Source organism: Podarcis cretensis (assembly GCF_951804945.1).
Source record: "Podarcis cretensis genome assembly, chromosome: 11".
NCBI classification, from domain to species: domain Eukaryota; kingdom Metazoa; phylum Chordata; class Lepidosauria; order Squamata; family Lacertidae; genus Podarcis; species Podarcis cretensis.
In genome coordinates this window covers 28292231-28411099 of record NC_137180.1, presented here as the reverse complement: position 1 = coordinate 28411099, position 118869 = coordinate 28292231, and the positions used below count along the sequence as shown (strand labels likewise).

Below are 118869 nucleotides of genomic sequence, written 5' to 3'. Positions count from 1 at the left end.
ATGTTTTCCCACCCCTAAGAGTGATGTGGGCCACCACACGGGCATTTGAAGGTGACCTGGAAACTACAATTAATCCAGAATGCGGCAGCTAGACTGGTGACTGGGAGTGGCCACCAAGACCATATAAGAAGAGTTTGGATTTGATATCCCGCTTTATCACTACCCGAAGGAGTCTCAAAGCGGCTAAGATTCTCCTTTCCCTTCCTCCCCCACAACAAACACTCTGTGAGGTGAGTGGGGCTGAGAGACTTCAGAGAAGTGTGACTGGCCCAAGGTCACCCAGCAGCTGCATGTGGAGGAGCAGGGACGTGAACCTGGTTCACCACATTACGAGTCCACCACTCTTAACCACTACACCACACTGGCTCTCCAGTCCTAAAGGATCTTCACTGGCTCCCAGTATGTTTCCGAGCACAATTCAAAGTGTTGGTGCTGACCTTTAAAGCTCTAAACGGCCTCAGCCCTGTATACCTGTAGGAGCATCTCCACCCCCATCGTTCTACCCAGACACTGAGGTCCATTGCTGAGGGCCTTCTAGCAGTTCCCTCACTGTGAGAAGCGAAGTTACAGGAAACCTGACAAGGACTTCTTGGTGGTGGCGTCCACCCTGTGGGACACCGTCCCACCAGATGTCAAGGAAATCAACAACTATCTGACTTTTAGAAGACGTCTGAAGGCAGCCCTGTTTAGGGAAGTTTTAACTGTTTGATATTTTATCATGTTTTTAATATTCTGTTGGGAGCCACCCAGAGTGGCTGGGGAAACCTGGCCAGATGGGCAGGGTATAAATATAATAATAATAATAATAATAATAATAATAATAATAATAATAATAATAATAATTGAACCTCTCTATAGCTCAGTTGGTTATAGTGTGGTGGTGATAATGCCAAGGTTGCAGGTTTGATCCCCGTATGGGACAGCTGTGTATTCCTGTATTGCAGGGGGGTGCACTGGATGATCCCGTGGTCCCTTCCAACTCTACAGTTTTATGATTCTATGAAATGCTGTGCCAGAAGTGAATTTAGGGGAGAGTGACTGGTTCACTCAAGCCAAGAGGGTGCTGCAGCGAGTGCTGCAACAACGGCTTAGAACATAAGGTGAAAGGCAGGGGGGTGCTAATTTTTTGTGCCACACAGAGTGCCTCTGAAATTTGAAAGCCCGAAGTCCGCCACTGGCTGTGCAGTCATCTTTAGGATGTAATTTCCATTTTGAGTCTGGGGGAGGGACTGTTCCTGCAGCACAGCAAAAGGCTCCAGGAGAATCCACATTCCTGCTGCTTCTATAACCTGACTGCAAATTTGTTTCGGTTTTGTTTGTTCTACAGTGGTACCTCGGGTTAAGTACTTAATTAGTTCTGGTGGTCTGTTCTTAACCTGAAACTGTTCTTAACCTGAAGCACCACTTCAGCTAATGGGGCCTCCTGCTGCTGCCGCGCCGCCAGAGCACGATTTCTGTTCTCATCCTGAAGCAAAGTTCTTAACCTGAAGCACTATTTCTGGGTTAGCAGAGTTTGTAATCTGAAGCGTATGTAACCTGAAGCATATGTAACCCGAGGTACCACTGTATTTATTTATTTATTGCTTTCTACAGGAAAAAAAGTTTTAAAGCAACTTACAACAAATTAGTAAAGCAATATATGTACTGTAAAATAACTAAAAGTAATAAAATTGTAGGTAGTACTAAAAACATCCATTCACCAGGAACTGACATGGAAAACAATTGTCCCTACCCCAAATGTGGTATACAAAGAACAGGCCAAATATCAAACTATATCAAGATCCAATGGCTGAACAAACAAGAACACCTTTGCCTGACATTTAAAATAACTTAAATATTGGTGGTTCCCTCCCTCTGCCTCTCTCTCTCTCTCTCTCTCTCTCTCTCTCTCTCTCTCTGTGTGTGTATGTGTGTTACACATCATAATTGCCTCTATTGTGATTTTGGCAGAGAGTAAGTATACAAGAGTGCTGGGCCAGAAATGATTTAGGGAGATCTAGGGAGAAGATTTAAAGCAGAGCTTGTCACATTTGTCACATGGAATGGGTAAGTGTCTATGCACTAAGCTATAGTCCTAACCCCACTTGCTTGGGAGTAAACGCCAATGAATTCAATGCACCTTACTTCTGAGCAGACATGGTTAGAACTGCAATATGAATCACCAGATGTGAAAGTTGGGTAAGACTAAACAATGTAAAAATGGAGAAGTTTAGATTACCCAAGCCCCGAAAAAGGTGTGTTTCATGTTTATGAATAAGAAAATGACAAAAGAGAACATTCTGCTGCATTCACACATAACGCTAAGCTACACTTAACACAAACCAGGGCTTACAAATCAAGAACAAACTATGGCTCGCAAGTGTGGTTAAGACGCTGGGCTGGGTTTCGGGGCTCCCATTAAACCACAGCCTATAAACCAAGTGGTGGGGGAAATCAAATATTTGCCAAAAAGTGTTGTCCAGGTGACCAACAACACTAGCTTTGCAAAGTGGCAGGAACTCCCATAACAAAGAAAGAAAGAGAGAAAAGGTTTTGCATCTGATGGATAATTCTTCTTTGCATTGCTGCAAAGCTTCTAAGAGTACAAAAGGGAGCTGCATCCCGTCTTTTTGGGGCTCCAGGGCTGACCAGAGGCGTGATAACTATCAATTCCCAAAGAGAACAATCAACAGTGGAGGCACAAACCACAATTCCCAGAATTCTAAGCATCTGGGGGTGGTACATACTTGAGAAATGTGCTGTCCTCAAAGGACTGTAACTGGGAAACGAGTACATAAACACACTTGCTACGAAATGCAGACAGGATGGCTTTGCCAAGGTAAGATTATTTTTGGCAGAAAACCCTTCCTTTGTAATTTACCCCTTTATAGCGTGTATTTGAAAAACAAACGGGGAAGGAGCAGAAGCACATGGAATAATTTAGTCAGATGATTTAGGGAGTGGCCACCTCGCTGTGTTGCCACAAGCAGAACAGGCTATGATCGACTAGTTTTGAAAGAATTAAACTGTATGGTACAAATAACCCACCGGCTCCCTGGAGTAACGTGTTTAGGTTGGCATTTAGCTTAAGGTTGGCATATTTCAAACAGTGAAAATCTGGACAGAAAATTGTTGAGCTTATATTGGCAAGGTTTTTGATATTTTCCTTGTTTTTGCCCAAAGTTGTTGAGCTTTTGGGGCAAAATCACAAAAAATGCAGTTTCTGATATATTTTTATGGGAAACTGGCACTGCCAACATAGGTTGTCATACGTCCAGATTTTCCAGGACATTTCCTCAATTTACGCCCGGATGCAGTATTCCAGACGTATGACACTCCTAATTTAGCTATTCTTATAGTTGAGATACTCTCTCTCTCTCCCATACCCACCCCCCAGTGTGTGTGTGTGAATAGTTAACTTTTTGTTTTGTCCTTTTAAAGGATGTGGGGCCTAAGACCCAGATCTTACAACTGTGAGAGATGTGGGAATGACTTTGTCAGCCGCACAGCTCTGAGATACCATTTTCAAGCTAAACATCTTGGGAGAGTTCACTGTGAAACTTGTGGCAAGGAGGTTTTGCGAGAGTGTCTTCTGCAGCATGCAAAGGTAAGGTGGAACGTGTCATCTTCCTCCTCCTTTGTTCAAGCAAATAAATGTTTTTTTTTTTGGGGGGGGGTATCTTGGTTTCATGTAGGAAAGAATAGCAGTATATAAATATGAGAAGATAAATTACTATCCATTTATTTGTAAAAACATTTAGTCTATCACAAGTTCATGTAGCATAACAAGGCAGTGTACAGCAGCATATACAATAAAATAGAAAATATCATAAAAAAATGATTAAAATGTCTGGCTGATCAAAAATGTAAACAGTTGTATACACCTGTCTACATTAAGAAAGACAAACCTAAAACCAGATATCAAATAAAAAAAGGCATTTTACTTTCTGCTATACCATTTTAAAGACTAGAATACTATCCACATATACTTCCTTGCTCCCATCTGTAATCTCTTTCCAGGCCCTTCATCTCAGCTCAATATATATACAGTTCATCTCTTCTCTTTATTAACAGACTGATCATGAAATGATACTGACCAGCAATCACAGAAGCTACTGGGATATGACTCGTAAGAGGAGAACAAAATTTGTGGCCACGGAAACACTGACATCCTGTAGGATGTGCCCCAGGCAGTTTGGAACAGCCCATGCCAGGGAGTACCATGAGAAACAAGAGCATCACTTCACTGCCAGCAAAAGAGGTAGCACTGCTGTTTTGAAGTGCTCGCATTATCAAGGACCACCCGATTTTAAACCTTACTTTTTAAGAGCTTCTCCTCATCCCTTCCTTTTCAGGCAAAAACTCGTAATTCACCTTGATTTCTCTCTTGTATAGCTCAAATGTCCACTGCGTTTAAACCTGAAAACATATTAGAGTACAGAACACCTGCAGAATTAACGAAATTTGTGGAAGCAAAACTCCGACCAAACTCAAATGCTGTAAGGTGGGGCTGTGCATCAGAAGTTGAAAAGATCATTGAGTTCATTGAAGAAGTGTTTCCATTACCAATTACATATGTTACGAAGGTACTGATGATGCCACATTCTACTTGAGATTGATCACAGTAGTGTTGCACTTCCTGTATCTGCTATTTCATGCAAACAGTTGTGTGTGTGTGTGTTTATGCAATAAATATGCATTAGTTCCCTCTTTGTTGCACACATCCCATTTCCCTCAAGGTTATCCTGCTGTGAGGATATGCTATTTTATAAGAATTGAAAATGCAATAGTTTCCTGCTTGGGGGGATATGCAAATCTTCCCTTCAAATACAGCAATGGGCTGAGAAATTCTGGGGCACGAGGCAAAACATTTAAATAAAAAAAAGGTGGTATTTGACTAAGTCAGAGTAGGGCCATTGCAATCAATGGACTTTGGTAAGTCAGGATCTTAAGCTACTTGGGGCTGCTTCATCACTCTTAGTCTCTATGTAAGGGAAAAGACATATGAAGTTAGCCAAGACCTAGTGACTTGCCATGAATATGTCAGCTGAGAATCTGATATGTACATGCATATACTGTATTCAGGGCAAAGTAAACACTCACATTGACATAACACAGCACAGCATACTGTGTTGGTGTGTGTTATCTCTATGGAGGAAAGATGTCATGAGTGAAGCAGCTATTTGGCTTGCAACCCAATACAATTTATGTTGGGAGCATGGATGGTTCTAAAGGAGGACTAGACAAATTTATGGAGAAGAAGGCTATGTCCTACCTTCGCTGACAGAGACAGTTTGTCTCTAAATACCAGTGGCTGGGAATTGCTGAAAGAGTGCTGTGGCATTTGTGTCCAGCTTGCAGGCTTCCCATAGGCATTGTGAGAACAGGATGCTGGGTGAGATGGAACGTTGGCCTCATCCAACAGGGTTGTCTAATGTTCTTATGACAGGCCATGTCCCAGGTGAACATCACTTTCAAGAACCTGCATGGCTTAATTGTCTTGTCCAGAGGTGGCAGAGGCTATGCCTGGCCCAGGAGGCAGAGTGTCCAACCAGTGGTTGGAGATGATAGGAAGAACCAGAATTAAGGGAGATGACAGTCCACGATGATGATAGTCAGGAGTCTGGATTTCAGGAGAAACAAGAGGGTCAGATACATGGCATGCAGGACCATGGACAGATCATTGGGAGCAAGCAACTTGTTCTGATGAAGTCCTAGCTCCAAAGGAAGATTTATATCCTTATGGGCCCAGGTTCCATGCTACCCTCAATCCATAAGGAGTGGAGTGGATAACTTTAAAGGACAACTCTTGGGTTTGGATTCAAGCACTTTCATCTGTTCCACGTATGGGAAAATGGGAGGTGGCTAACATAATGAGACTTCGTTCCTTTTGGGGTACGACATGCACAGGAAGTATTATGACCCCATCTGCACTATACATTTAAAGCAGTATCATACCACTTTAAGCAGCCATGGTTCCCCCAGGGAATCCTGGGAACTGTAATTTGTTACGGGTGCTGAGAGGCCCCCATTCCCCTCACAGAGCTACAATTCCCAGAGTCACATCAGAAGAGGGAGGGAATGCTGAACCATTCTGCTAGTTGTATCTTTGTAAGGGGAACCTCCTAACAATTCTAAGTGCATTTAACAAATTCCAGGATTCCTTGAGGGAAGCCATGGCTATTTAAACTGCATGATACTCCTTCTAACTGTGTGCTGCAGATGGGGGGGGGGCTATTTCTAGGTGCTGTGGCGCCATGGTCTCAAGGTCCAGTTCCAGGGTTGAGATCAGGGACTGGGTCTCACTCTTCTGCCCAAGTTGTGGTGGGTAAGACAGACTTAATTGCTCCTCTTCTGTATCAGAGTCCTGTCTGATGCTTGGAACCAGAGTCGTCACATTAATGAATATGTGATATGGCCTACATTATGGGAGCCATCCTGAGTCATCTACTCTATAAGCATTTTACTGTGAAGCAGTGTCCTCCATTTGTGATCCAAAGTGATGCAGATTGCCTAGGTTGAACAGCTGACACATGGCTAGTCTTGCTCTTCCTTGGGAACATTGGTACTAGGTGAGTTAAAGTCAAGGACTAACCAACTTTCTGTTAATATCTTACCTAACAGGGCGGTTCATATATAAAAGGAACTGATGTGCAAGATTCATCTGATGTGGACATAGTTCTTTTTAGCAGCGACTTTCAAAGTTTAGAAGACTGCCAAAGAAAAATTCCCGAAGTACTAGAAGAGTTAGGGAAAAGACTAACTAAACCTTCCTGGATCAACAGGTTTGGACTGAAATTTTTGCTCTCCCTTCATTTCCCCCAATTATTGTAAAGTCATTAGTATGCCACTGATTAACAGTGCAATTCTAACTATGTCTACTCAGAAGTAAGTCCTATGAAATTCAATAGGGCTTACTCCCAGGTAAGTAGAGGTAGAATTAAAGCCTTATTCTCCCCTTTCTTTTCTTCTTAGGGTAATATTGCAGGAAAGGACACCATTTTCCCTAAGGTTCTACTTTAAGTGTTATAAAGATCACCACGGCCACTTGTTTGACATAATGCCTTGTTATGACATGTTTGGGCCTACATTATCAGCAGGTAAGAGCTGGCTGGGGGTGGTGCCCCCCCTCACTGTCCAATAATACTTATGGAGATCTACCTTTATTGTAATTCAGACTGCAACAATATTTCCATTAGCCCGAAATCTGTCCGATTTGATTTAAGAAATGGAGACCAAGGGAGTGTCATTAGCCTTATCTCTTGTCTGGCGTTAACAGGTTTAAAAGAGAGCTTTTACCGCAAGCTCTACCACTGCAGTGACAGTGATAAAATCCAGCTGTACGCTATGGCCCTGTTGAAATACCAAGTTGAGTTTGTCAAGGCGTCAACAGAGAGGGTGAAAGATCTCATACGTTTAATGAAGCACTGGTTCAAAACTTCATTTGCAACACCAGGAGAAGAAAACAAGTAGGTTGCTCGTATCCAAACACAACTGAAATCATTTATCATCTCCTCCTCCTGCTGCTGCTGTTGCCATTAAGCCCAGCAGTTCCCAAACTTTGTTCCCCATGAACCACTTGAAAATTGATGAGGGTCTTGGCAAGAACACTTAATGGTTTTTCTGCCTGTTGTAGAAATTGTAATGTACTGTGCCAGATGCCATATGGCCACCTGAATGAAGCTCACAGACCACTGCTGGACCACTGACCATCATTTGAGAACCCTTTGATTTAAATAATTTATACACAAGAAATGCAATAAAATGAAAATTAAAAAATTGGTTAAGGCTATAGTATCACAATTCAGTTTAGAATGCCTGCTGGAACAAAAAATGTGTCTTCAGTAAGTGCCAGAAGTTCAACAGAGAGGGAGCCCGTCTGACCTGGTTGGGCACACAATACAGAATGAATAATAATAATAATAATAATAATAATAATAATAATAATAATTTTTATTTATACCCTGCCCTCCCCAGGCAAGACCGGGCTCAGTGAGGCTAATACCAGGTAAAAACAATTGATTAAAACACAACTTAAAAACAAGATTAAGTACAACATTAAAATGCAGCCTCATTTCAGTAATGACTCCTGATGAATATGAATTGCACATCCAAACCATGGGAGACCACTATCAGTTACTCCTCTGTAAATCTCAATAATCCTGAACCCAAGTTGTTAAGGGCCTTGCAAAATAACCCAATAATTTGCATCCTGGCCTAGTAGAGTATGGACAGCCAATGCAAGCTTTTGAGTACTGGACCAACTTCAGATCCTTCTCTTTTCCCAAGGTACAATGCAATCTGTAAATTTTTGCATTGTTTCAACCCCTTGTGAGTGAGTGACCCACACATTTGCAAAAAGAGAGAGCATACCTACCAGGGGGGAAACAATATTTAATCTACCGGTATATTTTCTTAGCTACTCCTGGCTTATCATTCTTTGCAAGGCATGGATATTAAATCAAACGGGAGGCCCAAATTGGATTTTGCTACTGTCTCTAGCCTTTATTTGATCTACAGCTTTTGTTTTTGACCGTTTCCTGTGGCAGCTCCTTCTGTGCAGCTGCTAAATGTGTGCTGTGTGTGTGTTTAGGTTTCGCAGGCTCCCTTCCTCCTACGCTGTGGAACTCATCACCATCTATGTATGGGAGCTGGCTGGGAAACCAATGTTTTTCAGCTATGTACAGGGAATGAGAGCCGTCCTGAAGCTTTTGGTTCAGTATCAAGAAATCTGTGCTGTATGGCACAAACATTACAGACCCAATTTTCCAATTTTCCAAAAGGTGTTTCTAAAGCAAACCAGGTGAGTAAGCCCATTATATACTTGTCTGCCTCTTTAGTACATGCCCCCAGCAGCTGAAATTTAATCTAGAGCTTCCACTGCTAGGAAAAGCTGATTCCACCAACCTCTCCTTCCCAGAGCCGTAGCTAGGTGATATTGTGCCCCTGGCAGAACCGTCCAGATTGTGCCCCATACTCATGGACATATTTGTTATTCTTTCCACCTCTTCTCCACCCATTCACCCTCTATTTAAAAGCTTTTCTTATGATAAAATAATCAATATTTTTATTTATAGACATATTTATGGACATATTTTTTGGCGGACTTTGCACCCCCCTCTCACCTGCGCCCCTGGCAGGGGCCCACCTCACCACCCCATAGCTATGGCCCTGTTCCTTCCCCATCACCAGCTTACCTCAGCGCATCTCAGTCCAGTCTCCAGGACCCTCTTCCTCCCCACTGCCATAGTCCTGCCAGTTCATGACATTGAGTATTGCTTGCTGGTGTTGTTGGGGGGGGGGGGACTTTCTTGTGGCTTTTTGCTTTTTTACAGGGCCTTTGATTCTGTGAAGGCCATTGCTCATAAATCAACCAAGCTGCCCTGCTGCTTCCTTTGTCTTTTGATGTTTGTTCCCTTACCAGAACAAGAGCAATGTTGTACTTTGTTCTGGAAAATGTCTAGTTCATACTGCTGGGTAATTCTCTCTCTACACACACACCCGCACAGCTCCTGGAGCTGTGCGGGTGTGTGGCTCCTGCCTTCATTCCTGGACTTGCAATTTCCCATGGTTTTGGATCTGTGCTTTCTTCACCCAAGAAATGGCATCACTTCCTTTCAGCTGATGCATTCAGCTGATGAATCTTAGAATCATAGGTCGAGTTGGAAGGGACCCTGATTATCGTCTAGTCCAACCCCTTGCAGGTGCAGGAATATGCATCTGTCCCATACAGGGATTGAACCTGCAACCTTGGTGTTATCAGCACCAGCTGAGCTATCCAGCTCAAGAGGACTTGAAACAATATGCTCTCTGTGTGAAAACAGCTTTGCATTTGAACGTACTGAAAAAGAGGCACCTAGCACTTCCTGTCTTTGTTCATATGGACAATGCCTCTCTTCCTCCCGTAGGCCATTTGTTTTGGATCCTGCGAACCCAACCTTTAACGTGTGCGAGAACAGCAATGCCTGGGACGAAGTAGCTCATGTGGCAAGGCAGAGCCTCCTTAAACCGCTCTTTAATGGCATCCAAGCAAAGGAGCCCTGGCTTTTTGCAGAGAACTGGTGAAACCAAACCTGGCCTCGCTTCCGGAAGAATGGGCACCCAGTTTTCAGGTACTGCCATGGGAAAATGTCGGTGTTGAAACTGAATGAAAACTTGAGAGAGAAAACAGTGAGTCGTGCACCTGCTGTGTGCAATGAAACTGTGTGCAATGAAACTCTGTGGGAGGAGCTGTGGGAGAAGGTAATCTGAAGAGGAGAAGGTGATGAGGTAAAAGGGGGTGCTTAACCCTTCCTACAGCCATCCATTTTCCTCTGCTTCCTCTCCTCCCAACTTGCGTTTGCTCCCATGGGGTTCTAGTCCCATGTCTGCAAGATAACTATAGGTCTCAAACATTGGCAAGGTTAAAAGCAGTTGGTGTGGGAAGTTTCAGAGGGGAGAGCAGCAGGTGGAGGTAAGAGGAAAGATGAGTTCCTCTCTGGCAAACATTTTATCAACCCCACTCAGAGAGAGAGAAAGGACCTTTCAGGCTTCACCAAAAGCAGTCTATCTTTGGTTGTTGACTGAAATATTCAGCAAATAAAACTACAGTAACTTTTGCCTTTCAAAAACAAAAATCAGTGTTGCCCGGCCAGGTGTTTTTTTTTGTTTTTTTAACTTGAAGGAAAAAAATGGTTTCAATTTTATGGTTCAGGAGGTCAAGGTTTTAAGAATTGCTGCCAAGATTGGAAAAAGTCAAGAATATTTAGGTTAGAAGTAAATAAGAAATGTGCATAGGTAGGGGTTTTTTTTGGGGGGGGGGGTGTTTACTTCTCCATTGACATTCCATAGCATGTTTAAGCTTAGTGATTTCAGCAATACTTTTTTTCACGTGGACCATAGAGAGAAGCAACCTATTGTAATGTTCACATACAATATGTGGAATGCTCTCAATAAGCACATTTTCCCTGAAATGTTTTCACAATGGTTTATTTTACAAAATGATTGCCCAAATTCAACACCTGAGTGAGATCAAATAAGATACAGAAGATTTGAGGCAGTAAAATACTTTTTAAAAATTAATGGTTGATTCTAATTCCCAGTATTATATTTCTTTGCCATTTGCTGCAGCAGACCCATGACTGCTATAGATGAACCTTGAAAGAACAGTCTGGTTTCCTTTTTGCAACACAGTGTTGATCACTCATTGTCAAGGGCTCTTCATAATACGTGCAGAGCTTTTTTTCTAGAAAAAGGTGCCGGAACTTGTTTTTAGGGAGGGACACCCCACTGCACTGATCGCCAGGCTACCTGCAGCCACCTGTTTCAGCTGGAAAAAAGGCCTGAATGTGTGTATCTGATCTGCTTGCAACGGAAATTCCTGTAAGAGTCACAAGTGCACAACCAGCAGAAAGGATTGGCTGCATTGTGCTTGATAAGCAGAGCAGCGTTTATCATGACAGTGGAAGAGATAGCTTAGGTTAGAGCCAAGGCAGGCATTGACAACATCCTATAATTTGGTTCAAATTTAGGAAGATCTTCACCAAATGCTGAAAATCATGACCAAAATTGTAAGTCATTATTATTATTTACTTCCAAAGTACAGTTGAACCTTCTGAAATTGTTGTTGTTGTTGGGTCAGGGATGGGAAACCTTCATCTCACTGGCCTAATAGTTTCACCAAGCCTCCCCAGTTGGCACATGGGGCCATTTTGACAAAGCCACACCTGCCCATCTTCCATACAGTGTCTTATCTAATATCAGGTGTGGGGCAAGTAAGATCTCGCTCAGCTGAAAGGATTTGCAGGCACTGGCGATTTCTCAAAAACCTGGAACCCAGAACTTAAGCTGACAATTTTGTAACTAAGTTGGTTGGTCCTCAGCTGCAGCAGCAGTACAGTAGTACCTTGGTCGCCGATTGCCTTGGAACTCGTACGTTTCGGCTCCTGAACGATTAAAAACTGGAAGTGAGTGTTCTGGTTTCCAAATAATTTTCGGAAGCTGAACGTCTGGTGTGGCTTCCGATTGGCTGCAGGACGCTCCTGCAGCCAATCAGAAGCCGCGCCTTGGTTTTTGAACAGTTCCGGGAGTTGAACGGACTCCTGGAACGCATTCTGTTCGAGAACCAAGGTACGACTGTACTTCATTCAGTGCTATTAAACCACACTGAATCATTCCTAAGCTGTTTTTCTCATTTGCTAAGGAAACTAGTATAAGTGTAGTGAGCAAAACAAATTAAACATGGTTGTCTGTTTCCCTGACAAGAAATAAAAGCAATTCATTACATTTACCCTGCAAAAGGGTTGATTTCATCACACATAAATATTATCATTGATGTTGTCAGTTGTTCTTTGATGACATTTTGATGTTCAGAAATGGAGTGGCCCCACATGTCTTACTACTGGGGCATTGAAAACTGAATGTGGCCCCGGGCACAGCCAGCCACTGCTTCCAGGTGCTGATCAAATATATTGTTGTCTTTTTCTCATTTGCTGTATTGATACAGTACAATGAGCAAAAATAATGAAAAGTTGAGATCTGTGTTCCTATCAGAAGCAATGGGCTTGCCAATTGCAAATACTGGCCTATCGCAGTGTTGTTATTTTACTTACTACTCATATAAACAAGAAAAAAAAATCTACACAGGTTTTGCTGTAGCTAATGTATTTTATTATCAGGACTCAAGTTATTTTTCTAGAAGAATGTCCGCGTTGGTCATTTTTCAAGTATAACAACTGGCTTTCTGCTTTTGTGTCATAGATTTCCCTAAGTTTAGAAGCCTATTGTTGTTCCTTCAACCACTACTTTAAATAACAATATATATATATATATATATATATCAACTGGCAGTTTTTGCTTATTTCAGGGACATTTCACTCCTTATTTCTGTACATCTCTTTGATGTATTAATTCAATTCACATACTAAACAATTCTGCCACACTTACTTTGATTATGCAACGCTATTAAATGATTGTTGCTGTTCTTTAAGAAGTTACAAACCTAAGCTATATTTTTTTTATAAAAATAATAATTCTAAAAATCTGTCTTCATCACACAGAATGTCACACTGTAATGCAGCTTTAGATGTTTCACATGCAGTGAAACAGGAAGCATGTGTGAGTAATGCTTCTTCACGCATTCTGTGAACTTGCACATGAGTTGTGTGGATTCCACATGCACCTGGAACTCATGCTGTTCACCTTGGGGGGGAATTTGAGAGTTTCTGCTTTGTACATTATACAATCAGATGAAGGCAAGCTGTTGTTTCACATTGATCTGAATGATCCAGGATTAGCTCATTACAGACCAGCCTTGCAAACCTGTTTCATACAAACGGCGCCCTAGGCTGCCCTAGCGATAGCCACTTAGGGCTAGACTCATACGATCATCATTTGAAGAGGCAGCGGCTTGATCACTGTATAGCTGGCTCAGTGCTAAGCCCAGTATTTCCTTTTTCTCTTTGTAAAACCGCAGCTCTTGTCCAGCTTTCCGGGTTTCTTCCAGCTCTCTAAGGGCCACTTGCAGCTCTTGCGAAATAATGCCCGGAGTTTCTTGCTCCTTCATAAGCCAGTCCAGAGCCATGTGACTTCTCATCCTTTCATCCAAACTGTACTGGGAATAGTAGGAGATCACTTCCTGTTGCCCGTCCAAAAAAAATTAAAGAGTTAGCAACAAATACACCATTGCTTTTTGGGGGGTAGGAGAGCTGGAGGGGCAGGGGAATCCCATCTGACAACCAATGTGTTCCTTTGGTTTCAGATAGTACATGGGTAGATGAGTCTAAAAAGCCTAGGACACACATTTTCATGACCCTGTAGCATAAGGGTACCAGATTTTATTTTCAATGAATCCAGGGACACTTCAACTTCCAACTAAATAGATGGATTTTGCCAGGGAACTGATCTGTAAATCCGGGGACTGTCCCCGGGAAACGGGGACGTCTGGTAACCTTACTGTAGGAGCTATGGTGGTTTATTTACCAGCAGTAATGTACCGTATTTTTCGCTCTATAAGACGCACCAGACGACAAGACGCACCTAGTTTTTGGAGAAGGAAAACAAGAAAAAAAAAATTCTGAATCTCAGAAGCCAGAACAGCAAGAGGGATCGCTGCGCAGTGAAAGCAGCAATCCCTCTTGCTGTTCTGGTTTCTGGGATAGCTGCGCAGCCTGCCTTCGCTCCATAAGACGCACACACATTTCCCCTTACTTTTTAGGAGGGAAAAAGTGAGTCTTATAGAGCAAAAAATACGGGATTTAGTGTTAATTCTGGATATGTATACTTGATTCTGACCAAACTAAGCCTCTTAGAGCACAATATACAAATATACATCAAGAGGCTTAGTTTGGTTAGAATAGAGTATACATTTCCAGAGTTAACACTAAATACATTACCTCTGATACTTCTAGCCACCATAGCTGCTAAAGGGCCATGAAGATTTGTGTCCTGGGCTTTATAGACTTGTCTACCCATGTACTATCTGAAACCAAAGGGGCACATTGGTTGCCAGATGTGAAATATATTGGCATTATTTCCAGCTCTCCTTCCCCACTATTCTAAAATAATGGGTTATGTTCTGCTCTGGGATCTTTCGCAACTGACATGGACATTTCAGAACAGATATTGGACACATGTTTGACTGTGGAAGTCAAACAAATAAATTGTAGTTAAGGTAGCTTGAAGAAATTCTAGTTGTGTAGGAGCCTGGATGTCCAAAAGCAAGGGCTTGCCCTGCGCAAGCTGAACTGCTCTCTTGCCCCATTATTATTTGAAATAATAGAACTTGAAACCCATAGCAAATTTTGTTAACCTGCTGCTCCATCATTCATTCATGCTTCTCTATGTAACCATCACTAGGGTTTAAGGACATTGGAAGATTCCTGCTGCGTCAGACCAAAGGCCCATCTCATCCAGCACTCTGTTCACATAGTGACCAAGCGATGCTCATGTGAAATCCACAAGCAGAACTCTCCCCACCTGCAGTTCTTGGCAACTGACATTCAAAGCCATCCTGCCTTTGTCTGTTTGTTAGAAGTGAGCATAGTTCTTAATCACTGGGTTATTTAAAAGAGATTAATTTTTCATGTGACTGAATATGCAGGTCTTAACATTTAAAGCAGACAACTCATTACATAATTATTTAAACGTTAATTATGCAATTATGAAAGTACAGTGGTACCTCGGGTTAAGTACTTAATTCGTTCTGGAGGTCCGTTCTTAACCTGAAACTGTTCTTAACCTGAAGCACCACTTTAGCTAATGGGGCCTCCTGCTGCTGCTGTGCCGCTGGAGCATGATTTCTGTTCTCAACCTGAAGCAAAGTTCTTAACCCGAGGTACTATTTCTGGGTTAGCGGAGTCTGTAACCTGAAGCGTATGTAACCTGAAGCGTATGTAACCCGAGGTACCACTGTATATAATTTTTATAATACAAATTACATAACTCTTTAAAAAAAAAGAATTATGGGTTGCATCCAGGGAATTCATCCTGTTATCTCAAGCACTTCCACCTGTGCAACAGGACTTTCTCTTCCTCTTTTCTCCCCATGTCTCTCTTCCTCCCCAACTGCTCTGGAAGGTTGGGAAAACCATAGAACAGATTTGGGGAGAAGGGACTCAGGATGGGAAGTCCACTGTGCAGATAGAAGTCCTTGTGCTAATGGGACTTTTTGGATACAACTCTATGTTTGCACTTGTCCGCTAATGGATCCCTTTAAACCTAGAACATGTGTAATGACATTACAGTCTTCAAAGAGGAATCTTAATTTGTGGACACACTTAACTTTGGAGATGTCTCAGACTCAGTGGGATTCACTGAGTGCCTAAATTTTAAAAATCCCACTGATTTCAATTCCCATCAATGGCACCTAAGAATGGACCATGTCTATAGAACATAAGAAACATACTGGGTAGAGGTGAAGTGAGTATAGTTTTGCTGTTGGGGAAACGGGTGCACTATTAGTGCTGTGCTACTCACTTGTCGAGAGCACTTTGTTTCACGCAAAGCTTTGAGGCTTCCATTCCAGTGCAGCAGCTGAAAGACTATCATCAATTCCTATGGAAGAAAAACCAATGGCTTCTGATTGAACTGCTTCAAAGTAGAATCTCTTTTTCAGTATGCGAAACAATACTGTGGGGATTTGCTGTGGGAGAACTGGGTTAGATTCAAATGTGTTTTTCCATCTTGAAAAGCATCATGGAAGGGCTGTTTTGGAACCTCGTGTTCCAGTCATGGAACTAATTCCTCCACCTGCACAGGAACTTTGTGTGAGTTCACAAGGAAGAGCCATTATCTAGTCTTTCTGTATTGCCTTCAAGGTCATTGCTCTAATATGCCTGAACTCTTTTGACTTTCTAGAACATTATTGAATGCTTGTACATGGATTAGAGTGGAACCAAGTCTGAGTCACACTAGATCACTTGCCCTTCAAACAAAAAGCAAAACAAAACAAAAACCCGATATATACTGCTCCTTAAATTAGTTGGAATACTGACATTTATCAAGAGAGTAGCATTAATAACTAGAGAGAGATTCTAAAGTATGTATTGAGACAATTATTTTGTCTATTACTGGCAATTATTAGTTTACCATTGCTTATCTCTTTGTTATTTTTTAAATTATAGAACAACTTTTGTAATTGCAGTATTATAAAAGTAAAGTTATTTGGTGCACCATGGAAGTACCTGGAACAATGATTATGCCCCTCTTTCTCTATTATCTTTTATGGTTTTCTCGGTCATTGTCCTAGGCAAAAGGATGTAGAAAACAATTTGGAAGAGTGGACCCAGATAAGAATTTAGACACTGCCTTCATAGCAAGGGGGTTACAATGGGGCATGTGTAAGCATTATCATTTGTCTGAAATGAGACTTAAATTGGAAGGGGTCCAGTGTTTCACTTTATGAGCATTCTGTGTTGCAAACATGCTGTCATCTGTTCCAGAAAGGCACAATCTTGCCTCCGCTTGGATATTCTATTGCTATGTCAAACTTCCATGGTCTGCCTTTCATCAGACACAAGAAAAACAACCATCAAAAGCAAAGCTGGTATAGCTATACTTGTAAAGGAAATTTGTTCATGGGGCAGATTTTGAAATATGACTTGAAAAATTTTTTGGGAACATCAAGTAATATCAGCTCAGACTGCTTAGTTAGTTTTCCAGTACACATTTAAATCACTGTAAAGATGAATAAAGGGTAACTTCTCTCCGACTGGAATCTAATCTGGAAAACAGGGTACAAAGGGAAAAAGCCAAATCAGAATATATGGAAAAAGCATGTGCACATACACAGCCGCAAGCCTTATTTAGTTACTTTTGCAAGTTCATTTTTCAATATTCAACTGAACATTTTCAGATGCTGCTTTCTGTCCTACTCTGTATGAATAGCATAAATGTTCATGTTGGAAGAAATGGAGGGAGGTACAAAACATAAATGAAGCCATACGTTTTATTGAGGCGGAGATCCTTTTTTTAGTAAGTTATATACCCACTGAACACAGCGCTGCAAACCTTTAAAAAACTGGTTCGTCTGAAAGAATTAAATTGTACCTGAAATTCCAGCATTGTCTTCCCCATATTTGATTCCAGCATATAATGATAGGCTCCAATACTTGTGCTTGGGTCATCAGCATCATTTAAAGTACCCTTTAACAAGAAGAAAGGAACTTTCTGAATTACGTAAACACATTCTTAGGTGGGGAAAAATTTCCACATCCTCAGATTACAAATTGGATATGTTCAGACATCAGGCTAAACCATAGTTTAGAATTACAGAACAAGTTACAGTGAATCTTGTGCATTCTTCCTTCTCTCTCTTCTGGCACGGTCGCAAGGAGGAATTTGGAAAATTTCTCTTCCAGTTTCAATTTACCATAGTTTAGCAAGTTTCTGAAGAATCCTAAATTATGGAACTAAATTATGTTTTAACCAAAGCACAGTTTGCATTAAGCACAGTTTGACAGGTTCAACTGACTGGACAGGTTGCAATTAATCTAAACCAGAAGCTCATGTTTTCAGATTCCTCCTTGTAGTTATGCCAGAGTTGGGAGAAAGTTGGGAGCCTGAGTTTCACTCTAGCTCATTCTCATAATGCTCAACTATGATTTAGCATGTTGCCTGAACTAGGCCATTTTCTACTACAAAAGCCATAATAAAATCACAGTATTTGATGCCTCCCATTACCACCATCATCTGGGAAGTGGAAGACAACCATTCACAATAGCCTCTTTTTCTTCCTTCCTTTCGGCTACAGACCAGGGTATAACATTGAGACATAAACATCATCATGGCTAGTTTTAAACCACATATATTTCTATGTGCATCTTCCTAACATAAAACGTGGTTTTCTGAAATGTTCACATCTTCCTTCAATGATGCTGAAAGAGGATTTTCAACAACTGGAATATAAGGAGGTAACTTATAACCACAGCTGGGTGGTGTGAGCCAGTTGTGGTAGGTCTGGTTTGAGTTTGCCTCAGAGCAGCAGCAGATCTTAACAACAACAAAATCCATCAAACAAGAGATTCTGTTTGGTGTCTTCTTAGACCAGTTTACAAAGCTATGTATTTACTTACTTGCTTAGTAAATCAGTACCTAACATTTTTGCATGTAGTCCTCAAAGCAGTTCACAAAATGAATAAGATACAATGGAAGTGTTAAAAGCCCTACACTTAAAGCAAAACAAAACCAGCCAAGCAGAAACAGGCATATTGTGTAGTTGGCTTTTTTCACCTGCCCTTCTGTCTCTTGGATTCTTTTCCACAGAGCAGCTGGTTTGAGATGGAGATGTTTATGTGGTGATGAAGGGGACAGTCCAGCTGGGACAGTTTAGTTTAGTTTATTAAAATTTCTCAGACAACATTTTCTAGAAGAACACTCAAAGCATCTCACAATTAAAATTTCCCTGCTTAAAAACAAAAGCGAGCAAACAACAAATCCATAAAATATTAAATTTGCATGAAGTCATTAAACAAACAAACAGCACATTTCATTCCATCAATGGTCTGGAAGTAAAGGAACATCTTAATCTGGCACCGAAAATATGATAACATGGGCATCCAGGCAGCACTTCATAGACATAAGGGCCACTACAGTTGTCTCCACACTTATGCGGGGGTTATATTCTCGGCCCCCACATGCATAACTGAAATTGCATAAAGTGGGAGGCACCCCACATTAATAGGGAGGGTGAGCAGGGAGGAGAGAGAGAGAATCTGAGACATAGGAACTGCTGGGGCTGCTGCCTGGAAGTCATTCTGGGCCACTGCGTTATGCACCTTCCCTCGCTTGGGGCTGCTGCCCTCAGCCTTCCCTCCAATCCCTCCCATCACAGCAGGTGAGCATACTGAAAAGGCCTTCTCCCTTGAAACCTCCATCCCACCTTTTCACAGAGAAGGTCATCGGGGGGGGGGGGGCGGTGTCTGAGATGTTGACTCTCAGGGTAGAGGCATTCCATCAAGTGTTACAAGCAGGTGCTTGGTCGTCTTTGAAGGCTGTCATTGTCGTTGAGGTTGCAGTTCAATGCAGAATGACTCTTACACTTGGACTAGGTGTGGAGATGAGCATCTGTCCAATTTTACAGCCAGTCTGGGGTGCAGTCAAGGGTCAAAGAGGAACTCAGACCCACCAAGAACCTGCTCATCCTTCAAGAGGTTTGGATCATACTTCCAGAGCAGGTACCTGTGGCCCTCCAGATATCATTGGACTCTTAACTCCCACCAGCTGCACTCAGGATGGTTTGGGATGATGTAGTCCAGGCACACCTGTTGGGCCACAGGTTCCCCATACCTATTGTGGGTTCAAGTTACTGGAATAGATAATATTGCATATTCTCATTTGGTAGGGCAACCCATTAGCACAACCCTGTAGACGTGGAGGGCTGAAGCTTTAGACACAGTGGTTTGTTGTTTTCCATTCGGAGGGACAATTTGTGAGTCAAATGCTTATAATTCTTCTCATAATCCTTAATGTTCTAGAGAAGCTATGCAGAGCTGAACACAACTCTGTACACAAGACAGTTTCTTTAGCAGAACTGTCAGCAAATTTATAGCTTTTGAAATGCAGTAACATTAACACACTGCTGCTGAAATATTTATGCTGGCTTTTAAATATCCCAAGGGACATCTGTCTAAAACTCTGCAATTTTAAGCTTTTCGCCTTAGAAAATTTCCATTAAAAATGATGAATTGCATTAAATGAACTTTCTTTTTGAAATCATTTCCAAATAAATCATAGTCCATTTTCCAAAATGTATGTATGGGATTGTCCCTCAAAAGGGCATGAGACTCGTAAAGCTCAAGAAGAAAGGCATCCTTTCATCCACAAGACAGATATACCCCAGGCCTTCCCCACTGCTCTGCAAATACACCAACATTATAAGCACTCCTCCTCCCACCTCCCCAGAATCTTATAACTTTCAATCAGAGAGGAACAGTTTCAAATTGTGTGTCTCACACTGCTCTTAACCCTCTTCCCAAGTCGCTTCAAATCTCCCGTTTGCTTATCAGCAGTTCCTTCTGCACAGATGGGAGGATTTTGTTAAATCTTCTGGAGTCTCAAGCAGCAAATGTCTTTCACTGAGCCAGCATTTAAAAAAAGGGGGAAAAAAACTTTCATGAATTTTGCTCTACTTTTCAGTGGATTAGCAACATGCTTCTCCTGATCTGTATTTCCCCCCTGCTGCCAATGACTAAAAATATTGAATCTGAGCAACTTGTAAGAAGCTGTAACATGCCTGCATTAAGATTACTTATTTTTAACCATTGCAAAGGCCTAATCCACATGGACATGTTTCCAGCATGATAATGGGGGATAAAGGAGAAATGACTTCCATCCTCTCCCTCTATGTGATATTTCATTTGAAATTCAGTGGGAAATGGGGGAAACTTGGTTTGAATCTAGGTTATTATATCATCCAGACTTCTCCAAACTGGTGCCCTCCAATAGCCATCGGTTATCTTTTAAAAGTAAAATACTGTAGTTGTTTATTGACTTGACATCTGCTGGGAGGGTGTTCCACAGGGCAGGTGCCACTACTGAGAAGGCCCTCTGCCTGGTTCCCTGTAACTTGGCTTCTTGCAGTGAGGGAACCGCCAGAAGGCCCTTGGCGCTGGACCTCAGTGTCCGGGCTGGATGATGGGGTGGAGATGCTCCTTCAGGTATACAGGACCAAGTCTGTTTAGGGCATTAAAGGTCAGCACCAACACTTTGAATTGTGCTCGGAAACGTACTGGGAGCCAATGAAAATCTTTCCGGACCGGTGTTATATGGTCTTGGCAGCCACTCCCAGTCACCAGTCTAGATGGCACATTCTGGATTAAATGCAGTTTCTGAGTCACCTTCAAAGGTAGCCCCACATAGAGCACATTGCAGTAGTCCAGGCGGGAGATAACTAGAGCATGTACCATTCTGGCAAAACAGTCTGCAGGCAGGTAGGGTCTCAGCCTGCGTACCAGATGGAGCTGGTAAACGGCTGCCCTGGACACAGAATTAACCCCAACATCTGGTGAACTACAACCCCAACCTTCCATTACTATTGACCAAGTTACAAGGGGCTGATGGGAGATGGAGTCATTCAGCACCAGAAGGGCCACAGGTTCCCCACTTGCGCTTTAAAGTGCAGAGAGTGATTATATATGGGGATTAATTGCAGATTTAGACAGATTTAGGGAAAGTTAAAATAGATGGCATCTCCAGTTTCAAGATGTTCATACGTGCAGATTTAAGAAACTTGAAACCTGGGCTGACATTTACAGAGTATCACGGGACTTTCTGATAGGCTTTTAACTCGGTACATTAATTTCTGATTATTTGCAGAGCAATCCCAAGGCTGTGAATGCACTTAGCTTTTAATAAATCAATAATGTGGGTGAGGTACTGAAAATAAGTTCCTCTCCAATAGAATTAGCTTGCATTTACCTAGTGCTTCTGTGTCTATATAAATACATAAATACTATGCTACGTGTAGCGCATACAAGGAATCTGTATCCATTAGTAAATGCAGATGTTTCCCTGAAAGAACCCAGTAGCTGAGGACAATCTACAGCATCACCAAGCCAACCCACGCAAACTGAAGCTAACCTCAAATGCAGATGTTAGCAGTCTGATTCGGTTTCGGCATGTTTAGTGACAAAAGCTCCTGCCAACTCATTTCCTTGCCAGAGGCAGTAACATAGTAGAGAATAAAAGACTGAAACAGAGATGTGGGAAAGTGAATGGAAAGACTAGGATACTTTACAGCACTGGTTTAGTCTTGAATACGGTTGCTATATTTCAAAAACCAGGACACCCTGAAAGTTGAGTTTTGTTTTCTTGTTTTACAAAAACACACACACTCCAAAAAACCCCCTGATTTTTTGATTGACTTGCCTAAGATCCAGATCACATTTTGGAAATTCCTCCCAGATGTCAATTCCACCTTTGAAATCCCAGTAATGGCAGTCCTAGTCTTGAATTCATTGCTGTTGTTGTTGTTTAGTCATTTAGTCATGTCCGACTCTTCGTGACCCCCTGGACCAGAGCACACCAGGCACTTCTGTCTTCCACTGCCTCCTGCAGTTTGGTCAAATTCATGCTGATAGCTTTGAGAACACTTTCCAACCATCTCGTCCTCTGTCGTCCCCTTCTCCTTGTGCCCTCCAACTTTCCCAACATCAGGGTCTTTTCCAGGGAGTATTCTCTTCTCATGAGGTGGCCAAAGTACTGGAGTCTCAGCTTCAGGATCTGTCCTTCCAGTGAGCACTCAGGGCTGATTTCCTTAAGAATGGAGAGGTTTGATCTTCTTGCAGTCCATGGGACTCTCAAGAGTCTCCTCCAGCACCATAATTCAAAAGCATCAATTCTTCGTCTATCAGCCTTCTTTATGGTCCAGCTCTCACTTCCATACATCACTACTGGGAAAACCATAGCTTTAACTATACGGACCTTTGTTGGCAAGGTGATGTCTCTACTTCTCAAGATGCTGTCCAGGCCTGTCATTGCCCTTCTCCCAAGAAGCAGGCGTCTTTTAATTTCGTGACTTCTGTCACCATCTGCAGTGATCATGGAGCCCAAGAAAAGAAACCGTTGCTAGCTTCCCTTATATTTTATTATTCAATCCAAGAGTGGATGTGGCCCTTGGGGAAAGTAGCAGGTTGCAAGCAGACTTTTCTGATCTTTTATCCGTAATGACATTGCTCTTAACTGATACTCTAAAGAATGTATGAGTGAGGGTAGAGCGTGCACAACTTTTCCTTTTATTGGGTCGATGTACTATTGATTGGTGAGTCAACTTTTCCAGTTTCATATTGGAAAGGGGAACTATGTCCAAGCTATATACAATGAGATGCATTTTCCTTTGATACAGGCGCACCAGCTCTAGGGGGCCGAAGTGTTTTCAGCCCCCTCAATATTTTGTTTGAAGTGAGGAGTCCAGTGTGCGTAGCATGCACATGACATCTCGCATCACAGCTCCAGCGCCCGGCTCCACCAGAGCGCTCAATGTAGGAGAAGGACCACTGCTCAGTGGCAGATCATCTGCTTTGCATCCAGAGGGTCCCAATTTCGATCCCAGGCATCTTTAGGTTGGCTGGAGGAGATCCCTGTCTGAATTCCTGGAGAGCTGTTGCCAGCCAGTGTTGACAATATTGAGCTAGATGGACAGTCTGATTCTGTTTAAGGCAGCTTCCTAGGCTCCACTTTTGCTGAGCCCGCTGCCGAGCATGACTGTATTCTTAGAATCTGAAAAAACTATCCTATCTGATTTCCTTACCCTGGACCTGCTACCCAGTTCATCTCTTATCTCCAGTCTTTCTGGAAAGAAGTTGATAATTGTTGGGAAATGTAAGAGTATGTCTTATTAACTTCTCCTCCAAGCATTATGTGGTTACTAAAAACATTGCCTAATGGATGGGGCAACCATGACCTGCCGTATATTTGCAACAGGGTCTAAAATATTTTCCATGTTGACCGAAGTTACTCATGGTATGTGCAGCCACGTAGACTAATAGAAGTTTAGGGAAAGGACGGACTCCCTGGTTGCAGGAAATATAAAGTTTATCCACATTTCTTGGGAGGGAGATCAGCCCAGATTAACCACTTCCCAGGATCCTTGACCTCACCATCAGCCAAGTGGACTCCACATGGGAAGGAAATGAAGGTCAAGAAAAGGCACATGAATCATAGCAGCACTAGCCTATCAATGGAGATACTCTTATCTGGAATCTTACATTAATTATTGTCTTCCTGTTCTGCAGTTTACCATAAATGCAGCCAATGACAGCATACAAAGCCATGGAATTGAACTTACACTGGTGGACGAAACAGCTTCCTGAACGCTCTCCATAATAAATTCCTTTGTGATTCTGCGACAAGGCAACTCATTGAAGAGAGAATTGATTAGCGCCACTTTTGCCGCATCTCGTCTTGCTTCGGCTCTGCTCAGGCAGCACTGAAATAGAAGTAAATGGTTGTAAGAGCTTTGCAGGATGGGTTTGCCTCAACTGGTAAGAGAGAAGCTTCCAAACACCATAGAAGATTTTGTTGTTTATAATGCAAGGAATTGGAATATTTATACCACCATTCCTGAGAGATGAGTCATCCTGAATTGGATGCTCCCACCCAAGTTTCTGTTGACTTTTGCCCCTTTTTGATTCCACAACTCTCTTCTTTTGTACGGGCTCAGATTTCCCCCAAATGTTCTTGTTCACCCATCTAAAAAAAAAAGGCTATAGCACACAGTGGTGTAGTTAGGTAATTTCAGTCTGTGGGCTTAATGCAGGGGTTGCCAACACGGTGCCCATGGGCACAACGATACTCTTGAAGTCTGGCACCAATGAAGCCTCTGAGTCCCTCTACCTCATCCCCTCTTGGCATTAAGATGGTGAGGGTGGTTAGTTTTTCTCCCACGACCTGAAGAAAGTCCCATGGACCAGACAGAAGGGCTGCATTTGGCTTTCAGGCCCAAGGCTCCTCTCTCCTGGTTTACCAGGACCACCTTAACACAGCAACCCATGGAGAGGAGCTCACACTTACTTTGCTCCTCCCGTGTCCTTTTAGCACCTTGTCATCGGCACCCAGGATTGTGGTTAAGGTATTTCTTCCTTAACCACCACCTGTAACCATAGGTATAACCTTGGCTGCAGAATTGAGCCTCACTGAGCTAAAAAAGCCAGGGAGGAACAAAGCAGGTGTGAGCGAGCTCATTCACACATAGTTTGACTGACCATGATGTGCGAACAAGGCCCATGTATTGAATGCTTCATATCATCTGTGGGACCCACCTTCTTCTTGGGTTAGAATTCCACTCCTGGATTCCCAGAAACACGTGGGAACTCTTTGAGTTGTGAGATATGGAATGCTGGAGTAGATGGTCTGATCCATCAGGGCTATTATGTTCTGAAGGGACGTTAAACATTTATTGGGTTGGGCTGTGTTTATTATTCCTAGCTTGAAAAGTTTGGGGGAACCTTATGTAAAATTAAATGTCATTTTCCTCTTCAGCAACCTTTTTTTAAACTGTATTTTGATAAGTCCACCTATATCTGCTCATTCCACGAGGAACATAACTCACCAAGCTCTTATATTAGTTTCAACTTTCTCTTGTGGGTTAAAATGAATGTTTACTTTTTCAGATTCCAAGACAAAATTCAGACTTGTGTGCTTTTCATAATAAACGTTATAATAGAAACCTATCCAAATAATTTGGATTTAAACCATCTTTGTGAAGATTAAACCTAGTAAAAGGAAAGATAAAAGTAACTATTTATTTTAAGTAAGGCCATGAAAGCAGCAGATCAAAGAAGCTGCATAAGTCTGAAAGCAAATGGCAAATCTTTGCAGGCTAAGAGATTTACAAATCAGGAATATTTTACTTCTCTTTCTGAAAGTAATAGCAGACAGAAAAGCTTAAGCAAATTGAGAATTATTGTTTAGCTCCTTGACACATGACTTTCTCCTGCAGCCTTCTGTAATTAATTTCCCAAAATATTCCTCTCGCAATATAAATAGTTCATCCTGTGAAAGCAGGACTCATTGGAACTTATGTGAAATGAGCCCTGAAGAGTTTTGTTAAAAGCTCAACCCTTTAATTTTTCTCAGGGCAAAGGTGTCTACAAGGACTGCTCAAAACAAGTGTTAGAAAAAGTATCAAAGTAGCAGAGCAGGCCAGGCAACACACAGCTGTGTCCTCCAACGCCTTGTTGTTTTTTTGCCTCCCAGCACCTGCCGCCTGAGGCAGACACCTCACCCTGCCAACTGGTAGGGCTAGTCCCAATTGGCTCATGCAATGCACTTTTCATTTATCTGTATATAGCCTATTTCATTGTAATAATAATAATAATAAATATTTTTTTATTTATACCCCGCCCACCCAGCCAGAGCCGGGCTCAGGGTGGCTAACACCAATAAAATTACAATAAAAACATAATGGGGGGGGGACCAATTTAAAATACGGGTTAAAATACAATTTAATATGCAGCCTCATTTTAATAGTAGCCCATAGATCAAATCCATAAGGGGAGGGAAACATAAGGGTCAGACTGAGTCCAAACCAAAGGCCAGGCAGAACAGCTCTGTCTTGCTGGCTGCAGAAAGATATCAAGTCCCACAGGGCCCTAGTCTCTTGTGACAGAGGGTTCCACCAAGTTGGGGCCAGTACTGAAAAGGCCCTGGCCCTAGTTGAGACCAATCTAACCACCTTGCGACTTGGGACCTCCAAAGTGTTGTCATTTGTGGACCTTAAGGTCCTCTGCAGGGCATACCAGGAGAGGCAGTCCTGTAGGTATGTGTGTCCTAGGCCACATAGGGCTTTATTATGTACTCTTTATAATATGTTCTTCAGACCTTTGCTTCTACCTTACATGCTATTTGGGCAATGGGGTTGCCTTTGCATCTTTCACCATTTTTTTTTTGTTCCAAAGAGCTTACATGCATCTTAAAACTTTTGCTGTAAACTTCTGGGATCACCCTGAGCTAAAATAAATAAGCCCCCAGGATGCTTTTGTTCTGGGATGCTACTTGCCCAATTTGCCTCAGTATTTGCCAGAGCATTCCTTTGTATGTCAAGCTTGGCTCGGTGCCTGCAATGAATAGCCTGGCTTGGGAGAAGCCAATCCAAAATCAGTTATGGGATCACTTTGCTGCACTCTGTGCCATTAGGGAGAAATGGAGGGGAAAACTAAGCCTTCTAATTTCTGCAAGGAGAAATGAAGAACGAAAGACCGCAGAAGTGAACTTGTTAGTGCAGAAGTTATTACGGGAGTAGATTTGGCAGGAGATATTTTATCAAATGCACACACGTTGAGTAAACAAGCAAAGTAAGGATTTGCTCTCTGGTTTTGAGTGCTTATTTCTCCCTCTTCTGTGAGGCCAAGGAAAAAGAAATATTGGTATGGGGGAGAAGTCAGATAGGGGCACAAACTGAAAGAATAATAAAAAACCCCAAACCCCATTATCCTTCTGTGTGGTCTGTGGTCACAATCAAGCCATTGGTTTGCCGCTGAGTTTTCAAGCATATCCTTCAAGCAGCATTTTAAATTCTGAAGAACAGTTTAAGAGGCAGATTTTTAAATCTGAGGAGAACTGCTGACAGGCTCATCACACATAACCCTCCAATGTAAATTCACACCTTTTAGCTAGTGCTGCTATGCTAGGATAAACATTGCCTACATCACCCAAATCCACTAGAACTGAAGGAGAATTAGCTGGTGCTTAGAGAAGCTGTTGCACAGCAAATGCGGTTTCTCCTAACTCCCTTTAAAAAAATTAACACAACTCAGACAATCTGGATACTTCTCTGTAGAATTTGAAGGATTCTGAGCGAGCTCTGACAGGACCCTCCTTTTAACTTAACGCCAGACCTTTTCTGCGAGTTCAGCATAAGTTGTAAAGACCGCCGGAATGTTTCTTTCTGTGCTGCTATTTAATCGCCTTTCTGATAGACATTCTGATTTGGAAATGCACATGGTATAGGCAAGGTAAACTGATGGAGCACAGAGAGCTTTCTCATGCAAACTTTCCCCCAAACAGATACACTTTTATGCACATCAACTGGTTGGAGAACCATACCATAAAATCTGGAGAAGTGAAATGCCTGAATTTGAGTTTGCATGTAAAATAAAAATTGGTAGGTTTCTATTAAAATGAAAACCAAATTTACTCTCTCTTCCATCCTTATGCACAGCATCCACCAGTACCCCAAATTTCATCCTATCCTGAATTTTGAAGTAATCTTTTGCTTCCATACTAGCCAAACTACCAACACCCACCCCCCTGCAAATCTTTGGGAGGAAATACTTCCGTTTACCTGCCTGGTGGTACATACACAACCGGGGTGGCCCTGGTTGTGCATCCCACAACTGCCCCCCTCCGAAGTCTTGCTTACCAAGGTCTCAGTTTTGGATCCAATGTTGCAGCCATGAGAGAGATGGAACCCAGTGGCGTAGCGTGGGGGGTGCAGGGGGGGCCGGCCGCACTGGGCGCAACATCTGGGGGTTAGGGTTAGGGGGCGCAAATCCACGGGTTAGGGGGTGCAAATCCAGGGGTTAGGGGGCGCAAATTACTTGCTTTGCCCCGGGTGCTGACAACCCACACTACGCCACTGATGGAACCTGCTTTGAGTGTAATGCTTTGAACAGCCTCAGGTTGTATGTATGTATGTATGTATGTATGTATGTATGTATGTATAAATAAACCATGTATTGTAATGACACCACAGCCTCTGCTGTGCCTCATTTCCAAAGGAAACACGAACCCTGGGTAACCTGGAACCCTTGGAATCTCACAAGAGGTGTGGAGATTGAGGTGACATGTAACAATATGAAGCTGCCTTATCAGAGTCAGAACATTGTTCCATCTAATTCAGTATTACTGCAGAGTTTGGAAACCTGTAGCCCTCCTGACATGGTTGGACTACAACTCCCATCATTCCTGGCCACTGGCTATGATGGCTGGGTCTGATAGGAACTGGAGTCTACATTAGGTGGGGAAGGAGGAAGAATAGGTGCCAGTAGACAACCATCAGCATGTATAAAATTCTTCACATGCAGAGATCCCAGGAACAATCTGAGGGCATCACAACCAGAAGATTGTGAATGTATTTGGATTAACTGAGAGATGGTTTAATCTGAGGATGGAAAAACAGGGCAAATTATGTGGTTAAATGATTTCTAACTCCCTTCTCCCCTCGCTTTTGGCCAAAATTGAAAACTATGCGGTCTGAGTTCTGCAATTTAAAGTCCCTATTTATTTTAATCATTGCAGCAGTTTAAGGATGGAATCTAGAGATTAAAGGAAGGGAATGCAAAATATCACTGGATGGAAACAGAAGGCAGAGACTTGGGGGACAACTGCATGCCTTGTAATAGCCAAGGATGTGGTTTCAGGAAGTTACCTAAGGCTACAATGAAGGAGATGAAAACCATATGCTCATATACTTGAGGTGATGATTCTCCATGCCCAGTGAATTAAAGATCTCTGTAAATCACAATAAACCCAGGTAATGAAATTAGGCTCTTGCCAGGGTGGAAATAAATAATGGCATATTCTATATTAGAAACCCTATTGCATATCTCAGAAGTTTGCAGAGCTTTATATAAAAGGAGTTAAAAGTACCTAGTTTAAACATAGTTTGTACACCATTTCCTTTTGCAGTTTTGGATGACTCCTCAGAAGGCTGAAAGGGGCTAGGTAGTCTGCAAGTGTGAGAGGATGTGTTGCAGGCAAGGAGAAGGAAAACAATTTAATAAAAATGAATAATATTGCAATAACATCCTTGCATTGGACGATAGTAAAAATGAAACACAGGCCCTTTCCAAAGGTTTATATCAATCACTAGGATTGATAGATAATAGAAACTAGGATATAGATAAGAACGCTGCTGCTGCTTACCTGACATGCGTCTGGTCACAGGAACTGTAATCTGCAGTGAGATACCTCCGTAAATATCTCTTGCAAGATCTGCCTTGTTTTCAGTACACAGATTTATTATTCCATGATAGCTGCACTGTTCTCTCTATTTTTCAGGTGATCAGTGTGTTTGTTTTCAAATCATGATGTTTTTCTAATGCACAGCAAGATGTCCGAACCTTGTATATACCGCAAACTGGAGGAAAGCATGGCCCTCACACAGCTAATGAGGGTGGGGAAAGTTCTTCCCCACCCTACAGTTAATGGCGACTCCACATTTTATGTGATTCTGCATTTGGAATGTAATCGCCTATATAAATGGGGAATTGCTTGCAGTGCTAAGTGAGGTGGTATTTATACATCACAAGTCCTTGTAGTCTATGTATAGCTGAAACATGTTTCTGGGGCCCCAGCAAGCATTTGCTGGGGGGTGAACCAAGGCACAAAGGCTAGAAGATTCCCCTTACAAGCCCCTTTCCTCAGTGTCACATCCAATGATATATCCTGGGACTCTCCTAATCCTCTGGAGCAGCTTTTAGGGGGCACAATATCTAGACTTAGCCTAAATCATATGTTTCTTTGACATCCAACACAGGTGCGTTCAAACTTTGACAAAGTACAGGGGTTTTATCTTTACGATAGTATTGGTCAAGTGGTGGTTAAGGCATTCCTCCCCGCCCCCCCCCAGCTTAATCCCCATATGTAAAAAATACCTTTTTTAAAAAAAACTTATATGGATTCATTTGTTGTTAATTAAAGATGTATTAAACCTATTTCACTATATTTAAATGAATAGTTGGGCAGTGACATTCCTATTGGTAAGAAAAGCAAAAACATCTGCTAGCGTTATGAGTGGGTTGACATCAGAGTTCAACAAAAGGGGAGCCAGAAATTTATCAGATAGGCCTCAAGTTGCCCTGCTTTGCTGCAACTGGAAAGTAAAGTACTGTTTTCATGAATGGCTGTGCTTGTGACATCCTGATACAAATGACACCAGGAAAATGTGGATATCTTGATGCACACTTCACAAGCACTAAGCCTTCATGTAGGCAGAGGATTGTATTATTCCCTGGTGGGGGTGGGTAGCTCAGCTACTCACCTGCCTGTGAAAAATCCATCAAATTTTTGCAAAATTAAAATTGCCCACTGCTTAATACTGAAATTGAGCCACAAACACATCACTGAGCAATGGGCAAACTGAACAAAAATAAAGATGTCAATATCTCAGCCAAAGCAAACAATAAGTTTAAAGGATTTTATTCTCTATTCTAGAAAAAGCCAGATAGGGTTTGTGACTAGTAGGCTAAGGAACCAGTCAAATATGGTTCTTGGTTGATTATGCACTTTTTATTCTGTGAACTTTCTTAAGCTATCTTATAGATCCAAGTTATTAAACTTACCAGAATTTTATGGATGGGAAGCATGCCTCTCAGGTAAAGTATTCTTGCATGCACCCCTAACTCCGAGCTGTAGGAGACTTCAGGGGCTCCTGCGCGTTAAGCACAGACAGCAAGTCCAGCTTCTGTGTCTAACCAGCTTCCAGCTCCAGAGAGGTCTAGACCAGGCTAGTTCCTGGCTTGTTGCTGTTCAACCCAGAATATGACACAGCCTCCAGCAAGGTGAAGGAAGAGAGGCCTATCCCTTCTTAAAAGAGCATCCCCAGCCAGCTGTTGTCATGGCAACACATCCACATGTAATCAGCTCTTCAGATATGAAGAAGGATGCATAGCAGGCTCAGCTAGTGCCATTAACTTAACAAAGTTAAGCACTTCAGTTGTCCCTTCTACTAAAAATTCCCGTCTTCCATATACAAAATCACAAGCTTGGTGGAAACCTAAAGACATCATCCAACATCATCCCCCCATCCTCCACCAGTATTGTCATGAACTGGCAGTATGATGGGGAGCAGGAAGAGGACCCCAGCAAGGGATGTAGCCAGGACTGGGACGCACCAGGGCAAGCAGGGGATGGGGAGGTAAGTACTCAAAGAGGATGGCAAGGGGATGGGGTCAATGCACAGGAACCAGAGCAGCAGAACCCATCTGCAGAGCCAGAGGGGCACCTGTTCCCATAAACATGGCAGGCTCTGATGCATACGGAGCAGTGGTAGTGGTGGTCTTGGAGGCTGAGGCAAACAAGGGCCCACAGCCCAGGTCCCTAGCTGGCTAGGTGGGGCTCTCTAGCTCTGGGAGGAGGGGTGTGACTCCTCAGCTGGACTAGGCTCGGAGCAGGTGAGGGTCACATGCCTCATCCAGCCCAGATGCTGCAATCTGCATGCAAAGCACCAAAGGGAAGCAGAGCTGAGGTGCTGTGTCTGCTCAACTGCCCATGTTGATGGATCTTGGCTTGGATACGCCTGGCCCTTTATAGGACTGTGCTTTGAGTTTGACTCTGGACTGTATTCTGACTGCTGGACTTCAGACTTGGCTACTTGGATTGACCCTGGACTGTTTCCTCTCCTTTGGACTTTGCTCTTTGCTTGGGGGGCTTTAACCCTGGACTTGGACTTTGGAGTTGAAATACTGACTTTCTGCCAGGGGTTCGGGACAATTCATTTGGAATCTGTATTAAACATTTCCAGTGTTTGATTCTCTACTCTTTGGAAATTCCTCTCTGCAGTTAGACCCATCTGCTCCCTTTTGACGATCTTCTGGGAGGGATCAATTTACAAAAGCTTTTGAGGGACCCATCCAAAGAGAAGATGGGCTCAATCCTATGTAACTTGCCCAATGTTCTCTTGGACAGCTACCACAACTAGAGCTAAGTTGGTATTGATGCACAAGTATTGATAACTGAGGCTGGACATAATGGATGGCCCATATACACAAAAAGCATTAAAAGTGCATTATAAGCTCTTTTGGAATGCACAAGGGAGACATTTATGTGACATGAGTAATAGAAATGATTGCTTATTGACGTATTTGGAAGTGATGGCAAACCAAAGAGAACTATTATGCAGCGATGATGGCATATAAGATAGTGAGATGTTTTTATAAAAAGCATACAGCAAATTCACCACACCACATTTAACCACAAATTCTCTCTCACATAATATTTTAAGAAGTAAAATAGGGGAAAAAAACTAACTTTGGCAGCCAGTCTCACTATAAGCATTTAAACATACCTTGCCAGTTCAAGAAATTCTATCCAGTTTGAATTAAATCTGCTCACTGCACTTCTGAGAGCTTCCTATGCACACCAGCCACTGAAGTTAGACAGACTCTTGACACTGCCTACATTTCCTCAGACGCTGAAAACTTTCTACAGGTTTTCCCAGAAGGGTGGGCAGGATCTGATTTCAGAACTATTTTATCTGTTCTATTTTTATTGCTTTGTACACCGCTATGGTATTTCATAATGTTATAACAGTTTATAAATATTCCAGATAAATAAATATTAAAAACAACATGCAGAACGCCTAGAATGAGTAACTGAAGAAAAACGACAAGGGGCACAGATTTCAAAAGGGGACTTCTCTTGTTAAGAGTTTTTTGTTGTTTGTAAGAGTGGCATTTTTCTTGAAATAGAATGTAGAATTCTCATTGCTCCCAATATACAGTAACATGGTGTCATGAACTGGCAGTATTTCAGGGAGGAGGAAAAGGATCCTGGTGAGCGGTGCAGCTGGGAGTGGGTCACCCAGGAGCAAGGTGGGGATGGGGAAGGAGAGGTTCTTGTTATAAATAATAATGATATTAATAATAATATATTATACCCCACCCATCTGGCCAGGCCTCCCCAGCCACTCTGGGTGGCTTCCAACAGGATATTAAAAAGACAAGAAAACATCAATTATTAAAAACTTTCCTAAACAGGGCTGCCTTCAGATGTCTTCTAAAAGTCAGATAGTTGTTTATTTCATTGACATCTGATGGGAGGGCGTTCGACAGGCAGTGGCGGAGCTTCATGCTCAGGCACCAAGGGGCGGAGAGCAGGTGGGGGTGGGGCTGGTGCATGTCCTGGGGGCGTGGTTTGCCACCTGTAGGGGTGTGGCACCGAGTGTGGGCAGGGGGGCAGCCGCGATGGCACCCCGCCAGGATCCCGCTGCCAGGGGCGGTGCGTTCCCCCTGCACACCTCTTCCTCTGCCAGTGTCCACAGAGTGGGTGCCACTGCTGAGAAGGCACTCTGCCTCGTTCCCTGTAACCTTGCTTCTCACAGTGAGGGAACCTCCAGAAGGCCCTCTGCGCTGGACCTGAGGGCAATCTGGCTGCGACATCTGTCACCCCATTGATCGCCAGGGTTGATTTGGCTGATCTGGCTGGCTACGCGGGTGTCCCCTTCCTCCCTCATTGCTCCATGTGCGTCCCTCCCGAAGCTGCATGCTCGGTGGAAGAGGACAACCATCCCAGTATAAAATATTCACGGGTGACAGAGGATGATGAGGAAGCAGGGCTAGTGCACAGGAAGCTGAGTAGCGAGACCCTCACTAGAGTCAGAGAGGCCCCTGTCCCCATGAACCCAGCTGGTCCTAAGACATAGGGAACAGTGGGCAGGGCACTCCAGGAAGCAGGGGCCCCTGTTCCCATAAACATGGCAGTCTCTGAGGCATGTGGAACAAGGGGAGTGGTGCTGTAGGAGGCTGAGGCAGGCAAGGGCCCACAGCCCAGCTCCCTAGCAGGCTAGGTGGGGCTCTCTAGCTCTGGAGGAGGCATGTGATTCCTCAGCTGGGGCAAGCTGAGAGCAGGTGAGGGTCACATGCCTCATCAAGCCCAGATGCTGCAATCAGCAGACACAGGATAAGAAGGAAGCAGAGCTGAGGTACTGTGTCTGCTTAACTGCCCATGTTGATGGACCTTGCCTGGGATTCTCCTTGGACCGTCACGGGTTTCTGCTTTGAGATTGACTAGACTGTATCCTGACTACTGAACTCCTATCTTGGCTTACTTGGATTGACCCCAGACTGTGTTTCCTGGACTTGTGAATTGGCTTCTGGACTTCAAACTTTGTCTTGGCATACCATTTGCCAGGTAGGAAAAGGGATGAGGACACGTGGTAATTCAGGGTGGAGACAGATAAGAATTTCTAAAAGAGTTGGAAATTGTTTTAGAGATGCATCATTATCTATAGTATACACTTGTTTTGTCCCACTGATGCATCTCTTGACAGGAGGTTCCTGACATGTCGGTGGCCACTCTGCCTCTTTCAACCCTGATCCTTCCCATGTGTTGTGTTCAAGAATCAGGGTGGAAAGAAGTCACAAATGCTTTATTCTCAAATAAGCAGCAGCACAGCAAAACCCGCCCATATGCCCAGACATAATCTGAATGTGTGTATGGTGTGAAGAAAAACTTCCTTTGGTTCCAAACCAACATCATTGGTTGACCCAAAGTTCTCGTGTTATGACAGAGAGCGATAGTCATGATGGCAGGCTGAATTTCTTGCAGCAGAGTCCTTTTTCATTAAAATGCTTCAGTGTATATTCTTACCTGAAAGTTACCAAAGCAGCTTCCTCCAGGCAGGGTAACATAACTCACAAATGGAGGCCCAGGAGAATTTAGTGACTCGTAGACCACTGTGCCTTCACTTGAAAACACACCTCTCTGTTTCTGTTTGCTCTCCCAGAATTCCTGAAGCATTGCTACAACATTCACTGCCAAAACAGAGAAATGACAATACATTAGTAATAACCCATGATTCTATAGATCTCCATTTGCATGGGAATGAAACTACAACCCTGCATTAAAATATGATGGCTGTCTTTTATAACTTTACATTGATATCAACGTGGGAAAGAAATCTGCAAAGGAAGCTGTAGATTAAATTTGGATATACAATAAATTCATTGTTTTCTAAGGCTGAAGTCTGATGACCTAATCCACAAACTGAAAAGGTCATAGATTTTGGCTGACCAAGACTAGACACAAATGGCCACTTTGTGTTGGCTTCATGGTTAATGAACTAACAATGCGTTGCTCACTTAAATACAGCCCAGTCTCCCTTCCTGGTCTCACTTCTGTTCGAGGAGAAGCAGTGCTGCAATCCTGTCTACAGAGCCCTGCCTAGGATTTATATATAACCCTTTTAAATAACACATTTCTAAGCCTTGTTCAGGTGTTAAAAAAAATATACATCACACATATACAATATCATGAATGGGAGAAATCAGTCATTGATCTCACCCATGTTGTCCTGACCCCATTCCCATGCTATCCATGTGTTGGAGAAATAAACGGAACGGGGTAAACCTGATAAACATGTGTAGGCTCTCCTCATGACCTGGAAACTTGCACCAACATGCTCCCAACATGTGGTCAGTAGGACAGGGAGACCTGAGGATGTGATGGTTGGGGTAGAGACAATGGGTGGAACACCACTGTCCATCTCAGGTGATTTTTCGTGGAATGGGGTGGGGAGAGAAGTGGCTTTATTTTCCCATACATGTGTGGATCATGAATTCAGCAGCAAATGAGTGAGGCCCCTCCTTCAACAGATAAAGCCAGAGTTGAGAGTAGAGAGGGAGAAGCAATGTGAGCCAGAAGCTTGGAGTAGGGAGCCTGGAGTTATGTGACAGAGAAGCAGAGCAGCAGGCAGAGCACAATGTTTATTGTCTGTTTGAATCCTAGACTGGACCTATGGGATAAGCAAGACCCTCTTGGGGTGCTAATGCTGTGAATCCCTCCATCGTAGGCTCAGATTATATATGTGTGTGTAAATAAACCATATATCATAAATACACTGCAGTCTCTGCTGTGCCTCATTTCCAAAAGGAAACACAGACCCTGGGTGAGTGCCTGGAACACCCTAGAATCTCACACCACTCAGGGATTGGGGAGTGGCGTGCAACAAAACATTGACTAAAGTCTATTTAAATCTGTGGCACAGATGGGATGGCTTGCCTCTAGCAAATGACTGATACAGTTAAAGAGGGCAACCTGAGACAATGCCTTGCATGTTGATGAAAAATGTAGCATGTAAAACTACCGGTGGGGAATTAGGTCCCCAGATGCTGTTGAAAACCAATAAATCTAGCATTATAATTCTTTTTTTTCAGAAAGGGCTCAATAAGAGCCTTTATTTTGCGTCTTCCTCCAAAGTAGTGATCGGCACTCTAGAAATACTTTTTTTTTTTAATAGACCAGCTATACTGAAAAGCTGCTTTCTATGAGAATCATAGAATGTTAATATTGGGTTGGTCTCTCACTCAAGGACTTCTATGGATGATCTAAGTGGAAAATATAATGGCTCTGTAAAATAATAGGAATAATAAAAACTGATTTGACCGACCTTTCAGAAGGTCATGGAGACCCCTTTCCCCAATTAAACCAAAACTTAAAATGGAAAACAGATGGTTATCTCAATCTGTGATGGTAGAATTAAGCTTTGACACAAACTGAACAAAGGTGAAAACCCAAGCCACAAAGAAATGAATTGTTTTTCCAAATTAAAGTTGTATTCCTCCCTTGAGACCGGCAGACTTTATTAAATGCTTATTTAATGTGCTCTGCTACTTGCTGTTGATGTCTGAAAGTTATCAAAGCAATCTAGTAGATTGAAGCATGATAGGTGACCTGTTGCTTTTACGTTCACCAAAGACTTCCCCTGATATTCTTTCCTTATTCTTCCCCGCCCCCTCCTAGCTTTGACTTCTGATAATATCAGAACTGGTAACATGCCTTAAAGAATTATATCTTAGGGGGGGGACACCACTCCAAACCAAAACTAGTTCAGATTTTTAGATCAGGTCTGTTAAAACAGCACCGCACCCAGATTTACATCCATCACTCCTCTTTCCCTAATAAGGACACACATACATATGCACACAGGTCTCGTAACAATTCCATTTAAAAGCCATTAAGGGAAAGCTGATATTTAGGGTTTTTTTAAAAAAACATGTTAAACCTCAACCGTCTTAAACTATGAGTGTGACAGGAATTGTGGTGGTGATATCAAATTATTATATAAAGGATGTGCATAGGTTACCCGTGTCGTGAGCTCAATGTAACAACGAACAAAGTAAAATGGAAGCCTGGGCAAAGAGAATGGCCGAGGGCCAGAGCACGTCTATGCTGTGAGTCTGTTCCTAGCTGGTGAACAAGTCTGTGCAGTAGAGGCTGGTCTATGGAGGATGCCCACATCCAGCCACCACCTGCCTGTCTTCTTCTAACCAGGGCTTTTGTCAGCTGGAACTCATTGGAACTCAGTTCTGGCACCTCTCCATTGCCAGTGGTACCTTGGGTTACAGACGTTTCAGGTTACAGACTCCACTAACCCAGAAATAGTATCTTGGGTTAAGAACTTTGCTTCAGGATGAGAACAGAAATCACACAGTGGCGGTGCGGTGGCAGTGGGAAGCCCCATTAGCTAAAGTGGTGCTTCAGGTTAAGAACAGTTCAGGTTGAGAACGGACCTCCAGAACGAATTAAGTTCTTAACCCGAGGTACCACTGTATAAGAGAACAAGGGTCATGGTGAGTTCCGGAACCGCTTTTTCTAGAAAAATACAACTGCTTCTAACACATCCACTGTCTGTCAACTTCCTCCCTTCCCCCAGCTTAGTCTCAGGGTTGTCCTGAACTCAGCAGGGAAGACGATGGGGACCAAGCTTTTTGATGTCCTATTATGTCAGCTATTGGTATCTATTATATCCAGTACAGTGGTACTTAATTCATTCCGGAGGTCCGTTCTTAACCTGAAACTGTTCTTAACCTGAAGCACCACTTTAGCTAATGGGGCCTCCTGCTGCCGCTGTGCCACCGGAGCACGATTTCTGTTCTTATCCTGAAGCAAAGTTCTTAACCTGAAGCACTATTTCTGAGTTAGCGGAGTCTGTAACCTGAAGCGTATGTAACCCGAGGTACCACTGTATTGGCATGAAACATCACAGCACTAAAATCGGAGAAACCCCTCTTCTTGCTCTTCAAAAGCCGGCCCTGGAGCTTGTGTAGTTGGGCCACATCCACACACATTTAAAGCACAGGGCTTCCCCCAAATAATCCTAGGAAATGTAGTTTGTTAAAGGTGATGGCAACTGCAGCTCTGTGAGGGATAAACTACAGTTCCCAGGATTCTTTGGGGGAGAAGCCATGTGCTTTGAATGTGCTTTGAATGTATGGAGACTTAATCTCCTGCACTTACCTACGAATGTGTGTCAATAGGAAATATTTTATTTTTAAAAAATGGAAAAAGGAAGAGGTGGGGAGGTGATCATGAGACAACAGGGCATAGGAAATGGTCCACCAGGAATGCTTCGTTCCCCACTAACAGGATCAGCTCCATACAAAGAACCTTTGTATTTTTCGATTTAAACAAACAAACTCAGCTTTTGAGCAATAGATACAGTTAGAAGGAAGGCACTAAAACAAGAATGTATCATGCCAAGATTGCAAATAAACATGACACACAGTGCCCAAAGAACTTAGCAGTGCCTTTTATTTTAGAAGAGGATTATCCAAGCAGAGGTTTTGCAATCTTCCTGGCAATGTGGAACAGAGCCATAACCCTGGGAATATTTCATTGTCACAAACGATCTGTTTATAAAGAACACACACGGTAAGTATTTCCTGCTTAGTCAGTTTTATACTTTAAAAGGGCTTTCAGAAGAAGAGTTGTTTTAACTAACTTGTCAGACTATTATTAAATAACCATTTGACTGCAGAGAAATATACATTTCATATTTGGGTTTTTTAAGTTGTATTTTTTTTTGTCGCAAGGCTACTAAAATTGTCTTCTATTTCCTCAATCAATCTATGACACATAATCAGTAAAACCATATCATTTAAACAAATACCATAACTTATAGGCACACCTTCTTACAGCTGCCTCCCATTAGGGGCTATAATTTAACACACACCTTGACTGAAGCTGTAAAAGTTGGGCTCAGTTTGATACATGCAGATTGTTTAAATGTGTAGAATGAGAAAAAGCAACGCCATGGGGCTGAAATAGTTACGTTACATGGATGTAAGAGATATAATATTAATTCAGTTGCCATGTTGCATTTTATAAATCAAAATGCTGTAAAATGTGCACATGCCTATAACTCCCTCATACTCCTAAGACCATAAGTTGGGCTGATCTGTCATTGATACGTCTCCAAGTTTCATGGGACTCAGTTGGGTCCTGTCCCCTCTTGTCAGCTCCTGTTAGGCTTATCTGGTGGTTAACAGGGAGTGCTCTGAGCAAGGTCTAAGCTACCAGTTCAACTTCCCACATGCCTTGGAGCGACAGTACACCAGGGGCATTGTGGGAAATATAAATAGCAACTAGACCAGTTGACCAGTGCTGATCAGAGCACTGGGACAAGAAGAGGAGGAGGAAGAAGTCAAGGGGCAGGGGGTACCCAAGATGGTCCAGAAGTGGGCTCCTACTTGATACTGGGGTCCCAGGAGCTCCCAAAGATGCAGGGGGCCAGCACAACCATGCTGATCTGCATATCATTATGGGATAGCTTTAAGTGGTGTGAGTTACAAATATACAAAGCAATTGACTGGTGAAGGGTCATATGTGGGCATTGGGACCATAACCACTGTCATAAATTGCCTCACACGTTGCCTCAGTCTCCATGCTACTACTGTATCATGAGTGAGTGAGAGAGAGAGAGAGAACCTAAAATTTTGCATCTATGTGTTCATTACAAGAGTACGACCCTCCATTTGTCCGAATCATCTCTGGTCATATTCTCATCTTCCATTATCAAATCCTTCACTTCATTTCCAAGCCATTCTTGCGTGGTTCCATCCCAAGGCCCACCCTTCCCATTTTCACAAGAGGAATTATGAACAAGGCACTCCCCAGTTCACAGGTCAGTCTCTTAGCCACTTTTAGCTACACCAGCGTTTTGCAAGAGATTCATCCTGAGCACTCTGTGAACAACTCCTGGAGTCCTCAGGTGTCTTTGAAGAGGACTACAGTGAACCTGCGCATTAGAACTGGGTGTACTGTTAAGCTGCTATAAAACAGTAGGATAGGAGACAAATTTTAAAGTGATTTGGGGATACTTTCGATGCCTACACTTTCTAATCCCAAACTGCTTTTTAAAAGCAATCTCTTTCAGTGTCAGGAGGGCAATAAAACCCCAATGAGGTACAAGAAGAAAGTGGAACCATTCAGCATCTCCCTATTGCCCTACCCTAGTACGCTTTGCATCTCTCCTCTCATCCCTTTACAGCAGAAATGGGAAATCTGTAGCCTTCCAGCTGTTGCTGGACTCTAGCTTCCATCAGCAGCAGTCAGCATTGCCAATGGCCAGGGATGATGGGCACTGCAGCCCAACGAATACTGGAAGACGACAGGTTCCATATCCCTGCTATATATCAATAGGGATTCAATTCTGAAACACACACCTGCTGCTTACAGGTCTAATTTGCTCCTCAAAGACAAAGGAAGTGGATGCATAGTCATCCTGAGCTTAGAGCAGAGATTCCCAAACTTAGATCTCCAGCTGTTTTTGGACTACAACTCCCATCATCCCTAGCTATCAAGACCAGTGGTCAAGGATGATGGGAATCGTAGTCCAAAATTAGCTGAAGACCCAAGTTTGGGAAACACTGGCTTAGAGTATAGTACTGTTTCATCAGATAAGTTCTAGCCCAATAAGAATATTGGAGTACCACTAGAAAAGCTGAAACAGTTGCTTGAGATTCCTGATTAATGAAGGCAGTCAAATGAGGGCCAGACTTTACTCCAGGCTTGGAGAACCTGTGTCTCAGGATGTTGTTGAACAACAACTCCCAACATTCCTGGCCATTTACCATGCTGACCAGGGCTGATGGGAGTTGAAGTCCAACAACTTCTGAAGAGCCACAGGTTCTCTAGCATTGCTCCACTCATTGTCTCTGATTTCTGAAACATCCAGTTATGTTTCTACTTTCCTGGCTTCCCCTCTCTTGAGGACTTGAGTTGAGGTCATGAAGCTTTTCCACTGCCCTCAGCTTGAGGCAGTTATCAGTGATTTATTCCTAGATAATCCTTTGTGTAGCTGTTGAGCATCAGCGTGTGTTTCCACTTCTCCGTGAGGTCTCCTGGTGGTGGCCTTGAGGATCATGTTATTTCAGAAGGGGATCTTGGCTCCCTGCCTGTGCAGGCCTTTTGCCAAAGACAATTTCAAAACTAGCATTAGGACCCCTGAACAAGGAGTTTCATGTGTCTTGAAATTGGCCCAGGCGCTCTCATTTGTGCATTTCAAGTACTGTTCTGATCCCAAGATGATTAATAAAACAATAAATATGAAGAATGATGGTGGCCATGCTTATTCTAGAAAAATCCATGAAGACTGTGGTCATCAGACTGCCATTTGATGAGGCCATGGATATTTGTTTGTGGTTTTTACAGATTATGTAATTGGCCTACAAACAAGGGTAGACCTGGAATTATTGTAAGGCATAATTCCCTTTCAGTTTGCAGAAAGCCAAACCACTGGGAAATTGAAATAGCCTTTGAGTGGAGGGTTCACAAATTTGTAGGTTTCTAACCTGTTTTTAATTCAGTTAACTCTGGCTGACCTTGGAACAACCTGAGTCAACCGTAACACATAAGCACGAATAGCTTGAAACACTGAAGGAGCACTCTGTCCATGTGTCCCACTTCCCTGTGACAAATGGATCTGGTCTGTGGCCGGTACAGGCCTCTGAAAGGGCTTTCTGAGTAATGTTTTGGGCCTCTTGCTGCTTGAGAGACTATTTCCTTGCTTCTGTGAGTGAGCCCTTGCAGGGGCAGGTTAGTGTTCCACTCTTGCCCCTTTTTACCTCAACTGGGCTGGTTTTGTGATACAAAATACACAGTACATTTTAGCTGCCCCTCCTTTTTTGTAAAAAAAAAATGAGGGAACTGCTCATCAGTTGTATTATGCATTTTCTCTCTCATCTCCAAAGTAATTGGCTCAAATAATTCAGAAAAATGCGAAGATTGTAAAGGGCTGATCGTATAACCGCTAAGGGCTGTATCCATTGCTAGTCAATGCCCTGCAGATGTCCTTTTTTTATTGCTCACCCACGATGTTATCAGGGCGGTCACACACAACCCTGCATTCCATACTTTTCATACCTCCCTGCTGAAATCCCATTACATTTTCATACCACCAATGTTCTGGCCTTTTTAAATATATATATTGGTCCTGCTTTTGTTGTGCTGTGGTCTTCCAGACAGCAATAATATGGTAGCACTGGGGAACCATCACAGAAGTAATAAAGCAGAATAAACCCACCACTAAAGGACTATTATTGTGTCAACTACATAGTGCAGAACACACCTGCCATAAAACACCAGTTGAGTGCCCCTTCCCACTGAAATTGACGGGCACTACTAATTTTGGTCCATTAATTTCAATGGGTTTACTCTGAGTAGAACTGAGTTGCATATAACCCCAAGTCCTTTGAGATTCCACAGAATCCACCTTCCCCTTTACTGTTGTCTAAGGATGCTCATGTCATATCTGTAATGCTGCAGCACTGAACAAGGCTTGGCCATGTGGACCTTGGTGGTCAGATCATGTAACTGCGGTATTATCTTTCTTTCAAAATAGCATAACAATGTGCTGCTTGCTTCCTTTATGGCTGGGATTGGGAACTGTGATCTCCAGTTGTTGTTGGATTCCAGCTTCCATGAGCCTCAGACAGCACGTCAGGGATGATGGGAATTGTAGTCCAATAATATGTGGAGGGACATAGGTTCTCTGTTCCTACTTTAAGGGATTTACAGAGCCATCCTACTGCACAAAAAGTACTCAGAATTAGTTCCATGGCTATCAAAGGGACTTATTCCCAGGTGATTAGGATAACATAACAACCTAATAATATGTGGTCTTTAGTGGTGATATTCATAGAACTCACATCTTCTTGTTTCCCTCTGGTTTATGGAACTAGAGAATGCTATTGACCAAGCAAAGCAAGGCTTCTCATCTGGTTTCCTGTTTGTAACAACATATATCCCTTAAACATTGATACTGAAACGGCATCTGGTATATGTATTCAGGGCATTTTAAGTTCAAATATTAGTAATTTCAAGACAGAACTTGATATTTCAAGTTCAGCCTTGGTTATAGTGTGGTGGTGATAATGCCAATGTTGCAAGTTTGATCCTCAAATGGGACAGCTGCATATTCTTGCAATGCAGGGTTATTGGACTAGATGATCTTCTGTGTCCTTATAAACTCTATGACTCTATGAAACTCCTGTTTGACTCCCACATACATTTCCAAAGGGGCAGAAAAACAGCATGCGATACATCTGCCCTGATCATTAAGATAGTGCCATGAAACTTGTTGTGCATATGTGATTTTACATAAATCTCCATTTCAAGTTTGAATACTGGTAAGAATGACTTCAGGAAAAGAGAAAGCAAAGGGTTGGCAAATACCATAATTGTAGGAACAAGGATTTAATCCTTATAGGACCTTATATACTGAAACTGCTGGGGAAGTGAATGGGAAATATAAGCAGCCTTTGGGACTCATGTAGATAATAGGGGGAATGTAAGTCTTCTAAATAAATTACATAATATATGTATAAATACTACTACTACTACTAGCCTTCCATATAAATTTCTCAAGGTGATGTAGAAAATACAATAAGCACAGCCATAAAACCATTAAAGACAACACAGAAAAGAACAGTAAATTCATGTAAAAAGCAAGTCCATACAAACCCATGGCAGACACTTATATTGAAAGTAAGATTTCTGAAACACTGATTTACTGGAGGTTCATCCTCTTCTACATCAATGTAGGGACTGATAACATTCAGCTGGCTAAAGTCCGTTAACAGGATGCAATATATTCAATATATTCTAGTGGAAGAACTATTTTTTTTAATGGTTAACCCCACTTTGTGATAAGATTCCATTGAAAATGGTATTCCAGCCCCATGTGCTTTCCTGCTTTATTGTAGCCATTCTTCCAGCCCACAAATCTGTGGGTGGTCACAATAACTTTGTCTGAGAGGCCAGTACATACATTTTCAATCAAAACCTTGTCAGATGATCTTCAGGAATCTGCCACAATGGGAGGGGAGGGGGGAAGTTCCCCACCTTTTCTAGATCAAATCCTTTGTGCTTGTGGGATGTCTCTGACTCCACAAGGTTTGTTAACTGCTGCTTAAAGTGGGACTGATGCAATGGCATTGAGTTTTCCTTCTGGGTGGCCTCAGGAGCTGTATTTGTGTTTATCTGTCTAACTCTTGATTTCTGTCAAACTATGTATGGAATAACTGATACACAACTTCGCTCTCTCTCGCCAGCTGCTTATTTAAAGTCATTCATTCCATGCTCCTTTTGAAAGAACGCAAAGGGCTGATGAAGTTGCTAACTCTTACCATAGCTCCTGACAAAGAAATTAAGCAGATACTTTCAAAGAGTGTCTCCCCCATAGTGCCGCAGAGTGTAATATAGATAATAATAAACTTTCTCTGTGAAATGTTGCCCAGCAAAGGCAGCCTAGTGATTTTTCTACAATGTGACTGAGTAACTTAGACTAATATTATAACTGACAGTTTTCACAAATTATGAAAAAGCAATGAACTGAACAAAAAAACATGCTGATGGAGGTGAGACGACATTATTAGTCTGATTCATCACAATAAATTCTGGGGAATTTTCAAGTTGGTTTCCTCTTTAATATATAAGAATTTTCTCTTCTAAGCACAGAGTCAAGAGATTCTGGGTTGCATTCTGATGCCCCTCTCTTATATGAATCAACACCTTGTCCTATAAAGATCACAGAGGGAGCCATAAATGAAGCATTAACTAGAAAGTAAGCAGTCTCTGCTTAAAGGCAGCAAATTGAAGCTGTTTTAGAATGCAATTGTATGCATGTCTACTCAAAAGTAAGTCCTACTCTGTGCTTACCTGCAGTCAAGTGTGTACAGGATTGCAGTCTGAGACACTGAGAACTTCTTGGAACTTAATTTAAGAGACTTTAATACAAATTTTATTGAACAAACAGCCTCAGCATTTATAAATAGGATTGTTTTCAGATGCAGTTTGAAGTGTGCATGTGACTTGTAACTAGCATTATTCCTACAAATAAATAGCACATGAGTTACGATGAAAAAACATATGTAAATCTTAGTATATAGGTACAATTGTAAATGGTAAACAGTTTAGCATGTTTTCAGGTAAAACTTTATTAAACATATAATCAAACTCTTCTAGGATTTGAAGTGTGTACATATAGTACATTATTCTGTGATTGCAAATATAGTACTTGATTCCCACCCCCCTGAGTTTTACTGCTACACAGCATATTTACTCAGTAGTAAGACCCACTGAGTTCATTTGGGCTTACTCCCATGCCAGTGAGAATCGGAACACTAACTCTTGCAGGAAAAAAAATATATTGATAAACATCACACACAGAGAGAGCAGAGCATTTGATGGGCTGATCTGTACAACATCCCTGTTACAGGTTTCTGTCTGACTCAAATGCAAAGTCCAGAAACTTTGTTTTGGTACTTACAGTCTTTAAACGCAAGTGCGGGGTCCCTGTGAGGCAGGACTTGGGAGATTATATGCTGTAGAGATTCCAAGGTTCTGTCCATTTTGGGCTGCCTTCTTGCAGACTGCCTCCACAAAGTGTCCACCACATGCCTGAATTCTTCCAGCCCTGTCCTGAATTTATGCAGCTCATTGATGAACTGGATTACCAAAGAATCTCCCTCAGCATCTGCCAATCAGACATTGCTCAGATTCAAAAGACCCTTCAGGCGGTCCTCCTCCCCAGCTCGCTTATCTTTGTTGTAGGCTGAGCTAATTAGCTGGGGAGGCTGGTTGACAGTCTCCTTCCTCCTTGCTTTTTCCTCTGTTAAACACACCCACCTACTGGCTAGCGGGAGAAGCAAAGCATGCGAAAGACATTCCTCTCTTCATCCTGACATTGACTGAAGCTGCTGAAGCAGACAATGTTGGACTTTCTACTGACTTAATAAGAATTCACCCCCACTGTTTAAAAAAATAATAATAATTGAGGAAAAGGGAAATGAGATTAATAGGGGATAGCTTGACGATGTCTTACTTTATGTACTGCTTGAAGGGCTGTCTGAGGACAACCCTTTATTTGATGGGTTATCTGGTCCAAGTTCCATTTAAAGATAAAGAAGGGAGAGCAGGAGCCTCAAAGTTTCACAGTAGGGATGTGGGTAGTGCTGTGGTCTAAACCACTGAGCCTCTTATGCTTGCCAATCAGAAGGTCGGCAGTTCGAATCCCTGCGACAGGGTGAGCTCCTGTAGCTCTGTCCCAGCTCCTGCCAACTTAGCATTTTGAAAGCACGCAAGTGCAAGTAGATAAATAGGTAATGCTGCAGCGGGAAGGCAAACGGCATTTCCATGCACTCTGGTTTCTGTCACAGTGTTTTGTTGCACCAGAAGCGGTTTAGTCATGCTGGCCACGTGTCCCAGAAAGCTGTCTGTGGACAAACGTCAGCTCCTCCCCCTGAAGCAAGATGAGAGACGCACCCATAGTCACCTTTGACTGAAAGTAACCACCCAGGGGTCCTTTACCTTTTTTAAAAAACCAAAGTTTCATATCAATGGCTAGACCATGTGGAACAGACTAAGCATGCACTCAGGTCACCTGTGGAGAGTCTGCCCCATTCAGATAAGCTGTATTCTTTTTAATTATAGGGATTGTTTCTACATTTACACCTCTGCATTAGCAGGTAGTAGTGGTAGTAGTAATAATAACAGTTTTTATGGCACCCATCTTGGCTGGGTTACCACAGCCACTCTGGGCAGCTTCCAACAAATTAAAACACTAAGACACCAAACATTAAAAACTTCCCTAAACAGGGCTGCCTTCAGATGTCTTCTAAAAGTCAAATAGTTGTTTTATTTCCTTGACATCTGATGGGAGAGCATTCCACAAGGAGGACGCAACTACCGAGATGGCCCTCTGCCTGGTCCCCTGCAACCTCACTACTTGCAGTGAGGGAACCGCCAGAAGGTCCTTGGAGCTGGACCTCAGTGTCCAGGCTGAACGATGGAGGAGGAGACACTCCTTCAGGTATGCAGGACCAAAGCCATGGTGCCCATTTTGCAACAATTTGTCTTCTCTCTTGTGGTGATATATGAGTGGTCACTCTAATATGGGACCCCACATTAGATATTAAAGCAGTAAATGTTGTTGTTGTTTAGTTGTGTCCGACTCTTCATGACCCCATGGACCAGAGCACACCTGGCACTCCTGTCTTCCACTGCCTCACGCTAATGGTTTGGACCTGAGAGAATTGCTTTAACTGCCTCCAAATTTGAAATTTGTTCTCCAGTAATGTATATGGAGGTTTACGCAGGTCCCTGCCCCAAGCATCTTGTAATCTTAAGTTTCATGAAAGAGAGAAGGGAAGTAGAAGAAAGGAAGAAGAAAGGGTAATGTGAGCAAATATAGGAGCATGTGCTTGCTTAGTCCTTGGGTTGTAGACTAAGGCAAGGTTAGGTGACCTCTGGCCCTCCAGATGTTGTGGACTACAACTCCCATAATCGCTGAACACTGGCCATGCCGTCTGGAGATGTTGGAGGTTGTTGTAGTTCAACAGGTGCAACAACATAAATTGTGTAAAGAAATGTATTGTAGCCTGCGCGTAGGGTCACTTCACCCTTATGACAGCTAAGACAACACAAAATGGCTGACCATGCCAAGCCATAGCCTGTTCAGACTCTGTGGAAGAGTTAGGAAGCACATAAAATTTTAGGGTCGGGGTTTAGGATGCTGGCTTCCTCCATTCCTGACTACTGGCCGAGCTGGCTGGGGCCGATAGATACTGGGAGTCCAACAGAATCCTCCACTTGAGTGCTTGGAATTTTTTAATTTTTAAAAATACCTCTCAGGGAAAACATTTCCAATAATCCCAAAAAATCAAGAGCCATCTCTCAAATCAGTACAATTACATGGACCAACGGGTCTGTATGAGGCTTCCTGACAGACTCTTACCTTTGTATGGTATTTTTTAAAAAACAAATGAGGAAAGAGCTTCTGCCCATCTTGGCAATGTTCACCTCTCTGTAGGGAGGCTTGGTAACATCTGCAGATGGACTATTTCTTAACCAAGGTAAGGAGGAAAAAAAATGACACCTGTTACTGATTTTCAGTTACAAATATCAGCCAGGGGGGTAGGGCAGCAAACGTAGCTGACAGCTTTTATTCCCATATAGCTGAAAGTCAGGTAATATACACAATATTGTATCAGAAGATACAGAGTCTTTAGCATTTTTGTGACTCTTGTTTGACCAGTTACGAAAACCCTGTTAAGTGCAGCCATTAAAAATGTATTTGAAGGATGTTGATTAAACAATCCTCCGATACCTGCTAAATATGTGAATTTGTTAGGACTGTCTGGGACGTTATTGACTTAACCTCCCTGTTTCCTCAGGTTCCCAGTAAATAAAGTAAACTTTTGTTTGAATATCCACATATGAAATATAAATGGAACACCACGGAGTCCAGCCTTTGTATAAACTTCATAGTGACCTCTGATGACTTCAGATATTTCAGGAATTCTACCTCTGTTCTTGTTAAGAGATATATCATGGTACAGTGTCAGGGCCGAGTTCCTCCCTTAGCCATTTTTATCCCCAGAGAAATGTATGGTAATCTAAACAAAACCAAAGGTTAAGGACAAGTGGCTATGCCTTGAAACGACTTTTATTTTTCAAAAATGCTTTAAATACCTTTGTCTTTATCCCCAAATGAAACAAAGTCTGAAGCATGTGAAATCACATTAACTCAGTCTAATCCCTTGCTATGCTTTGCTTCTCTATCTCCCCATTACTTATCTAAATGTCCTATCTGTGCATACACAGGTCAGTGCGCGAGAAGAGGATTGCCATAGGCTGAGGCCGCCTCTTCTTCTTTCTAGGTCTACCAGGATGAATTCCGGGGCATCATTATGTTCATCCAATGGAGCCCTCCTTCCCAGGCTCTCAGTGTACTGCCAACTCCTGCTCTTTGAGGGAGCAGTTGATGCATGCAGGGCTTAGAAAACCATGAATTTTCTGGATAAAGGTAAAGGACCCCTGGATGGTTAGGTCCAGTCAAAGGCAACTATGGAGTTGTGGTGCTCATTTCACTTTCAGGCTGAGGGAGCCGGCGTTTGTCCAGCCTTCCAGGTCATGTGGCCAGCATAACTAAACCGCTTCTGGCACAACAGAACACCGTGGTGGAAACCAGAGGGCACGGAAATGCTGTTTACCTTCCTGATGCAGCAGTATCTATTTATCTACTTGCACTGGCGTGCTTTGAAACTGCTAGGTTGGCAGGTGTTGAATTATGGTGTTGGAGGAGGCTCTTGAGAGTCCCATGGACTGCAAGAAGATCAAATCTCTCCATTCTGAAGGAAATCAGCCCTGAGTGCTCACTGGAAGGACCGATCGTGAAGCTGAGGCTCCAATACTTTGGCCACCTCATGAGAAGAGAAGACTCCCTGGAAGAGACCCTGATGTTGGGAAAGATGGAGGGCACAAGGAGTAGGAGATGACAGAGGACAAGATGGCTGGACAGTGTTCTCGAAGCTACCAGCATGAGTTTGACCAAACTGTGGGAGGCAGTGGAAGACATGAGTGCCTGGCATGCTCTGGTCCATGGGGTCATGAAGAGTCGGACACAACTAAACAACAGGTTGGCAGGAGCTGGGCCAGAGCAACAGAAGCTCACCCCATGGCAGGGACTCAAACCGCCACCCTTCTGATTGTCAAGCCCAAGAGGCTCAGTGTTGTTTAGACCATGGCGCCACCCTACCTGGATAATAGCATGCAAACTGTAGGTGCTCAGCCCAGAGGCAGCACATCTGGCTAAGAGAGAGGCATACAAGGCTCTCCCCTTCCTCTAAACTGATTCTCTTTAAATAAAACAAAAAACCCATCAATCAAGCACTTATATCCAACGTTCTGAGACACCATGCCCCAAAACTGTGGGGTATCCCATGTTCCATCGCTTTAGCCTTTTGAATATTTTACTCAAAAGCAACCAAGTCTAATGCTTCTCTCGGACTTGCCTAACGAGTTTTGCAGTTCTTTCAATGCTGGTCCGTGACCTCAGGTGACACGAAAGCTTAACAAGCAACATACAAATTGCTTCCAGGGTCCAGAACCCTGAGAAAAGGCATGGAAGTAGTCAGTCTTGTTAAAATGTGTGGCAGCTGTTTGCATCAGGGGATGATGCAGATGGAAGTAGGCAGGTAATAAGCATACATGTGCAAACTATCTTCTCTTGTGGAAATCTGTTAAAGGTTACTTTCAAGAACGTTAGCATCATCAACCTTTCAGCCCTTCCCCTAATCTTGAAACAGAAATGCATAAACCCTATAGTTTTTTTTAATTAAAAAAAAAAAAGATCCCTGTTCAGACTTTGAAAGCCAACTAGAAAAATCTCTGCAATTATGCTAGGAAGGATGCAAGCGAAAAGAGGGCATGTATATTAAAAGGCTTGAGTACAGAGCATCTTTGTTCTGCACGCAAGTCCACGATGTATTTCACAGAACCAGAGTTGGAAGGGACCACAAGGGCCATCTACTTCAACCCCCTGAAATGCAGGAATCTTGGGGGCAATGTGTACCTTCCCATTAGAAACTTAGGCTCTCCCCCACTGTCCGGCAGTGCTGAATTTCTCTCCCCACTAGAGTAAACGGCAATTCATCATACAGGTATGTGGGAAAAAGTAAAGGGTGACACTTGCGAGGCACCATGGATGCCTTCCAGCTGTACAATTCAGTGATTCCATTTTGGCCTGCAACATTCCCATTTAGGTGGGCAATTAAAATTTTCTTAGGCCACTGGGCTTTTAACCTGTTTTCGGTTCTTGCCTGCTAAATGCTCATGTTTTTTCTTGGTTGTTGTAATATGCTCTGTTCTTGAATTATTTTAGAAATAGATAAGCTGTACTGATCACATTATATATGATCTCTGGCTATGCATGGCTACTTCAGCAATGAGAAAACCCACATTTTAAAGACTTCAGCTGCTATATTAAATACACTCACAGAAACTTTCAGAAACTGAACTTCACAAAGATGATTCAAGCTGTAGTGCAGAATAGAAGGAAACATGAATTTAAAAATATGCTGGCCCCAGGTGGCTTATCTTTAAATTTCTGATTTACATTTTATTGTTTTTACAGAAACCACACCTTTTTTGATTTATTTAAAGAAGTATTTTCCCTCCTTTCTGGAGTTCTTAAACTTACCCATGCAGCTTTAGATGCCCTCCCTGTGGAACATCCTCCCCTCAGATGTCAAGGAGATAAAGAACTACACAACATTTAGAAGGCAGCTCTGTTTTGGAAAGTTTTTAATGTTTGATGTTTTATTATGTTTTAATATATGCTGTAAGCCGCCCAGAGTGGTTGGGGAAACCCAGCCGGATGGGAAGAGTATAAATAATAAAATTATTATTATTACTAACAAAGTAGATTCAGCATAACAAGAGTTTGCTTCTATTTCTGCTAGATAAACATCTTTTATGCACTTTAAAGCCATACTTCAGCCAAGTGCTCCTGGCTACTGAGTTTCCAAGGTATTTTGCAAGAGGCTATCTAGCACATTGTTGAATGTACGCGGACAAAATTTATTAGCAGTTGCACAGAGCTGCTTAGAGATCTGAGTGCCAGCCAGGCCTGTGCAACATCATTTTTATTACTTGTCAGTTTGGGCAGGATTTACGCATGAAATCTTGGAAGTGCCGAGAGAAATCGAGCAAGAGCTTCTAGGTTCAAAGCTCTGCTAGTCATGAAAAACTTGTGAGCCTTTGTTCAAGTTTAGAAATGAAGATACTGTTGAAGGTACTACATTAATTATTGCAAAGGCTGCAATCCTAAACACAGTTACCTGGGAGGAAGTACCACTGACCTCAATAGGACTTACCTCTGAGTAAACATATATGGGGTTGCAGAGTTAGGCAGTTGAGCCACAGTGAAGATAACAGGGTAACTTTAAACAGGGTTGTGAAATGCTCTAATAATGTCTGATTTGAGCCCACAGATTTGCACTAGCCTTATAATAATCTTTATTGCAGTTTGATCCCATGTTTTGTAAACTTGTGCTTATTTTATGCCTCATCTAATGGACCCTACTATCTGAAAAGCACGTTTAGGTGGATTGCAGGCTTACATGGGCATCTAAGCAATACAAATCCAATGCACCCAATCAAGGGAGTGTGCTAAACTGAACTCACCGAGCCTTGTGTCTATATGCATAGTATCAGATGGGTTATATTTTCAGTCCAGCCACCTGAAAACTGGGAGTTCGCTGCCCTAAGTTTGCTTTCTCTTACAATTTTATTCCCTGTGGAAGTTTTTGGCTTCTGTTTCTGAACAAAGCGGCATAGTAAATTGTGAGTGGATTCCTCTAGAAGCGGGCTTCCTGAAAGCCAAGTAACATAGCCAGCTGGCTCCTGGGGCAGGATCTGGGCCACCATACAGCCATGCAAGATGAAGCATAGTGAAGAACTCAAGTAAGTGTGAACCATCTCCAGTAAAAAAACAAAACAAGTAAGAAATCTCACGGGGCACATCTGAACTTGGCCTGCCACAGAGTAGGCCTTGAAGGCTTGTCTCAGGCTACAACATAAAGAACACAAGTTGACATGTTGGTTAAGCAGAAAGCCATCTCTTTCATTGATTTGCAAGGCATGGGGAAAGGAGGAAGATCTTTCTGTAGGATGTCAGCCCCAGAAGCTGGCTGTGTCCAAACTCGACTTGATGTTATGCATGTGTTCCCGTCGCTGTTTTGTGTAAACGTTTGCTTCTCCTTTTTGCAACCGCCGCCTCAGAGCGGCTTTTTGCTGTTTCGTCAGCTGGCGCTTGATCTTTTGTTTTATCAGCTCCTGCAAGACATTTTCAAAACCCAGACGTTAGGTCTGGCTTGCAAGTCAAGTGACCCTTTGAGAACTCAAAATAGGTTGGATACAAGGAGCGACATGGCACAAAACAAATGCACGGTTTAACGAGCTTTAACAGGCAGCGGCTTTTCTGGAATTAATGAACAATAGTTTCTCAGTCTAAACAACCTGAGCAAGGTAAAAAAACTGGCCAGTGGGATTGTGCAACAACAGAAGGAAGACATGCAAAAGCAAGCTGGAACAGTTTTGGAATCTTGAGAATTTTGAGCTAGTTTGGAAGAATACTACTCCCCCTTGTGGCTTAGACAAGTAATGAATTCCTCACAAACTGCACTGATCTAACTTGGACGCTTGCATGTGTCAGAGAATCAGAGTTGGAAGGGACCACGAGGGTTATCTAGTTCAAACTCCTGCAATGCAGGAATCTTCTGTCCCATGTGGGGCTCAAACCCACAACCCTGAAATTAAGAGTCTCATATTCTACCAACTGAGCTATCCTGAGTTCAATGTGTCAATAGGAGCTTTAGGATGACTACAGAGCTGTGGTTATGCCAACGGAGCATACATTATCAGAATGCAGGACTTTGGGCAGCTTCAAGGTCCCTGCCACAAAGCTCACTGGGTGGTGAGGTGTTGGGTCCAATCACCTTCCTTTGCAGGCAGCTGCTGCTCATTCACTGCCCTGAGCTCCTTGGAGGAAGGATGTGACCTTACAGCGAGAAATAAATTGATATAAGCACCCCTATCACCCACCAATGCAAACAAAAGGATTGGGGAAAATGCCAGTGACCCAGCTGTCAGCTGGACCTGTATCTAGAATGGTGAGAAGACGGCACTTTGCTGGATGAGGTTGGCAAGAAAAAACTTATTTCGATTTATAGCTTGCCATATTCCTCAGGCTCACATGGTGGTTCAACACAGGAGGGCACATATAAGCATGGTTCAAGGGGTCGCAACATAATCCTCCGTTCATTGCAAAGAGGACTAAAGGAAGGTATTTCTACAGAGTGCAAGGGAGGGGAGAATTTGATAGGGCAGGTTCTGTGCCCTTTGCCTGCATTTTTCCAACCTGCCTTTCTGTCCCAGTCTTTCCTTAAAAATATCTGGTGTGCAAGCAACTGTTTTTGAGTACTGAAAATGATCTGTTTCAATGAGACTTAAGAACAGTGTCTATGTGCAATTAGAATTCTATTATTCTTGAGTTGTTGCTTTCCGCTCTTTCTGCAGAAATACTTCCCTCCTTTTGGTCAGTCTAGCAGCAACCATTTACTAGGAATTTAAAGAATTTGGAAGACAAAGAATTGTTTTCAGTCCATCCCTTTTGTCAGCAGATTGCTGGGCTCCAGAGTGGAATGCACTGGCCCATTCAGATTGTACTCTTAGGGTCTGGTATACTATTCCCAGTTGGTAATGAAAAAAGGAGAGAGCAGTGCCTTTGTCAGACAGAGTGCTCTCAGTCTAGTGGGGGGGGGGGGGAGTGTCCTGGTGGGTGTCCAAGAAAATAAAGAATCAGATTATTCCACGCCCCTCGGATAAGGTGGAGATTCAATCTGACCAACGAAGGCATAGGACCCTTCTGTTTATATTCATGATCTCTAATTGCAAAATTTAATTTCGCTTGGATGAAGTGTGTGTGTGTGTGTGTGGGGGGGGGGGGGGGTTCAACAGAATTCTCCTGTTACAACTATTTAAAAATGCAAGGCGCTTTTAGAACCTGTTAATAAAAATATTGCTTGATCGCCTATATTAAAAGATAACGAAATATGAATCTCCACAACCCATGTCTTCTCTAACCTTTCTCCACCCAGTATCCCAAGGTGCTGAGTAACTTATACAAGCCACATAGAGGCACTTTAGGATAAATTAAACCACCACAGCTCAATAAAGACTTATGGAGTATACACATGAAGTATCAACCAAAGCTGCTAATATGCTGTTTGGTGTCTGGGGAAACTCCCCGTACCCCTTGGTTGTATGCAGTATACCAGCTGCTTGGAAAGTGGTGGTGGCAGTAATTCAAAACTGGGTTACACACAACAGTGGCTTGAAGCACTGGAACCTTGGCATTATGCTTTAAGGGGAGCAAGATAATATTTTAATTTTTTTATATCTTTAACAGCGGGAACTAATGACCTTCAGGGACAATGACAACTGTTCATTATCTTAGGCTTTCAGGAGCAATAACGGATCTGGATTTGACTAGAAGGTAACGACTTTTGCAAGTTTTAGAATAATTTAATTGTGCTTTCAAAAATCCCAGCCATTTACACTTATGAATACAGAGAAAGAACCCTGTTTTTCTTTACCACCTGATCAGTATCAGATGAAAGAAGGGTCATAGCTCAGTGAGAGACATAACAAGTTAACTGAAGGGCTAATCCACTGGCCTGCAACGTCCTAATGAAATAAGCAGCCATGCTGGGGAAGGTTTTGTGGGACTGAGCTCTAAGTCTTAGAGCATTAGGAAGGGGATGTTGAACTACATCTTCCACTAGCCCCAAGCTGCAAGGCTAGGGTTGATGGGAGCAGCAGTCCAATGAATTTCAGGAGGGCCACAGTTTTCTCATTACTTATGTAGAACTTACTGGAGGAATTGTTGAACGACTTCCCATACTGCCTACTGAAGTCATGCTAGTAGTTCTTGTCCTGTGGTCATTGATGTGACATAGGCTTTCCTCATTTCTGCAATACAGAACAGATGCTTGTAGTCAGCCATTTTTAATCCAACCTTTACCAATCAACTCTTCCGAGATGATTCAGTTGCAACATTTCCATTTAGAAACAGTAACTATTTCACCCAAACAGATATTGATAATGGACACAATCCACCAGGATATTCACCTACACAAAACTTGCGAGAAGGAAATAGGTTTGCTCAACAGACCTTCCAGTCTCATGGATGGTCATTTCATATGGCATGAATATTGTTGACCCAAAGGGGCTCTTGAATCTTTATTGCTTGAAAACAGGCACTAAGATTGACATAGGCTCACTCTCTGCCCTAGCCTGCCATGCCTTGAGTGACTTCACTTCCAACGAAGGCAGCGCAAGGACCTGTCAGCCTCCTTTTGCAATCTCAGTTTTCTATGTAAGAAGCCAATAAAAGTCTCATTTCATTGAACAAAATGCAGGCTGGGCAGTGTGGTTAACTACTCAGCTTAGGCAATTTTGTTAGCGAAGGTTTTCCTGGCCAACAGAACTGATGAAGAGGGAACTGTATCTGAAAGCAGCAATAAGGCAGAGCCAGCACAATCTGATGCAATGATTAATTTGTGCTCCCTCCACTAGCAGAGCAAATCAAGTAGGAGCAAGTTTACACGAGTACAAAATGTACGAGAGATTATAGCTGGTATCATTTTAAAATTTCTCCATGAGGGTCAAAGCATGCCAGTGATGAATCAAGTAACGTATAACATTTCTAACCAATTAGTCCCTGAATATTAGATTGTAATGAAAAGGTCATTACACATGCTACTATTTAAAACGCACCCGCTGCTTTGAATCTGATGGGAGAGTTTCGGAAAAGAAATATGCTCAACGCTTGGGGAGCTTCCATTTTGGAAAGAGGAAAAACAACCCAAAAACCCAGTATCTGAAGAACCCTGAATGATCAATATAAATTCATACCTGAAAGGCCTGAATTCTCTGTTTAATGTTGACAAGTCAACCAGATCAGGGCATTCATCTTCGCAGTCCTTGTCAGCAGGCTCTTCTCCCTGACCTGTTTGATCTTCAATTTTGGTAGATTTTTCAATTTTCTTTTCATCCTCAGAAAAATCAATTACAGAGCAGCCTGCATTAGCCCGGTCTCGAGCAGCAATAATTTGCCCTTCAGCTTGTTGTAAGGCACAGGCGAACTCCCGCAAATCTAAACTCTGCTCACTTTCATCTGCGCTATCATCTTCTTCTTTGCTGCTTTGCCCCGAATCTTCGGTGGCATCTTCAACCTCCTCTGTGAAATCCCCTTCAGTCTTTTGATCTGTGCCGCTACATAGTGTTTCTCCCCCTTCAGAACCTTGCGCATCAGAAGAACACGCAGTTTCATTGCCCTCATCATGAGGGCCGGCTGGGTGAAGAAGCTCATCATCTTCCTGCATTTCTTTGGTGTAACCGCTGGCTGCAATTTCGACATCAAGAGAACATGCCCTCCTGGCAATGCAGGAAAAGAGAAAAGTCAAGCATGAACTGAGTCTCCATTTAATGTAAGTACACTTTTAGGACAAAGTTATCCTAAAGTAATGCTGGACTTGTGATTTTATATCCATATGCTGAAGCACATTCTTCTACCCCCCCCACCCCCCGGTAGAAGAACTGGAATCCTAAGGTGCGATTCTGAAGCAGCTGTGTTCTGTAATCCAATAAAAAGATTAGCTGTCTGTTGCAAATAAATTCAGCTCTTTTTTAAAAAGGAGGGAAGAGGAGGATCAGATACTGAAAGGGATTGGATAATGACTGGAACGAGGAACAGTGGGAGACGTCCTCTAGATCTAGGAGAGCGCCTTTATTGAAGAACAAGATATTGAAGAATAAATATGAAAAAAGATGGCAGTTCAGTGGACTGAAGCGCATCCATCCTTTCACAATTATCAAACAGCATATGATGCAAAACAATTGCCTCTCTGCCATACAGCTTAAGAGAGCATCAGAAAATGACATATATTTAGCGTAAGAGAGATGAATACACCAATAGCAAACATTTATCTGATCTGTATCTGGCACTAAAGTGACTTTACTTCTACTCTCTCCAGAGACACATTCTGATGAGAATTGTAATGCGTGACTCAGGCCATCACACAGAAATAGTTAATGCATGTTACTGTGATAGTTAAAGACATGCTACTGCGGTTGCAGAAATCATGGCTGTAAACTTGTGTTTCTATTCACAGAGCCTTGGTTCAGGCTTAACTTCCAGGAGGACAAATGCCTCTCTGGGAACAACCTGAATGCATTGTGAAGAGCAGCGTTTCCCATACTTGGGTCCCCAGTTGTTTTGGGATTACAACTGCTATCAGTGGTCAGGGATGATGGGAATTGTAGTCCGAAAGCAGCTGGATACCCAAGTTTGGGAAACATTGGTGTAGAGGTAGAATTCGACCTGCGAAACAACTCTTGGTTTCTAAACAGGCCCACAAACTTACCTAATGTCCTTGAAAGTTGGATAGAGTTCACTTTCATAGCTGAAACGTTTCATAAAGAAGTCACGAATGCATTTCACATCTCTGTCAAAGTACCTGAACAAAAGAAGTTTCACAGATTACTTTAAAAAGGCGCGTTCAATTTACAAACATCCCACTACCATAGGCTCTTCATTACTCAAGCATCAATTCCACTTTTCATGCTTTTGAGCTCTTTTCTGGAATTTGTAAAACATCTTCTGCAGTCAACAGCCTGGTTCGCACGACATGCTAAGCCAGGCTTACCAGGACCCCACAAACCTGCTCAATGTCATCAAATGACCACACCTTGATAATACTGCTGCTCATCACATACCATTCAGCATTTGGGTGAGATGTTGACACCATCTGCGGGAAATCAATCATTGTAACTCGATCTTCATTATCCAACATGAGATTGAACTCATTGAAATCACCATGGATCAAACCGTGGTTGGCAAGTTTCACGATTAATTCCATTAGCTCGCTATACAGAGAGGCAGGGTCTTCGAGATGATGGACTTGACATCTACGTGATAAAACAAAGCCACCAGAATATTACGAGTACGATGAAATGGATGCCCCAACTAGGAGGGAAAAACCAATAATATTGTGCCAATGTGATCCATTGGGTAGTCCACTGAATTTGCGAAAGAGAGATTAAAGTCTAATTCAGCTGAAATTCACTCACAAAGCCTACTCAGTAGCTGGCCATCTGAAAAGTTAGACGAAAGGCCACACAAAATTGCACTTTTACGTAGAAGGGGTGTATTAGGGTTACATGGGGGTATTATTTGTTGATTTCACTGATTTACACAGCATGCCTGAAAAATGTGTGGTCATCACACGGATTAATTATCATGCACCATCACTTCTCAGCAATGACATGAGCTACTTGTCAACATTTCTCACATTTTCCCAGCACACTCCTTTGCTGGAAATAACATGTTTGAATCTCTCAAAGTATGAGTAACACAAACACACCTTAAGGCACAAGTGTGCAGCATGGGCTGCACCAAATAAGGCAGTTGTGAAAAGCGAGTTCCCCACGCCTTCCTTCTCACTACATCACACAATATGTGTTAAAGATGCACCTCCTGTGCACATTCTGTTTTACACGTATTGACCTTAATCACATCTCTGTTGGGGGCAGGGTGGGGAGCTGACTCCACAGTAACGTAATTACTGACTGGCCTCCGAGAATAAAAAGTTTGGGAAAGTCAACAATTATGGGTTGGACATCTTCCTCTGTGGAGAGGGGTCCTTCCATTTGCTCCAATCCAGTGGAAGCTTTCGTTCCCATTGACAAAGCAGAGTAGAGAAGAGAGACCATTTTTAGTTATCCTGTTTCCTTCTGCAGCCCCTGTGCCACATACTATTCAGGAAAGTCCCCAGCCCTCTGAAACAGATTTTGGGCAGGGGACAAGGGGACTGGAGAGGGAATTGAAAAATGCCCCCCTCCAGTTTGTGGAGTTCCATCAAAAACAAGTCAGGATCCAACCCTATATTTTCACCTAACAAAGCAGTTTCTTCAGCTGATGACTTTGGATGATCATGGCTCACAGGTAACAGAGGTCTCCCTTTTATGCTATCAAGTCATCCTTTGTCTATTTTGCATTACCTTTCCTATATAATCTTTTAAAATTTAGTACAAGAACTGCTGAACACTTCAAAAGGAATGCTCTTTTTTAATTCATGTTTAATTGATTCAAGTTTTGAAATAGATTCGTTTTTGATTAGGCAGCTCATTTCAGATGCCTTACCATATCACATTTATAATGTGACCTTGTTTTTCAGCTGCAGCCAATTTAGTTTTGATCCAGGAAGACAAATGAAGGTCAGATTGGACACGAATGCCTTTAGCTGTGCAAATACACGCAGTCAGCACATTAGTGGGCAAACTTCAGTGATCTTGTATTGTTTAAAGAATAATAATCCAAAAGACAATATAAAACCAGTGGTAAGTATTATAATTTATTGTCTCAGTAATATTACTAGTTATAATAAAAATATGCACTATGCAATAAAATTCCAAAGAAATAAGATAATTAGCCCAAGCATTTCATAGGCATCTGACTGGTCAGTGTAAGAACAGGATGATTGGCTAGGCGAGCCTTTGAGCAGGGCGCTTCTGTGTTATTACAACAGTACATTTCTGACTTGCTATGCCAACATCTAAATGTGTAGAACAGACATACCAACCACATCCATTTTTCTAGATTGCAAGGCTATGGGTAGAGGTTTATTTAAAGTTTTTAGACATTCCTATTAATCAATCAACTTGAAGGCATAATCTACCATTACAAAGAATTATATTGATGTTACTGACAGATGTGTTGGAAGAACTGTTTTTTTAAAAACCCAGCCTGGGGTTGCGGGAGGGTGTGGAGACGGAGAAGAAAAATGTAATACTATGCTGCAGTCAGAATTTCTTTGATAGTATTTTGGAGTAAGAGCTCCATTTATTTCAAAAAGGAAATTACTTCTAACACATGTTGCTTTATATGGCCAAAAGAGTTCGCCTAGAAGACCCCTTTAAACCAATCTTTTCTGCTTTCCTTAATAATCCAGGGTTTATGGAAATAATTACATGCTTTCTTAAGGAACTGTCTCTTCTGCATGCTTTAGTATGAAATGGCTCTAGTGAATATTTCCAAGTAATCAGCAATTTCAGCACTGCTTAGATTTTGGTAATTCTTAGTATTATTATTTAAGAAATGGAAGTCAAGGGAAATATACAGGTACAGCTTGCTTCCCAGTTATCAAAAATATAAATAAGGCCCTGTCATGTACAAAGTCAGACCAATGGCTTTTAACAAAAACCAATTACAGTACTGTCAATCCCAGCCTGCAGTGATGTCTAAGGTCTTTCCTACAGGGGTTTTCTTAACTTTGCTACCTAAGAAAGTTACTATTATACTGCTGTTGCTTTGTCCAAACATCTACTACTAGCAATCTATAAACTATAAATCTATAAATCATATTGAACAGAAGTACCCCTGAGAAAATATCTTTATACTTACAAAGGGTAACCATTGACAAGTTCCATTACGACTGCGTGTCTATTGTAGTCATATGGTTTTGGAACAGGAAATTTTCTATCATGCAAAGCCTGACCAAAAGAGGAGAAAAAAGGTATTTTTAAAAAATCAGTGCATTTGAGTTAAGTACGTATTAATATTCCAGTGTGTTAATGTACTCACTCAGAGTTTAATGCTGAGTACTAGTTTATGGCACAAATGAAATAAGCTTCATATAAAAGAAACGTACACCATATAACAATAAAATAAAATCCATCATATTGTAAGAATGTGATATGGACATAAGAGGCCTGCAGATTCTGACTAAAGTTCAGTACAGTGGTACCTCGGGTTACATACGCTTCAGGTTACAGACGTTTCAGGTTACAGACTCCGCTAACCCAGAAATATTACCTCGGGTTAAGAACTTTGCTTCAGGATGAGAACAGAAATCGTGCTCCGGCAGCGTGGCAGCAGCAGGAGGCCCCATTAGCTAAAGTGGTGCTTCAGGTTAAGAACGGACCTCCGGAACGAATTAAGTACTTAACCCGAGGTACCACTGTATTAAGTTTCTCAAAGTGACTGACCAAATGCTTTGAAGAACCACAAGCATACCATGAAGGCAACAACTCTCCCTTTCTCTTACCCTTTCAGCATGTTCCACTTGAAACTTGGAGATTCCACTTAGCTATATGGCTAATAGTCACTGATAGCTTTATCTTCCATGTCTACCCCCTTTAAAACCACCTAAGACAGACTAGGATTGAGAAGATCTAGGTTCAAAATACCTGCTCAGACATGATGTGGAGATTATCAGAACTAGGCACAGGATCCCCAATTATAGTTGCAATATAGACTTACCGTATTTTTCGCTCTATTGGACGCAGTTTTTACCCTCCAAAAATTGAGGGGAAATGTGTGTGCGTCCTATGGAGCGAATGCAGGCTTCTGCCATAGCCGCGCGCAACCCCTCCGGCAAGGAGAGGCTGCACGGGGCTAAAGGGGAAGGCAAAGCAGCGAGCGGGATCCATCCCGCTCGCTGCCTCGCCTTCTTCCATAGCTGCGCGCAACCTATCCGGCAAGGAGAGGCTGCACGGGGCTAAAGGGGAAGGCAAAGCAGCGAGCGGGATCCATCCTACTCGCTGCCTTGCCTTCTTCCATAGGGGGGGGGGAATATTTTTTTCCTTGATTCCCCCCCCCCCCCTAAAAACTGGGTGCGCCCTATGGTCCGGTGCGCCCTATGGTGCGAAAAATACGGTATGTACAGACAATAGAACGCTGCCAGTTTTAATTTTGACGGCTTTTTCTGGTAACCCTTATTACGGAATTCACCTTTTTCACGGCCAACACATATTGAGCTGCCACTGGGCTAGCTGCTGCTTCAAAGATGGTACAGACATTAAAAAGAGCCCATGGATAACCTTAGAAATTGGATGGGGACATGTGGAAGTAGTAATCAGTTAAAAATGGGTCACGCCCATCATCTTGACAGGTGAGAATAAAGTTAGAGGAAGCCTGTGTAGACCTTTCTGTAACTTCTGGCTGAAGCCTAGTTACAATGGGCCCAGATTTAGGAGAACCAGGGGAAAAACAACCAACAGTACCTTCATGTAGGCAAATTCCTTCATTGCAGCAAGACGCGAAAGGTATAGCCAGGACATCTTGTTTCTGTGCTTGTGGTAATCACGCTTGTTTTTTAAGTTCCGAAAGGATGTCCTCCCAAGTCTATGCAGCTTCAATGCAAGTTGCTGCTCTTCTTCATTTGCAACAATATAAATATCTTTAAAACAAAGATTCAGTCTAATTAGAAGCATGATAAAAAATTAGCCTTTAACACATTCAAAATTTACGCTTTGGTACTTGCCTACTTTTTTGATATATCTGCTACATTTCATGACCCCGTCCCCCAATCACAAAGCTTGAAAATACCTGATTCTTTTCCAACGCCCATCTGGTTTCCAACAGAACAGATAACTTGTCGAGAAGAAAGAGTTTTCAAGGCTAAGTAATCATATCCTCCATTAGTTAATCGATAACCTTGGACAGCTGCAGAAGTAAAATAAGTGCATCACACCACACTGTGCTTATCATGATTATGCAGTGTGTCCTTTTAAAACACCAAAAATACTTAAGCAAAGTCAGCAGTCCTCCAAAGAGAACTTTCCCCCCAACAACCCCTGTGATCCATATTGTTCAGGCAAGAGGAATTCTATATTCAGAGCAACTACATGGAATTAAATGTGGGTATCATGAGTTGAAATAACTTATTTAAGGCACATCGGTTGGCAACCAAATATACCAAATATTCCTGGTTTCCTCTAGTTTTCAACAAGTGATACCCAGTGGTTTCTGTCTGCAGGTAGAACAATTTCTGCCCATGCAATGGGATCTCTCCTTCCTCTCCTTCCCACTACATGTGCTTGGGAGTGTTGGAGAACTATTTGCCGTATGTTTACGAGGGGGCACAGTGGGATGAGAGGAAGGGGAATTTCACTTGTGCAATGCTGGCTATCAACCAATGGCGGCATTGATAAAAAATGCACTGAAACAACAATGTGAGCAGGCACCCTATTTATACTCACTTTTAGTTCGTTCATAAGCCAAGAGCCTATGCTTTGCCAATTCTCTCAAAATTTTGTTACATCCCCCATGTTTGAGACTAGCAATGGAGGCAATCAAGCTGGCAGGGACTATTTCATGGTTCTTCATGCCCATTTCCACCTGTAACAGCAAAACATAGCATGATAAATACTCTTTATTCCGATAAGCATAGTTTCCTACACATGTCTCCTGTTTTTGAACATATAGCCTCCTTTCTGGTGCTTGCATTTAATACTTTTAAATACTGGCTCATGCCCTCACAGAACAGGCGTTAATATGGATTTTTCAAGCATGAAGACATATATGCAGTTCTAAAAAGTTTGGCATCTAAAGGCTACCCCATGTCTTTCTTCAATGAGATGCAGAGAAGCGTCTCATATGATGATTTTAAGATTCAGGCAGATTCAAGTGGGAGCAATTCTGTAGAAAGACCACAGAAAACAAAATAATAAAGTGGGCTTGCAAAAGGTATTGGAAGAGAGGAAACTACTTGGATGAAAAACTACAGTTAAAGCATAATATTCAGCAAGATAATTAATCGTCTTATTTTTTAAATTTACATAACATTTCCTTATCTTTGTTGCTTGATGGACAAACTCACCCATGTTGAAGGTTAATGTCAATTGGCGTGCTTTCAGAAGCGCACAGGAGGTTTGCAAAGACACCCGCGGAAGCCATGATTTCCCAGATCTCCACCACCCACCAGGGACCAAGCCCTGGTCCAGGCCCCTCATGATTCCCTGGAACCAATCGCCAAAGTGATCCTTACCGCAGTTAGTACTCTGAAGTGTTCTCGGGAAAGATAGCGAAGCAAAACGACGTTCAGCTTCCCCATGGTTTCGTCCGCCTAAACACCCCCCCCCTTGAATGGAAGGTCCCAGCTACGCTCTGGACCCAAACCGCATGTGAGTCGGCCCGTAGCTTTTCTCCTCGTTGTTCCGCTTACGCACACACGCAGAGTCTCTGTCGGCTGTTGCGCACGCGCAAAAAGACGCACGCAAACCGCCTTCTGCCATCAGGGCGGAGTTAAGTTCTTCGATGTGGGCGGGGTCGCTCTCTTTCCTTCTCTCTCTCTCAGGTCCTTGCAGCTATGTAGACGCTAATCACGTCTTCTTTCCCCGCATCGTTACCACTGTACGGCACGTTTATAATTCGAAGTTCTGCAATGTAAGTACGCGGGCACCTCAAACTTCCCGAGTTCTGTCCCCCCCCTTTAAATACGCCGTGAATGCTTGTATGTACCTGGCAGGACCCGCTGCCTAGGAAACGCGTCGCGCGGGAGGAACGGGCTGAGGAGAGGGCTTGTTGGCGGTGGCCTCTTTCGTTGAGAGAGCCATGGCTTCGCGCGGCGAGCGCCCCGTCCCTTTGCCTCGGGCCGCGGCCAAGGTAGCGTTCGTGGGAGAGTGTTTTGCTTCTTGCCAGGAGTCGGTGGAGCAGGCGGCGGCGTCGCTTTCAGTGACACAAAAGCTGCGGCTTTACCCGCCATCCTTCAGACGGCCCGCCCGTCTGAACGATGGACACGTGTCTTCGTATCTGAAGAAGTGTGCATGCACACGAAAGCTCATACCAAGAACTAACTTAGTTGGTCTTTAAGGTGCTACTGGAAGGATTTTGTTTTGACTATGGCAGACCAACACGGCTACCTATCTGTAACTGAAGCAAGTCAGGTATGGATGGAGTGCTAAACTCAATAGGAAGGGAGGTCCTCTTTAGCTTAAAAAATTATAAATTACCTCCTTTCATCATCCATATGGTGATCTTTGCATCTTAGCTATTTTGTGTCTTCAGGTTGCTTCCCCCCTCCCCCAAAGAAAGTTCACAGACAAGATTTGTTTGAGAAAATTTCAGTAAAAAAATCTTAATTTTTAATGAAAAAGGTAGCCCCCCCCCCATGACATGTAGCACCCAGCACACACTCAAATTATGGCCATTGTTCATTGTTAAGCATCAAGGCTAAGAGGTGAGCCAAACGAACATGACAAATAAATCTGAGTTGTTCTGGAATCTGCTGTAGGCTATATAATGGTGTGTATTCATATATTTTCATTAGAATAAAAGTGAAAACCCAATTTTAGAGAGTTAACTCACTTTTAATTCCTAGATACTCCCTGCTGGCTTGCAGTGCAGAGTCAAACTTGCTGTGCCAGAAATAAGTCATTTTAAGTTCAATGGGGCTTACTAACTAGTAAGTTGAAAATAGGGCAGCAAGTGCAAATGATAGGAGTGCTTCATTCAAGCTCAAAAGTAAACAAAAAGAGGGTCTCAATTCAACTGGTTTGCTTGGCACAGCTATAGTTCCTTCCAGAGAATAGACCCAGTGGCCTGGGGTTGTGCATCCTGAGCGCTTTTGTGCTACGTAGGAGAAGATTATTAAATAGCAGAAGGTAGATTGTGTAGGATGTGGTCCCCCAGAGAATGTGGCTGCTGTTCAGAGTTGCTTCTGTCACAACAGCAATGCAAGGCTTGCACTAGTCTGCATTCTGTTTGAACTGTGTATCTTGATGCCCGTATTTCTCAGCTGATACGCCTGCTTTCTGGTCACAAAAAAATGGAAAGGGGGAGCAGGTTTGTGGTTCCACTGGCAATACTAAAACTGCTTAGTGTTGCTTCTCAAGGACCATTGTTCAGTGGTAGAGCACACACTTTTAAGAACATAGATTGCAGCCTTATACTGACTCAGACTGTTGTTCTTCTAGCTTGGCAGGGTTTCAGGCAGGAGTGTTTCCCAGTTTTACCTGGAGATGCAGGAGATAGAATTTGGATTGTTTTGGTTGCCGTTTTCTGAACCTTTTCCAACTCCACAATATAATTTCTGAGGTGATGTTACTAGATTGTACACACTATTCCAAATGCAGCCGCACCAAATCTATGGTGAGGTTGCGTTACAATTCTAGTTGCATCATTGTCCTAGGTTAGGATAATATGGCTTGGTTGGTTAGGCTCATCCAGTGAGCTTTGTGGCTGAGGGTGATTTGTATTCAAGTCCAGCATTCTAGCCACTCATTTTGGAAAGAGAAATATTGAAGAGTGGGATAAAGCTCTTTTAATAAAAAATGAGAAATAAAATGCATGAATAAAGAACTGAGGCTTGCATTCATATTCCTATTTTAAAATACTGTTGAAGGTGTATTTGGCAATGCAGTTTCTATTTGATTGGTGAAATATAGAAAGTAGTTTGATCAATTCAGTGGTTTTGGGCACAGTGTAAATGCATTTTTTCTGGTGCTACAGTAGGTCAACTTAGAGCTGTTTTTTCTGGCTCAGCTGTCTGATACATTGAGCCAATTTTTTTGTATTTTCTAGCATTGAAATGAGAACTACTTCTGCCTTGTTATTTAATAAAATCCTCAAAATAGGTTTGTGTGTTAAATATAACTTGCAGGTGTCGGGCAGTAACATGAATTGTGTACATAACCTTAATTCAGAAAAATATAACATTGAAACACGCTTTGGAAGCTATTTAAAAGATTGGCATGATTCTGATAACAGACAAGCTACACTTTACCACACTGTTTTCTGTTCTTGTAAAAACAAAAATGAAAATAAAACTGACAGTATCATAACGTGACTATACAAATCTATGACCATATTTGAAATAATATGTACAATTCTGGTTACCACATCTCAATATTGTAGATATCAGGAAAGCAAAATGCTCAAGGAGATAGAGATATAATACAGTGGTACCTCGGTCTACGAACAGTCCTGTTAATGAATGATTCGGACAACAAACTTTGCAGAATTGGAAGTAGGTGTTCCAGTTAGCTAATTTTGCCCTGGAAGATGAACAGAAGCCGAACACCAGTGGCGGGAGGCCTCAGTAGGGAAAGTGTTCGCCTCGGTTTAAGAACGGACCTCCGGAACAGATTACGTTCGTAAACCAAGGTATCATTGTAAAGTACTTTATACAGTGTAAGACAATCCTTGTTTTTCACTGGGGTTCTGCTCCGCCCTGTTCCATTCCTTTTCATGACATCTTTATAATGTTTTGGGGCTACTTATGGGTTCGGTGTAGTTGCGCATCATTCAGACACACCTAAATCAGGAGTTGCCTCTATAGTTAAACTATGGAACTCACTTACGCAGGAGGCAGTAATGACCACAAACTATGATGCCTGTAAAAGAGGCTTACACTAATTCATGGAGGACAAGCTACTAGCTACAATGGCTATGTTTTACCTCCACTGCCATTCTGCCTCTAAATACCAGTTGCTGGAAATTGTAAACGGGGCAGAATGCTGTTGTGTTCATGTCCAGCTTCCAGGCCTCACACAGGCATCTGGTTGGCCACTGTGCGAACAGGATGCTGGACAAGGTGAGCCGTTGGTTTGATTCAGTAGACTCATTTTTTATGTTTATTGATTGGAGCATGGTGCTAATAACACCAAGGTTGCAAGCTGGATCCCCTAAGCCGGGACAGCTATGTATTTCTGCAGTGCAGTGGGCTGGACTAGATGATCCTCAGGACCTCTTCATCTCTACAGTTCTATGATTCTCCTGTGATTTGGATGGCTGAGAAGGCTGAGCTTGATGCACCACTGGTCTACACTAGAATGACAGTTCTTTGTTAACAAATTAGGTATCAGTTTTTACACGGGTTGGGCCAGGAACTACTTTCTGGTCTACCCATGAAATGCAGAGAAAAACACGTTCATATTTAAAATGCATAGTTAGTATTAAATGTATATGAGAATTAGTCCAGAGAAGACAAGATAGATTAATTGTTCCATAATCAGGCTTCTGTTGACTTACAGCTTTGCATATTCTTATAAATTCTTACTATTTAGTAAGTATAGCAAGTTGCTAGGCTCCAGTGGAACAGTAGCATTTTTTTCTGAGTTGAATGGATACAGATGCCAAGGATTGTAGCCTAGACTTATGTAAGCTGCAAAACTTGGCATGAACACCAAAGATGATTTATAACCTTGTTATTGAAAGTGGCGTCCATAACTGATATAAATCAGTTTCTACTGGTTTAGAAATATTTAGTCAGCTTGATATTTAATCACACTAAAACTTGAGTGTTTTGACAATCTGGTTCTGTGAACCTAGGCAAATTTTATTCATAGTATAGTTATCTTTTCATTTAGCTTACTGAGAATAAGCATTTCAATCATTAGTGTACAGCTGTCAATAAAAATCTAAATATGCAAGGTAATGAATTTATTTTATTAAAGTACTGTAAACAGATATATCCACAGTTCAGCCAGTGAGGGCACATTTAAACATATTGGACTCAGGCCACTGAATAACATTTCTGTGTTGATGTCTCATGTGGCCTGCCAGAAGGCACTGAACCTGTGGCATAATCACTATCAGAGGGCTGCTACCCTGCTTTGCCTCACATGAGACTTTAAAAATAAAATAAAAATCTAAGGTGCTGAGCAACTGCAGTCTCTGTGTGAGTGGCTTAAAACTCATTTCATAGGTGAAATGGTAATTAACTTTTGTGTAACTTCTCCAGTGCACAATATGCAGTATACCTTATTTGTACAGGAAATATATTGCATTATCAAAGTCAGATGGTTTGTCAACATGTCAGAAAACCTTTAGCCAACTAATGTGATACCAGATGGCAAAAATTGTAGTAGGAAAATTTCCTGATCCATGATCAAAAGTATGCTGATATAATGAATAGAATTCATGTCTAGAAAAAATACCGTACTGTAAACTGCCTCTCTCCCTTCTCTACTCTGGATTTATTCCATTAGTGATAGAAAGTATTGGATACCATTTGATATATTTTTGAAGAGGTGACTTGATTGCCAGTTTGCCAGTATTTATAATTTGGGCATGTGCTTTTGTCATTGATTGGAAATTATGGCAAATTAAGCTCTAATACCTCTTTGAACTGATGATAAGTGATAGAATCTTGAGGTCTTATGGGGCAAATATATAAATGGTTATTAAATCTGTCAAACCAGTCTTCTGCTTCTGTGGAGAAATGGGTAAGATTCTTAGGTTACTACTACTGCTACTACTACTAATTCTAATTAATTTTTGTACCACACCCATCTGACTAGCCTACCCCAGCCACTCTGGGTGGCTTCCATCAAATTAGAAAACCGCAGTAAAACATAAGACATATTGAATGTTCTTTGTGTTTTTGTTGTTACACTTTTATCTTAAGCTGCTCAGAAATTTTATTATATTAAGAAGTATATTTAAAAATAAATAAATAATAAATATTGTAAAGTATTTTGGAATTCCCTGTTACAGTAAAAAGAAAGGAGTTGAGAAGGTTACACAATTTTCCCTTGCAAAATATTCCTCTAGAGGGCAGCACTTCACTCTTTAAGATTCTACTGAAGGATGAGAAAAGCATAACCTAAGAAATCCTGTCTGACTTCTGTATGCAGATAGAGAAAATATATTAAATGCAGTGTTAATGACAGAAAGATACGAAATGCTGTAATGCTATGCTGCTTTCAAAAAACAAAGCAAAACCTGGAATGAGAAGCTAGAATTTATTAGTGACCCCAGGTCTGAAAGTGTGTTGCTTCAAAAAATAGTTAGCTTATCCGTGTTCAGACACCATCATAAAGATGGTGCCCTCTAAGCCCCCTTCACTCAGTTACCCGGGATTGGGGCCATGCCGCTTGTCCTGGTCCTGTTGTTGGTTGTGCCACTGGCTTCACCTGGATGTGAACATGACAGGGCAAGAAACAGCACAGATTAAGCCTATGTGTGAGAAATCATGCAGATTATTCTTCATGTGATACAGTATATTATACACAAATTTCTGTATTCTTGTAACTTTTCCTTATGGTTTCAACAAAGCAAAAAGTGCGTATTGCATTATTTGACCCTCTGTGTTTTAAGGTCCTATAATAAAATAATTGCTGCTTAGCAGTAAGGGCTTTGCAATTAGGAACCACAGTTACTTGTGTATTGTCCAGAACAGCCTTTGCCAAGATGGTGCCCTCTAGATGTTTTGGAATATAACCCGCTTTAGCTACTGCCAGCTCCAGTTAAGGAGAATAATAAAAAAAAACAAACCTGAGATAGGTGTAATCACATTTCACAGCTGGACAGCAGGAGAGGGAAACTGCTGATGTTGCCGCTGCAATTTTCTGTTACTACGTTGACCGCAGAGACAACATGTTCTCCTTTTCTTTATGCTGGCAGTGGTAGGCCTGGTTCTGAGGCTGCCTCTCTTTGACATCCAAAGTTTTGGCTGCAATCACATGTCATGGTAAGTGAAGGTTGCTAGCTTACCATGAATACGCAGGTTGCTCTCCCTTCACTTCTCTCTGCTAGTGAGTGGGAGCATCAGACCATCATCCTTGGCTTACCTTTACATTTGAAATTAAGAGCATCATTTGTTTCACTCTGGCAAAACCACAATCTGAAGCCAATTAGAACACACCCTGAATGTTGGGCCATACTTAGCAGGTTTGGATAGTGTTGGCGTATGGTACCTCGTAGAATTGGAAGGGATCCTGGGAGTCATATAGTCCAACCCCTGCAATGCAGGAATCCTGCCCATAGCTGTCCCTGGCTGGGCTTGAATTACCAACCTTCTGATTAACATCTGGACGTGCTGACCCTCTGCACCACCAAAGGATATCTTTCTTTGAATTGTACTTATATAACACAAAGCACTGTGGCAGATTGAATGCTTTATTCCTTATTAAATGTTTTTCTTCCTTCCACACGTTGTTCAGCTCTTCATAATATGTGTGGAGATTCTTAAATGTTTTGATGTACAGTATTTGGCTAACGACATATTGGACAGTTAGAATCATGTTCAAGCTTCTACCTCTTGTTTAGTCACCATGTTAATAACTTGCCATTCAAACTGTTTCTGGTGCTACCCTTCTATTAAAGTCTTGTCTTTGCTAATGAGCTTTTTATAAATGTTCTTTAAAAACTGAGTTTGTTATGATGTTCAGGGAAGTTGCCACATACTTTCATATTATAAATACTGTTAAAAGGACAAAGATTTCAGACAATTATCTGTATTCCACAAATCTCCTAGTTTTGTTTTAAATAAGTCTACCAAATAATGTGGTCTATCAGATTTAGTCCCGAGTTCAGATGCACAAGAGAAAAAACAAAGACTAGCACCCTTTCCTATAGCAGGCATTTTCTTGTTCATTGCCAAGTGTACGGTTCACTGTTCGGTCACTGATGTCTGTCATTTTAGCACATTTAAAGCAGTTCTCAGTGCCATTCTTGTTCACAGAAGCTTATTTGGGTGCTTCAGACATTGCCTAGCTCATTATTCCCTGTGGAAGGTTAAGGCCTTTTCTGTCAGACCGGAACTATTCACTAATTAGAGACCTTCGTTTGACACTGAATGTGTCATGCCTGCAAGCCTTCCTACTGGGATCAATGGCATTTGTGTTCACTACCATAAGTGTACAATAGATGCAGACCTCAGTGAAAAACTACCTACATAGCTTATGGAAATGAATATGCGCCCCTATAAAATGGAGGCATTCTCATAATGAGCGAAATAAAATAAAATGCAACAGTTGGTCAATATTCTTGCAGGGCTTGTCACTAGGCAATCTGAATTATTTTCTGTATTCAAGTTTGTAATCTTCTGTTTTCCTGATCTCCTTTAAATTCTCCATGTCTTAGATCACTGTGCAAATGTCAGATTGGTTTGTGCTACTTGCTAAAGCGTGTCAGCATCTGAACAATACTGAATGCTTTGTCCTTTCTTTACACGGATAATAACTGTTCCTCAGACTCCAGTTCTCAAAATTCAAATTAAATCTCCCTAAGCTGGTTAACTTGCTAGTGAAGATTTGAGTCTTTCCTGATTATTTTGCCCTGAGAAGTAAACACTTTCATCCCTCTCTTTAACCTCCCTGCAACTAGGAAGAGCCAGGACCTTCAGACTCTGTAGCTGCCTGTATAAGGAGATGCACTGTTCTCTCAGAGACTGAAACAGCTGGTACCAACTTTGAAGACCAGCAGCTGGAACAGTCATACAAGCAGCTTAAGGTCTCAGATGCTTTATTCTGAGCTCTTCCCTGCTCTCCCCATGAGCCTTTATAAATTGCTACTGCTTTTTTAATAGAAATTTATTATTGTATTGTTATGTATCAGTTTTCATTTATTGTTCTTTGTCTTGAAGACCAATTGTCATTCAGAAAGGTGGGATATGAATATTGTAAATAACATTGGTTTATTTGTTGAATTAACTTGTTTTTATCCTGTATTTTATTCTGTGAACCGTCTTGAGATCTTACGGTGAAGGGCGGTACAGAAATCTAATAAACAAGCAAACAAACACATAATAAATGAAATAAATAAATAAATTTATATCCAACAAGGAGCTCAGGGTGGCAAACAACAAGCAATAATAAAAGCTTCTTAAAAACAATACCAGTACAGAAGGAGACTGAGAAAGCTCTCAACTTAAAAGTTGTGTTGGAAGAAAAAGGGCTTTAGTAGGCACCAAAAAGATAACCAATAACACTTGTCTAGTATTTTGACCAAACTGCCGGAGGCAGTGGAAGACAGGAGTGCCTGGCGTGCTCTGGTCCATGGGGTCACGAAGAGTCGGACACGACTAAACGACTAAACAACAACAGTGTTTAAGGGGAGGAGATTCCAACAGATAGATGCTAAAGGCCTGATTCCTATATTGTGTGGAACATGAGGCTGTTACCTGCAGAGTGCAGTGACTGAATGGGTATATAGGGGTGAAACTGTCTTTGAGGTGTCCTGGTCCGAAGCTGTATAGGCCTTTATACAGCAAGACCAGAATCTTGAACCTAGCCATGTAGATAATAGGTAAATGACTTTAGAGAAATGCTCTACAGCAAGTCCAGAGAGATGTGCCATAGCCCCAGTGCTCCGTGCTCTAGTCTCGTCCAGACTAGACTACTGTAATGCACTGTATGTGGGGCTACCTTTAAAGCTAGGTTGGAAACTTCGGCTGGTCCAGAGTACATCTGCCAGACCCCTGTTGTATCGGCTCCAATGGTTTCTGGTTCGTATCTACAGCCAGTTTAGAGTAACATTTAAGGTCCTAAACATTGGGTTCAAGCTGTTTCTTGGACTTCCTGCATGTGTACCATCCTGTTTGCATGCTGAGATCTGCACTGGGACCCACTCCTGGTGTGTCCATCCCCTAGGCCAGTGAGGCTGGTGGCCACAAGGAAGAGGGCCTTTTCCGAGGTGGCCCCATGGCTTAAGAACTTCCTTGTATCAGACCTGCAACTAGCTTTCATTTTTCAGGGATTCTGGAAAGCTTAAAGACCTGTACTGTATTTTCCAACAGGCCTTCAATGAATCATGGTTAATTGTTTGTAATCTTTTTCTGTTTGTAGGTAATAATAATTGATTGTGGCTATTTTCTAATTATGTTTTATTGGCTTTTCTGATTTTCTGAGGTAATTGGGTGCTTTCTTTTTATCTTTTGCTGTGTCACTTTTTCCTTCATGTTGTTTATTACAATTTTAAACCATTTTGGAAGGGCATTCTTCAGAAAAGCATCCTAGGAATACCTTAAAATAAATAAATAGCAATTATACATCTTCTGATTGAGCCTTCTGTGTTTTTGAGGAATCCAATTTCAAAACCACTACTTTAGGGACATAAAAGGAGAATTAAATGATACTTTGTTAATCTGTAATAGATGAATGCACATCCATAGGCTTTCTCACTCCTTTTTTGTGATCTTGTTAGAAGAGATTATTCTCATTATTCTCAGTTTTCCTATCACCATGGATGTGGCTACGGCTTGTCTGCTTAGTAAATTGTAGAATGATGTTAACAAAAGAACTCAGTGCAAGGATGGGATGAGCATAATATTCTTCATATTGAAGACATCGTAATAGGTTTATGCTGGTGGGGCTCATTAGTAAAGTTATTTAGCACAATGGTTAATCCAGCCCTGCTCACTGTAGTTGGTAATCCTTCATCGCTGCAGCACAGAGCTAAGTACGGCTCAGTCATTGTTTCAGATAAAAGTTTATCAGGATTCTTTCACTGATCTAAGCAGAAGATTATTACATACAAACAGAATAACTAGCCTGCATTTTAAAACTGATATGATGTGTGCATATTAAGGTTTACTGTACAATTTTTTCAAGAATTGTAGCAAAAAAAGAAATGGAGACACAAGTCATTTTAAAGAAAACCCTTATTAATTTCAGGAGTACAATTGCTTGAAAGTGCTCCCTACAGTTTTGTCTAATGTTGCCTACTTTTGTTGATGTCTGTGTTTGTGAAGTCCAGTTGTTGTTTTTTTAAACCATTAAAATGTGGCTGTGTTTATTTTAAAGGTTGGAAGGCCCATGCCCAAGCTCCCTGCAGGCAGCCTCACATCTCAGGGTTCAGCATGTCAAGATAATTCACGGTTGAGAGGGGATAAACAGAACAATGAACTTCACACTCCTTTTATGAACAGGAGTGAGCAAAAGGTAAAAAAGAAAAAAGGTTGTATTTGTATACAGTTGTTTGCATGAAAAAGCAACAGGGCTTGATATTTTAGCAAAGTAGTATTTTCAGATGAGTTGCGTTTCAGCTGAGTTCTTAAAACATAGGGTGAGATCCTATTGAGGAGTACTCAGATTAGACCCATTGAAATGAATGGTTACTTAAATCTATTTATTTCAACAGGTCTGCTTTGAGGATTAGATGTCACCCATAATATTATGGGATTGCAGAGATATTTCGTGTGCATGGAAGGAGATCCAAGTGCAGATGTTATAAATTATTAGGATTAGGGCAACACTTAATTATACTTCTTTTCCAAGTCTTCTCCCTGCAATAACTTAATACATGAATTGTTCTCTGAGAACCCAAATTTGTATCTGCTTTATTTGGAATTATCATTGACATTAAAGTAACATTGAGGTCTTCAACAAATCTTTTTAGATGGTGCTTTATGGTGTTATTTTTTATTTCACCATATATGCCATATTTCTCCAGTTTGTGGTTCACCCTTCATCTTGCATTTCCTTCTATTGGGTGAAATCCAATGGTATCAGTAGTGTACAAGCAGAATGGATTTCTGCACTGTAATGGGAATTCCCTTCTTCTTGCGTTCTTCCTCTGGAAGAGATTTGTATGGGCACAGGGAGGAGACAGCAATTTTTGTTGCATGAGGGGAGTTGGAATACATGACATTGAACTTTGATGATTAAGTTTAAACTTCTTTTATATAAATCTTTCCCTTTGGGATGAAATAAGGGTCTTTATAAACTGTTAACACATGCTTGTGATTATAGTTATATAGGATGCAATCATGATTACATTCATATAGCTTTGAAATCTTAGTTTACAATACTAGTTGAAATAATTTTTTTGGGTGTAAAATGTTTCTATTTATACATGACAAATGTTTATATATAAATGAATATAAACTACTGTTTGTGTAACTTAAAAATACTATTCACAAGTTCTAATAGTATATTTAACTATAGTATTTTTTATTTTTTCTTAGAAACTGCAAGAGGAAAATCTAAGATTAAAGTATGAATTAGAAGATTTAAGGTACTGAAAGAAATTTATAACAAAGCCCTGGATTTATGAAAACAGCTTTTGTTTTATCTGTGAGGTCATGTATTGAAAGCTAAGGATGACAAAATTATAGCAGAGGATACTGAGAAATTTATAGAAGGAAAATTAGTTATTCAGTTCTTGTGTTAGAAATCGGTTTGAATCTCCCTGATCTATGATTTATAGCTGCTCATTTCTTTGCCAGCATGTATTTGAGGACAAAAGTAGTTAGTATTTGTGTATTCAGAGTTTCTTCCCGCATGGAGATGGTGAGAAATGAACGGATACTTCAGAAACATTTAAGGCTTTTCAAGGCAATAAGTTATTTGTAGTACAATAAAACAGATAGGAGGCAATTTTCAGAAAAATAACAGGGTTTTGGAATAATTGGCTAAAAGCAGGAGACAAAAAGAAATATCTTTTCTGCGTTTAACATCATTTCCAGTTGTTCCAATAAATTGTACTTATTAAATATCAATGTAGCATTATGCGTTTGTTTGACGTTCTTTATAAGGAAATACATTTTATTTCTTAGAAGCCAATATGAGCAGCTCATAAAGGAAGGGAAGAATGAATGTTTTGAGGAAAGACGTGTTAGTTTTCTGAAGGCTCAAGTACTACAGCTGGAAAGGCAGGTAAAGTGGTATACAAAATTCACCTCGGTACTTTTTGAAAGTTAGCAGCATATATATGAGACTGTGAAAAGGGTTTTCCCTCCCTTCAAAAACATGTGTTCAGATTTCCTGGAGCTCTGTGTGTGGGGGGGTCACTTCACGTTCTTTTTCCTAACCTACCAACATACGTTGATAATTTGATTGAGGGCTTGGTTGGTAGTGGGATGAGAGAGGGAGTAGTTGAGAGTTTCTTAACTTTTTGTAAAATAAAAAGGTAAAGGGACCCCCGACCATTAGGTCCAGTCGTGACCGACTCTGGGGTTGCGGCACTCATCTCGCTTTATTGTCCAAGGGAGCTGGTGTACAGCTTCCGGGTCATGTGGCCAGCATGACCAAGCCGCTTCTGGCGAAGCAGAGCAGCTCACGGAAACGCCGTTCACCTTCCCGCTGGAGCGGTACCTATTTATCTACTTGCACTTTGACGTGCTTTCGAACTGCTAGGTTGGCAGGATTTTTGTAAAATACACCTTGTTAAAATGTATATTAGAAAGTATGTGTAAAGCTCTAATTGATGGAAGTGCACATTTTAAAGGGGCATTTGGGTCAAATGTGTGAACTTAAAAGGTTTGCATGCAGTGCGGGTGTGAGATTAAAAGGAGGGTATGTAAACAGGACCCACCACTAAGGAAGTTCAAGTGGAGTTGCATAGGAATTGATTAAAGAAGGCAGAGATGAATGTGCGTGCATAACAATTCTGTTCCAATATTGACAATTGTAGGGGAAAATCCCCCGTAATTGAGGATACCCATCTTTGGGTTCTTGTCCCAAATATGGTTTCCCTCTGCTAGGGGTGTGCTATAATCTGGGTGATTATCATTTTGCATGGAACATTTCATTAGTTTACTTGATTAGTTTCTACTGAAGTCAGACCCAGACATTATGGAGATTTCAGCCTGAAATAGATACCGGGGTGCATACATAGAAGATCCAGTATGTAGAATTGGGCAAAGTAGACCAGAAGGTTATATGAAGCATTGAACACAAAAAGTCGAACCCAAAGAAACAAAGTGAAAGACACATAAATCACCAAGTTCAAAAACAGAGATAGCGCAGGCACACAGTTGCAGATATTCCTCCACTCTCCCACTGTACAGTCAACACACACCTTCCATTTAAATATCTTTTTTCTTTTGCCAGATGTCACCATAGTGTGTAACTTCAATTTTTTTTTAAAAAAGTAAGATTTTAACAAAGAAGAAAGAGAAACTGAGGTGATTTTAGGAATAATTTTGTATATGACTTCTTCCACAGGTGCTGCTGCTTACAGAAGGATTAAGTTCTCGAGCTGCTCTTATGTTGCAGTCAAACAATTCTTTAGAAGCACTTACTGACAAGCTTAGGTAAGCAGTAGAGAGACATTTGATATTGTGAATGAAATTGATCCACAAGGAGATAACCTGAATAAAATGGTGACCAGCATCTGTGTTGTGTTGAGGATTAGAGGATTATGGGGTCCTGTTTTTTTATATATATAAAAAAGTAAACTTACATATCATTCTTGAAAGCTACCAAAAATACTCAGAGAAATTATATCTCTTACTGCACAGATCCTTAAACTTGTGTCAAAAGTGACCCACAGAATTGAGGTACGTGGTCACCATTCCTTCAGTGTTTTGATGACAATTGAGTGCTTATCCTGCCCTCCTGCCCCAGTTTCCCTTTTGCCTTTCTTCATATTTCCCCCCTTTGCTAAAAGTCTGGGAATGAATGGGGCTTACTAAGGGAAAAGTGGGGCTGGAAGGTCCAGTCCACTAAGTGGTCAGCATGCAAAAGAAGGAGTAGGGGGTGTGGATGAATGGAGAAAACAATGATCTATGAATAAGAACTTAAATGTGGGTTGTCAGGTTTCATTACTGCAAATCCTAAAATGATATGTAGTAAAAACCTTTTGTAATAAATGGGACAATTTATTCAGATTTGCTTGTTCTTTGGATGGCTGAGATGCTTGCCATTTAAGCACAACTCACGTATTTGATTTCTGTGAGCATTATCTGACAAAGGTGTGAGTGAAAGGAGAACAATGCACACAATGGGAATTATTTGAAGCTTCTACTCTATTTTTTATATTTTTGAATATAGTCTGAGAGTAAACCTTTGGCTGCAGGAAATTCCAGATCCTGAGCCCACTTGCTGAGAAGGCTCTGTCTTGTGCCCTCATTCACCTATGTTTTAAGGGAAAGAGGGTGCAGAGCAGGGCTTCGATGGACACGAGCAGGTAGGTTCATATTGGCGAAGGTGGTCCTTAAGTTACCAAGATCCCTAGCTTTTTAGGGCTGTTTCATTACGCTGCATTTAAAAATGAATTGGAGAGGGGAGAGAAAAGAAGAAAATGAGTTTCAGGTGTGTTGCAGGGTGTTGTGTTTAAAAATAAATAACTGGTGAATAATTTTCTTAGTGTATTTCATGTTTCCAAAACTTGTTTTGCTGCAGTTACAAAAAAGGAAACATTAATAATAACAGCAACAAAAACATCATTCTGAAATGCAGGAAGCGAGGATTGGGATGCCAAGGACTGTATTTTCTTGATGCACTGTAGTTTTTAAAATCTCCTGTTGCTCCCTTAAAAGCTGCACTTGAGGTTTAGGGGGTGGGAATCCTCCAGATTAATTTACTATGCAGTAAATTGTTGCATTTCTTGTGTTGGTATTTGTGTGTGTGTGTGAGGTGGGGGGAATGTAGTCCATTGGTGGTGGTAAATTGCTGCCTCTCCTAGTTGTGTGTAGAAGTGTACTGCCCACATCTCTTTGCATCTTGGCCAAGGGAACTATTCTTCAAGATACCGGAGTATTTTTATTTCCGATTAGTATAGGTATGGTAGCATATAGTGGTAAAATATGCCTGGCACTAAAGGAAAATATATTTCTTAACTATTGCAAAGGCTCAAGGAGATAACTTTTTAAATAGTAGTGAGGTATGTTTTGAAAGGGACGCAGGTGGCGCTGTGGGTTAAAGCCTCAGCGCCTAGGACTTGCCGATCGAAAGGTCGGCGGTTCGAATCCCTGCGGCGGGGTGCGCTCCCGCTGCTCGGTCCCAGCGCCTGCCAACCTTGCAGTTCGAAAGCACCTCCGGGTGCAAGTAGATAAATAGGGACCGCTTACCAGCGGGAAGGTAAACGGCGTTTCCGTGTGCGACTCTGGCTCGCCAGAGCAGCGATGTCACGCTCGCCACGTGACCCGGAAGTGTCTCCGGACAGCGCTGGCCCCTGGCCTCTTAAGTGAGATGGGCGCACAACCCCAGAGTCTGTCAAGACTGGCCCGTATGGGCAGGGGTACCTTTACCTTTTTATGTTTTGAAAGCATGCTTTCATAATTGGTATTCAAGTTAACTTAAAACACTGGCTATATAAATGTGCTCTTTGAATTCTTTGTTAGTGCCTATTTCACTTGCAAAATAAGCACTATTATAAAAAGCATGCAAATAATGAAAACAATTGGTGTTTTTCTTTACGGTATTAAAAAGTAAAAAATGTAAGTATAATAATGCATTGTACTTTACATAGTTTTTTTCTCAGTGCTGAAGGAACTGCAACTGAAGTAACTATTCCACGTCCAGAACTTCTTCAAGTAATCGAGATATGTGAAGCAATGAGACTAAAACTTCAAAGAAACCAGCAGGTGAGTTATGACAACATCAGGTTTATATTTGTATATTGTTAATGATTTTTTAAATGTGTGATTTCCTATCTTTCCCTCATCCAGCTGGAATTCCCCTACCTCTCTTCCTCCCTGAAGCTCCCTGTTGTTCTGGAGGGTTGCCTGACCCTCTGGAGCAGATGAAGGGTGGTATAGTACTACTACTAATAATAATAATAATTAATAAAGAGTGAGCTGTAAAAACACTCTTCTGCTCATGCTCTCCAATAACTGGTATTCAAAGGCAGGCTGCCTCGTAACAGTGGAGGGAGGACATAGCCAATGTGGTTAGCAGCCACTGACAGCCTTACCCTCCGTAAATTTGTCTTTTCCCATTTCAAGCTGCTTAAAAGGTTTTTATATTCTTTTACATTAAGCAGTCTATAAATAAATATTCTGTTTCCTTTACCTTGCCTTTTTTGCCAAACTGAAACAGCTGAATGCTGAATTTTTTCCTCTAGTTGCTTGATCATTTCAGTTGCCCTTTACTGCATTTCTGAGCATGTAGTCCATAATCCAGCACACCTAGACATAGGGGATTATCTTGCCTAGTGTCCTTGCAAGCATGGAAATACAAAAAGAAATCTATTCATTTTGTAGTGTCCTCTTTGTGGGCTTCCCATAGGCATCTGTTTGGACATTGTGCCCAGACTACCAGACTATGGTTTGATCCAGAGGGCTGAAAATTAGTTTGCAAATAAATATTTTTTGTTGGGTGGACTGGGATCAATCACTATCTCATCCTAGGCTACTATGGTTGTTTTGAGGATGAAATTGGATAGCTGCCATATACACAGCTCCAAGAAACACCTTTGGTGTGTGGAACCTGTGGCTCTCTAGGAATTGTTGGATCACAACTCCCATCAGCTCCAGCCAGCATGGCCTATGGTCAGGGATGATTGGGGCTGTAGCCAATAAGATTTGGAGAGTCAAAAATTCCCAGCTCCTGTCTTAAAGGAAGGGATAGAAATGTGGTAAAGAAAAGAAAAATATATTAAGAATACAGAAGGAAAAAAAACAGGAAATATTTTTAATATAAATCTTAATTAGCTAGCCTTATGAAATGGTTTTGGAGAGAGCCCATTTTAGTTCCTTGCTTACATTGTGCTTTATCCTGTTAAAAGTTTTATAGTTTATCATAGTACAACACATAAACTTTAGCGTTTCTAGCCTGACAAATTTTCATTTCTCTGCTGTCAATCAAGCAGGAACAACTGTTGTTGTTTTTAAAAAAGAAAATCTAGATTTCTTTCAGGAAACCCAGCTCAGTTTACTCTTGTCCTATACTGGAAATCACTTTTTCATAGTCTGTGTCAAAGTAATTGAATTCTTCAAGAAGCAGCAGGAAATGCCTGGTGGTTCTTGTGTAGGTTAATTTGGTGTAATATCACTTCTCGGTGTATTAGAATCTCTCATATCTCAAATGCACCCTAAAAACTCAATTAGAAAAAGAAAATGGAGACTGTAGATGTTAGTGAGCCTATAGGAAATGGTGAGAACTGAAATAAATTAAATTCTATAAAATCATTTTACAGAAGCCAGTCTTTCTTCAGAAGTGTGGGATGGAAAATGATTAAGGTGATACACATTTTTAGCTTATGTATAATAGAGAGATACAGAGAACTCCAGACTAATTAACTGTAGGCTAGGATAACTGTGCTTTGAATGTTAAATTTAGGTGTTTTTTTTTTTAAAAATGTAGCTATACATAAAAGAAGAGGCTAGATTATGGACTAATTTGTATATAATTGTTCTTGTGATGTACATATACGTAGTTCCATGTGCTGAGAATCTGAGAGCATCTTTATCTTGGTTATTAGACAGTTATTCAAACCTGAGCTCAGAGGAACGTCTGGTACAGATGTAACAGAATGTCAGCAACACAGGACGGGGGGGGGGGGGGGAGACTGGTGCACAGAATGCGGTATATTAGGAGTGAAAGCCTGTGGCTGGGTAGGTCTGAGCAAGCAGAGAGCTTCTGAAGACTTCTTTCCTCTCCTCTCTTGACCCAAGTGGTCCATGGAAAGAGGTGCAGTGCCAGTGGCATAGCCACAGTTGCAACCTGAGGTGGGCAGTCTTGAAGGCAGCAACTGGAACCTCATTTGGGTTCCAAAGAACTATGGTACTAGCTCGCAGGAGGGTTTGAAACTAGTTCCTATGAAGAATTAAGCAGGCAGTTTGTTCCTGTATTGTGGGCAGGTGTCTGGGTGGGGTGCTGTTTAAAGAATAAAAGTAAAAAATCAGTTGGATAAGCCCAAACTCCTGGGCTGGCTGAAAGTACATCTTTGGGTTTCACCTTCATCTCCCAGCCTTTCTGCAGTTTTCCCCAACCCTCATAACTGGCGCTTGGCAATATCCTTGCTTTTCTGGGGTACAGAAATCCTCTTGATTTTTGTTGCAGTGAGCTCTGGTTATCTTGCTTGTCGCCCACAGCTGAACCTCTCTGAGACCTGTTCATCCATATTGTATTTTTCTCCTTTATAGCAGCATTTTTTACTGCTACTTCGCCTGAACTTTTAAATCGGGTATAAGCATTTTCTACATGCTGTTTTTAGTCACAGAAATGTACAGGCATTTTCATTACTGAAGTTCTTATTTTTCATAAAATCAAAGAACAAAAAAGTCAGCATGGACATCAGTGGACCTAGTGGGAAAATGACAGTAGTAAAGATGATTAGCAGGTTACAAATTATCCTAATAAGTTTGAAAGTAAATACCACTTTATTAAATGAGTCTACAAAGAAAAAGTACTACAAAAACACAGCATGCCCTATTTCCTATCACATAATAGGGCTGATATCCAACATTAGCCACGCTTAGAGTAAACCCATTGATACCAATGGACTTATGATGTTAGTCTATTTATTTCAGTGGATCTATAGAGAATATGACTCAGTTGGAAATATTAAGTTTGGAAATACTCAAACCTACAATGGTGTGTTTGGGTGGGGGAAATTTTAAATAAAAATAATAATGAAGTGATCAAAATTGTTAGTTACAAAAAGTACACTTTGCCATGAATTTAGGAAGTTGATCTAACCATCTTTTAAATCCTATTTTATTTTCTACAATAATAGTATATCAGATATATTATTTTGTCTTTCTTTCTCCCTTTGAAGCAGCATGGCTGTTGCCATGGTTACAGCTCTGACTTGACAACGTGGTTGTCTTCAAGGTTTGAGTTTCACTTGCCCTGATGCATACTGGCTAGCATAATGACTGTAATGCAGTCACATAACAACTATTTCCAGTTCCGCAGGCAGAAGCAAAATAAAACACAATAGAAGCATATGTTCCACTTACATTGGCCAGGTAAACACAGCTTGAGAAACCAATGCTCCGTATGCCTACCCACAGCAGCAACAGTCCCCACCCCGCTAGGAATAAGCACTTGGGCAGTGGAAGTTGGTGATTTTTATATTTAAGAAGCGATCCAACAGCTTTGGACTTGTTCAGGAACTTCTAACTATAAAGGGCCAGACCAGATGATACCTATTCCTGGATCTATTCCATGCCCTCATGATGCTCCTGCCTTGCTTCTGATAACCCCAGACATACACCCAAGGGTATAGCATTTGGTAGGACTTGTGTGCAGGCCTATTTTATGCATTCAATACTCCTGATGCATTGGCCGATCTGTAGCGGGCCTCGGTCACAACCTTCTCTGGCTGCCATTGGAGCTGGGCGATATATTGGTAAATTGTCCGAAACCAGTATGGTATTCAGGGTCGCGATACCGGTTTCAGACAATTTGAGCTGGAATACATTGCACCAGCTCAAATTGCATGCAGGTGGCAAAGGGGGTAAGCAGGCAGGCAGGCACAAGGAGCCTGAGAAGAGAAGGTTCCAGGCGAGCACCGTCTCAGACTCCTGCCTGCCTGCCTGCACCTTTTTAAGAAGCCTCACCCCATTCTTCTGGCTCCTGTGAGCTGGAGAGGCATCAGGGCTTGCTCAGCTAAATTGAGATGAACTAAACTTTGGGAGGGTTTAGCTATGAAATACAAACTTAATCGATGTAACTGTTTTAAAAATTATTTCCTACTGTCCCTCTTTTTCAGATTTCTGATCTGTCAAAACTTGCATTGCCTTGGACTATGGGAGGGAACCTTGTTACACAGCCAATTACCCTTTTGGACGTCTGCTATGGCAAAATAGAAAATTTAAATCTGAGATATGTGGTAAGGACTTAATGAATTGAAATACAAGGAAGAATGCTTCATTTCTTCCCTGACTTTTACTTTGACTGTCTTCTTTTATTCCTTAAAATATTAAAATTAATTAGCATTCGTATGAATCATTTGCCCCTCTTACTTTCAGACTGGTTAATGACTAAAATCCCATATGATTAAAAGTATACTTGAGGGGATATTGATTTCCATCAAGGGATGCTCAATTAAAGGCAGAGCTATTTGCCTTTACAGAATAACATTTTGGCTAGAACAAAAAAAAGTGACTTATGCTAGTATAACTCTTTTTTACATTATTACTGTACAAGACATATCTAAGTGCAAAAGAATACACAAAAAGATAATCTGCTTTTAGATATCCCAGTCAGAACCTTGTTGTGATGTCAGCATGAATATGCTGGATACCACATGACAGGAGGAGGGTAAGTTAGGCATCTTGTTCAAGAGCATTTCTCATTGTAGCTCTGGGGCTGCAAGTGTGATGATAAACTTCTATACTGGCTTGGCACCAAATCAATGTCTGTATATTGACAGTCTTTTGTTTTCTGAATTATTGCCACAGTGTTGCCTGATAAGATTTTTGTGTGCTCTTGTGTACAATGGGATGTTAAGTATGATGTGTTGGATTCAACCATATTTGCCATGCCCATAGCCCAGGTAAAACCAGGGATGTTCCTAGGGGACCAGATTTATCGGACCATACCAGCCCCCTATCTTGCAGAAGTCCACTATGTGGAATACCGCAGACTTCTTACAGCGGCTAGATTAAATGTCCTTGACTCTGCGATATTGTGGGGAAGGTACAGGGGAGTACCATACGCCCAGAGAACCTGTCATTGTGCTATTGGTGTGGCTAAGTCCACCGAACACATTTTCTTGACTTGCCCTTCTCATGCAGAGCTTAGACAAAATTTTATAGACCCACTCCTATGTCAACTTAGCTTCCTACCCGTAGAAAACCAGGTTTTACACTTGCTGAATAATGTCACTAGAGCTATACCTTTTTTGGTGGCCAAATTTCTTTTTTTAGCCTTTAAGCGTCGCAAGACCATAATTGACTGTATTGATATGAGGCTATCTGTTTAGCCCTTTTTAGTGTTGGCTAAGCTCTAAAATCTTTCTGGATGTTTTAACTGTGTATTGATAAACGTATTTGTATTTGTATTTTCTGACTGACGGTCGAATAAAAGGTTGATGATGATGATTTGCCATGCCATATTTCATCAGCCACCACTGAGCAATGGTTTCATAAAGGAACACTACCACCACTGGCTGAGGACAAAGACATGCTTGACAGAAGTATAAATAAAGAACTGGTGCAAGTCAAATCAGAAGATGAGAAAAGAGACACAAAGTGACTCTTTTCTGCTTCCCTCTTATTCTCCGCAGTGAAGACGTTCAGAATTTTTGTATCTCTATACAGTGGTACCTCGGGTTACATATGCTCCAGGTTACATACGCTTCAGCTTACAGACTCCGCTAACCCAGAAATTGTACCTTGGGTTAAGAACTTTGCTTCAGGATGAGAACAGAAATCGTGCTCCGGCGGCCGGGCGGCAGCAGGAGGCCCCATTAGCTGAAGTGGTGCCTCAGGTTAAGAACCGTTTCAGGTTAAGAACGGACCTCCGGAACGAATTAAGTACTTAACCCGAGGTACCACTGTACATTTTATGTCTAAATTTAAACAGGTTTTGGAAATGTATCTCTAGGTTGTGAATACTGTTTAATAGCAAAATAAGAAAAACCTGGTAGATGAGGTAGAATCCTCCATTTAAATATGGCATGAGCTTGTTTGGAGGCAACACTAAACCATAATTTCATGTTATGCAGATGTGTTTGCTTGAGTCTCAGGCTTTTACACACTCCCTCCTGGGTGACCATGTGAAGGTTTCAAGCATCTGCTTCCCGTTTAACGTCAACTATGGTTTAATGAAACACTGGAATCCTGAGCTATCATTTCATCCTGGCCTGTTATAAGTAAACTGTAGTTTACACTAACAAGAGTTTATTCTCTATGGGCATAATGATAAATCACAGAAAGTGGATGCTTCCAATCTCCACTCTGTGGCTGCTCCAGAGGGGAGAGGGAAGGGTGGAATATGCAAACTTGACATTATAAATGAACTGGGCCAAATATAAGATGTTTCTGGGATCTGGTTTAACTTCATGATTCAGAGCAGGAATACACGTTTGCGAACAGGAGAAGCGAAAATTTATTCAAATTTGACAGAAAGCTCTGCTTTTCATGAGCTTGGTTTTCTTTTTGGTGTGAACTGTCCAGATAATACCAGGCATTCTAAGTTCTAGGGAGGCAAGGGTGGAAATAAAAGTATATATGATGGCTGACATGTAAAAGAAGAAAAGGGCATTTCTAACCTCTGTTTTGTGTCAAGGGTGTGACCTTCTGAATCTGGACTGAAACAAATTGGCAATGACAGCTCCTGATTTTCACTGATCTCACTTGAAAAACATTGCAAATTGTATCTCGGCAGAAGTGGCTCTTGTGATGAATTATTCATGAAGCTAACTTCATCACATAGAACACCTGCTGAGAAGTGCTTGCATTGCATATTAACATACATGTATTAAGCTTTGCAATTAAAGCCCCGGTATCAGAACCCCGTTTGCTATGACAGTTGTTATAATGCGCCATGCTAAAGGCAATGACAAATACGGGTTTACATTCTCGGAGCATTTCATAATTTTAATTGGTTCTGGGGAAAGGTCACCTTTCAGCAACACAAAGGGAGCTACATTCAGTCTTTTTCCAAAGCATATCAATAATTCTCACACTTCCCCTTTCATTTTAGTCTCTGTGTCCTGCAAATCTGGCTGGTGCGTGGTACTTGCTTAAGTAGAATTCTGAAGATAATGTGAAATCTTTAGACCAACAGTAGAAACTCAGTAATAATGAACACATGTACTTGAATTTAAATCCTTTTAATTTAAATGGAACTTGTTTCAATGTAAAGATTAGGCTATTTAGGTGCATGCTGGAGTTAGTCAAGAAGCATATGCAGTTCTTCATTGTGGTCTCTGTGTAGTCCCTCATATTTCGTTCCATGTGTGCATATAATGGAATGAAACCTTCTCCAGCTCTCAGAAGGACAGAAGGCAGCAAATGTTCTTAAAGAGGGAAAATACTTTCTCTAGCCTGAGTAATTTATTTTCCATGTACAGTCGTGCCTATTTTTCACGATAAATATTACACACACTTCCCTTTTCTTGAGATAACGTGTGCCTATTTTTCACGATAAATATTACACACACTTCCCTTTTCTTGAGATAACGTGCTAACAAGCAAAAGGCAAATTCATGCAGGCACTTGTGTAAAAAAAATAAAACTTGCTTAATTTCTCTAATGAAGCTGTAGTGAGAATTGGCTATTGGAAACATTTGGCATGAAAGAGCAGCTTTTGACATGGAAACTCTTAGATCTTTGTTTGAAATCATATAGTGAGAAACTTCAAAAAAGAAGCCTTCAACTAGAGTGAAATATGCTCAAATAGGTGAGCCAACACTAGATGTTATTTAGAAACTCTTGAAAAACCTTTTGTGATGCTAATGAAAGCTGATTTGATTGGGTAACCTTTCCTACTTGTTCTTTGTAGATCAAGTGTGGTTCTGCTTATTATGCTCCATTGTTGCTTTTTTCTGTCAGTTGAAGGTTAAATCTATTTGCTCATCCTTCTCCACTTAACCAGAGCTGGAACCCTGCGAATGGAGACATACTAAGTTAGAACTATTTGGGAAGGACTTTGTTAATAAAATAGTAATAAAGCACAATGTTTAATGAAGGAACTAGAATAAAATGCAGGGACTTCAGCATCCTTTCCAACTCTACAATTCTATGATGTAAGTGTTTCAGAGGACAGCGAGATAATTTCTAACATTGCCTAGGTTTCTAGAAAGTACAGCCCCTCATGCTTAGGGTGTGTCACAACAATTAAAAAAATCAAAGATATTATTTAAAATATAAACATCTAGATTATCCTGATTCTAACTGGAAATGATTAAATCATGGTGGTTGCTGTGGTGTCCACCCTCTAGAAGTTGTAGCATTCCAGCTCTCATCTGCCCCATCCATCCTGCTAAAGGTAAGGGGTGATGGGAGTTGTATAGTCCCAACAGCATATTGAGGACACAACCTTGGTTACCCTTGGCTTAAACAAACACGTTTCACACTGCTTTTGCAGAATGCCTTGGTTCATTTTCTTTATACAACTACTAAATCATGCACTTTGTCAGAGAGCCTGGAGATGGCTTCCAGGTGCTATCTCAACCGCAAAACATAACTTTAGCTGTAGCAATGCATAACATCCCATCAGACCATCATCTGTTTTTGACTTTGATGGACCTCAGGGAGGAATGGAATGTATGCACACATGTACATTTTGGAATTGATGATCAGTCAGCGACCCCCCCCCCCTTTTGGGTAGTGAGAATTTTTTCTTTGTAGGCTTCTCATTCTAACTTGCTGAGCCTAGCAATTGAATCAATTGAAGTGTAGAGTTGGAAGGGATTCTAAGAGTCATTTAGTCCAATGCCCTGCAATGCAAGGATCTGTTGCCCAACATGGGGCTCAAACCCCCGACCCTGAGATCAAGAGTCTCATGCTGTACTGACTGAGGAGAACAGGGGAAGAGGCAGCCTCTTAGCAGCCATATATCTCAACCTCTAGACTGTAAAGCCAGGTGCACTCAGACATGAACATACTGAAATCAGTAATATAGTGAGAACTTGGCTACAGCCTCCAAGCATCTATAAATACAACAGGTGTTTTCTTAATACTTATGTGCTTACTTGAACCTACAAGGGCAGCTTGACATATCTGAATAGGTATGATTGGAAGGTTTTTAGCTGAGGCAATTAGAATAAGATCCACTATTTGACTATTGATTCAAAACCTAAAATGTATTTTAGATAATTGACTTTTATTTGTCTATATTGTATTGTTGTTTTATTGCTATGGCCCAATGGCTGACGCAAATAAAGATTCATTCAACAACTGGATAAGTTTCCCTGTTTGTTTGGTATGCACAATCCCGTCTAGAGAAAGAGAAGCATTCACTGAAAACCATAGACAATGGAAGGACACCATGAAAAATATGATCATATCAAGAATATGAAAATCAAGGATACTTGAGCAAAATAATAATAGAAGTGTCAGATACTTAGTCTTCAAATTAGTGTAAAGCTTATATATACTGTAATGCTTTCAAAAATACTAATAGTATTTTTTAAAATGCAGAAATATCGTACAAAGTACTCTTTATCCATTACAGATTGCAAAGTCTGGAACAATCTTTCCCTGTTCAGGTGTTTTACAGAAGTTACTAAATAACTGAGTGCTCTTTAAATGGGACACCGTTGATTGTCAAGTACTTGGAATTTTAAAAGCATTAGAGGACAGAAAAAAACTTAAATTCAGATATCAGATTGTGATGTTCAAGCTGTGTACTGGAAAACCTCAAAGTTCCTTAGAGGGCTTATCAGGGGCTCCTTAGTGAGGTGCCTTAGTGAGAAGGTCAGTAAAGACAGATAAGCTTCCATACTCGACAGCTTGCTTATCACTGTAATCATCCACTGGGTAGTGTGGGATGTGCTCTAGAATGCATGCTTAGTTTGCACCCAGTGACAATGACCTGGTCAGTGTTACACATGCACTGACCTCACACCCTAAGTAAGCTACAGGATCCTATGCAACACACACAGGTTCCTCTGTTAGCTATTGTGTTGACGATCAGCTGTTGTGACTCATTAGCTGCCCAGAAGTGAACAGAGAGTCTTTGCCTACAGTTCAAGTTTTGACTCTGCATCTAAAATTGAGCCTTCCCCACATCTCTGACACTTTCCCATCAGCACACACTCCTTTTTGCTTCTATTTCTTCTCAGATCTGGGTAGCAGTTGCCAGGAGAGAAGGACTGAGGGCGGACAAAAGCTAGGTTTCATCCTGCCTTCATATCTTCTGTAAAGAGCTGAGATAAAATGAGGTTTACAGTTGTGTTCAGGAATTACTTCGATTTCAGTGGAGCCAATTTATGTATGACTTTACAGAACTTAAGCTTGAATTTGTATCTCTAAACTCAACTGGTACTTATATGCAGTTCAGAGATGATATGTCAGAGGGTTACCAAACCTAGCATGTAATTTGTTCTCTCCCTGTGAGTTTCTGTTGGTTGTTCTTCTGCTCAGGAGTGCCATGCAAAGAGATATGCTCGCTTACTTCCAGAGGGATGGAAAATTGTATATAGGCAACCTCAGGATGTTGTAAATGCTTTGTACTCTTATCTGCAAGGGACTAGAGTAACTGGGATGAGCTACTTTTTAATTCTGTAGAACCTGAGGTTTTTGCTGATGCCTGGTTTCCCTTTGGAAGCAAAATGACTATAACTACTTCCTTTCTGTTTGTAAGTGTGTGCACACACACACCTGTGTGCAAAGTATCCATGAATTAAAAACCTATTTTTCATTTGAAGTTGTCGCTTATATGAAGTTTAGAACAACATCAGCTGCGAAATGCATAATCATGTGTAACAGTTAGAAGCATCAGATAAGTGCTGAATGAAAATGAAGTATTCAAAGCTGTACATAAAAGATGAGAGAAACAGCTCATATTCAAGATGCTGTGTGTGTTATGAAGAAATTTGCATGAACACTTGCATCCAAATGTTTTTTGTCTTGGCAAATTCTTTAAAATATGTGAATATTCGCAGAATGTATACCAGTCTTATTTGGGGGTGTTATTTGGCAGTACAACTGCACATTCTTCTTCTTTACCTTAGCATTTATACATTTTAATCTTTTTATGCTAATTGCTTCAAAATGAGCACTTGATCTTAGCAGTGAATTCTTAGTCTATACTAAATGAAAACATGCTGTTCAATAAATGGCAAATACAGCTGGCTAAAGGTTTAAACAGGAAAAGGACACAGGATTCTGTGGTAGGTAGAAGATAAACATTGGCTTGTTTATGGTTTTCTAATACTCTGTTTAGAAGTTTGATTCCCTCACCCTCTCCAAAAAATCCTTTTTACTACTCTAGCTCTGAGCTGTTCTTTTGGAAAAACAATCAGCCCTGTTTGGAGGGTAGCTTTGATCTCTGTTTTTTTATTTGTTTTAAGAAGCTAGAATTCTGGCAATTTGTTGTGTTTCATGCTTTGTCAGATCATGCCCCCTCAACACATGTTTTCCACAGATGGCTTGGAAGGGCGGGGGGAACGGCAGAGGAATGCCTGGGGTTTGACGTCTCCACTACAGTTCCCAAGTGATTGTTTTGGAAATGTCAGCCTACCCACTGAGGTGCCTTGCAGGTACCTAGTGAGGGCATGTGCCCTTTCACCTGGCATGTTTAACTTGTTTTTCTTTCCTCAATGTTTACCATTTCTCGTCTTAACCTTTCTTGTTTTCGCAGAGCGCTCTTGAAGGAAAACTTAGCAAGCTGCGGAGACACCTGCTTGCCATGAGGCAAAATCTGGGTTTTGTTCTTGCCCCAGGACAGATGTCCTCTGAGGCAGCTCAGCACATCCTACCAACTGCTGTTTATGCTCAGCTGATAAATCATGCAACTCAGTGTCAGCAGTCTGTGGAGGAATGTTGCAATGATTTGCTCACTTTGACGCTTCTGGTACCTTCAGCACCTTGGGTGAGTGTTGTGCTTGGCAGGCTGGAGAGGGATGGTTTCAGAACAATTTTAAATGCTAGCCAAAATGCTACGTTCTCCTAGTTATGTATAATCAAGTTCTAGTCTGCCTCTGGCTCTTATTCATACTTCATTCCTGTTTATTCGATGGAGGTGGAAAGTGTCGTCCCCTCCCCATTCTTTTCAGGCAGAAAATAAAATAAATTTGTTGGTATCTTGTAGTTATCATCAATTCATAATATTGCACGGGCATCTTTTGCAAATGTACCACTATGTACAGAAGCAAATACATCCAAATATATTCTTCACTTAAACCTGTTCTTACATGTGTACCCTGGGAGCCACTGTGGGATTATTCCTACTCACACCAGAGACTTTCCAGAAAGTGGCACAATGAAGTGTGAGCTTCTCATAATTCCTCAGTGATGCAGGAAGGAGCTAGGCTCCATCAGATTCCATATTGGCAGTATGATGTGGAAAGGGGTCTCACTCTCATATTTGATGTTGAACAAAGGATCCCTGTCTGTAGAACAGGAGAACAGCTGCCAGTTAGAGAAGTCGATACCAAACAACCTACCATCAGTTAATGTTTTTTTTTACTGAACACAGAAAGTTAAACCAGCATCAAAGAGAATAAGCTGGTGCTCTACCTTTCCCTACAGCTGCTGCTAAAGTTCACCTATATTTCCTGTATGATTCCAAATAGAGAGTCCTTCTGATGTAGTGGTGGCCATTTGTTTACTGTTGGAATGCTAAAGCAGGAAAATGAGAATGCACAGAAATGAAATTAATGTTTTGCCTCTGTGTTCACAGCAGAAGATTTAGGGCAGACCCCTGAACTAACTTCCTTAGAAAGGGTGTCTGAGGAACTGAGGCAAATAGTTGTGACAAGAGATGACGTTTCTGGCCTTATTGACAAACTGAAAACTGACAAATCACTTCCACCTGAGAGTTCTTAAAGAACTCAGATGGCCAGAAATTTCTCATTTAACAATACAGTGGTACCTTGGGTTACAGATGCTTCAGGTTACAGATGCTTCAGGTTACAGATGCCTCAGGTTACAGACCCTGCTAACCCAGAAATAGTACCTCAGGTTAAGAACTTTGCTTCAGGGTGAGAACAGAAATCGTGCGGCGGCGGCGGGAGGCTCCATTAGCTAAAGTGGTACCTCAGGTTAAGAACGGACCTCCAGAATGAATTAAGTTCTTAACCCAAGGTACCACTGTATGTAACTTGTTGCTAAAATGAGCTGCCAGAATTGAGGATTGGAAAATGGCCAATATAACAATTATTTTTTTTTAAATGGGATCCAGAGGAGAACCAGGACATTTACAGGCTGGTTAGCTTAATGCCTCTTTTGGGCGAAAAAATGGTGGAAACAGTAGTTAAAGATATGATTATAAGGCATATAAAAGAACAGAGCTCTGCTGAAACAGAGCTACCATGCTTTCTACAAGGGTAGGTTTGGCCTCACCAATCTTTTAGAGGCAACAAGCATGTTGATAGAGGAGATCCAGTTGACATTGCTTACAGAGACTTTCAAAAAGCTTTGTTAAAAGTGGATCAGACCAAAGGCCCATCTAGTTCATTGGTGGCACAGGTGCCAACCAGATTCCACCAGAAGCCCGCGAGTGAGACCTGAGTGCAGCAGCCCTCTTGTTACCAGAACCCACCCCAACCCCATGTGCTTGGATTTTTTCACTTGTTTTTCATTCTACAGTGGTGCCCCGCAAGACGAATGCCTCGCAAGACGGAAAACCCGCTAGACGAAAGGGTTTTCTGTTTTGGAGGTGCTTCGCAAAACGAATTTCCTATGGGCTTGCTTCGCAAGACGAAAATGTCTTGCGAGTTCCTGCGGTTTTCCCCCCTCCCCCCTTTTTCTAAGCCGCTAAGCCGCTTATCAGCTGATCCGCTAAGCCGCTTATCAGCTGATCCGCTAAGCCGCTTATCAGCTGATCCGCTAAGCCGCTTATCAGCTGATCCACTAAGCCGCTTATCAGCTGATCCGCTAAGCCCCTAAGCTGCTAATAGCGCTAATCCGCTAATGGGCTTGCTTCGCAAGACGAAAAAACCACAAGACGAAGAGACTCGCGGAACGGATTCTTTTCGTCTTGCGAGGTACCACTGTACTCCATTGACAGTGATTGGACTAGATCTGCTCAGGGATCCTCCTCCTTGCTGGGAATTTGATATCATTGTTAGGCTAAACATTTTGAGAAGATGAGGCACAGGTTGTGTCCTCTCAATGATATCTGTGTTGCTGAACATGTGGCAGCATATTTAAACTTGCTGTAGGCGAAAATTCTGAATGAATATACAGGAAATTTTGAGCATTCTTACCTCAATGCCTGCCTGCTGTGATTTATGGAAACATAGAAACCTTTCTTAACATTGTCAAATTATATATTTTTTAGAAAACGGTGTATGAATTGCAGGAAAACTTCCTTAAAAAACAAAAACAAAACAGCAGTAGCAGCAACCACCCCCACCTCCACCCTCTGGCAACACCTCTAGAACGGTTTTGCGCTTCTGTCAAAGAGCAAACATTGGAATGGTCTCAACAGTTCTAAAAACTCAAATGTACATCTAAACTGACAAAGTGCTTCCAACAGCTTCTTCCCTTGAAGGAATGGGATGCCACTGAAAGGAGTAGCTTGAGCAGGAAAAAAATATGAAATTTTATTGTTTCACCTTTTTATATAGAGATTGATGGGAGGAGAAAGCCAATTGTGGCTCAGGAAAAGGGGATGATAGGGAACTTTCAAACCTGAGAATTTTCCAGCAAGATTCTCTTTGGTCCTCAAACCAGTGAGACCAAATGAGCATATTGGTAAGCAATTTTCCTTTCCCCCACCGAGGCAATAGAGTGTGACATTATATTAGATTATTATCTTTGGGCATTGTTTAAAGTGTGTTATAATGTAGTCTAATTAGCCATGTGATAATTGGGTCCCTAACAAATGAAGAAAACTAAAAAAGGCTTTAATAATCTCATTTGAAATTAATTTTCCCCATTTATCCTTACTTTATCTTTATTGTGGCTGAGGCTTTATTAGCAACTTCATAACTAAGCTGCCATTATTTGCATTTTAAGTAGAATTAAAGTCACACTGTTCTGTTTTTAATTTGTTTTTTGATTGAATCTTAAATAATTAAGGCTGCAGTGCCAGAAGCCTTTACTTGAGAGTAAGCTCTTCATTTAATACAATTGGGCCCACTCCCAAGTAGCCATGGTTTGGATTGTACTACACATCTAATATCTTCCTTTAAGGAAAGACAAGAAATGTCCCTTGCATATTAAATAATCACAGCAAATTTGGATCGACAATGTAACCTACTTTATTGATTGCAAACACTATGGAGGCTATATCTAGTAAGTTATAAGTAAGCAAATAAACAATAAATGGGAAGAGCAGTTACAGTCCTTTGTACACACTTTAGAAACCACAAATTGTCTAACTATGGAAGCTTGTAGCAGTAATCTGTAGGCTCAAGACTCTAACACACCCATGGATCCAGAGGTAAATGTGTATAAGAAGACTGATGGAAGCCGAGTTCTTTGCCCCCTCCTCCCCAAGGACCACTCTCCCCCAATGCTCTACTGGGGTTAAGGGAGCCTACTGAATGGGGTGGGTTGAGGGGGCCTTGAAAACTAGTCAGAGAAGCCTTTCATGATTTGAAAGCTTTGGAAAGGAGGAGATGGGGAAGTATATGGGGTGGTGTTTCTCTGTATGCAGTTACTTTTTTGGTATAAAATCAACTTTATATTTAGTTTTTGAATAACCTTAACATTATTTTGAAAAAAAGATGTTTATTATTCCTTCAGAAGCAAATAGCACAAAAAGCTTATAAGATATATAAGTCTTGCCTATCTTCTATATTATGTATAATTTTGCTGGCGTTTATTCTGAGGTTGTATTTTGAATCAGCTGACCTAGCAAATAAAATGTATTAATGAATAATTAAGAGAGATGCAGCCCTAATTATCTCTAATTTGTTTTCTGAATGCAATATCCGCCTTATATGGGAACATGAGCACCTAACCTCCTCTAGAGAGCTGCGAACAGATATTTATGGTGTTAGTAAGCAAGGACATTTAGTGCCTTAGGTTAGTGAGATACTGGTAAGTGGGTGGCTATGATGAATTATTTAGTAGTCTCTTTATGGCTTCTTCCATGGAGATGGAGACAAAAGGGGTTTCCTGAAGTCTCATGAATAAGCGTGTACACCGGGGAGTGCAAGAATCAAAGGGAAAGGAATTAGCAGCTGACAGCTGATGCTTTTGGCCACTAGTTTGATGTGGAGATTTAGCAAAATTCCTTGAGTTCTATTGGGTCTTCCAGGAAATTCACCAGTTTGGCTAAATTGTGCTATAAAATATCTTTCCGTTATGTAATTCATCTACGGAAGCAAGCTGGCTAAGGAAAATTAACTCAACTGTTAATCAGAGAACATGAATTTTGTATTTTTATTGCTGGAATTTCTAGAAACATTTGCAGTATCTCCTCTGCCTGGGTGTATTAGATGTTGAGTCTTAAAGGTCACATGTGAGCAAGCAACAGAGAGATTGTAAATGACATTTGTGGATTGTGAGCAAAGAACTTTTACTCAGAGTAGACTCATTGAAATTAATGGACCTTAGGTACTTATGGGCTTTTAATTTCAACAGGTCTACTCTGAGTAAAACATAGCTGTCTACAACCCGTATTATAAAAAATTGTACATAACAAACACATTTTAAAATCTAGCTTCCCAGTTCTCAAAGGTGACACGTGCAGTTTGTGAAAGAAATAAACTCTTTTTTTTCTTTTTTTGCCATTCTAATATTTACTTTTTTTCAAATCTGAAAGCAGATTATAAATGGCAACTAACAAGCATTTATTTCTACAATGAAGATCCCCAGAAAAAGACTCTTAACCCCTAACACTTTCTGCTGTATCACATCTCATTCTGTCGGCATCTTAGAAATTGTCAACCTGCCCAGTATTTGTTGCAGACCCCTCCCCTACGGATGAATCTCTCATTCATTACAGTAATTCAAACACACTAACATTCTAATGTCAAATCCTAGGCTTTAATTAGACAACTTTCAGCCTAGGTGGAAACTTTGGGCTCACATGCCTGGACAGTTAAGTACAGTCAAATTCATCTATGGGATGCGGCTCTCATCTCTGCTTTCAGGCAGAGGGAGCCAGCATTTGTCTACAGACAGCTTTTCCAGGTCATGTGGCCAGCATGACTAAACCACTTCTGGTGCAACAGGACACCCTGATGGAAGCCAGAGTAGACAGAAATGCAGTTTACCTTTGCGCTGTAACAATACCTATTTATCTACTTGCGCCGGTATGCTTTCGAACTGCTAGGTTGGCAGGAGCTGGGACAAAGCAATGGGAACTCATCCTGTCATGTGGATTCGAACTGCTGGCCTTGCCAAAGAGGCTCGGTGGTTTAGACCAACACAACAGGTACTGCGGTGTGAAAGGAATGTTAGAAAACAGAACAGAAGTGCTAGCACTATAATCAGGAAAACTATCACAATGTTCCCCATGTCTGAATGCACCCTGAGAATAACTGAATTGGGATCTGCAAGCATGCTTAAATCTGTGAAACAAGAAATGTTCTGGGATTCAATAAATGAAGGGCTCTTTTTACAACATGGATTTTGGAACAGCAAGAAGCAATGGCACTGTTGTTACCCGGATCTCTAGCAATTCTTCTGTTAATGCTTCCTGAAGAATTGCAGCCTCAACCTAAGTAATAGAATTCCTATGTGCCAGCCAGTATTTCTGGACACCTCCAGAGGCAATTTTGCCTTAGATGATACATGAAAGAATTGTATTTTCACTTTCAGGGAAGTAATATATCATGCGTATCTATCAAAAGCAGCATGAGCATTTTAACATGAAAACTGTACCGTAAAATAATGTTCTATCAATCTCCCTCCCACCTGCAAGTTATTACTGGGCTTAGCATGGATGCCGTTTCCATGCAGTTTCCTCCTCCTTATTGGTCTCATGGGAGAATGTTGGTTTTAGTTTACTCTACAATCAGACATATATATGTTTTTTAAATCTATAGTATATATATATATTAGGTTTTTCCAATAAAAACTAGGTTCAGATAGTGCAAACAGATCAGAATGTGTAATCTACTGCTACAAGCAATTGCCATTCCCGGGAGTCCAAAATATGGAATATTTAAAATGGAAGTTTCCCGAAATATACATATTTAAATCCAGATCACTGGGTTGTAACAATTTCAATGGGAAATTGGTTATATTTGATGGATTTGTTTGATTATTCATAAAAGAGCCTTAAATATGATGGCTGATCCTCAAGGTTGCTAACAGAAACCCATGATGCTATTACCAATTAATATCAGTTGTATGCTCACCAGATAACCTGTTGTATTTGTTTTAAAACCACACAGTTGTAATGCACATGTTCACACTGATTGCTGCAATCTGTTGTCAGATTAGTATTCCAGCTCATTTTGTTTGAGCATCAATTTAGGCATGATCAAGCTGTGCTAATACCAATGCTACAACCAAATAAATGTCTTCTTTCAATTGATTAAAATATTGTTTTTAGAATTTCATCATTTGACTTTCTGTGAAAAATTAGGCACAATCTAATAACCTTTTAAAAAAAGTGGCTAAAATAAACCCAGCAATCAGTTGGTAATTTAAAAGACTGCAATATGTCCCAAAGCAATTGAAAACCCCCAAGCTCCACTGGTGAGTTGGTATTGCAGGCCACTCAGAGTAGCAGATTCCATTGTTCCTGCTCTATTAAAGTACAACAGAGTCCTAGATGAACGGTCAGGGTCAAATATTAGTAACATTAAATCTGAATTTGTAGACGAAGCAGATCTCTAACTTCAAGTTCTCTATTTCTCTCTCACTCTCATGGTTTCTGTGTGTGTGTGTGTGTGTGTGTGTGTGTGTTAGAGCAGGCTGTTACCACCTACATTATCAACTAGCAGAAGTGGTTGCTTGTCTGTGATGTAGATGCTACTTACTTTGGTCTGTAGATGGCAGTAACTTGCCACTGTAATGGCTTGTACCGGCTTTCCTATTTAACTGGTGATTTAAATGCTCTGACTGATAAAACATATAAATTAAACCAACTCACACGGCCAGTGTCTTCCAAGAGACAAGTGTACTGGACTTGGATACGGGAGGCCCCAATTCAAATTTCTGCTCAGCCTTCTTGGTGGCAAGTTGCAGGCTGTGATCTATCTTTACCTTTATCTTTTTTAAAAAAAAATAATGGCAACACTGACTTTCTTCAAAAGGGTTTTCTAAGATAAGCTCTATTAAGCACTCTGAAGTTTTGTGGACGAGGAGCTCCTCTTAAGGGAAGAAGGAGAAGTGGTGCACAACCTCCCAGGTCACTGCTTTAAAAACCTGACTTTTCTATAAATAATTTTCAGCACTTCAACCAGCTACATTTCATGGTGTATCTATGTCAGAGCTTTCGACCACGTTTTATGTTCTGTTGAAGTAGAGTTTCACTGTTATCGCTTCCCTTCTTATCTCATCCCTGCACTTTGTTCCTCACTATTCCGAGAGGTGCTTTTGTAAAGCACTGTACTCTAATTTTATCAATTTTAATATGCTCCTGGATCACATGACAGCTATAAGTGGGCTCACACTGCCTACCAGAAGCATTTGGGTAAAAAGTAGATTTGATCATTGCATTCTGTGGAAGCAGTACTCTGCAAGACGCAGACAGAAGGGAGAAGACAAGCCCCAAACTGAGCATAGGAAGCTGCCCACCATCTTAATGACTCTTCTCTTTTCTGTCTTGGCAGAAATATCACCTACATTCCCCCCGCCTGAGATCTCAAACTTTCATCTGTTTAGCTGCATTCGTGAGAAGCAGCATTATGATGAAAAATGATGCCCATTGCTTTTTCGTATTGACTGAAATGCCTTACCTGTAAGGGGAAACGTAGGACTTAACATCTTCCAGTGAACCCATTGTGTTGGGTATAGGATGCAAAGCATAAACTAGCATTTAATTTGTATCAAGAAAATGCACAGCAAGTCCATGAAAGTTCAGATAGATCATTGTTACCTATTAGTGAAGTGTCTGTCAGGATGATGGACTGGCAGACAATGCCTGTTACCTCCTGCTTGCTGTTGCGTATGAAAAAAAGCAAATTTCAACCTGGTTTTCTCAGGGAACAATTGCTCTTGTTCCTCCCTTGTCCTGCACCAGTGGCAGGTGTATCCTTATATAATATAATTATTATTTAAATGAGGATGTCGTCATCAGCGTCATAAACTTTTATTGCACTAACCAAAGGCCATGGTATCACGCATAAACCAACAGTCACTATACATACAGTAAAACCACAGTCAAATCTACGAAAATTATTTGTTATACTTTATAAGTTACAAAGTCATTGGCATCGCTTAGCAGCCATTTCACCCTCTTCCCTTTCTTTTCAATCTTGTGAAGGGAATCCTCAGCCTTCTACACACACACACACACACACACGCACAGTGGCAACAGGTTCCACAGATTCCATAGGAGTCCTTTAGATGCTAAGATCTTGCTTGTTGTTCCACTGTTACACCTTGTTGATGACTTCAAGATCAGCAATGTTTTGTGTTTATTTTAATAGGTTTGATAATAGTTATTTTTTACCTCTATTGGATGCATACTGTTGTTTATCCATAATGCTGCTTGTATAAAGATGCCAAGAAGCGCTTGCTCAATTTCACACATGGGTAATTGTGGATTGTGAATGCAATCCATTACCCAATTAATACAGCTAAATTGGCAAAAGGAAATGGATTCAAAGGTGCTTTTGATGTGTATTTCGGAAAACGTATTATGCTGTTTCTTTCCCATGCACTAGAATCCAGTGCTGCGGGGGGGGGGGGGGAGTAAAGCTAAATCTAATAATGTTCTTCTACTTGTGGCAATAACTTGCACAATCTCTTTCACACACCTTCCTGCACCCCCCTTCTGCTTTTGAGAGTCCCCTGGTGGGGCAGGGGAGCATCTCTGACAGTTTTCAATTGGTGTCTTCTGTTAGTGGAAACACACCAATTCGATTCCTCCCCATATCCCTCAATTTTCTCGCCATCTATACCCAGTTTATTCTTTGCTCTTTTATTATTATTGCTCTTTTATTATTATTACTTAACATTCAGATCCTTATTGTCCAAGTTCCATTGTATTTGATGCACACTCTTCATGAGAGGCTAGTCCTGACTGGGGTTTTCTATTTTATCACAGAGATCAACAACATTAATCAAGTTGAAAAGATTTATAGTAAATTAGTCTGTTCATAGAGGTTTTGACCTCTGCTTCATGGCACCTAAATCCCTGGCTGAAAATATTTTCTCCCCAGCCTGCTGTGTGGTTTCTCTTATTAATTGTACACTTTCAAAATGTTTTGTAGCACTAAGTGTAGCCATAAACTTCAAATGAAGCAGAGAAGAAATTCCATCATTCTGAACCTGACAGAGGATTATACCTTCTTTTGCAGTGTCTTTTATTTTAACCTTGTACGTGTAGCTTTCAATATAGAAAAAAAATCCTATGTTGAAGGCTATGTGACAATAGACAGTTGTGGGTTATTGTTGTTTTGAAAGGTCTGTTTGAATTATAATTTGGTATTTATTGGCATACGATTCTAATTACTGCTTGATTTCAGGTGATAAGTCAAATCTTAAAATGTACCTCCCTAAGAAGCTTGCAAAACTTGTGTCGTGGTGTATTGTCTACTACACAACTCATCATCATTGAGCATTATTGTAATTGGTGGACAGTGACTAAAATGCGAGCGACATTGTGACAGATGTTATTTACTCTGTTGCCTTCTCTATTATCTTGATGTGCTTTTGGTGTCACTGCTAGGGAAGCAGAGGATCTGAGCAAGCTACCCTGCTGGCATTGTGACAACCATCTTAACCATGTTACAGGATCATGTGTAAATTAAGTGGTTTTCAGCTTCATCAGCATGAAGCAAGGTGGAAGAGTACCATCATCACACATGCTGCAGCTATGGTAAAATCGCCTAGCAGTTAAATTTACGCTTTGAGGGTTTTCTGTTGATACCTGTGATTGGGGGCAGAAATTGAATGGCTCCTTTAAACTATCCTTGGGTAAAGTGCTCCTTTTACTACTACTCCCCCCCCCCAATGTTTTTCAGGAAATCCTGGAGAATTCCTTGAGCCAGGAGTTCACTGTGGAGAATGTGCTTGCGACGCTTCCAGCCTTCCCCAAGGGTGCCCCTCGGCAACGTGCTAAACGGGCAGCAGAAGCCCTGGTAAAGGCTCAAAATTATTCCAGGGAAATGGCAATGCAACAGGTGAGGAAATGGGGGAGTTTATTTCAGTTTAACATCCTCTCCCTCCGCCCTTCTTTTTAACAGATTTGACCTACTTTGCAGTCACTGGTCAATTTTCCCCTTGTACAAACCTTATCGCACAGCTAATGTATAAAGGTTAGAATTCTTTTGTTGAGTGGCTGTGCAGGCATTAGTCTCACTTCCTGCTGGCAAGGCCACTTTTTTGTGGGTTTGTACAATAGGAGCTTATGAATGCTTCTATTCATGGCCAGCTCCTGAGGCACACAGAAAAATAGGCAGCCATTCCTTTAAAACAGAAACTTAAATATGATTTGGAGGTTTTCTCGTTCTTTCTTCCCACTTCAGGAACCAAAGAGCTGTATTAAAACAAGCAGGAAGGAGCTTGAAAACTTCCATGGAACAAAAGGCAAAAGTTCACAAGGAAGTATCTTATGTTTCCCAACGTGAAGACAATTCCTGTTCATACATATATATATTTCAGAAAACTTAGCTTAACATGTCAAGTTCTGCTAAATCATAATAGGCTGATAACAGTGTTTCTTTCCCAGGAACTTAAAAAAGCGTTTATGTAGAAGTTTGTTAGGAGGTCAAATGTTTTCTTTAAAATTTCCCATTTTCCAAGTGATGGATCTCCAGTTATGATTTTGCCCTTTCACATGTTCTATTCTGATTTTTAAATGCTGCTCAAGCTAGAATTTAGACTTCTCAATCTAGAACTTATCCCTTTGGGTCTCTACCAGATGTCTGACAATTTAATGGACCTCTTTGACGCAGGGATCTATTAGTGGGTCTCCTTTGATTGTCTGGCTTAAGGCTGCTCCCGATCATTAGTGGGAATCTATCCAAAATACAGGCTACAATCCAAAAGGCTAACATGTACATATTGCAGGAGCTGTGTAGGCAGCCTGATCTTTGGCTGATTCTGTTGTACTTCATTCTGCTGAAGAGACAAGCTGCTTGTCTCTTTAGCAGCAGGATCTGCTGTGGTAATGCTAGCAAACAAAGCTCCAGCAATAAGTATACTTCTCCAATCTGTGTATCATGCCTTTAAATCATAGCCATTCATTTTTTTTTCTTTGAGAAGTGAAGCTTTAATTAAGTATGAATCATGCAGTGCTGACTTTTCTTTTGGGGTGTGTATGTGTGAAAGGAAGTTCTACAAACTGCGTTCTGGTTCCATGTCAGAAAGAAATGTTACACTCTAGCTGATGGAAGCATTTAAACACTTGAGTGTGAGAGACCATTCTTTTTTTTAAAAAAATGGGAAGGCTCTTAATTTTTTAATTAGATTTTTAATTTTAATTAGATTTTCATAACATAATTTCAGACTTCAAATTTGTTATACATTTCTCTTATACTCTGACATCCCACAGCCAATCAGAAGCTGTGCTTTGGTTTCCAAACATTTTAGAAGTCAAATGGACTTCTGGAATGGATTCCATTTGACTTCCAAGGCATGACTGTATTCCTCTGTTACATCACACATCTAATATATATTCCTCTAGTTCATATATTATCATTTCTTCCCATTGCTCACATTTCAAATCCTGCCCATGATTTCATTTGGTTGTTATATATTTTTTCAAATAAGCCAAAAATTCCACTCTTCCATAAATTGTCCATCATGCTGATCTCTTATTCTTGCCGTTAGCTCCGCATAGCCCATTGATTTTAGGAGCTATTCTTCTTTGTTGGACTTCTTTCTTCTTTCCAGTTTTGTGCATGGGAAGGCTTGTTCTTAATGGCATAAGTAGATCAAGGAGTTCCAGTCCTCTCTATTTAAGTGAATTAAGGTTAGTAGTCTTCATTTGTGTTGAACAGGGAGAACCATAAGCCAATTTTAGAGCTCATGCTATGTAAGAAAGGTCTTAAGTTCAGTCCTTGGCATTTCCAGATAAAAGAGTAGGATTGAGAAGAATCTCTGCCTGACAACCTGGAAAACTACTTCCTGTCTTGGGAGAAACAGTTACTGAGGTAGATAGAACAGAGCTCTGACTTGGTATAAGGCAACTCCTTGTAGTATTCAAGGAAGACAAGTTTTGATTAATAGGGATGCCATATTTCTTTGAGTATAGGAAGAAAGCAGGGTAGGAACATTTAAAACTATGCTGAAGTAGCTGGAGTCTCATAAAGCATTAGCTTGTCAGACCTTGCCTGAACACGTTGAGTCATTGGCTTGTTACTTAGTTAACCTTTGTAATACTACAACAGCTTCTAATAATCTAATTTGCACATCACATTTACTTTTTCTGTTACTCTCTACATTCTACACAAAGATTCAATAATTCCCATCCTACACAAGATGAACTGAGGCCAAGAGTGACCAAAAATGCAGCAGGTCCATAACTAGAGAGAGAACTTTGGACAAAGCACCCACAATTTTTAACCCAGCTCTCTAGCCACTGAGTTGCCTGAGAGCATTAAGCTGCAGTTATTACAGCACTATGTAATAACTGGAAAGATTTAATGTAAGTGACAGCTAGCAGGACCCAAAGAACTCTGAGTGAAAGAACAAGAGAAGAACAAGAGCTTACACAGTGTTATGGAGGGTAGGTTCTACTGCTTATCGTTAGCTTCTGCTTGTGCAAGAGATTGCTCAAGTAGACCATCTTCTGGTTTAATTTCATTTTTGCCCCTGCAGCACTATAGTGAGACATAAACAGCCAGAGTCTACTGAGAAGAAGACACCTGGTGGAGCAGTATCTTTAAGGGCTAGCCTGCTCTCTTGGGATTTCTAGCAGAACAGCCAATCTGCTGCTCTTTGTTCATTTTCAATCAGCTCATCTTGGAACAATTTGATCTTGTGCCTGGGAAAGTACATTAGGTCACTAAGATGATCTGGCAGCTAGCTCAGTACTTCTTGCTACAGATGGCCAAAAATCTTGGAAGTTAAAATTATCTAAGGCCCATTTCATAATATTTATGTTTCTGTGGGCTATTGGATTCCCTCGGGGGGCAAGGAAGTGACCATTTAATGAGTTTCCTCAAAAATATGCCTTTGTTGTACTTCACTTATCTCCTGCTACTTGCTGTTGCAGTACTAGTGTAAAGGTAGCAAACCACATAAAAAGTAAAACATTCATATTTTCCCAGTACATTCATTATCTGGGGGGCAAGGACTTTGTTAATCTTGTGCCTTGTGCATCATGAAAAGCATTATCAGGGAAAACATGGCCAAAGATTAATGCATGAAAAAGTGTCATGCAATAATTTGTACTTTAAAAAAGTATAAATTTGTTTTTGTTGTAGTTCTTGGCTCTCTTTCCCCTCAGCTGTACAAACTGGAGCATGAAACGGGGAAGTGTTGCAAAGATTATTTCTTAGAATAGAAACAGATTCTTGCTGCATAAGCCTGTTTTGCAACCTGTAAAGCAGTCTATAAAGGGTGCCATTTAAAAACTTGATATAAATGTTGTATTTGCTGATTATTATTATTTACTAGAAAAATACTCAAAACTTATTTCTATATTTCATTATTTTTGTTGTTTTTCTTAACAATATTGCAATGTTTGAGGATCAGAGACATTTGTCAAAGGTACAACTAACTCTTTTAAGAGTTTGATTACTATCACTGCCTACTAGCTCATGAGATAGTCACCCTAGAGGATATACTTCTGTGATGTGGCTACAGGAAATGAGAGAAGGTGACTGTGGGTATCTCCAAAACATACCTAGCAGTTCAGAGACATGTCCTTTGTCTGAAGGAAGAGTACTGGGCAGTTGGCAAGTAGGGTGGTTTGTTGGGAAGATTAGTAGTAAATTGCCCTTTCCCTTGGTGTCGTCCACATTCTCAATAAGGAACTTCAAACGGAATGGATGGTTTTTTGACAGTTCCTCTCTTTACTTTCTTAATAGTGGACTCTCTGGGAGACTAAATCTCATCTGCACAATTCATAATGTATATTTTTCATTGTGGACATTTTGTGCTATAGGGAAAAAAAATTCCCAGCAATGTGCGTTTGGCATATACGTGTAGGAATTGAGTCTTTGATGTCTCTACCAATTTTCCCACTCAATTTCATTGATTGTGCTGTTCAGAAACAGTCACAGCCATCAGGTGTGCTTTGCACAGTCAAACACAGTATGCGGTGCTTACACTTCACAGAATAGAAATTCCCAGCCTGTTGTGGCAATGTGGTCTCGTTAATCAGTGTCCTTACTATTCAAGGTTTCTATAACAGGTGGACATTCAACAGGTGGTTCTGCATTGGCAAAAACATCAGAAAATAAAGTCTGCATTTTTGTGTGTGTGTGTGCATGAGAGAGAGAGAGAGAGAGGGAGAAGGAATTGGGAGTGTTGCATACCCCAAGACCTTTCCCTCATCCTGCTACAGTTTTCTTCACTTTCAGTTGCATTCTGTAAAACTCCAAATTTCCTCAGGACTGCAAATACTTAACCTACCTCCAGTGGAGACACAAGAGCTGAATTCTGTGCAAGATATCAGCATGTCAAAGCCTGCAAGCTGGGCAGCGATTTCCTGTCCCACTCCACCCCCAATTGCTTTCAACCGGCCTTTGCAGCTGTGCGGTTGACATCAGCTTGATCTGCAGTTATCCGCTATAAAGCTTTCCACTGTATGTGCATTAATGTTGCCCACCTGCTAAGTGAATCAGATCAAAACACTTAAAGCTACTAGGCAGGGAGACAGAGCAGAGGATGGTTAGTTGGGAGGAGAACATGCTGTGGAACCACCAGTAAAAGCTGCTTGACTGCTTTTATTTTCCTCTCTAGTAGGACTCCTTTTCTATAGCACAGCAGTATTAGAAAGCACAGCAAACGGCTGAAGCCATGGTTTATTATTTCAGATGTCATATCAACTGCAATTGGCACAAGTTCAAACCAGGACTGAAACCATGCTTCTACACTCTGGTTTGCTGGTCAGCCACCGATGGTGTTTGTCAGGTAGATGCCAAGAGAGAAGAATGGTTAAGGTTTGCAAACCATGGGTTCATGTGACATCTCATGACATCTGATTGAGCCAATATGCATTAGGCTCATTGATGCCTAATATTGCATTTTGTTGCTTTCCCCCCTCCTAGATACTTGCTTTGCAAGCTGAACTTAACTTCCACAGAAATTTGTATAATCTTCAAGTTAAGTACACCGAAGCTGTCTTTGATGGGATAAAGCAAGCATACCACACATTTCAAGATAATGTTGCCATGGTTCTATGTTCACCATTACAAGGTAAATACATGTCTGTAATAGCAGCATAAACAAAAACAATTTCAAAATACTGACAGGCATGAAATACAAATGTTTAGTGTTTCAAACACCTGAAAACAACTCAAATGCAAGATTTCTCTCTCTCTTGCTGCTTCATACTTTTAATACAGGTCTCCAGGGAGCAATTGATAATTTTCCACTTTCTCTTGTAGATGTTTTTTCTTCTTATACAAAACTTAAAGCAGAAGCTTCAGAGGCAGCTTTGAGAGACTTCCTCACTGCTTTTAGGAACAATGCAGAACAAATCCAATATGCACTTGAAACTTTGGCTCCACCAGTGAATCAGCAGCATGAAGGTAAGAACCTTACTTATACAATTTGGATTGGTAAAGGATGTACTTGATAGGCTTGTCTTGGTGTCTTGTCTCCTTTTTTAAAAAAAGGCATGGGAAGAGAGCCACTCTTAGATATCTTGCATCACTGATTTATCCTTAATTTTCAGCATTAGGTTAAATAGAAAATAACTGATCTAGTACATTCAACCTAGTTCAAGACTTGAGCAGTTATGAGGAGATTTTGTAAAAAATAAAAATAAAAATGAAGTTCCTCCTTTGGTTGGTTCCTGATTTTTATCTTTTACTCCAATGAATGTATCTTATATGGTGTGTTTGAATGTGAATGTATAGTTTATTATGTTGTGAGCCAATATCCTCAAAGTTAAAGTATCAGCCACAGTTTGGAAATTGTAAGGCTCACCTTGACTCAGGTGTTATTGGACTACAACTCCCATAATCCCATACCATGTTTGCTGATGAGTTGGAAGTGTCCAACAACATCTGGAGGGCCACAGATTCCCCATCTTTGTTGCAAGGGATACCCAATATCCCGTCAATGGAAGCTCAAATTTTGCACATGCCAGAAGCACATTTGGGGCTTTATTTGATAATGAAAGGCATCTATAACCTGTTGATTTTCTAATAGCTGAGAGGGCTCTCTAGTAATGTTCTAGCTTACAATTTTTTCTAGGTTCAAGATAAATAGCACATTGAGAAGATACAGTTGATCACTGAAATGCATTAAATACTATGTTATCACAAACAGTTTCAAGTCAACTGCTTATTTATGCCTTACTATTGTTTAGGTTGAATGAATGGTGCAGTATAGCTCCCTACCTTCTTTTAATTTACCCTTAAGGTGATGAGGCCTTGTCAAAGTTTGGAAAAGAGTTCTTCCTGTCTTTGGAACATTCCCTCAAAGTCTGTGGAGAGCAACGGGATAAGGCAGCCAGTGAAATGGAAACCTTGCGAACGGAACTGGACCAGGCCTTTGAAACTCTTCGGAATTTAAGGGACCAAAAAGTGAAGAGAGCAGGAGCCAGTCAGCGTTTTCCAAAGCAGGAAGATGACAGAGCAGATGGAATAGAAGAAAGGAGCTTGAATGTACTTCCAAAACACAAGCCTGAGCCTGAACCAAAATCCACATTTCCTGTAGACAGGCATAGCCTCTTGCTAAAACATGCTTCTGTTACAGAGAGGGAATCTGTCAACCCATCGTCCAAGCAGAAAATGGAAAGCTCTGATGGTGTGAATGTTCAGCAGAAGGGGAAGCTCCTACACCGGAGCAAGAGTATGAAAAACACGGAAAGGCCACCATGGCAAAGTTAGACATAGCTCTTTGGGCCTGACAGCCTTAGCTTTGTCAGCAGCTCTTAACTGAATTCTGTGGGAGTGAAGTTGTGACTATGTGGTGTATCAGTGGGATGTAAGCTTATTTTCCTCCGGGAGTTGATTTTATACTCTTTAGTGGCTCCTGAGAGCCATTTTATAAATGTCAAATTTCATTCCCTAGAACTGTTTCCTGTTTAGAAAATGGAAAACATTTGGCCTGTTGAAGCAACTTCCACATAATGTTAAAAGACATGGGAACATGCTGAAAAATCATATATCTCTGAAGAGACAGAATGTCAAAGCTGGAATGTGTGCATAGAGAGAAGATGAACGCCATTGTTGCATCACAACTCTAAAATTAACCCTGCACCTCTTCTGGCACTTTTTGCAGTGCTTTATAACCTAAGAAGTATACTTATCCCTGACTGTCATTGGGTCAGGGCTTTATATGTATGCAAGACAATGAAAGCTAGATAATGGCTTTGAAGGTAATCGAATGCACATCAATACCCCTGTGGGACTTCCATGAGCTAAATAATCAGGACATTTGGTTTTCAGGTGTCAGTGCAGAGCGTGTCTTAGGGAAAGACATTTACTGGTTTTTTTTTATTTTTGGTGGTTCTCTATTAGTGCTGAAGTAGTAACCCAGGTAGTTGCTAAGCAGATGTACCCCAAGCATCCACTGGAATTTAATGGAAGAGACTTTGAACCTATCTCATCACGATTTTACGTTGTCCTTTTCCTACACAGATGCTTTGGCTTGAAAACAATCCTTGAAGCAGGCTTGTGATTTGTGGCATTCCACAAAGCCAAGTCTGGTTCTCCGTAAATGGTCTCAGCTATCTGAGAAACTTAATTGTTCTCCTTGGCTTGCTACCCCTGCTAAAAGCAATACTCTGGGCCTCATGCTTACGAGGCTAATAAAACTGCTCAAAATGATAGCACGAGGATCAAGGACAGCATTCAAAATGTTTATGACTTGTGAATGGTTTTGACGACCCCCTTTTTTTGTTTGAGAATGATGCAAAATATTATGCTCTGTAGTATTTTAAAAATTGTATTTAAATTATATTTTATTCCCCCCCCCCAAATCAACTATCAGTTGAAATGCCGAAGATGAAAAGTTTCTTTGTTCTCGTTAATAAATGACAGAAATAGAATGCAACCTTTGTTTTGTTGTTCAACCAGGTTCAACGGTGGAATGATTTTTTTCCTGTTTCCTTCATTTTCTAAGAGTATCTCTTACAGATGCTTCCAAATGTATAAGGACTAAAATAAGCTTGTGTCAATTTGCTTGTGACTCTTTCCACGGTCCTTCTAAGGTAAGTGGCCTTGATAGCTACAGAAGTCTCTTAAAGAGAGTCAATATGAATTTCCATGTATTATTAAGTTAGTGCTCATCAAATCCTTAGGTTTTTAAATTATCATAGTTATTCTCATATTTAACAATGAAAATGTTCAAAGTGATTCACATAAATAAGAACACTGATCTTAAAATCCCCCAAAATAGGCAAGAGTTAAGACTTATTTTAATATTTAAGAATATTAAATCAGAGCATGGCTCTCTAAAAGCAACAATAAAAACTACTATGAAAGTCTGAGAATAAAAACGATTTAACCTGTCAAAGTGATTGAGAAGGTGTTATTCTGCAAAGGTGGCACTGCCATTGGAAAGACCCTCTCTCCAGTTGCTACTCACCTAACATCTGCCAGTGTAGGCAGACAGAGGATGGCACCTGATACTTCATAAGAAGACTGTCTTTGTGGTACCCAAACTGTTTAGGGCTTTAAAGTTCCAAAGCATTAAAATAAATAATCTTTGTATATCACATACTCATTTGGGTCAGGGGGTTAATAAATGATTGAAAATGATAAGACTTCTGTTGACCAAAAAGACCATTTGGATTACTTTGGAACACTTCATGTCGCCCTATTTGATCCAGAACTATGATCACATTCCCCAAGCCCATTTACTGAAATAGAATAGCTGTAGTACATGCAGTGACAGGAGAGTAATGTTCTGATGGACATGCCAGGATAAAATCCATATCATGCAAGGAAAATGAATAATTTACCATCTCAGTGCAACCATTTTATAAATGAAGAAAGTCAGAGCAGATCTTGAACTAATCTTTCTTTTCTTTTCTTTTCTTTTCTTTTCTTTTCTTTTCTTTTCTTTTCTTTCTTTACTTTCTCTCTCCCTCTCCCCCCCGAGAGAGAGATAGAAAGAAAGAAAGAAAGAAAGAAAGAAAGAAAGAAAGAAAGAAAAGGCAAAGTGCAAGTGGAGGGAGAGAAATTTCCCTTCCTCTTTTGGAAGCGCGATCTTTCCCTTCATCTTTTAGTCGTGCTTGTCTCCAAAGGCACCAGATGTAGCAGATTGATCAGCAGGATGGCTACCAGCAGCACAAGTGACAGCATGATTGGTTGCCTATTCCTTTTTAAGGTGATCTTGGCCTTGCTCACAAGCAGTTATGGGGCTGAAATTCATTAGTATGTTTGAAGGAGACTCTTCTGTCAGCTTGCTGGGAGGGGAGAATGGAGTCCCACTGCCAGCAGCTCTTGCTTCATTTCAAAAAATATATATTTGATCTCCTAAATTCTGCTGGTTTTCCGTGCATAATTTATGAGACTCGTTTATTCTGCGCTTTCACATGTAAATAGCCATCCACCCACTGTGTCTTCTGAATTGCATTTTAATTACGTTAGGCTTGTGGTTCCCCCCTGATTTTTAAACTAGCATGTGATACATGTTCAGATGGAAATTAATGATTTTAACTACTCATGACTAAAACCATAGTTGCTGTAATGTTATTGGGTGTTTTAAGCAAGGAGGAAGAAAAGTAGTTTCAAAAAGAAAGAAAAGAGATTCTAGTTTGCTGATCTCAAAGTCATTTTATGTAATATTACAAATCATTGAGATTTAATTAATCTGTATATTGGAAACATGTGTTTGGACTCCCAACATTTAGTTTATAATAACCTTAACATAATTAATTTTCAAAGTGTGCAAACGGCTTTCTTTGAAAATGATCTGCAGCATCCATATTAATAATAAAACAAACCATGCTTTGCTATTGAATTAGGCATTTCCTTTGAAGTGAGTCCAGAGAAACGGTATGCCGTCCTCAGTCATGTTAATTCTCTGATGCAAGGCTTATGGAAATATAGTGCAATTAGCTACATGCTAACAACCACCTTGCTGCACTTCCCAAAATACCATTTCATGAAAGGCTCACCCAGAAGTCTGGAGCAGTACATTTCACTAGTGTGGTGGTCCTGTTTTGCAAATTAGTTGGCATTGTAACTATGGACCCTTTGCTTTTTCCTAGTCTTATCCCATTATCTATAGGGCTTCAGAGTGGACTAGTATAAACAGAATTCAATATTTTGAAGCATTCAGAGGGGCCATGATGGTTTCCTTTGTGACAAAGCACTTGCGTCTTGGTAGTAGTAATATAATATATATATGGCACTGCTCCCAGTTCAGATAATGTTGACTCTGTACATCCTTACCATCCCAGGGATACTGAGATTCAGCAGCTGAGCATCTCTTGGCCCTCACTTTAGAATATCTAGCCGCCTTCTCTAGGCCAAGGCGCTACATCCAGCCTTTGCTCTTGGGAGCAGAGCACAGCTGTGCGTTCTGAGGGCAAGGTCTTTTACCTCATGTGAATGGCCTGCGACATCATGTTGTACCTTAGGCAGCTCTGCCAAGATGGAGAAGAGTTAAGCAACAGCCTTGTCTGAAAAAGATAACAGAACCAGTTTAAGCCAGCTATGCCTCTCTGAAGGAATAACCCAAACATCACGAACCTTCTTCTTGCTTCTTTCACACAGAGAAGCTTCCAGAACCCTCTTGAATTAAGTAGAATAGGAGAGATCTCTACACATCAGGTCAATACTTTCTGTACTAAGAAATGCAAACTGACACCCCCCCCCCATTTATTAGGTGCAGGAGGTATTGATATGCAAAATACCTATAGAAAAACTTTGCATGTGCACCTTCCTTCTACAAAAATAAATCCTAGCCTTGTGTTGCTAGACCTGCAATTCACCAGCAGAAAACAGAGTTACCATCTGCTTCTATGACTAGCAGAAAGACATCCTGACTCCTAGAAAAAACAACCTTCTTAAACTAAATGTAGCCCTTCACATTATAAAACAACACGCTACCTATGAAACCTGACACAGTCAAGGAAAAAAACCCAGGCCTTTATGATTGTAGTCTATAACTTGTGGCCTTGCATAGAGAAAACTTGGTGGGTTATAGTAGGGTAAGCCAGAAAGGAATGTGTGACTGTTATGCAGAAGTACTAGAGTCAAAATTCTTATGTAACCACTAGAATCCAGGGCATAATAATCATGTTATTCTTTGTCTATAGCACCACAGAGCTGATCATAGAGCTCTTGCACTATTTTTCTCTCATTTCTCTCATGACAATTACCCATTTGCTGGTTTAAAGGGAAAGACAAAGTCAGTTGGCTTCATTGTCCCAGAGATTAGTCAATATTGCTGGCCGCTAGGCTCCATTGCCTCTCTCATATTTTCCCAATATTGAGTAGCTGCTACAGCTCCACATTTATGCTGAGCCCTGCAGTGGCATGCCATGATCTCAAGTGGGTTTGGGTGTCTCTTGGTAGAGAATCAGGAGTTGGCTGGAAGCAGATTGCTATTAGAGAGAACCTATAGGCTGAAATTGGAAATAGAACCATTGGTCAAGACTCATGTGTGTGCATCTCCGTTCCATTAACAACAATGACTGTAATTTTGTGATCAGAATTATCCTTATTTTACCACTGATTTATCTGAGCCAAGATGAGTTAGGTCTGCATAATACAAATTCAATACAGAGCTGTATGTGCTTGATTACATGCTAATGATGTGTAAAGAAGTTCCTCTCTTGATTATATTTTCTAATTATTTCCTTCTATCAATTTATCTACTACCAGAACTTCTATCAAAGTCTCTCTCTCTCTCTCTCTCTCTCGTTCTAACACATTCTCCTTCCACTTTGAATATAACATTCCTCTCAGTTGTATAACTATAGAAATTACTAATTTACTGTAGATTTAATAAATCTACAATGCCTTTATGCTATTCCCTTCAACATTTCAAGTATGTAATCTCAGTGGTCTTTAAACCAGTTCTGAGCCTAATATAATTTTCTGCCATTATCTGAGTATATTCTGAAAATTTTTACTGGAGACTTCCCAGTTTATATCAGCTTCTACATTCTCTCAGATCTAATGACATTATATTGCCCTCTTCCTCTACAGTGATTCACTATTGTTTTCCACATCTACTTTAAGCTCAAATCCCTTACATTTCAAGGTTTGCTTTATCTTCATGCCTTCATTGTCTCTACCTATGGATGTGAATGTTTCTCAAGGAGGTATGCCTTATTGGCCCTTGTTAAAACCAGCTGAATGCATGAAGGCTATATTCAGATTTAATACTTTCATTACATATCCTTTCCCTGAACCACCATCTTTAAAACGTTGCTAATAAATCCTCCTGACATAAAAACCAGTTGCATTTGAAGCTGATTTGGGGTTAAAGTTTGTCACGTTACAGTAGTTCAAGGCTGTCGGTAATGCAGCCCTCGACTACTATATTTTCTGCAAGCTTAGTAGGACACCCATTTCCCAAACACTTTTCGAACTCAGCTGAAAGGTCCCTATGAACATCTTCCATTAGCCATGATTTACAGGTGCCCTTGTACCCCACAGCAGCAAGTTCAGTAAGTTTATTCCAGAATTTGATAGCTTGGATAAAGATAACAAAAGAAAACAGCTGCTGTCCGCTTGTAAGAAATATATTCCTTCTCGGCTAAGACCCAAGTTTCAGCTAGAAAAAACCATTATTTCTTTGGCAATGTTTTATTCCCATTCAATAAAAAAAGGTAATGACAGACACATAGTGAACCAAGTCGTGAATGTGTTGTGGTGATATGTGGTGTGTATTAGATCAAAATTATAAATTATAAAGAATTACAAAGCTGGAAAGGATCACTAAGTCATGGAATCCAGTCCCATGGCCTCCACACCAGTTCTCTGCAGTTTAGACCACATCATTCAGTTCACTGGGAGAAAGAAAGAACAATGAAAGTGCACCATGTCAGTGTACCTGGATGAACAGTTACCACCATGCGAAAATGAGACAAACCACTCAGTATAGAGCAAAGTTGATATAAAACCAAAATGGCTGATGGGGGAGGATGTTAGGTATAATACATGGGATTTCTTGTCCATAATGTATACAGTTTGGCCAGAAGTGCAGTACAGCAGTGGATAGTATCAGCATCAACTGTGAGAGTTACTGTAGGCCAGGATTCTTTGGTAGTAAGAAACCATTTTGTTTATTTGATTGTACCGGCAAACAGTTGGAAAGCCATCTCAAGTAGAACATGCATGAGATTCTAGACAAGGAATGCATTTTTTTCTTTTCAGAAAGCCACTGTCTGAATCAACAAGAAGTGAACATGAGATGCAAATGGGTCCCTAAAGTCATTAATTGAGCCATAGTAGGTTGTGCATTACTTTATTAAAATATAGCGGCTCTTAAAAAATTGTTCATTAATTTACTCATCGTATTTAGGAGCAGTGACATGTCTGTCTGCTGAGATTTCTTTAAGTTGACAGTTCTCAGGCACTCCCCATAGATCGGCCTTCGTGGCTGGATTTTTAAATGGACTTAATTAATTCCACCCTATTATGAGAAAAACAGAGAAAGGATCTCTTGTGGGATAATTCTTGACCTCGGGCAACAGTGGAAGAATGCAACTTTTTGTACAATCATATCAAATAAATATAGTGTGAAATTTCATTGTTGGAGCTCTTATATTCTGTTATCTTCAGGAAATACCTAAAACGACCTATTTTTGAATAGGATATGATCTGCTGAAGCACTGTTATTACACTAATTGCTGGGCCCAAATATGAAAAACCACAATTGGCATTTTCTAAATTTTTTCTCACGCTAAAGAACATATAATGTAGCTTACCTTCACATGTTGCTGAAAAAGATTACCCTGGAATTGGATCACACGGTCCAGGTGCTTGGTCACAGAACTGCTATCTGCCACCTGAAAAATCCTGCCTGGTTTTTTGGGACACCAGCAAGCCCCATACTCAAACAGGGCCCATCCTTTGACTACCATCACTGTTACCTTGGCTGAACAAGGTTCAGTTTTGTTAATCCTCACCCATCTGAGCTTAATAGCTAGGACAGAACCTTTGCTGCCTCAGTTTGGATTATTATGAGGAACAGTATGTAGGCAAGAAATTCAAGGTTGCAAGTTAAGGCGCCTATTTTTGTAACTTTTGGCTTTAAAATGTTGGCAGATGCATTGCGTGGGCAGGCGGAGTCCCCAGATCCCAAGCGGTCCCCCCCGTCATGTGGAATAATGACTCAAGACTACGTGCTATGGGATTAAATTGGCCACAACTTTATTAAATTTAAAATGTGGGTAGACCTTGGCTCAGGCATTGGACGTTCTCCCTCCCCAGTCCCCAGCCGGGGACCTAGGGAGCTTCAGGGTTATCCAGTGTGTGTGTGTGTGTGGGGGGGGGAATAGGCCGGCTCTGGAGAACATATGTTCAAGCAGAGATAGCTGCCCCCGTTACGCCGCCGCAGGGGAGAGCAATGACGACCTTTCGGCGTACGGTCAAAGCCTCCCTTCAGAAACCACTTTAACGGGGAACCCTGGTATCGCCGCCGCAAAGAGGAAGATGGACTAAAGGATTCCGCCCAAGGCCTGATACCGCCAAAGTTGTGACGTTTTGCTACGGGAAAGGCGAAACCTGCCAATGCAGGGAAATTCCTTTCCGGCCCTTTAACAGCGACCTTATCGTAGCAGCGCCCGCATACCTGTGGAGAAAGGTTAACCTGCAAAACCTATGAAGAAAAGTTAACCTGCAAAAGAAGACATTAACTGAGGGTGGGTAGGGTGGGAGAAGCTCTGGAGCCAAGTGAGGATTCCCAGGTAAGATCCTCCCTCTATTGTGTGGGCAGGTAATCCCTCCCCTCCCCTACCTGGCCTGGTCTCCTTGGCAACGCTTCCCCCAGGTGGGATTGGACAACTGACTGAGGTAGGCGGAGACCTCCAGGTATCCCACCTGAGGGAAGGCAAAGCCAAGCCTATGCTGATGGGGCCGCTCCAGATCTAGGGCTGCACACGTCCACGCAAAGGGCGCCCCCCGTTTTAAGCGGGGAGCGGTCATTGTACTAAGGATTAGTTTTAATGTCTTAGTAGTGCAATGTCCAACAATGCCCCACTACTTTCTGTTTATGAAAGATGCAACATGTATAATGCACAAGAGAATTCACTAACTTGCACAAATGTTATAAAATGAGACACTGTGGGCAACTGAAACAAAGAAAATCAGTGCAGCCTGAAAGCAATGGAAACCCCTTTTTCTGACAGATTGAAAACAAGAAGCCGTAATTGGCAATGTGGCTCACAACGACAGTTTTCTTTGATCTATGTAATTTGCAGTCATGACCAAATATGCAAAGGGACCAATCCTTTTAAATAAAAGATCTTAAAAATGTGGGTCATTAGTTCTGAAAAATGCAAAAATATTTAAATATATATATTACTTAAAGCATATTCTAGGCACAAGGTTAACAGTAAGGCAACTCTGATTTCAATTAACTTTTATAAGACTCAATTGGTGTCATTCACTTTCTTTATCAGAACTAGTTGAGTACATGAATCCAGTGCCTTGATTTT

The 118869-nt window shown here is 41.2% G+C and overlaps 4 protein-coding genes and 1 long non-coding RNA gene across 12 annotated transcripts; 3 read left to right on the top strand and 2 right to left on the bottom strand.

Moving 5' to 3' along the window:
• Window positions 1-1962: 1962 nt before the first annotated feature.
• Window positions 1963-24305, top strand: LOC307226712 (2'-5'-oligoadenylate synthase 1-like). 2 transcript variants are annotated; one of them, XM_079995667.1, is made up of 10 exons: window positions 1963-2046; window positions 3421-3586; window positions 4054-4240; window positions 4375-4565; window positions 6604-6764; window positions 6955-7079; window positions 7259-7448; window positions 8573-8782; window positions 9888-10091; window positions 24189-24305. In XM_079995667.1, the coding sequence occupies exons 2-9, from the start codon at window positions 3422-3424 to the stop codon at window positions 10042-10044; spliced, it is 1386 nt and encodes a 461-aa protein (XP_079851793.1). In that variant the 5' UTR covers window positions 1963-2046; window position 3421; the 3' UTR covers window positions 10045-10091; window positions 24189-24305. The 2 variants fall into 2 exon arrangements, with proteins under 2 accessions (XP_079851793.1, XP_079851792.1); XM_079995666.1 differs by lacking the exon at window positions 1963-2046 and adding an exon at window positions 2764-2818.
• LIX1 (limb and CNS expressed 1) lies at window positions 12022-46608 on the bottom strand. The gene is made up of 6 exons (XM_079995817.1): window positions 46226-46608; window positions 35266-35429; window positions 24242-24382; window positions 17506-17601; window positions 15934-16011; window positions 12022-13594 (listed from the first exon to the last, which is right to left on the bottom strand). The coding sequence occupies exons 1-6, from the start codon at window positions 46305-46307 to the stop codon at window positions 13310-13312; spliced, it is 846 nt and encodes a 281-aa protein (XP_079851943.1). The 5' UTR covers window positions 46308-46608; the 3' UTR covers window positions 12022-13309.
• Window positions 39220-60633, top strand: LOC307226954. Its single transcript, XR_013843736.1, has 3 exons — window positions 39220-39327; window positions 60103-60307; window positions 60540-60633. It is a non-coding gene; the product is annotated as an uncharacterized lncRNA (long non-coding RNA).
• On the bottom strand, window positions 53342-65291 carry RIOK2 (RIO kinase 2). Of its 2 annotated transcripts, none has more exons than XM_079995596.1 (10): window positions 65133-65291; window positions 64345-64483; window positions 63692-63808; window positions 63367-63542; window positions 61766-61854; window positions 59080-59271; window positions 58728-58820; window positions 57217-57738; window positions 56175-56271; window positions 53342-53574 (listed from the first exon to the last, which is right to left on the bottom strand). In XM_079995596.1, the coding sequence occupies exons 1-10, from the start codon at window positions 65196-65198 to the stop codon at window positions 53413-53415; spliced, it is 1653 nt and encodes a 550-aa protein (XP_079851722.1). In that variant the 5' UTR covers window positions 65199-65291; the 3' UTR covers window positions 53342-53412. The 2 variants fall into 2 exon arrangements, with proteins under 2 accessions (XP_079851722.1, XP_079851723.1); XM_079995597.1 differs by lacking the exon at window positions 65133-65291 and adding an exon at window positions 64965-65065.
• A 192-nt stretch (window positions 65292-65483) lies between these two features.
• On the top strand, window positions 65484-116960 carry LOC307226667 (uncharacterized protein). 6 transcript variants are annotated; one of them, XM_079995537.1, is made up of 13 exons: window positions 65484-65749; window positions 73196-73321; window positions 75613-75750; window positions 76776-76825; window positions 77367-77466; window positions 78757-78845; window positions 81005-81119; window positions 85196-85315; window positions 92740-92970; window positions 103142-103300; window positions 108341-108488; window positions 108680-108823; window positions 116585-116960. In XM_079995537.1, exons 1-13 carry the CDS (start codon window positions 65699-65701, stop codon window positions 116650-116652), a joined length of 1539 nt encoding a protein of 512 aa, XP_079851663.1. In that variant the 5' UTR covers window positions 65484-65698; the 3' UTR covers window positions 116653-116960. The 6 variants fall into 6 exon arrangements, with proteins under 6 accessions (XP_079851663.1, XP_079851659.1, XP_079851661.1 ...); XM_079995533.1 differs by lacking the exon at window positions 116585-116960 and adding an exon at window positions 109662-110611; XM_079995535.1 differs by lacking the exons at window positions 73196-73321; window positions 116585-116960 and adding exons at window positions 66465-66548; window positions 109662-110611.
• Window positions 116961-118869: the final 1909 nt, after the last annotated feature.

What these genes read in the sequence shown, in the direction of transcription:
- LOC307226712 (XM_079995666.1), top strand. An exon ending in AAACCTTCCTGGATCAACAG is followed by an intron (nt 6,765 to 6,954) that starts GTTTGGACTGAA and finishes TTTTCTTCTTAG; the next exon opens with GGTAATATTGCAGGAAAGGA. An exon ending in GTGTTTCTAAAGCAAACCAG is followed by an intron (nt 8,783 to 9,887) that starts GTGAGTAAGCCC and finishes TTCCTCCCGTAG; the next exon opens with GCCATTTGTTTTGGATCCTG.
- LIX1 (XM_079995817.1), bottom strand. Translation starts at nt 46,307, where the DNA reads ATGGACAGAACCTTGGAATCTCTACAGCATATAATCTCCCAAGTCCTG. An exon ending in CGCACTTGCGTTTAAAGACT is followed by an intron (nt 35,430 to 46,225) that starts GTAAGTACCAAA and finishes CTGTTTTGGCAG; the next exon opens with TGAATGTTGTAGCAATGCTT. An exon ending in AAGCTGTTTCGTCCACCAGT is followed by an intron (nt 17,602 to 24,241) that starts GTAAGTTCAATT and finishes TTCTTGTTAAAG; the next exon opens with GGTACTTTAAATGATGCTGA.
- RIOK2 (XM_079995596.1), bottom strand. Translation starts at nt 65,198, where the DNA reads ATGGGGAAGCTGAACGTCGTTTTGCTTCGCTATCTTTCCCGAGAACAC. An exon ending in CCAACTTTCAAGGACATTAG is followed by an intron (nt 57,739 to 58,727) that starts GTAAGTTTGTGG and finishes CTGCATTGCCAG; the next exon opens with GAGGGCATGTTCTCTTGATG. An exon ending in AGAGAATTCAGGCCTTTCAG is followed by an intron (nt 56,272 to 57,216) that starts GTATGAATTTAT and finishes TCTGTATTGCAG; the next exon opens with AAATGAGGAAAGCCTATGTC.
- LOC307226667 (XM_079995533.1), top strand. Translation starts at nt 65,699, where the DNA reads ATGGCTTCGCGCGGCGAGCGCCCCGTCCCTTTGCCTCGGGCCGCGGCC. An exon ending in TGCCTCGGGCCGCGGCCAAG is followed by an intron (nt 65,750 to 73,195) that starts GTAGCGTTCGTG and finishes CCCTGCAACTAG; the next exon opens with GAAGAGCCAGGACCTTCAGA. An exon ending in AGTGAATCAGCAGCATGAAG is followed by an intron (nt 108,824 to 109,661) that starts GTAAGAACCTTA and finishes TTTACCCTTAAG; the next exon opens with GTGATGAGGCCTTGTCAAAG.